We start from the raw sequence: 144,179 nt of genomic DNA, 5'->3' as shown, positions 1-144,179 counted from the left end.
CAGCCTCATTCTACACCCTTATTGTCACCATAAATACTAATATTGTTATTTTTAAAAATACCTTCAGTGGAACAAAAGAAATACTAACTTCACCCAAGGGATTTCCACATTATAGGTTGACAAAAACAGATTAGCAGAGTAATGAGATGAGGAATAACGAAATGATCAGGGAGGGGAAAAAATTAATTTGGAGTTGCAACTCTTAGGCTCTCAAATTCTTGGGGGCTCTGCTTCAGTAGGTAAAGTCGCACGGGATCAGAGGTCAGCTGGCAAGATGGATATAGAATTGGCTTGGTCATAGAAGACAGAGGGTAGCAGTGGAAGGGTGCTTTTCTGAATGGAGAGCTGAGACTAGTGGAGTTCCGCAGGGATCAGTGCTGGGACCTTTGCTGTTTGTAGTATACGTAAATGATTTGGAGGAAAATGTAACTGGGCTAATTAGTAAGTTTGCAGACAACATTAAGGTTGGAGGAGTTGCAGATAGTGAAGAGGATTATCAAAGGATACAACGGGATATAGATTGGTTGGAGACTTGGGCAGAGAAATAGTAGATGGAGTTTAATCCGGACAAATGTGAGGTAATGCATTTTGGAAGGTCTAATACAGGCAGGAATTATACAGTAAATGGCAGAACCCTTAAGTGCATTGATGGGCAGAGGGATCTTGGTGTACAGGTCCACAGGTCACTGAAAGTGGCAATGCAGGTGGATAAGGTAGTCAGGAAGGCATATGGCATGCTTGCCTTCATTGGCAGGGGTATTGAGTATAAAAGCTGGGAAGTCATGCTGCAGCCATATAGAACCTTGGTTAGGCCACACTTGGAATATTGCATGCAATTCTGGTCACCACATTACCAGAAGGATATGGAGGCGTTGGAGAGGGTGCAGAGGAGGTTTACCAGGATGCTGCCTGGCCTGGGGTTTATTAGCTATGAGGAGAGGTTGGAGAAACTCGGATTGTTCTGACTGGAGCGACAGAGATTGAGGGGCAACTTGATAGAAGTTTACAAAATTATGAGTGGCATGGACAGGGTGGAAGGGTCAATTACTAGGGGACACAGGTTTAAGGTGAGAGGAGAAAACTGTAGAGGAGATGTGCGGGGCAAATTTTTTACGCAGAGGGTAGTGAGCGTCTGGAATTTGCTGCCAGAGGAGGTGGTGGAAGCAGGTACGATAGTGGTGTTTAAGAGGCAGCTTGACAAATACATGAATAGGATGGGAATAAAGGGATACGGACCCCGGAAGTGCAAAATGTTTTAGCTGACGGGCAATATGATCGGCGCAGGCTTGGAGGGCCGAAGGGCCTGTTCCTGTGCTGTACTTTTCTTTGTTCTTTGTTCAGGTGTGACGGAGTGCAATCCTTGCCTGCACTAGTACAAGGCTGGAAACCTGGTGTAAATTCAGGAGCGGGATCATTTACAATGCCAGGGAAGGCTAATGGCATCTGCAAGGGCTCACCAGCAGCATTCACCTTGATCCACTTTGTAAGTGTTGTGGGTGACAGCCGAGCTACCCCAATGTCCAATGGAAATTTTGGAGTCCTTGGCTCCTAGTCATTTTGCCTATCAGTTAGGCTATTAATCCCCTCCTGATCCATTACCATAGTCCAGCAAAGATATGGAGCCTTTCAGTAGGCCTCAAAAGGACTCAAACCTGCTGGTATGAGTTTTACTGAGGTCTTGTATGGGTAGAAAGAGAGGAATTTCTGGGGTAGCCTGTTGACCCTCCCTTGACATAGGAGAATAGAAAGAAGATCCACTTAGTTTCCTGCCACAGCACCCAACGCACCACCGCCTCCCCTGCACCTCCCCAAACATTCACCCTTCACTGGAAAATGCTGCAACAAAATACAGAGTGGTGTTAACCTGGAATCCAAATACCTATCCCACCCACCATTATGCTTTTCTACCTCTGATCCATTTAAGAATTCTGGGGACCTTAGCTCTGTCCAGTGACTCCTGTTTTGCTAAATGCATCCATGTAGAACTTGGGCGATTCAGGCTGGCTTGACAGTGATGGTCAAATGGTAGGTTGACACCTTGTCCAAGACCAAAATACAAGCATAACTATAATTTTGATTGTCTAACTCAAAACAGAACAAATGAGGCCACTTTTCCTCATTGCTTCACCTAGGGATACTTGGCTCCCATGAACTGTGAAAAAAAAGACTAGCAATTAATGTGTAGACACTACTGTAATGTAGGAAACGTGACACCCAATTTGTACACAGCAAACTCCAACAAACATCAATGTGATAATGACAAGATAATCTGTTTCCGTTATGTTGATTGAGGGATAGATATTGACACTGGGGATAACTCTCCTGCTCCTTCTGCATTGGAAAGACCAAATGCAGACTGGGTGGCTACTTTGTGGAACATCCCTGTTCAGTCCGCAAGCGTGACCCTGAGCTTCCTGTCGCTTGTCATTTCAATTCTCCACCTTGCTCTCACTCTGAATTTGCTGTCCTTGGCCTGCTATACTGTTCCAATGAAGCTCAAGGAACAGCACCTGATCTTTCAACTCTGCACTCTACAGCCTTGGGGACTCAACATTGAGTCTCCATTTTGCCTCTTTTTTTTGGCTGGTTTGGTTTATCTCCTTTCTTTCTAGATTCCTTCACTTTGCTTTGGGGTGGCTGCTATCCAGCCATTCACATGTCATTTGGATGTATTTTTGTCAGGAAGCCTTTTGTCATTTAATTTCTCTTGCCCTCCACAGATCTTCCCTTTTGTTCTTCCCCCGCCCTCCTCTCTTTCACTTGCTCTAAACCTATTGCTGCACATTTCTATCCTTTTACTCAGTTCTGCTGAAGGTTCATCAGCAATCTGAAATGTTAACTCTGTTTTTCTCTCTACAGGTGTGGCCTTACCTGCTGAATATTTCACGCATTTTCTGATTGGCTGCATTTGCTGCCAATGCTGCGCATGCGGTCGCCATCTTTATAGGGAGCAGTGGGGCGTATGCGCAGTCATCACTGGCCTTGGAATTGCAAATATTACAGCGCCAGCAGCATCAGGTTAACACTTTTAACAATCCCCTCCATCCACAGCTCACCCCAAACCTCTCAGACAGGGCTGGAAAGAGCAGGTAGCAAATAGGACCTATTCCGTCTGCCCATCCTCACCCTCAACCCCCAATTAAAATCACATCACATTGGTGTCTTTTTAGAAATTTATTAAAGATGAAATATCGAAAGAAATGGCTGGGGGGAGAGAGCGAATGCAGGAAGGACAGAGGCAGGGAAATGGCTCCACTCCGCGTGCCCGCCTGCTGCTGGGCTGGGGAAGTGTGGAATTGCTTCAGACCAGCCACTTAATTGGTTCAGAGGGATGGTTCACCTGGTTGTGTTATGTTTTTTTGTAGCATAAATCATTTTGGGGATACATGGACAATGGCAGATGGAGTTTAATGTAGGAAAGTGTGAGGTCATGCACTTTGGTAGGAAAAATCAAAAGGTAGACTATTATTTAAATGGAGAGAGACTCCAAAAAGTGCAGCACAGAGGGATCTGGGTGTTCTTGTGCAGGAAACACAGAAGGTTAGCATGCAAGTGCAGCAGGTAATTAAGAAGGCAAATTGAATTTTGGCCTGTATTGCTAGGGGGTTGGAGTTTAAAAATAGGGAAGTCTTGTTACAACTGTACAGGGTGTTGGTGAGGCCGCACCTGGAGTACTGTGTACAGTTTTGGTCCCCGTATTCAAGAATGGATATACTGGCATTGGAGGCAGTTCAAAAGAGATTCACTCAGCTGATTCCTGGGATGAAGGGGTTGACTTATCAAGAATGGCTAAACAGGTTAGGCATTTATTCATTAGAGTTTAGAAGAATGAGGGGTGATCTTATTGAAACGTACAAGATTCTGAGGGGGCTTGAAAGGGTAGATGTTGAGAAGATGTTCCCACCAGTGGGGGAATCTCGAACTAGGGGAAATAGTTACAGAATAAGGGGACATGAGGGGAGATGTGAAGGAATCTCTTCTCTCAGAAGGTAGTGAATCTTTGGAATTCTCAATCCCAGAGAGTTGTGGAGGCTAGATCACTGAAAATATTTAAAGAGGAAGTAGATAGATTTTTGAAATATCAGGGAGTTGAAGACTATGAGGAGCTGGCACAAAAGAGGAGTTGAGGCCTGAGGCAGATCAGCCATGATCTTATTGAATGGTGGGGCAGGCTTGAGGGGCCGAATGGCCTACACCTGCTCCTATTTCTTATGTTCTTATGTTCATTATTAAAAGTTTGAAGACTGCCAAAAAGAAGCTGTCATCATTTATGAGGGTGGTTTTTTGTCTCCTGTAAATTATGTCATTGGATTCTGCCCATACGCTGACAAGTGCACAAGTGCTGATGGGTACCAGTGGCCATTTTGCATGGCCATCTTGTGTTGGCAGGAGATACACTATTTGTGTTTTTATTTTATTTCCAGCATCTGCAGTATTTTGCTTTTGTCTCAAGTTTCTGACTCAGAAGCTATCCACTGAGCCACAACAAATTGGCAAAATTCCTTGTTTTTGTTCTGCAACTGTGGTAACTGAAGGTATAGCCTCTCCTGCTGTCTATCAGGGGTCACATGATGTTCTTGGAGGCTCCGACAAATGACCCCTAAGTGCGGGCAATCCAAGGGGGTTGGGGGGGTGGTGGCGGTGTTGCCTGATGAGAGTTCTGATCTGGCATGTAGCATCTAAAAAAGCTCTCTGTAATAAAGTTTATCTGTTTCTTTTTGAAACCTGTCCGGTCCATCAAGTCATTACATTTGGCAATGAGGGTAATAGCTCCAACACTGCAGCTCGCCTTGTTAACATGAGTACATTGAAACTTTAGAAAAAAGAAAAGTCATGTCACCCTTCGGTAGAATCGACCCTTACGACGCGACTATGGAAGATTGGAGCCAGTATGTGGTGCGCCTTGGTTTTTATTTCGGAACAAACAAAATTACCGCAGAGGAAAAGCAGAAAGCCATCCTTTTGAGTGTATGTGGTAGCAAGACATACAATCTCACCCCCAGTCTGACAGCCCCGAATGCGCCCAATTCTAAGTCCTTTAATGAATTAGGGGACCTCGTGAAAATGCATTTCCAGCTGAAGCCGCCCATAATAATGTAGCGGTTTAAGTTTAATCCCAGAGTTAGGGCCTCGGGAGAGTCCATCGCAACCTATGTAGTGAAGCTGAAGCAGTTGACAGAACACTGCGACTTCGGAGACACGCTAAATGATATGCTGTGGGAGCAATTAGTTTGTGGAGTTCAGGACGATGCCATTCAGCACCATTTACTCTCAGAGGTCAACATCGATTTGAAGCGCACCCTGGAAATATCCCTCGCTATGGAAAGTGCTGCGAGAGACTCTTAGGCTTTGCAACACATACAACATGGCACTGTTCTTCATGTGGGGTGGGAACCTACCGCCGGGCATGGTGTGAAGACAAGAGACACAGCAGCGAAATGAGAGGCAATGTCCGCTGTTAGAAACATGAAAAGGCCTAGTAGAGACACTTCAGCAGTGACTCTAAGGTTAATTGTTATAGATTTGGGGGTGACCATGGACCGGACACCTGCAGATTCAAGGAGGCAGAATGCCATTACTGCCATAAGAAAAATCACATAGTAAGGCAATGCAGGGCAAAGGTGAAACAGCCCGTAAAGAAGCAAACCAACATGACTGAATTGAAAAATACAGCAGAACCTGAAGCTGCCAACACCGACATCTATTCTCTGTTCAATGTCAGCGCTGTAAAAACCGAACTTATCACTGTCACAATCCAAGTGAATGGGAAGCCACTAATAAAGGAGGTAGATACAGGAGCCTCAGCCACAGTAGTGGGAGAGCATACATTTAAATACCTAAATGAAGGTACCCCACCCACTAAATCTGGAGTGGACAACTGCTAAATTGAAGACATACACTGGAGAATCTATATGGGTAAAAGACATCACCACAGTATCTGTGTCTTATAGGCAACAGAGAGCCCGGCTTCCAGTGATAATAGTGACGGGTGAAGGACCTAGTCTTCTAGGCTGAGACTGGTTACAGAAAATCAGCATGACTGGTCTGAAATATTTCACCTGAAAACAGGAGGAGTTCCTGACCTGCTAAGGAAATACAACAGTGTATTTCGGGACGAATTAGGGAAGTTAAAAGGCTTGCAAGAAAAAATGTGGACCCTCAGGTGGCACCATGTTTCTTTAAGGCCAGACCTGTGCCTTATGTGTTGAAAGAGAAGGTGGATGCAGAACGGTGTCCATTGGAAAAGCTGGGCATCATCCAATCTGTCCAATTCTCAGAATGGGTAGCACCCATAGTTCCAGTGGTTAAGCCTGACCAAACCATGCGCATAACCATGCGCATTTGTGGGGACTATAAATTGACCATAAGCAAGGCAGCCAAACCAGGTAAGTACACCATTCCAAGAATAAACGACTTATATGCAAAACTAGCTGGAGGCAAATCCTATACAAGATTGGATATGAGCCACACCTACCAACAATTAGAGCTGGTTAGCATGTTTAGAGGATATGTGACTATTAACACACACAATATCAATATACTCACCTACCCTTTGGAGCATCGTCTGCATGTGCAATCTTCCAAAGGACAATGGCGAGTCTTTTGCAAGAACTTTCCGAGTGGTAGTATACCTAGATGCTGTTCTGATCACAGGGTCAAAAGAGACTGAAAACTTAGCCAAACTGAAGGAGGTGCTAAGAAAATTCATGGAAGCTTACGTATGTTTAAAGAAAGTTACTTACCTGGGTCACAGGATGGATGCCAGGAGTTTGCATCCGGTAGAAGAGAAAGTTCGGGCAATAAATGATGCACTCTCACCGTCCAATGTAACCAAACTTAAGTCTTTTCTGGGTATGATCAACTACTATAGCCGCTTCTTTCCAAATTTATCAACTGTGTTAGCAACTTTGCAATTGTTGTTAAAAAAGTATCACCATTGGTTGTGGAATTCACAACAGGAAGAAGCCTTTGTGAAAGTAAAGAAACTATTGCATTGTCGTGTTTATTGGTACACTACAACCCATTGAAAGAATTGGTATTAACACGTGATGCTTCTCCTTATAGTGTAGGAGCTGTGTTATCACATAGAATAGAAGATGGATCTGAAAGGCTCATTGGCTATGTCTCAAGAACCCTCTGCACAGCTGAAGGGTTATTCCCAGCTGGAAAAGAAAGGTTTATCGGTGGTATTCAGAGTGAAGAAATTTCACTAGTACCTACATGGACGACATTTCATCATTGTGTCGGACCATAAACCATTAGTGGGTTTATTCAGTGAGGATAAGGCCATTCCACCAATAGCATCAGCAAGAATACGTTGGGCTTTTATATTATCTGTGTATGAATATACCTTTTTGTACCATACTGGTTTACATATTGCAAATGCAGACCCACTCAGTTGTCTCCTGTTACCAGATAGCATTATACATGCACCAGTGCCACAAGAAGTTGTGCTAGTACTGAATTTCTTGGATTCTTTGCCTGTGTGTGTGAAGCAAATTAGAAATTGGATGAACAGAGATCCAATTTTGTCGAAAGTCAGAGACCTTGTTTTGCAAGGGTGGTCAAATTCACCTGTATCCGAAGAGATGAGACCATTCCATGCCCAAGAAACAGAGTTAAGTTGTCAAGATGGAATTTCGTTGTGGGGATCAAGAGTTGTTGTCCCTTCGCAAGGAAGAGAACCATTCTTGAGAGCTTCACAGTGCGCATCCAGGCATATCAAAGATGAAAATGCTTGCATGAAGCTATGTCTGGTGGCCAGTGACATTGAAAGCATGGTCAAGCACTGTCTCTGTTGTCAGCATCAACAGAAGTTGCCTGTTTCAGCTCCTCTGCATCCATGGTCCTGGTCGACCCTCAGTTAGACTACATATTGATTATGTAGGACCATGCTTAGGTACCATGTTTTTATTGATCGTAGATGCACATTCTAAATGGATGGATGTGTATGAAGTCAGATCACCAACATCCAGCGCAACTATCGAGAAGCTGTGTTTTAGCAAATATGGCCCACTGGAAATCATCATTTCTGATAACAGTACAGTCTTTATCAGTACAGAGTTTCAGAGATTCATGAATTTAAATGGAATCAGGTATATTAAAACAGCCCCATACCATCTTTCATCAAATGGTTTAGCTGAGAGAGCTGTGCAAACTTTCAAATCTGGAATGAAGAGGTTATCAGAAGGTTCTCTAGAAAGTCGACTTTCCCACTTTCTTCTCAGTTATTGTACAAGGCCACATTCAACTACGGGTTCAGCACCATCTGAATTATTGGTGAAACGCTACCTATGTACAAAGTTAAGTCTGATGTTTCCAAATTTAGAGGGGAAGGTAGAGAGGAATCAGAGTAATCAAAAAGTGAATCACGATATTTATAGCAGAACTCACACACTCACTGTAGGAGACACAGTATTCGTGTGGGATTTCGGAAGTGGACCTTGTTGGGTTCCTAGAGCCATTCTCTCAGAGGCTGGCCCCTTATCTTTCCAAGTGGAAGTGGAAGACTGAATCGTTCAAAAACACGTGGACCATGTTCTTGACAGAGAGACATTCCAACAACTAACTATTCCGCCTGAGACTAATGTCCAACCATCAATCCGAGGTGACAGACCGAACTAGAATAGTCATACCCGATGTCTCTGTAGAATTGCCTAACCCTGAATTGCCACTTTCTAATGATGTATCTCATGTTGCAGATCCTGATCATATCAATCCTGTGGATGAACCTCAAGTGGTAGAGCTATGTCACTCCAACCGAATAAGGAAAGCACCTCAGAGACTTAATCTTTAATCACCTGAAATTGTTTATAAGCATATGTTGTTTCATATTCAAATGTTCTCTGTAAATAGAAACTGTGAAAAACTAAAGGGGGGAAATGTAGTAACTGAAGACCCCTGTGTCTATCAGGGGTCACATGATGTACTTGGGGGCTCCGACTAATGAGCCCTAAGTGCAGACAATGGGGGGGGGAGGGGCTTCCTGATGAGAGTCCTGATTGTGCATGCAGCATCTAAAAAAGCTCTCTGTACTAAAGTTTATCCGTTTCTTGATGAAAACTGTTAAGTAACTACAGCAGCATTCTATGATTCTGGATTTACACAGATACACTTCGGGGAAGCACTACCAACGGACTGATGCTAACTTGGATATTAGTGGTCAGGGAAGCTGTCCAACATTGTTGGCTAAATTGTCTGCCTCGCAAATAAAAAAACACAGCTGTTCGGCTATCAGATTCTTTGGGCTCAGTGAAAGGATTCCTGTTCGTGCACGGTGCCTGGTCATTTCCAGGCATTAGGTTGGGCAAATCACCCCCCCCACCCCCCACCCCCACCCTTTGCTGCTGCTGGGCGTGCACACGACGTGATCGACCTCTGGATTCGCAATGAGCCTCAGCACAGTGTGCGCGACCGCGGACGTGCAGAACGTGGCGTGGCTGAGACTCCACATAAAAAGCCATGTCGGGGTTGCACAGTCTCCCACACCACACTGTGCGATAGTGCTGGGTGGAAGCAGATGAAAACCGAAGCAGTCCGTGAAACACTGTAACTCTCTATTGTAAAGAAAGTAACCGAGGTAAGGATTGCATTACTTCAAATAGGTTCAGATGGGCAGATACAGCTTACACATAAAAGTGTCGCTTTTAAGTATTTTGTTTTTAACTAGCTCATCCGATGCAGCAATGAGCTGTTTGTTCTGTTGGTAATGACAAGCACTCTTTAATATAATAGCACAATTAACTAACATGCTGCTGCTGCTGCAGTGATATTTAGTCAATTAGCATTAGGGAATACAGTAAATAAGGTGGGATTGTTTTTGCCGCTTGTTCAGCATTAATTTCAAAATTATCATTTTTGCATTTTAGAAAGGTACCGAGATGGAAACCATGAACGAGCTGATCCCTTTCGCCAAGGAAATGCTGAGCCAAAAGCCCAATAAGAAGATGGTGAAGATTTATGTGGTGGGCTCGGTGCTGGCTTTCTTTGGGGTGGTCATTGGATTGGTGGAGTCGGTTTGCTCCCCGTTCGCATCCGGTGGGGTCGAGGAGCAGCCGAAGCTGGAAGGCAAGCTTCCCAGAGAACCGAGCAAAGAGAAAAAAAAACTCCAGGAAGCGAAAAAGCAGATAGCGAGGAACGGATCGTACAGAAAACATGCTTCCTGAAGCGGGTGTGGGTGATGATGGGTGGGCGGTTGCTGGTGAATGGGGACTGGGCTGCGGTGCAGCCGTCTGTGACTGAGATTAATGATTTACTGGAAAATCAAAAAGGGGAATTTCAGTAATGAGCTCGTGGATTCAGCAATTTGCTGTTGTGCAGCAGTTTTATATGTTTATACTATTCTGGTATCCTGTGAATACTTTTTTTTTTACACTTGTATTTCATATATGCACTACTCCATTTAATAAATTTTATTTTCAATAAAATACCAACACGTTTGACCTGCCTGTCTAATTGTTTAAATTAGGGCTTTCTGGATAGTTGCAGAAAAGCTGTGCAACAAATACTGATAGTGATCAAAGTTCGGTCAGAATTATATAAATTATGGTGCAGAAAGAGAGCTTTCAATCCCTCGCCTGTTGCCAGGTCCTCGTTGCTACTTCAATTGTGTTTTTCTGCCCTTTCTCAGGACCCTCTAATAACAGTATTAAAGATTTTAAAATTATACGTGCTTAAGAGCTTTGAGTTACAGTGCCTGTATCCAAAGGAAAAACAGAAATGAATGTATAAAGGATTATTATTTCTCAGGAGTCAATGTTCCATGGCTATAACTTTTTCGCACTGTGCTGGATTTATCACAGTGGTTACAGTTTAAAACTTTTCCAGGCAGTTTTTAAACAATGTCAATTTCTAGCCATGATCCCCATATGCGATAATGCAGGAGTCTTTCAGAATCATGTTTATCATAATTTTAAAAATTCATTTATGGGATGTGGGCGTCACTGGCTAGGCCAGCATTTACTGTCCACCCCTAATTGCTCTTGTTCAGAGGGCATTTAAGAATCAATCACATTGCTGTGGGTCTGGAGTCACATGTAGGCCAGACCAGGTAAGGACTGCAGATTTCCTTCCAAAGGACATTAGTGAACCAGATGGGGTTTTATGACCATCGGCAATGGTTTCATGGTTATTAGACTTTTAATTCCATGTTTTTATTGAATTCAAATTTCATCATCTGCCATGGTGGGATTTGAACCTGGGTCCCTGGAGCTTTACCCTGGGTCAAAAACAAAAACAGAATTACCTGGAAAAACTCAGCAGGTCTGGCAGCATCGGCGGAGAAGAAATCAGTTAACGTTTCGAGCCTTCATGGCCCTTCGGCAGAACTGAAGCATAGTTAGAAGAAGGGAGAAATGGGTCACTGGATTACTAGTACAGTGACTGTGCCACTGCTTCCTCCATAGGAATAGTTAAAACTATGACAAGAAAGAAAGAAAACTATATAGGGCCTTTCACAACGTAAAATCTACTTTGCCAATGAAGCACATTTGAATCATTCTCACTGTTGGGAAACACAGTAACACAGCAAAGCCTCACAAACAAGCAATGTGATAATGACTTAGTCTGTTTTGGGTGTTGGTTGAGGGATTAATATTGGCCAGGACACTGGGAGAACGCTCCTCTTCCAAATAGTGCCATGGGATCTTTTACATCTCGCTGAGAGGCAGACGGACCTTGAGATTAACGTTTCATTTGGAAGGTGAATAACTCGCCTTTACAAAAGGCCTTTAGTGTAGGCAACTTGTCAAAACACCCTGCATGCAAAGAAGAAAAAAATAATAAATTGATGCCAAGCCATGGTGTGAGAGAAGAGATTACTGAAAACGCTATGGAAAAGATAGGTCTTGAGAAAATGTTAAAGGTTGAAGCGTGTCAAATCGGAGGGGGTTTATGACAGGAGTTTCTTGAAAGTGGGGCTGAAGCTGTACTGACAACATTGTTGTAAAGGGAGGGGCAGTGCATGAAAGGTCAGAGTTGCAGAACTGAATTTTTCAGGAGGGACAGGCAGAGATTAATCAGTAAAGTGGGGACCTGGAGTGGTTTGAAGGAGAAAGCAAGGATTTGAAATTGAATGTTGAAGGAGCGGGAGTCAGAGTAGTTCAGTATGAGAGTGCTGGATGAACAGGACTTAGTGCAGAACATGATACTGGTTGCTGAGTTTCAGAACTTTTATTGCCATTGTAAGGAGGCTTTTACAATGCAATATTTTAAACACTCTTGACAAATATTCTATCTAGGTGATCCAATTGTGAACAATGCGCACATTTGAGTGCATTAGTTCAGATATTTTTAAGCTAACATGAACATTTCTGCATTATTCTACAATAATTGTGGAAGTACAAACAAGGAACAGAACAGTTCACAGATGGCTTTGCATCTGCACAGGTAACCATGTCAAACCCTTAAGGAGAGTTGCCTTGTTTAGAATTGCAGCCACCCACAGAAGAAGAATTCAGGTAGCATACGGATGGGGTGGGGAACACGGTAAGTGTCAATGTGTCGTCAACAGTTTAGTGCATCTGGGATGAGGAAAAGCTTTAACAGCCTCAGAAAACCTGTCAAGGTACAGCTGTCGTGCATTTCCCTATATCAAGTATATACATCCTTTTGGCCTTGTCCCACCCATACCTTGCTCAAAACCTATTACATCTCTAACATTTCCCTGTTCTGATGAAGGGTCACAGACCTGAAACATTTATCTCTGTTTCTATCCACACATGCTGCCATAACCTGCCGAATATTTCCAGCATTTTCTGTTTATATTCCAGGTTTTCAGCATCCACAGTATTCTGCTTTTCAACATGGGCAGCGTATGCTTGCTACAGAGTGTTGCCTTTCAGCCTGTTACATGTTGACTGAGGCATAAAAACTAATTTGCATTTATATTGAGCATTTAAAGCAGTAAAACGTTTTACAGCAGCGTTATCAACCAAGATTTGACACCAAGCTACATAAGGAGATATTGGTTCGAAAAGGTAATTTTCAAGGAGCATCTTAAAGGAAGAAAGGTGGAGAGAGATGGAGACTTAGGGAGGGAACTTTAGAGCTTAGGGGTGAGGCTGCTCAAAGCACTGCTGCCAATAGTGGTGTGTTTAAAATAGGGGAGGGGATTCTCAAGAGGCTAGCTAGAATTGGAGGTGTACCGAGATCTAAAAGGGTTGTAGGGTTTGAAGAGGCTACAGAGGTAAGGAGGGGAGAGACTATGGAGGGATTTGAAAATAAGGATCAGAAGTTAAAACATGAGGCATTGCAGGACTGGGAACAACGTCGATCAGCAAGCACTGGGTGATGGGTAAATGGGAGTTGGTATAAATTAGGGTCCAGGCATCAAAGTTTTGGATGAGCTCAAATTTATGGAGGGTGGAGTATGAGAGGCCAGCCAGGAGAGCGTTGGAATAGTCAAGTCTAGAGGTAGGAAAGGCGCAATTTAGAGTTTCTGCAGCAGGTCAGTTCAGGCAGGGGTGGAGCCAGGTAACAGAAATCGGCTCTCCATCCACCAACTTAAACATTCACTCCCTCCAGCCACCAATGCACAGTGACCGCAGCGTGTGCGATATACAAGATGCATTGCAACAATGCACCAAGCCTCCTTCGACAGCACCTTCCAAATTCGTGACCTCCCACCTAAAAGGACAAGGGCAGCAGATGCATGGGGGCACCACTTGTGAGTTCTCCTCCAAACGACACAACATCCTGACTTGGAACTATATCGCCATTCCTTCACTGTTACTGGATCAAAATCCTGGAATTCCCTTGCTAACAGCACTGTGGGTGCACCAGGTGGACTGCAGCACTTCAAGTAGGCAGCTCACCACCACCTTCTCAACGTCAATTAGCAATGGGTAACAAATGCTGGCCTTGCCAGTGACCCCATGTCCCAATAAAAGAATAAAACAAAAGGCGGAAGTATACGGTATTGGTGATGTTGCAGTCATTTGGTCAGTAACTCATCTATGGGTCAAATAAGACATCAAGGTTGTGGACTGTCAGTTTCAGCCTCAGACAGTTGTCAGGGAGAGCGATGGTGTTGGAAAACCAGGTGGGGAACGGAGTTTATGGTGTGAACCAAAGACAATGACTTCTGTGTTCCCAATATTTAGTTGTAGGAACCTTTTGCATATCCTGTACTGGCTCTCAGGCATGCAGTGTACTAAATTAGAGACCGTGGAGGGGTCAAGAAAGGCGGTGCTGAGGTAGAACTGGGTGTCATCAGTGTAAATGTAGAACTTGGCGTATTTTCAGATGATGTTGCTGAGCAGCAGCATATGGATGAGAAATAGGAGAGGGAAAGCAATAACAAAAACTTGCACTTATTTAGCATCTTTAACATAGTGAAACGCCCCAAGACTCTTCACAGCAGCATTATCAAACAAAACTAGCAGAAAGAAATGGAACCTCTATCCCTTTGTCTTTAACGCAAATGTTCAGCATTTATAGGGATGCACTGAATATTTCCTACAACCTTGGTAAAGTGCTTTTGATGATACTTTCTAATTATGTGTAATATTAGTGGGATGAAATAGTTTTACGCAATGCAAGGCATGAGTGAAAACTGAGTTACTGTTAAAAAAATATATTATGTACGGTACATATTCACTGTAAATATCCAACCATCATATATCTTCACAGTTGTGCCTAAAAGAATTTTCAAGTATTTACATAAGGTCTATATGGCCAAAATGGGCAAGAACACAAAATAGGATTTAAAAAGATATATCATAATCATCTTCCAATGGAGGAATTAAAGGGACTATTTTAAAAAAGGATCAGAAGATGCTAGAAATAACTAGAGCAAGCAGACTAGTTAATAATGTATTGCACCACACCGTTGGCATGGAGATTATATTTGATTTTCTGTTCAATACCCTGTTCATAGGTCAGTTTTCAGACAGGAAACCTTGGCTTGTCTGTCTCAATCAGTGCTTATCACAAAAATGTCACACAAAAACCATGGAATTTGGTCTCTGAGCTGTTTAATTTCCCCTACAATTTTGCCATATTCTTGCATCAGTTTGAATGCTAGTGTGCTGTTAATTTCACAACCCTGCAGTCTGAATGCTGAAGGAGATGTACTGTTTGCCCTGTTCACTCAGGTTCCAGGTTGCCTTTGATGTGCTGTCATCAATCCGAAATTTCAAAAACTCATCATGCAAAAAAATTTAAAACCTAAATGTGCAAGGGAAAATCTAACCAATATCACATGTCATTAGGTGCCCCATCACAGCAAATTATGGTCAATTGAATTGTTTATGAATTGTAATGAGGTGACCTCTTCCCCGGCAAGTGGAGACTAGAATATAATCTCTAAGTTCCTGGTGACTTGAAATACTTACGTCTGAATGGGACTGACCACTAGTTCACTGCTAGCATTCCTACCTCAGAGTCAGAAAGGTTGGGTTCAAGCCCCATTCCAGGCAACCCTGGCTCTGACTACTGAGTTGATGTGCAGCGGGTGCCAGTTTAATGGGTGCCAGTGGCTCTCCCTGCCCCTTCATAAAGGGAAGGCTGGGCTCTTTAGTCTTGTTTGCAGCTCTCCAAATAAAAAGGTACTTCGATGACATAAACCATATGAAAAATAATAAGAAGACACATTAGCTCTTCTTCACTAGTAAGTAGCTCAAGAACTTCATGTGAAACCTGGGGGAGGAGTTTTAGCTCCAGTGAGATGTTCACAGAGGTGGCTGGGCACGAAAATTCATATCACTGGCCAGTGTGCCAGTTTTCTGGCACCATCTCGGTCCCAGACTATTTTCATGGAGGTGGGCTGGGGGAAAGCAGGGCAGCAGGACTACCTGCCCGCAAGTGGTAGCCAATTGCGCTTGTTAAAAGCCTTATTGTCAGAGGCAACTGGAATTTTCTAGTTGACCTCAGGTTCCCTGGAGGCATCAGGGAACAATGTAGCTCCCTGGACGTCGCCTCACGGCAAATGACTGGGAAGGGCCAGTGCTTCAGGCATGTTTTGCAGCCCTCCCTGCCTGTCAGCTGCAGCCACGGGCCGACTTGTGAAGGAGCCCCCCCTCAATTAAACGGCCCGCCGGCTAAGGACACTTTTTATTGTAAAGTTTAAAAAGTGGGAGGCCTCCATCTAGGATGCCCACTCTCGCTTACCTAAAAAAGGCATCCTGCTCTTTCTTCAATGCTGGAGGGCCTCCAATTGACCCTCCAGTTTCAAGAGCCAGTTATCCTTAGAAGCTTGCCCTTGGGCCAATTGGCCAATTGAGGGAAAATCACATCTATTGTTCCCCACGTAGTGAGTGTGAAATTCTGACCCTGACATTGGAATCCTGAGTCCTGTGGGAAAAATCCTACCCTTAGAGCCTAATGTAGAGCAGAATACACTCCATGGGTGTACAGAAGGGACTGCTTTGTATACTGCAGCCAATCTGTGAACTGTGTGGTTCTATAAAAAGCAATTACCCAATTTAATTGGTGCATCTGTGGTCTACACAATTATCCTATGTGCAAGTTCCAGGAAACTATGACATAAGGGACTTAAGGCACTCCACAATGTCCTGGGACTTCTGCACCATTCTGTTGTTCCCTTACTGAAACAATGGCTCCACTCTCTGAAGTCAATGCCAATCACAAATTTGCTGAATGAATGCTGCTTTGATCGCCACTTCCACATAGAATGTTACAAAGTGGCACTGGTGGACAGGCAGGCAAAGCAATAACGTTATTTGTTACTTTAAGCATATTCCAGTGCTCACACAAATGATTTATCTTCAGCTTCAGCAGCAGTAATCAAGCCTGAAATATCGCATCTGGAGTGAGAAAAACCGGCTCAGCATGCACGCAGAAGAATAGTATTTACTTTAGTGAATCCTAGTACCTGATCTTGCATGTTTCAGTGCAGAACCTGCTTCTTCTGTATCATCAAAAAGATATCTTTTGTTAACCCTTGATGTTTGAAAATCATTACCTCCCTTTTGTGAGGTGTAGCTTGTTCCCCTGTGGCTATGTATGTCCCTGGGACAATTTGCTTCTGTGGGGTTTCCATTAGGACCATTTTATAGAAGTATAGCCATGCTGAGAATCCTGCAATACTGCATCACATCAATTTCGACATACGGAAGCGAGTGTAGGATGATCAGTAAAGCAATGCAGAGAAGAATTGAGGCTGCAGATTTGAGGTTTTTGAGGTGAATAATGAAGATATCTTGGGCAGGTCACACTATAAATGAAGAGGTGCTGGTAAAATCTGAGACCTAAAGGACTCTGCTGACCAAGGTCGGGAAAAGACAGTAGAACTTTCTTGGGCACGTAATAAAAAATCGTGATTTAGAAAGTCTGAAGCTGATAGGAAAGATTGGTGGCAAAAGAGATAGGGGTATATAAAGAATATCTTTTAAGGCCTTGCAAACTGGATGAACATTCCACCAACAAAGATGATCCACGCCTGTAGAGCAAGATTAACATGGAAGTCCATGGCTGCCGATGCCCCCTTAGGGCATGGTACCTGAAGGGTGAGAGATCCAAGTGTAACTATCTCTCTTTCCTATTACAGATTGGTTAGTTTTTCATTTTGTTGGGAAGACATGTATTTTTAGTTTATATAAATGTCACTGACAGGGTAGCAAAATAAGTTAGAGATGTCTGCACTTCATATAAAAACAATAATAATTTCAACATTCTGCATTTGTAATTTTTAACAAGTTAATCTGGAAGTGTTCGGGGCAAATCTTGGTAACACGTTCACAGTGTTTTGTAAGTGGATGAATAATGCAATGTTTAAATGATCAGAAATCAGATTTGATTTCAAAGCTGCACTGCCTATAATTTGATGCTACACTCACTGTGGTGTATTCTAATTGGGAAACCAGCACATTTTAGTGTAAATTTGCCACTAGATTCAGGGTGCACAACCATCAAGTTTATGGCGTTCACTACAAATATCACCATTGCAGGAAACTCTGAATCAGGGTTCCTTTAGTAAGAGTTACAGTTAGCTCACTGTGTATCACAGTGGATGAAGATCGAGTTTCTCTATTGTGACAGAACTTAGTGATTACATTTCACTTCCTGAAGATACTGAGTCATTAAACATTGACAGCTTTTTATCATGTGACTATAATTTCTGGCCTCACATCTGGGTTTCTTGCCCCAGTGTGTGTTTAATTACCAGTCATCAGCATGTACGTGCCTGTGGACATAAGTTCACATTCTGTGTCTCAATCGTAATGCTGCTCTTGTATAAACTTCTGTTTTATAATGTTAAATACATGTTTCACCCAAATGGTTTTTTATTACTTGCCAGTTATGACTGGTTTTGATTAAAGAAAAAATCAGAATTGATTTTGTCTCAGCAACCTGGGACAGGCATTAGGTCCCTAATTGCTATCTTCCAGAGGTCCAACACTTGTCTTAGGTGAGCATTCTGGGCACTCAGAAGTCAGCCAGTTTGCGCACTTCCGTGGGGGATTCAGCATGAGAGATTGGGATTTGGTTCCTCCAACATGTGGTTCATGCCCAAGGTACAGGTGTGTTTCCCCCGACAATGGCAGACAGCATTTATTCATCTCAGCAACAGAAAAGGGAATCAGAATATCTGTCCATGAGACGTGGAACTAAAAGCCCGCACGGGAATGCAACAATACTTTTACATTGCATATTGCATTTTACTGCACCTGTCCTACTACTTACAAAACGTTTTTGAACAGGGTGTCTGAAAGTGTGCAAAGTGTAAACTGGACTATTTGGGGGTTTATTTTATACTGTTTGCTAGTTTCTGTGGAAAAATATTGACAGCAGTATAACATGTGGTTTCCTGCATGATAATTTTTTTTGACAAAATTAGTGAACAGCTGGAAAAACAGCTGACAAAAATTTCAGTTTTTAAAACTTTTTACTATGTGATGTGAAATATGGAGCCTTTCATCCCTAAGGTCTTTAACTAATTTCCTTTATCAGCAAAGAAAAGCCCTCAAAATCTGTTCCTCTACTACTCGATCATGATTTGCACTTTGTGCATTGGAATAGAATACACAAACTGCTGGCAAAAACAGACATGTGAGCCTGAATTTTTGCTCCTGGCTTGGGAGTTCAGGGTTGGGACATTGCCCAGCTCCGCAGGAGAAAGTGCCCCAGAAGTTGGGATTTTTGTTCTGGGTTGGTGGGGTTCTCTGGGACTCGGGCTGGATGACCTCGGAACAAGTGCAGAGGCTGCTGGGTAGGGAGCCAGGCTGGGTGAAGGCCCGTGCATGTGTACCAGCACTTTGTCAAAGATTTTAAAAACAGCATTAAAACAAAAACAGCCCTGCAGCCCTCACCCCTCACACCCCTCACCCCAGATATACTCCCCATACGCCATCCATGCCAACCCATGCCACCTCCATCCAGCCCCCATAACACCTCATACCCCCATACCAACCAATGCCTTTCCACCGAGTCCCATAACCCCTCATACCTTCCATGTCAACCTATTGCCCTCTACACACCCTCTTGGCCCTTTATAGCCCCAGTGCCAACTTAGTGCCAACTCACACCACCATTTGCCCTTACACCTACCATGCCAACTCACCCAGTATCCACCATGGGCAGATCTCAGGAGCCATGCTAAAGGTAAATAAAATAAAGGTTTAAGTGTCTATTGCAGACTTTACTTTTAAAAATGCACTTTCATTCATTAAAACCCATTCACTATATTTAAATTCCTTCAATTATATAATCCCTTGTAAGAACACAAATTTCTTTCAAGTGCTTAATCCCAACATATTCCCACTTTGAAAGTCTATAACCATTTGGAGCTGTCAATCAAACTGTGATAATGGAAGGTTGTAAAATCTGTCATGCAGCACAAACCCAGTAATGATAACCCTCAGGTTTATGTCATCAGACAGAATGAAATAGCAAACAATGATTTTTTAACACTCTACGCAGTTTTTCAAAGATTTAAAGGGAAGGAGTTTTAAATGTTTGATAGTTGCTTTTGATACTTTTGACAGTTTTGACTGTTCCGCTTGACAGTTGCTTTTGATACTCTTTATAGTTTTGACAGTTCCTCTTGACAGTTTCTCTTGACAGCTGTATTCACTGTTCCAATGAGCTTATGCATTTTGTACGCATGTTCATGTGCACTTTTAACAATCTGAAAGGGCATTTTACCTCTCAAAAAGGGCATCATACCTCTCCCAGAGTGAAGCTTATCTCTCCCAAAGGTATTCTGGCCCCATAACCAAAAGTGTACCCTGCCTGTCCAAAAGGATACCCCACTTCTCCAAAGGACTACGCAGAATTTAGACATGCTCCTACCAGGCCTAATCTGCATACATTGTGTTTCCCACTCCTGGCTAATGAAAATCAGACATGACTAGAGGCAGCTGCTGTTTTATATGGGCAGCTGCCTCTGTAAAAAACGCATGCGCTAATCCCAACCTGGGCTCATTCCCGCCCCCGCGAAAATGGTGGGTGCTGTGTTCCGAAGTGGGACTTTCATATTTCGGCCTCTTCCGCCATTTTCTCTGTCACTGCGAAAATTCAGGCCGCAGTCTCCAAACCCAGGTCATCTGGCCCACAAAGTTCTTCAATCCTATTGGCCCTTTTTTCCCATTTGCTAGTTTGTGCTATTTGAATTATATGGGCTTGGAGCTTTGGCAATGACACTAATGTTTCATGGGGAGTTAAATCTGAACATAGAGATGACACCGGAATAAATGATGTGCATAGTTTGAATGACTGTATAAGAATTTATGATCCTAACATGTTCAGATGGTAATGACACCAGAATCCAATACATACAGATATTTCCTCCCTAATTGCTTATTTTGACGCATCCTGAAGATTTAAAATCAAGATGTGATGGAAAATATTTATCTTTCTGAAGTGCCTTCCTTAATCAGGTCCCAGTTAAAATTCAGTCAGGGCCTGGCTTCTGGCAAGTGGGTAGGGTTAAAACTGACCCCAGAGTATTTGTCTCACAACATCTGCGTGCTGTTGGAACTCGGGAAGGTGCCTTCATTGTTCACCTTTTAAACTATAAGCAGCTTTCAGACTGCAATGGGAGCAGATGTGGACATCAGTCAGAAATCTATGAACTCAACTGTACATCTGTCAACAATATACACAGCAAAGTCTACCATTCTATTAATGTTTCAGTTGGAACGTTATGCATGGAATATCATCCCAGGTGTGAGTCCCAGTTTCACTGACTGATTTCTTTTTTTGCAAAGTTTTGCTTATGTTTTTGCAAGAGAGTTGATGTTTATAGATCAAGGTTCCCATTTATTCAGGCAAATGTGGTGCTGTTGGATATCCACAATCATCCCCTCTGCTCAGAAGGAGTGAATCACTGATTAAAAATAGGCAGCCTATCCAAACTAAAAGTACACGCTTAGCAAAATGTTTATATAAACATTTTGTACCATTCCTGTTTAATAAATTGTGTTGGCCCAGATATTCCTGTATGCAGCACGTGTTGAATGCTTAATTCCCAGGAGCTCCAGAGTAAGCACAGGGCAAAATCGACTAGGATGTGGTCTCCATTCCCTCTGCGCCAACCTGGGATTTCTGAGGCTTTCTTTCATGGGCAGCCTGAAACCTGGGCCTATGTCTGCAAGATACCACAACAGAAATGGGGCTCAGAGTGGGCCAGGGGTAAGGCAAAATGGAGGCTTTTGTGGGTCAGTCCTACCTTTCTTTGTGGCCTCCTGTGGATCCTTGAGCATGGAGGTCTTTGCCTGCTGTTCTCCAAAAGCAACCAAAAGGCCCTGAGGCCAGTTACCAGTCCTGACTCTGCAAGCCTCTCAGACTTGGAGCTGCACCTTGTCCATGTCCTGTTTTTCCCAGCACAAGGCCCTGCTATGAGGTGGGCCTGTCTTGGCATGAAAATGGCACGGCCCTGCGAATAAGGAAGCATTACACCTGTCCACGTTCTAGGTAAAAGGAACAGAATATATATCAGGATCATTGTTTCTTTCCAGGTAGCATATGCTAAGGAGGAAGAACTTCCTGTAATTGTGCATGTTGGACTACCTGTGTGCAGAAATATAAAGGAATGTTGGATCATACATCAGTAACAGAACCCATCCAAATCTCAGGGTGAAATTTGACGCTGATGAGATTTTACAGTACCGCCAAGTCAATGGGCTTTTGAACGGAAGGGGCTGTAAAATTCCACCCTCGGTCTATTTAACGTATGGAAAATAGGGCTGCCTCTTCATGGACAATCAATTCTCCTTTCCCTATTTTCCTCTCTATATTATGCCCAGGCTCCCAATATATTAGGCACAGTAACAGGAATATTTACCCCATGGTCTGGTCTGATGTTGTGGTTCATGATACTAGTCCCTAATCCAGAAGCATAACTACATTGAGATTGCAATGGGATACACATTGGTACATGGCCCATGAGAATTGGGGCTTTTGGCACTTAAAAATGAGAACTGATTCCTAGATTCGACCGTTTACAATAAAGCTGTCCCAAAGTCTTCTCACAATTTTTATTATTATTATCTATCCTAATCTTTGAAACCTTCATCCATACAATCTTCAGGAAAAAGCATAAGGGTAGAATTTTCCCCCCGTTGGGAAGGGGGGTTGTGTGGGGGCGGGTGCGGAACCGATTGGCGCCCCCAATCGGGTCCACGCCGCCATTTTATGTGGGCGGGCCAATTAAGGCCCACCCAGCGTGACGCGTGCTCGGAAGCGCTGAGCGCTTCCTGTGCGGATGGTGGGTGGGGGGTCCCTTGAGTCGGGGCCTGCACTCGTTCACGCATGCACATGAAAGAGCACAGAAACCTCCCTGAGGCACAGAGCTGGCTACTCAGGGAGATTAGTTTAAGTTCCAAAAATTTTAATAAAGAAAACAAAAATTTTAGGACATGTTCCCTCATGCGACAGTGTCACATGAGCTGGGACATGCCAATGAGCTTTAATGAAAAAATTTATTTAATTTATAAACCCTTCATGGACGGGCAGCTTTCTCAATAGGCTTAACTAGTTCAGTAATGGCCTTAACAGGCCTTTGACAGTTCGGCAGGCGTGCAACCGAGTTGGCTGTGTGCCCGCCGAACTGAAAATCTAAATGACGCGCGGTGACGTTGGGGCGCACACCCGACATCACCCCATGTCATTTAGCACCGCGATGAGCGGGCCCCGCCCCTGTTTGCCGAGCCGAAGATTCAGCCCATAAGAGATTTTGGTGTCCTAATGCATAGATCCCTAAAGGTTCATGTGTAGTACCATGAACTGATAGCCAGAATGAGTGTGGTGTCAGGGAGGACAATTGATTATAGGACAAAGCATAGCATTTTGTGTTTGCAGAAGACCTTGGTCAGGCCTCATTTGGAATACTGGGCAGAATCTTGTGAAGCTCCTGGGAGTGGAAAACGAGGTGGGCGGTGGCACTTAATTGTGCGGGAGGCGAAAAGTCAGCTTCCTGACACCGGGATGAAACTATAGTATTAAGTTGGCGGTGGATTGATTGCAGAGTGAGCTTACCAATGGCAAGCGTTGGGAACCTCTTTTTAATACATTTGCATGTCATGCATGCTCATTAAAAGGCAGCCTCACCAGAATTACTTTCCAATAAAGTAATCAGTGAACGAGAAACAGGTGCCTTCAGATTCACGACCGCTTAAACACTGCCTGCAGCAGGCGAGGTAGTCTTCCTGGTGAATTTGGAGTGAAGAGAGGCTGTTTTATCCTCTATGAAGAGAATTGTTCAACTACTAGAGAAGAGACATTGATTATTGCGATTGGGAGGCGGCAGTCAAAGGGGAAAAGGACATGGTTGACTGAGGGTGGCAGCTGGAGAGAGGGTGGCAGCATTTGTAACCCCCAAAACCTCCTCTCTGACAGTGAGAAGAATGCTCTTAGCTTGCAGGGTATGTATGTATGCCTGTCTGGGTGCCCTTTAAATATGACATCCAGACCTTCAACCCCATAAGGTAATGGCGGTGGCATCGAATTCCTGTCTGCCCCCACTGTATAATTTGCTGTGCTCCTCATGTATGAATACCTAATTGGCTGGCTGCCACATGATCACTCGTGGCCATGTGTCCTTCCTATGAGCAGAGGTGCCGCGCGCTTCCAGTCCCACCACCAGCAACATAGCTGCTACCAGAAGATTCTGGTCACTGTGCCCAGTTTTGGTTTCCTGACATGAAGGGTGATATTGAGGTTTTGGAATTGGTGTAGAGGAGAACCACTAGTCTATTTGCCAGTTTAAACATCATAAACTAAAACAGCCAGGACTCTATGCAATAATGACTAGTGCATTAGACATTAGGGGTAATCAGATACATACCAAATAGGAGCAGGAGTAAGCCATTCGGGCCCTCGAACCTGCGCCATTCAACAAGATCATGGCTGATCTGTTTGTGTTTCAAGTTCTACATTTCCATCTAACCCCAATAACCTTTGATTCCCTTTGCCTGACAAGAATCTATCTACCACTGTTTTAAAAATATTCAATGATCCCACTTCCACCCCCTTTTGATGCAGAGAGTTCCAAAGTCTCACAACCCTCTGCGTGAAAACATTTCTCCTCGTCTCTATCCTAAAAGGGCAATCCCTAATTTGAAAACAGTGCCCCTTAGTTCTGGACTCACCCACAAGAGGAAACATCCTTTCCGCATCCACCTTGTCAAGACCGTTCAGGATCTTATATACTTCAAACAACTCACCCCTCACTCTTCTAAACTCCAGTGGAAACAAGCCCAGTCTGTCTAACCTATCCTCATAAGATAACCCACTCATTCCAGGTATCAATCTAGTAAACCACCTATGAACCACCTCCAAAGCATTTACATCCTTCCTTAAATAAGGAGACCAAAGCTGCACACTGTATTCAAGATGCAGTCTCACCAACACCCTGTATAACTGAAGCATAACATCCTTACTTTTATGTTCAATTCCTTTCGTAATAAAGGATAGCATTGCATTATCCTTAGTAACCGTGTACTAACTTTTTGTGACTCATGCAGTCGAACACCTAGATCCATCCCTCTGCACCTCGGAATTCTGCAGTCGCTCTCCAATTAAGTAACATTCTGCTTTTTATTCTTCCTGCCAAAGCGGATGGTTTCACATTTTCTCACATTATACTCCATCTGCCAGATTTTTGCCCATTCACTCAGCTTATCTATATCCATCTGCAAACTCTTTATGTCTTCTTCACAATATACTTTCCTACTTTTCTTTGTGTCGTCTGCAAATTTAGCTGCCATGCCTTTGCTCCCCTCATCTAATTCATTGATATAAATTATAAAAAGTTGAGGCCCCAGCACAGACACCTGCGGGACTCCACTCATCACATCCTGCCGAACAGACAAAGACCCATTTATTACTACTCTCTGTTTTCTGCTAACCAGCCGATCCTCTATCCAGGCTAATATGTTAGCCCCTACACCATGTGATTTTATTTTCCGCAATATCTTATCAAATGCCTTCTGGAAATCCAAGCACAGCATGTCTACAGGCTCACCTTTATCCACCGCACATGTTACTCCTTCAAATAAATTGGCTAAACATGATTTCTCTTTCACAAAACCATGCTGACTCTTCTCGGTTACCTTGGGTTTTTCTAAGTGCCCAGCTGTAACCTCTTTAATGATCAACTCTAACACCTTCCCCACGACAGATGTCAAACTAACTGGCCTATAGTATGCTGTTTTCTGCCTCCCCCCTTCTTGAATAGAGGGGCTATATTTGTTACTTTCCAGTCCGATGGTACCATTCCAGAATCTAGGGAATTTTTGGAAAATTAACACCAACGTATCTACTACCTCACTAGCCACCTCTTTTAAGACTCTAGGATGAAGTTCATCTGGACACAGAGACTTGTCAGCCCGCAGCTCCATCAGTTTCCTCAGTGCTGCTTCCCCAGTGATTGTAATTTCACCAAGTTCCTCTCTCCCCTCCAGCTCCTGATTTACAGCTTTTACTGGAATGTTCTTCGTATCCTCTATAGGGAAGATGGAAGCATTATATTTGTTCATTTCATCCGCCATTTCCTTATAATCTACTATTAACTCCCCATTCTCACTCTCTAGAGGACCAACACTCACTTTACCGACTCTATTCCTGTTTAATACCTGTAGCAGCTCTTGCTATCCATTTTTACATTTCTAGCTAGCTTCCTCTCATGCTCTGGGCTGAATTTTCCCGTCTTCGGGCGGGCATGGCGGGCCCAGAAGCAGTTGCGAAACCGACTGACACCCGCGATCGGTGCCCGACTGCAATTTCACGCTGGGCTGGTCAATTAATGGCCAGCCAGCATGAATCGTGTGCCGCAATGCTGAGCGCTGCTGGGATAGGGGGCCGGAGGAGGGTGAGCGCAAAAGTTTGCGCATGCACGCGGGCGGGCACACTGAAAGCCCCTTGAAATCACAGAGCTGCCTCAGGGAGCTGAAGATTTAGAACAGTACAATTAAAGATTTAAAAAATAAGGTGAACATGTCCCCTCATGTGACTCTTTGTCACACGAGCAGGGGCATGTTATAAATGAGATTTAAACGTTTTTACTTTATTTTAAATTCCTGTTGGAAACCTCATCCCGTCCGTGGATGAAGTTTCACAAAAATTCCGAAGGCTGTTTGGCCTTTTCGCCCGCCTGCCAACCGAATGGTTGGACGGGCAGCGAAAAATCCAATTTAATTAATTGATTAAGGGCCTTAATAGGTCTCTTAATTGTCGGCGGGTGCACTGCCACCTCTTGTGCGTGCCTGCTGAGCAAAATATCGCGAGAGTGCGCGATGACGTCGGGACACTCACCTGATTTCATCGCGCACTATTTTACTTGCCCACCCCACTAGAGAAAAATTCTGCCCCTCTAATTTCTTTGTCCTGATTAACTTTTTACTCATTCTCTGCCATTCTTTATATTCTGAACAATCATCTGACCTGCCACTCACCTTTGCGCAGTTATATGCTTTTTCCTTAAGTCTGATGCTTTCCCTAACGTCTTCAGCTAACCACAGATGATGGTCCTCCCTTTAGAATTTTTCTTTATGGTAGGAATATTCTTATTGTGAGTATCCTGGAAAATCCCCTTAAACGTCTGCCACGGCTTCTCTATTGATCTATCCCCTAGCCTAGAATCCCAGTTAACTGCAGCTAGCTCTGCTTTCATGCCCACATAGTTGCCCTTATTTAAGTTTAAAATACTAGTCTTGGACCCACTCTTCTCCCTCTCATATTGGATGTAAAATTCAATCATATTGTGGTCACTGCTACCTAGGGGTGCCTTTACCCTCAGGTCATTAATTAATCCTGTCACATTACACAATACCAAGTCTAATATAACTTGCTGCTCTAACAAACTCTCTTGAAAACTATTCTATGACCTCCTCATCCAGGCTACTACTGCCAATCTGATTTTCTCAGTTTATATGTAGGTTAAAGTCACCCATGATTACTGCTGCCCCTTTATCATAGATTGATAAAGGCACTTTATCATAGGTTTATGATAGATTATCAATAAATCATAGATTTATTATAGATTGAGGTCTATAGATGATGAAGTGAATAGATTGTGTTCCAGTTGGCAGTTTATTCCAAATAACCAGTTCAAGGTGGACCAGTTTTAAGTTGCATAAGTCATATTTAGGAGTGATGATAGGAGGTTATTATTTTCAAAAAGAACAGTGAACCTCCAAACAAGTTGTTGACTTGTGCAGCCTGGCCTGCTCACCCGAATCCCTCCGCTGTGGCCTGGAACTGGTCATTGTGAGCAGCCTACAAAAGGCTGCCAGGCCTTCTTTTAAACAGGCTGCCGGGTCGCCATTGGACCCGGTGGCCTGTGCACGCCCGCCGCTGCCCATACACTCCCGTTATCCTCGAGAGTCGGGAAATATGCTGGGCGGGCCTTAATTGGCCTGCCAGTGTAAAATGGCGGCGCAGACCCGATCACAGGCGCCATCGGGTCCGCGTCTGCTCATGCCCGCGCCCGCTCCCCACCTCGCCAAATGGAAAATCCTGGCCATAGGGCAGAAATTTTTGCTCGGTAGGCGGGCGCGCGCCCGACCTGCTCACGCATGAAATGACACATGTTGACATCAGCCGAGCGTGCCAACGTCAATGCTCAGATGCGTGATAGTTCAGTCGGTGGGCATGTGCCGGAGTCGGCAGCATGCCCACTGACAATTAAACGTCCAGTTAAGGCCATTAAATATTCAATTAATCCAAGCTGCCTTTGCATTTTTTTGGAAACCTCATCCACGGGCGGGATGAGGTTTCCAAAAGCAAATAAAAATAAAACAAAAGTTTTACCATTGAATTAATAACATGTCCCTGCTCATGTGACAGAGTCACATGAGGGGACATGTTTTATTACATTTTTATTTTCTTTATTTAACAATGCTTCAGCTCCCTGAGGCAACTCTGTGCTTCAGGGAGATTATGAAGCTGGCCCACTCGCTGTCCTCCACCCCCCACCCCTGCTGCACAGGCAGCACTCAGCACTGCTGCTCACATTTCAATAGGTCCACCAGCGTGAAATCAGGGTCTGGTGCCGATCATGGGCAGCAGTCAACTTACTGCCCACCCCCGCTGAGCCTGCCCACCAAGGGCAAAATTCTGCCCATAGTTAGAAGCTTATTGGGCATGCTTGGAGCCTGCTTGTCAGCACTGCCAGTCTATTGTGTAGATCAAGTCTACAATGCAATATTTCTGCCTTTTACTTTAGGATTGGGCAGAAAGAATCCTGACTTTCAAAGCATCATGAATTTGTTCTTTTCTCACCATTCAACGAATGAAAAAATGCATTTGAACAGAAATTGGCCCGGGATTTTTCTCTCAGTGATCATGGAACAGAGCTCATTGTTCACCTCACTAACAGTTGTGGGCAAAGTTTTGACCAGCTTTAGAATGCAGACTGACTCGAATCTAGAGTCTGTTTTAACGCAGCCCACTCTGCAGGCAATCCGTGATATCTGTTGTAAAGGAAGTGACCCATTTAATGAAGAAATTAAGGTATTAATTAAATTAATGGAAGTTGAGAAAATAACATACATTATGCAGCATTTGAACTAGTGCCAAGAAGCTAGTGAAAAACACTACACAGAAGCACAGGAATAAAACCTTGAGTGCTTTACTGTTGGAAAACAGCCAAACGCCTGTGACAGAAATTAGATGGTAAAAACAAAATGGCCCTCAAAGATTCACATAAAGACAGCTAAAAAAAAAATGATTGATTGGACTTACTAAAAAAATTGTTTTTGTGGCATACGATAGGCAACGTCAGCCTGTTTCAATGAGCCACAGGAACAAAGCCAAAAGCCAACACACAGACACACAAAAACAGATATAGTTCAGCTATTTTTAGGATACAAAGGGTTGAGTTTACCATCAACACCCCTTAATGGTTGAGACAAGGACACCCTAAAGAAATTATACTGGATTGTGAGTATAATCTTCTTCAAATCAATATTTGTTTGAATATCTAATTATTAATTAAGGTGGATTTAGACCATGTATGTAAATTTAATGTATAATAATCATGTTATAATCATCTTTGATTGTCTATAGCTAACACAGTTTTAAGGGAATATAATATTGAATATTTACTTCTCTTAGAATAGTCACTATCTGTATAAATGAAGTGATTGTCTTTAGTGTCATATATTCTATGATATAGTATTAATTATTATAATGTAATCTATAATTAATTCTTATAATAAATATTCATAAGCAAGTATAAAAGAGTTGCAGTCTCATACTTATATCCACATGAACCCACATATAGATAACAAAATCCTAGGGGCTGAATTTCCCCCCCCGTCCGGAGGGTTGTGCGGGGGTGGGCAGGAGCGAGCGGGTGTGTGCCATTTTAGGTGGGCCGGCCAATTAAGGCCCACCCAGCGTGACACACACCTGGAAGCACTGAGCGCTCCCTGTGCGGGTGGGGGGATTCCCTGAGTCGGGGCCTGCGCTCTTTTGCGCATGCGCATGAAAGAGCACAGAAATCTCCCTGAGGCACGGAGGTACCTCAGGGAGATTAGTTTAAGTCCTGAAAAATGTAATAAAGGTCAAAAAAAATTTTAAGGACATGTCCCCTCATGTGAAACTGTCACATGAGCTGGGATATGTCCATTAATTTTTTCAAAAAATTTTATTTAATTAATAAACCCTTCATGAACCCTCATCCCGCCCGTGGATGAGGTTTCATGAAAAATGTGAAGGCCGCCTGGGCTCTTCGCCTGCCCGCCAACCTTAAAGTTGGACGGGCAGCATTCTTACCAGCTTTAATTATTTTGCTAATGGCCTTAATAGGCCTTTGACAGTTTGGTGGGCATGCAGCCGACACGGCTGCACGCCCGCCGAACTGACAATCTAAGTGATGCGCGGTGATGTTGGGACGCCCGCCCGATGTCACCGCGTGTTATTTTACGTGTTGGCGAGCAGGCCCCGCCCACTCGCCGACAGGAAAATTCTTCCCCTAGAATTATTAAATTAGGATTCTAAGTGCTGATATTGGTAAACTTAAAAAGAGTTGCTTCTGCTATAAAATACCTGTAGATACATTCTACCTTGATATAATTTTGCTAGTTTGAAAACTCCCAGGAGGGAGGACATTTCACTGCAGGGCCCAGTCTATAGCTGGTAAAGCTGACAAGGTTCCTTTCATGATCAGAAATTTCTCTAAGTTGAGGTTTTAAGCTAACAATGGTTTAACTGGGTAGGTTTACCTTGCTGGGGGGGTAAAGAAAGTAGAACTGTGAACACTCTCACACCTGTGACAAGAAACAAAAAGACTCTTCAATAATCAGATTAAAGAATCCTCACTAAGATATGCACCAAGAAGTATAAAACAGGAAGTATAAATTCGATTTAAATCATGTACAGAAAGTCCAATAAAGATTATGAAATACAAATAAGATTAAGGGACAGAGATAAAACAGGTACACCGAAAAGGCATTTTTAAAAAATCTCCAGTACTATCTTCTGAGACTCCACATTTATAAAATTAATTTTTCCTCATAACTCCTTGCAGTTCTCTGAAGTACCTACCTTTGTAACAGATGGCCTCCAGCTCAGCTAGAAACAGGGGCAGCTCTTACTTGAAGGAATTCTGCAAATCAGCAGTGCAGGCCAGGCTGCAGGGTAGGCCACTGGAGCAGGCCAGGCCGCAGGGGAGGCCAGCGGAGCAGGCCAGGGTGGAGGGGAGGCCAGCGGAGTAGGCCAGGCTGGAGGGTAGGCCAGCGGAGCAGGCCAGGCTGGAGGGTAGGCCAGCGGAGTAGGCCAGGCTGGAGGGTAGGTCAGCGGAGCAGGCAAGGCTGGAGGGTAGGCCACTGGAGTAGGCCAGGCTGGAGGGTAGGCAAGTGGGGGACCAGTGTGCCCCTCAATTTTTGGATGAATGCCTTGCTGCCCTCCTTGAGGAGATGACAGCACGGTGGGAGGTGTTGGTTCCCCAGGATGGGAGGAAGAGGCCACCCTACATGGCGAAACATGCCAGGGAGGAAGTGGTGGAGGTGGTGAGCTCCCGCGATGTGGTGCGGTGCACCTGGATCCAGTGTCGCAAGCGTTTCAACGATTTGTTTCACTCTGGCAGGGTGAGTACCATGTTGGCATTGGGCATTCAACCCAGCAGGTAGCCTTACCCTCTGAGGCCCCCCCACCCCCGCCACCAAGTCTTAGTGTCTTGACTGCATTGAATCATTGAGGTTTATCACTGGTGCTTTTGTGTTGGCCCGAGATTAGGTCCTTATGATTTATTTTTGATTGTTAACACTATTGTTTTCTATTTGTGATAACTTCTGCTTCACACATTAAATGCCAAATGCATGACCATGGCTGAGGGTGCCTCGTTTCTTCTCCATGTGTATGTTTAAGAAAAGTGTAATGAGTGATTTGTTGGACATTCAGCTTTATTTACAAGGCCCTTTGTTAGTGCTGCTGACCTGGCAGATTTTGCACTTAGTGTCGAGTATTGAGGCAGCAGCCCAGGCTTGTCCTGGTGGTCCATCTGTGTTGTGTTAGCTGGAGGTTCGTTGAATTAAAGCCTCCGGGTGTCCCTGCCTCCCTGCAGTGTGCCCGGGTCAGTGTCTAACCCCTCAGCATTTCCCTGTGCATGATCATCCTCGCACTCACTGCTGGACTCCTCGTGTGCAGCCACAGCCACTGCGTCCCCCCTTTCCAGCTCAAGATTGTGGAGAGCGCAGCATGCAACCATTATCACCGAGGCACAATCTGGGGGGTACTGGAGTGCGCCCCCTGAACGGTCCAGGCATCGGAAGCGCATTTTGAGAAGACCGATGGCTCTCTCCACCACAGCCCTTGTGGAGGCGTGGCTCCTATTGTACCGCTGCTCAGCTTCTGTTCTTGGATGGCCGAGAGGCATCATGAGCCACCTTCTGAGGGGATGGCCCTTGTCACCCAGCAGCCATCCATCAAGCTGGGCTGGAGCACTGAAGTGCCTCAGCACCTGGGAGTGTCTGAGGATGTAGGCATCATGGGAGCTGCCTGAATACCTTGCACAGACTTGTAGAATCTGCATCCTGTGATCACACACTATCTGCACGTTCATAGAGTGGAATCCCTTCCTGTTGACGAAGGCACCGGGCTCACCTGCTGGTGCCTTGATGGCCACATGTGTACAGTTTATTGCACCCTGGACATGGGGGAAGCCAGCAATGGCCACAAAGCCTCTGGCTCGCTGTGTCTGGCTTGCCTGGTCCCAACTGAGGTGGACGAAGGTCAATGCACGCCTGAACAGAGCGACTGTAACCTGCTTGACACAAGTGTGGACAGTTGATTGGGAGGCACCACAAAGATCACCCACTGACCCCTGCAAGGAGCCAGAAGCATAGAAGTTGAGGGCAGCTGTGACCTTCAGAGCCACTGGCATGGGGTGTCCACCCACACAGTTAGGGGAGATCTCAGGGCCAATCATCTGACAGATATAGTTGACTATCTCCCTTGAGAGACGGAGCCTCCTTCAGCTCTGCACCTCAGACATATTGAGGTAGCTGCTTCGCCGCCTGTATACCCTGGCAGCAGGATAGTGGCGTCTTCTGTGCCCCCTTCTGCCTTGGACTATCTCTAGGCCCTGCGCCCCTTGTGCCTGTGCCTATACTCCCAAAGGTGGCTCCCCTGGAGGCTGATTGTCCAGTCCTGGCCTCCTCCTTATTCTATACCTTCCTTCCTCCTCAGAGGAGCTGCCTCCAGTGGACAGATCAGATCCCATTCCCAGGCTAAGGGAAAGCTTCCTGAAACCTGCAGGCCTGGAAAAGATTCCTCACTGCAGGATGCTGACCTGAAGGTTAAGAGTCCAGAAAAAGTTGCTGGGATGCGTTCTGAAGTACTGCAGATCACACAGGCAAGTTTGAAAAACTTTCAACAATAAATACTTGACAGAGCAGATTCACGACCCCATTGAGCCCTCTTATCCCGCCCGTAGATGACGTTAATACAAATGGCTCCTACCCACCTGCCCATTGCACCCATGCGCTGACCCGAAGATTGCACGGGCGCCGAAAAATTGGCGTCAATTGAAGACTAAAGGGCCTGAAGTGGCCAGTTAATTAATGGCGGGCACGCGTCGGACTTCATTGCATGCCTGCCCGGCAAAATATCGCGATGGCGCGCAGTGACATCAGGATGCTCGCCTGACATCACCACGCGTCATTTTACGCATGGACGTGCGGGGCCTGCCCCCTGCATGTCAAACAGACCTATGTTCAGTTCCTGACTTTTTCTTTGCTTTTCTGAGTTCTTTTATCCAGGCCCTTTAAAGTGTCAAACTTTGTAGTTCATTTGTTGCCACATCAGTGTCCATCATTGAATTCAGTAATGAGCTAATTGTTAAATGCTTTACATGTCCAAACCAACATCGCGCAATTCTTTCAACTCATGCGCTTCCCTGATGTCTTGCTGTGTTAATCCTATTTTGACGTTGTTCCCTTTCGCTCAGACTTCATAAGAATTATGTCAGATATTAGTTTAGAAGTTTCGTCGGTACCTGGGACTGCCAGTTAAATATTCTACCACTTGTCTTTCAAAGTACGCTTGGTAAGGACGACCCCAGCTAGAGCTTAGGAACATAGGAACTAGGCCATTTGTCCCCTCAAGCCTGCTCCCACTATTCAACTAGATCTCCTGTCTTAATGCCAATTTTCCCATACTATTCACATATCCCTTGATGCCTTTAACATCTAGAAATCTAGGTCGGTGTTAAGGCTGTCAAAGTAGTTGTAATTAAGAACCTAAATATTCCTCCACTGCTCAATAGCAACACCACGCTTTTGTCAAGAGCTTAAATGGGACATGGCAATTTTGTGTGATGTTGTTGGGGCGGAGTGGCAGGTGAAGTGGAAACAGCAATGACTGACACAGCACTTAGATACAAGGTTTAAATGCATTTTGTGCTGCTGTAATGGGAAAGTGTAAGGTTTGAACAGAAGGTGACTTCTCTATCAGCACTGCTGGTCATGAACCCATTGCAGCAGAGCTTTACTGTTTATGCAGCACTGTGAACTTCAGCCAGGTTGCAATGATTTACATTGCCTTAGTCATAATTATCAAGGGCAGCTAGGATTGTTCAAGGACAATGAGCTAGGAGTAATAGAACCACATGCAGCTGCCATTGACATTCAGATATTAAAAAAAACATACCCTTCATTGCAATTGCTTTGCGTGCTAATCAAAACTGAGGTGGTGTACTATATTTAGCTAGCTGGTGCCTCATAGCATTACTTATGGACAAAAGTAAGGAAGAAAAAAAAGTGGACCTGTAAAACTGCAGGGCCAGGATTTTACAGCCCTGCCGCGGATGCGGAGAGCCATTTAAACCTCCATTCAGTTCGGTGAAACGGTAATATCCCACCAGGTAGGAAGGGCTGTAGAATCCTGGACCATATGTCAAATATTGTCTGAGAATGCTTCTGTGAATTGCCTTGGGATGTTTTATTACATCAAAGGCATTATACAAATTCGAGTTGCTGTTGTTTGATCCTGGCAAAATTGCCAGAATTCGTCCACCTTCAGAGCTGACCTCACCAAAGTTTGTGGGGCCAGGGGGAGACCACCGTATCTGAATATTAATAGGAACATAGGAACTGGAGCTGACAATGCAATTCTTCAAGTCTGTTCTGCCAGATCGCTTGTACCTCAGTTCCATTTGTCTCTCTCTGACCCATCTCTCTTTATATCCTTACCTCGTAAAAATCTATCAATTTCAAGCTTGAAAATTTGACTGACCCAGCATCCACATCCTTTCCAGGAGTGAGTCCCAGATTTCCACCAGCCTTTGTATGAGATTTCTGGCACTTGCAATGTTTTGTTTTAGTATTGTGTGAGAAAGTGCTTCCTGATTTTACTTCTGAATGGCTATTTCTCTAATATTTAAGATTGTAGCCCTTTGTTCTGGATTTCCCACCAGAAGAAATAGTTTCCTGGGATTGAATTGTTTTAGCGTTTTGAATATCTGAATTAGCTCAACCCTCAAACAACTAAACTCAAGTCAGTACAAGCTAAGTGTATGCAACCTGTCCTTATAATTTAACCTTTTTAAGCCCAAGCAACATTTAGGAGACTCTGTGCTGTACACTGCAAAGCCCAAAACATCCTTTCTGATGCACAGTTCCTAAAACTGAATGAATTGCTTTAGATGGGGTGTGACTAATCCTCTGTACAACTGAAGCATAACCTCACATTTGTACTCCAATCCTCTCGAGATAAAGGCCAACATTCCATTTGGCTTTTTGCTTTTGTGCCTATATATTAGCTATTATCCATTTGTGTACTTGGCCAATTCCTTTCCTTCTCTATAGTTCCACGTCTCTCACCGTGAAGAATATATTTCTGCCTTTCTTGGATTCAAAGTGGATGATCTCACTCTCCATCTGCCACAGTTTTCCCCATTCACTTTAATTCTCTATGGGGAGAATTCTCCCCCCTCTGTTGGGGGGGATGGTGGGCGGGGGGGGTGGGGGGGGGAGGTTGTGCAGGGGCGGGTGGGGGCAGGGGCGGACCTGATCGGCGACCCAATTGGGTCCGCGCTGCCATTTTACATGGGCGGGCCAATTAAGGTAGCCCGGAGCTGCCTCAGCGAGATTAGCTTAAGTTCCCAAAATTTTAATAAAGGCAAGGAAAAATTTTAAGGGGACTCATGTCACATGAGCCGGGACATGTCGATGAATTTTTATAAAATTTTTTATTCCATTTATAAACACTTCATGAAACTTCATTCCGCCTGTGGATGAGGTTCCATGAAAAACGTGAAGGCCACCTGGGCTCTTCGCCTGCCCGCCCGCCAACCTTAGGGTTGGACGGGCAGCTCAGTTTATTAGTTTAATTGATATTTAAACAGCCTTAATAGGCCTTCGACAGCTCGGCGGGTGCAGGCCTGCCGAACTGAAAATCGAAATGACGCGCGGTGACGTTGGGACATCCGCCCAACCTCACCACAGGTCATTTTACGCCTTGGCAAGTGGGCCTTCAATAACCTTCAAAAAGAAATTGATATAATATTTGAAAAGAAAATATTGCAGGGCTATGAGGCAAGTGCAGGGGTGTGGGACTAATTGGTTAGCTCTTTCAAAGATCAAGCACAGGCATGATGGGCTGAATGGCCTCCTTTCGTGCTGCCTCATTTACAGCTTGTATGATAGCTGAGGGCTGCTACACCTTACTAACAGGCACCTGTACATCAGGAAATGGCAGGTCTAAAGGGAGAATCTGCTTGAAAATATGACTTGTTTTGCCTTTGTGAGTGGGGTTGCATCAGAAAGAAATTAGCAGTCTATATCCAGGGCAGTCAGCAACTGTGTTTGGAATAGATTCTGTATCACTGGGTTCGCTACGGTTCCTAAAATATTCATTCCCTTAGGAAAATCTGTATTTGATTCAGAAAGAAACTGATAATTTGAAGCAGATTTTTATAAGTTCAGCTCTCTCATTTTTCTCACATCCCTGTACATGTGTTTCTCTAGAGAACATTGTACATTCTGATCCCCTTAATCACCCAAACAGCGGCTTACTATAGGTTGTAAGGTCTGCGTCACCCAGTACACGAAGGAATATTACTATCAGGCCCCTGACTGTACCAGAAGTAATTCTTTTCAGTGCCAGATAAGTATGGCTCTTCCAGTAAACAAGATCTTATGAATACACAGCTGCTTTTATAAGCAAAACGCCTGCAATTTAGAGAGTGGCTCAGAATTTTCTCCTTATCTTCAATGCTTATCCCACTGTTAAGACGCAGTCGGCCTAAAAAGGTGGAGGAAATTTTCACCTTGGCACATTTGAATAAATTTACTTTGTTAGAAATCTTTTTACCTTTTTTACCAGTGCAAATCTTAAGTTTGTTTAAGCCCCTCAGGGCTATTTTACACAACTGCACTATTCAAGTACGCTTTAAAGTTTCTGGATGTATGGCTCCTGCAATCAATGTAATCTCACGCTTCGATAAAATAGCCTAACAGCTCTCCTATCACTTCAGACAAGTGTACATGAGGAATTAATGAGTTTAAGGGGGAAACAACATTCATTTACTGGTTACAGGTTTCTAGGAACTTCTTTAACCCCTTCCTTCACATTTTATAATCACTGATACCTGCCTGGAGGACGTCATCAAGGCAGCTGATTGCTTTTCTTCTGCCTGCTGCTGGCATGGTGCCCTCTGGGCACAGCTTATAAGTCAGCATGATGGTGCCAATCTGGAATGACGCTGTGGGTGAGAGATGCCGTCAAGTAATTTGGTGGTGGGTGCCAGTTCAAATTTATATAAATGTTAACATTAACAACACTAATTAATTAGGCAATTCATAAAAGTAACCCTGAGACCTAGAAAGAAATGGCCACTGTCAGACCTCAATGACGTCATGTCGATCAGGCCAGTTGCAATGAATTCGAGGCTGCTAGGTTGTGAGATGCACCTGGCTAACATGCAAGATAGCTTACTCTTCCACCTCATCCCCCTGCTGAAGCAAAATGAGATATTATCCCATCAGTGCACACACAACAACTGAGACAAGTCCATTGACATGGCAGGAGACTCCATTGAATCTTAAGTATATTTTGTTTAACTACAAATTAATTTAGAGAAGAAACTTAAGCAATGGAAGGTTTTAAATGTACTCAGGTTTATAGAGGAACTCTCATTGTCGTAGCCCACTTAAAAATCAACCTTTTTAAAAGCAGTTGATGCAAACTCTTAAAAGACTTTTTCAAACATTCTTCAAAACAGTTACAGATTACACTGTAAAGAAATTACAAATTTCCCTTACTGTATTGCTCCCGGGTCAAATGTTGTCAACATCGACAGCCCCAGGTTGGATGCTGCCTTGCGGATGGTCACTCTGCTGCCTGAATCGCTTCTATGGCCTTCAACCCATCAAGGTAGGCCCGCAGAAGGAGCTTGTGGAGTCCACTGGTAAACTTGAGGCCCTCGGGCAACTGGTGGGCACCACAGGGGTTGCAGTGTGCCACAGACACAGGAAATGACATTCTAATTTAATTTGATAAGTTTTCTTTCGTTTTTCTTTATGATTTGGATTGTGTTCCCTTAAAAAGGGTCACTTTTGTTGGATCATGTGTTTGATGAGACTGGGGGAAGCCAGTGTCTTCTTTTCAATGTAAAGAGTCAGACCACCAGGGTGCTAGCTCGGTATGTTAGCTCCACCTTCTGGGCATATCGCTGCACTGTGTTACATTCTCAATTTCCTACACTGATTCTAAATGGTAAATTAGTCTTTTCTGTAGTAGAAGTGTTCTGTCTCTTCCACTCCTCCGTGCCCCTGACCCCACTCCATACCCACCCTCCACTCACCACTGACCCACCCTTGCCAGTAACAAATGTCCATTGTAAGCTGCTATTCTCCTGCTCCCCTCCTTTGTGTCGCAGAGTTCAACAAGGAAAGCTGCCGACCTCACACCGAACTGTACAAAGCTAACTGTTGCACACCATCTTTAAATGAACGAGATTCTTGTGCGCACTCACTTTATCATGAAGGTAGGATGTAATTACAAAATGTTTTCGTATAATGAGCATTTATTGCATGCAAATGCATTACAATTGGAGACTGCTAGGGGGCGACGCGAGCCCTGATCTGCTGCTGAGTTCATCTCGAAATTTGAACCCACCATTGGAAAAGTGAAATTTTAGCTCCTGCCTATTTAAGTTACACTGCTTGCTACATTTCCCATGTAATTCCATGTAGGTATTTGATGCACTAGGAAGGGTCAATTTTGATTACTTTCACCTCTTAGGAAATGCCTAGTTTCCCCAAAAGGCAGGGGAAAGGTGGAAACGGTCCAGAGAGCTTTTGTGTGTCCCAGAATTTCCACAGCTTTGGAATGGTGAGGATAACAGCGATCACTGTTATTATGGAGTCAATCGGACAAAAGCTTCCACACCTGCACAGATAAATGTAGAAATTCAGAAGCTGCAGTTTAGGTTGTGCTATAACAGAACCTCACCGGTAGACCTGGCATTGAAAGGCATGCAATATTGTGAAGTTGGGATACTTATTAATTAGTTAGCCATGAAACATTCCATCAAAAGTTAAGGCTGTTGCATCCAGGAGCAAGTCACCTTTTTAACGGTGTGATAAATGACAATTAGTACCAAACAACTTCTCTGGTCCTGAAGCTGTAATTTTACAAGTGTGGTGTCACATTCCTTCATAAGTAAATTAGTGTTGGATAGTTTAAAAAAATTCTCTCTTGCTGCTATCTGTATTTTCCAATCTTTATTTGGCTTGCTGTATATGATTTAAATTTAATCTTTCTGCTTCATACTTGCCAGTTTAGACACTGTGGGCGGAATTTTCCCATCCCGCCCATGACGGGTTTCGTGGCAGGCAGGAGCGGAGAACCCAGTGGCAGGCAAAAAGTTGGAAATCCGCTGATATAAAAACAGTTTGCAATTCACCAGATGGCAGATTAATGGTGGGCCGGTTATTCCACTAACTAGAGGCATGTATTCCATTTGCATTCATCAACGTCTCATGAGTGCTCATTCAAACAGCTGCTCACTGGAATCTTGTCATTCCTTCCAATCTTGCAGCGAGAAATGACGTCTGCCTCAAACCCATTTGAAAAGGAGTGGTCTGAATAAGTCGGACCTCAGTTTACTCGTAACTTCAAGGTGAGTACAATGTACATAGCCTACCCGCCATAGCGCTGCGCCAGTCTTGTTGTGATTAACGCCACACTGCTGGGCTGTAGGGTTGGTCTACTCCTGTTGCTTGCCTATGTTGTCCCAAAGGACACCACTGTGCTGTGGTACTCATGCAGGCCTCCACTTTCAGACAGTGACCTGTACTGCAGCCGGGTTTGGGGGGTGCAGGAGCCTTCTCTTCTCAGTGGCTGACCCCGTTGACCACAAGGACACCACTGTGCCATGGTAGTCAGGCAGAACTCCACTTTCAGCAACTAGCACTTCAACCGGGGGTGGGGTGTGAGGTGAGGGTGAGGATGACGAACACAAAGTGGGCAATAGGGAAGGAAGGCTATGGAAAGGCTGTGAAGGAGAAGGGCAAACATGACGGGACAAAGGGGAGGGAAGGCCATGTAATGGCAGTGAGGGAGAAGGGTGAACACAAGTGAGCCTTTCTGGGGTCACCCTTTAACTTGTTGTTGATGCAGGAGTGAACAAGAGTCTGCTTAGGGGAAAGAAGGAAGACCTCCTTGCAATGAAGGCCACTGAAAGCCAATGGCTTTATCAGCACTGTTAAAGGGCTCCTCAGAACTCAGTGGCTTCACGTCACAGTTGCTGCATCTCAAGAGTAACACATTGGAATGTAGAATTTGGGAACGCAGGCAATAGTGAGGGAGGCACAGCTGCATTATATATGGCATTCCATCAATGAAGGCCTGTTACATGTTCATCAGATTTGACACTCCTAACTGGCCAAAGGGCATCCACTCATTGACCATGAGCAACTGATTGGTCATTAATATTCCACATCAGAGATTGGAGCACAGAGCTAGGTTGGGTCATTCATCTCAATTAAATCTTAGCATCCCACACAGGGCTTAAGACGTTACATATCTGCATTGCCATCTTGGTCATCTCAATGTGTGTGCTAGCGTCTCAGGGAAAAGGTGGCATCAGCCACTGTTATGACACTGCAGATGATGTGTGCCAGGTGGATCAAATCCATGAGGGAAACTTGATCACACGGTCAGAACGGTTTTGCAATTTGTATTTTATTTTGAGGTGTGTGCCCTGAATTCAGAAGTAATAAGTCAACCAAGACTTTAGAGATTTTTAGAAAACTAAATTAAACATTTATTAACAAAATAAAAGATTTCAAGCACATACATAGGTCTACAAATTACTACCATAATAACTCTTATAACCCCTAATTAATCTGGCTTCCAGTTACACCCCCATTAAGGCAACAGTAAAGAAATAGGGTTTAAACAGACCAAGGCAAGTTAATACAATACCCCGGACAGTAGAATTCAAAGTGGCTTTTCTCAGCTTCAGTTTTTGTAGACGGCAGGCTTAATGCACAAATACTGGTAGATCACACTCCTGGTAGATGTTACAATGCTTTCTCTGACACATAGCTTCAATCTCCTTTATACATGTTTCTCCCTTTTAATGTAAATCCCATTGTTCTTTGGAACTTAATCTTTCTCATAATATAAATCTTTTCATGGTGCTAATATTATCAATAACCTTTGGGGAAAATAAATACACTGCTTGGCCTAGCTTCTCTGGCTAGGTGTAACCCTACCATCTCTTTGAAATTCAAACTGCCCTGATTTATCTAAAAATGCAAATTCTCCCCACCTCACATTCTAAAACTTCATCCACATTTACGCATTTAGCATTTCAAACCTAGTTTTTTTTAATGAGTCAAAGCCTCCGGACTAGCTGTCTCCAATTCAATTAAATCCTCCCCACATGCACAGAGAAACTATCCAAACCCCACTATTAACCTTCTTTTACAATTAATCACGCTAATATTATGAGAATTATTATACTTTTGTGACACCACCGTGCAAGTAGGGTAGGAAAAACTATGGACCCCTACAGTTTCCATATGTTTCATCTTCTGAGCTTCACTTTCTTGCCCCTTGAAACATTAATGTCTTCAATGTTTTCTTTCAGAGAGAAGGAAAAAACACATATGGATCCAGGGCCCAATGCTGCCTTTGTCAGGGTCCTAATGCAATGGAGGAGGTGAAGGAGGGAGAGGCGACATCGCGCACAGATCCAACAGGAGGCCGCGCCTGAGAGACTCTGGTCAAGCAGAGCCACAGCATGAACCGGAGTGTCAGGAGGAGAGACCCAGACAACTGGGGAGAATCGCCAGACCTAGGGTTTATTGTAGAAGAGTCTCCTATTTACATATGAGTGAGAGACAATGCCATGCACTTCCAGGCTGGTCCCAAACTCTGGTATATCACATATACCACATTCTTCATGAAGACCTGATGCCACATGGAGTTGGAGGGTAACGCCTGCCAGTGGCTTTGAAGGTGACCATAGTGCTCAATTTCATCGGCTCTGCATCTTTACAGGAACCAACAGGCGACTGTAGCATCTATCAGTCCACAACACATCAATGCACAAAGGCTGTCACACATGCCCTTTACAGGAAGGCCCATCATTATGTCAGGTTTGCTCTGGATGAAGATAGCCAGGCTGCGAGATTCACTGGCTTTGCCGCCATCTCAGGCTTCCCAAGAGTGCAGGGTGCAATAGACTGCACCCATGTGGCTACACAGGCTCCATGGCAGCAGCCCCTAATCTTTATAAACCGCAAGGGCTATCAGTCCATCAACGTTCAACTGATGCATGATCATCAGAAGCACATACTGCACGTTTGCACACAGTATCCTAGAAGTTGCCATGACTCCTACATCCGGAGTCATTCCCAGGCGCCTGAGATTTTCGAGGGGCCACTATGTCTGCGGGGATGGCTGCCTGGGGATAAGGGGTACCCACTGAAACGCTGCCTAATGACACCCATGCGTCGCCCTCAGAGTCATTCTGAGGAGAGGTACAATGCTGCTCACAGCTCCATACACTCCCTTATAGAGCAGACCGTAGGACTTCTGAAGATGCGCTCCAGATGCTTGGACCACTCAGGCAGCTCAGTACAACACACTCCTGACAGGGTTTCCCACATCATTGCAGTGTGTTGCGCCCTTCACAATCTGGCAATGCAAAGAGGTGAGACCCTGCCAGAGGGTGAACTGGAAGAGGATGAGAGCTCATTGGAGGATGATGATCCGGAGGCCAGGGAGCCTCAGGAGGTTGCTGAGGATCAGTATGAACGCATCATGCCAAGGAGGAAGGGAGACATGCCCCTGATACATTAATTGCTGACAGGTTTCAGGAAGAGTAAAGTTAATTGAGGGCATATGGCCACATCTCTCCTGGTCCTCAATGCTATTCCCTTCCATCTCAGGGGATGTCCAACCACTTGCAACAAGAATGAGTCTAGCATTCACACTTGTGCATTCTGGCCTAATGAACCGCCCGGCCACAATCTCTGTTTTGGTCCGTTGGGCCTGGTGAGTGAGCTCACTCTGGGAACTGAGAGTCCACTTAGAAACAAGAGTGGTGCGAGAGAAGACTTGGAGCTTTCACCACCATCTGATGCAAACGCTGCTGCGATTGAGATGTGGACATGCCTAGGGATCTCCTCCTCCTGTACATGTGTTGTCTTCCACCACAACCACTGACAGAAATGCTGATGAGCTGCCCTCGCTCAATGGTGTGCCTTGAGGAAGGAGGGTTATAAACACTTACATCACACACTTCAAATAAAGATTTAAACACATCTCCCTGACATCACACAAGGTTGGGGAGACTAGTTCAACTAAGGTTGACATCACATGAATGCCAATCTCACAGTGGGACACTATCACTGAGTGGGTAGATGGCTAAACCTTGACATAAGAGGATTTCAATGTACAAATTCACAACATCTTCAATTGACCAAAACATTCACATAACCATGAAATTTATTCACAAAAGCGCAATTTCTTTACAGTTGTAGCACACCCATGACCCAAAAATGACAACAATATTTCTTAACTTTCCTAACCCTACTGCTACACCTGGGTGCGGCCCTGACATCCACATTAGAGCCAGAGGCAGCCTGCTGACCGCTACGTCCTGGTGTCTTTGATGACCTTGGCATACATCCTCTTGTGGCTTGAGGCCTAGAGGGCCCCTGCCTGATAAGGGTCTCCTGCTCAGGGGCAAAAGCACTCTCGGCAGCCTGAGCAGCTGGAGTGGATGGGGTCACAGGAAGAGGGGGCTGTGAGAGGCTGCACACGCTTGGAGTGTCCTGAGAGGAGGCCCCTGGGGTGTCCGGCTGATGCTCATCCTCCCTGTGGGTGCCCGAGGGCCCTGCCCTGACTCCTGCAGGAGATGGTGCACCTGGAGGGTGGTCAAGGTGCCTCGTCCCTATGTCGCCTACATCTTGATGGTGCCCACCAGGGCGTGTGGCTATGGAGTGCAGGGCCAAGCGCAAATCTGACAAGAGCAGCTGGACCAAGGTCTCTATGATGGTTGCCAACCTCCCACGGTGACCACAAGGCGCTCGTATGTTGGAGCCACAACATCAGACAGAATGCGGATTGACTCCTCCATCGTTCGCTCTAGTCTGCTGAGTGACTATCGAATCTCTGCCTGATGTTCCGTCACCTGTTATTGCATCTCCAGCATAGAGTTTGCAGCCGCTTCCAGAGGCTCATCATCTGACCCGGACTGAACGGGTGGCTGGTCTCCGGCAGCCCTCCGAGTGCCAGAGACCTGGGCTGTCCCTGCCCTGACTGCTGCGGGGCTGTGTCAGTGAGGTGTTCCCCAGAAAGTGAGCCCGAGCCTAATCTACAGCTATGCCCCACCAACGTGTTTGTCTCTGAGCTAGTGGAGGGTGTGTGTAAGCATCGTGACAGCTCTTCCAGAGCTTCCTCTTTGGATGTGGTCTGGGGGCTCACACTGGTGCTTGACTGGCTTAGGGGCCTCAATCTGCTGGTGCCTAGAAAATAGAGTTTCAGTTGATGAGCATGAGCGATATAAGACTGCATGTGACTCACTGTGATTGTCAGGATTAGATGGGGTGATGGAGCTGTGATCCTTACTAGGTTGCTGGGAGAGGCCACTCTCCCCTTCCTCGCAGGAGTGATTCATGCCCTCCCCAGCCAGCTCGACTGCAACTCCTCAACTCACTGAGGGCAATGATGTTGGCCGTCCCTCCCCCAGTCTGCGATCTTTCAGGTGTGTTGTGTGCCAGCTTGGCCTGTATGAAGAAGAAAGAAAGAAAGGCATTTGATGAGAAGGGATGGAGCAGAAGTTGGGTAAGGTGCATGATAGAAGGGCTGGTGGTGATGTGAGAGTCTCCGTGTGAGAATGAGTGTTGATATGTGTCCCCCATTAATGGTTGTGTGAGATCCCTGAAGAGAGTAGCATGATGCCAAGGTGAGAATTTGATATTGGAGGGAGTTGATGGATGACTTACCCTGGCGGAGAAGTTGAGATCATACAACCTTTTCCTGCACTGGAGACGTGAAGCTGCTAAACTTCCTGCAGTCATCCCTGGGATACAGGACATGTCTGTGATCAAGATTTTGAGGGCCTGGTGGGTGAAATGGAGTTCTGCTTTGTTCTTGAGGCCTGGAAGACATCCCTATACGTGTCCTGAAGACGGGGTGGGCAGGAGCGATGAGATGTATGTATTGGACTGGCGTTTAAATGTGGCGCTCGGACCTTCGACCCCGCCAGCTGACAGTGGGCAGATGAATCAGCTCCCGGCCCGCCAGATGGTTTAGTCCGATACGCGTATGTGCATCATTAATGAGCTTCCAAGTGTGGAATCAGGCCTGGCTTCCCGCCATTTCAGCCAGCCGCTGAAACCACCCACCACCGCACTTAGCCTCATGAATGGAAAGTTCCGGCCTGTATGTCTCAGTGAGCAACCTTTAACAAAATTGGTTGGAAAGCCTTATTTCTCTTGCCCACATGCCACAGATGCTGTGTAGAGGGTGCTGCACTGGATCAGGACACCAGGTTAAAGGATGCCTCTGCTCACAGTATTGAGAACAGCTGTCAGTAGAATGCCTTCACTGCTAACTTCAGAATCCAAGCCAAAAGAATTTTAGGGCAGTTAAACCTATGATGACAGTCAGTCAGGTCCCCAGTTAAAATATATCTTTATTATGTATTTAGTTTAACTACTTATTTACAAACAGAAAATGCTGGAAATGTTTGAAAACCTCGTACTTGCAGCTTTTTCTGTTTCCCTTTCAGATTTTCAGCATCTGCATATTTTGCTTTTGTATTCATTGACCAGGTTGGTTCAAAGGGGCATTTAATGAGTTTTGAGGTGAAACTTTCCACCCAAACTATTAACATTATGGGATATCGGGTATTCCTCCACACACTTGCCTAATGTCAGACACAGGTACCTGATCCACATTTTATATTTGTGGGGTGTGTTGTGTTGAAGTACAAGCATGATTTGAGTCTTTTCAATGCCATGGGTGAATTGAGTCTGCAGATAATGGGCAGAATCTTCTGTCTGTCGGGCGAGCCGGTCGGGTGAGGGCGCAGAGCTGATCGCCGCCCGCGGTCGGCTGTGCGCGACCATTTTACGTGGGAGGGCCAATTAAGACCCGCCCAGCGTGACACGCAAAAGAGCGCAGAAATCTCCCTGGAGGCACAGAGCTGTCTTGGGGGGGATTAAGTTCAGTTTTAATGATTGAAGAAAGGAAAGATTAAAATTATTCAGACATGTCCCCTCATGTGACACGTGAGCTGGGACATGTTAATGAATTGTCAAAAATGTTTTTATTTATTAAAACTTTCATGAAACGTGGATGAGGTTTTCATGCAAAACACGATGGCCGCTTGGGCTCTTCGCCTGCCCACCAACCTTAAGGTTGGACGGACAGTCCTGTCAATTAGTTTAATTGGTGTATTAATGGCCTTAACAGGCCTTTGACAGTTCGGTGAGTGCACCCCCGCACGCCAAGGAGAAAATTCTGCCCAATGGTATGTTCCATAAAAGGTCGTTGACCTTTCTGACCCTGAAACGTTAACTCTGCTCTCCTCTCCTCTCCACAGTTGCTGCCTGATCTGTTGAGTATTTCCAGCAATTTCTGTTTTTATTTCAGATTCCCAATGTTTGCACCGTTTTGCTTCTGTAAAAGAGCTGAAGGTTTTTGGAGAGATGGTGAGGAGATGGAGTTGTCTTGGGACAGGGATAATACTTGTAGGGAAAGCTGATCCCCTCTTTGTTGTTTCCTTGACTGCTGCCAAACTTGCTCTTGATGGATTTTTCAGCTCAGTATGGCAAGAATAGATCCTGCTGGATCCTGGTTGGGGGTGGGGGGATGGTTTTTATGGAGGCGTTGGGGGACTCACCTGCCAACTGAAGACCAAGTGAGAGACCAGCGTTGCCTCCTCCAGGAAGGTCCACCGGTATAAGTGCTTCTCAGGCACTTAAGGGGCCTGATGGCAGGCCTTCCCTGGGATCAAGGACCCCTGAGAATTGCCAGCCAATCAGAGACCATTGACACCCACCGGAGGGAGAGATCCAGGCTACAGGTAAGTCATGGTGGAACGAGTTTTGCAGGATGGAGGTTGAAGGGGACGGGGGTGGTCAGCAGCAAGGGCAGGGGTGGCTCTCAGCGGTCTCCTCCCTGATGCCAGATCCACTGATCGAGCATTGAATGCCACCTTCCACTAAACCCTGCACACACAACCCCCACCCCCTGCTGCTGGAGCCCGGAAAATTACAAGCAACCTGCTTGACATGCTCCTTGCATGGCGACAGGTCTGCCCACCATTGGGTTAATACTAATGGCAGTGGGTTGAGGCCCTTAAGTGGTCATTAATTGGCCACTTAACGGTCTCAATTGGCAGCGATGTGGGAAATCAGACCATGGCCTTCCCACCCCAGACTTAATTTTAGTGGAGGCAGGAGGGCAGCGGGGTGCTCACATATCACCCTCCCACCTGTTTAAATGCCCCCGTCGCCTACAAACATACCACAAGAAAGGGCATAAAATTCCACCAGTGCTGATCATATTGTGTATCATTAGTTGTGTTGGCACAGGTAAATGCTCCCTTGGAGAGCAACCCTGGTTTTATTGTTCTTATTAATGAGCTACTTTCTATCTGGATGTAATGTAATGAGCTATGCCCGAACAAGCACTGAGCTATTTTGCTCAATAGAATGTTCATTATTGCTTTGAATATGACCATGGGCTGGATTTTTACAGAATGGGGAAAACTTTGTGGGCCTTTAAGATGGCGGGTGTGACCCGGATGCAGAGGTCCTGGCCCCATTTCTGACAGATCCAATTTTTGCCAATGGGGGAAAGGGTTGGGGTGTGATTCACACAGGAGGGAAACTTGAACTCATTAGGGCCATTTGAACTTAGTGCTGAACAGACCCTATTTTGGCTCGTCCAGGGGCCTTAACCAGTGAAGTGGGGATCACAAGTTGATGGAGTAGACTTGACACTCTTGTAGGGCAGATAAGGTCTGCTTAGGTGTCATGATCTGAAGTTTTTTAAATGTCCTGCTCTTTATACTTGAAAGAAAACAAGTTTAAATTGTCAGCAAGAATTAAAAAACAGCACCGTCTGCTGGACTACTTTGATTGACAGGCCATCTGGTGTAGGTTAGAACAATGTATGACCACCTGTTCCACAGTTTCAATGGAGATCTTTGTTGACATTTCACAAAGGCTGTTATTATGTCAGAATGCATGGCTGAGTTTCAAAAGCTATAATTATCTCAGCAGGGAGTTCTGAGCTCACAGTTTGATTGACAGTTTTTAAAAAGGCCATTAAAGGATTAGATGTCTTTGATGTGGCTACTGAATAGAAATGTGTTTGTTTTTATAACAGATTAACCACTTGAGGAGATTAAAAAGCTTTGAATGAATTTCATGAATAGGAGTTTTTTCACTATCACGTGTGTATGAATGAGAACTGTATTAGATTTTTAGAAGTTTATCTCCACATGGCTCCTGAGGTTCTCCTGTGATGGTGATTGGATATTGAGATAGCATGGGGAGTATGAGGGGAAATTGGAGTGGGTGGAGGGAATGAGTTGACATGGAGGTGGCATGGTGGGTATGAGGGACATGGGAAGTTGGTTGGGGGTATGGGCATGTGAGAGGTGAGACCTAGAGGGCCTAACAGCTTTTAAAGCAACTGGGACAAAGTCCCTGAAAATCTAGGCGGCCCTTCTAGCTAGCTCACCTCAGCACCCACTTGCCTCAGCAACCAACATTAACAAATGTTGTGCAAGAGCGAACGATGGGGTATGGATGATTGACACAATGTAAAAACATCATTGTAGCTGTCATGAAAGGAAGTGCAGACTTACATGATGTTCTGCTGGTATTCATATACCAGTTGCAAATGTATATTGGGTGGAAACACTTGGAATTTATGAAGGCAGTTGCACCGTATGAAATGATATGAGCACATAAATAAATGATAACCTGAACTTGGGAGAATCCCGTACTCTGTGTGAACCCCAGAGCCCTATCCTGTTTTTCCCAGATGTCCATGGTGAAACTGCTGAAGCAATGCTTTGGTCACATGTTTAGTACAAACAGGTAACTTGCGGCTGGCAACCTGAAAGGGGCCACCGGCAAATAAGTTCAGGTGTGAAGTGAGCTTGACTGCAACAAGATGTGCTGTGCTAAGTAACAACAGATGCTAGTCTTGCTGCAGTATAGGACACAATGAGATCATTCCATAGAGAATCAAAGCCTTCTTATGCATTGCACCGCATAGAACTGTCGGTATGTTGTCCTGTTCTCATAAACTGTGTTGGGAGGGTAAGGATTCCTCTGAGAGGACCTTGTTCTACTTGATGTCCCTTCGACCACAGCTTTGATTTTCCCTTCTTCCTACTGCTCTTTCTCAGTGGGATTCCCGGAAGAAATTGGAGAAGGAGCAGTCCATGTGACCCCCTCGAGCTTGCTCCAACATTGAATAAGATCATGGCTGATCTTCTGCCTCAACTCTACTTTCACTCGTGCTCCCCGTACCCCTTGATTTCCTGAGAGACAAAAGGATCTGTTTATTTCAGCATTACATATACGAAATGATGAAGCATCCACAACCATCCAGGGTAGAGAATTCCATAGATTCACAACCCTTTGAGTGAAGACATTTTTCCTCACCTCAGTCGTGAATATCAATGCCTTATCCTGAGACTGTGCCCCCACATTCTAGATTCCCCAGTCAGGGGAATGGCTCTCAGTGTGTACGCTCTCAAGTGCCCTCAGAATCTTGCATGTTGCACTGGGTTCAAGAGAATATAGACACACATTTAACTCTGTCTCTCCCATCAAGATACAACTGTGAAGCAAGAAGCCTCTTAATAGTTGAGAACCTACAGTAGCAACAATAAGTACTTTCAATACCTTTAAGGTCAAAAGGCTCACTGCAAGAAAAAACCAGGAGCTCCAGCTAGTTTAACCTGTGAGCAGCTAAGGATCCCTTTAAATACTGTGAGAAATGGCCACTTCGAGATTTGGTCTTGATGGAGGGAAGCAGGATGTGGGGAGATGGTAAGATCGGAAAATGCAGTCAGCATTGTCGTGACATCACTTGCAAAAACAGCAGTAAATGAGCATGCGGCAGGCTTTACTTTTTTTGCACATTTCTTAGCCCGAATGTGACAGAAAGAGCCAAGGACTCTTACCTGCCATGTCCTGACACTAATAAACAGCAATTCGAAGTTTTATGCCAGTAAATAAGCTTCTTTTATTTTTATTACTAAGTCTGCAGCACAGTACAATTTCCAGATTTAGGAAAACTGCTGCTCATTACTGTGTAAAATAAGATTATATTGTGGAGATAAAAACTGTAAATACAGGAAATTTGAAACAAAAAACTCAATACGTGCAGACAAGTCAGTATCTGAAAAGAGAAAAGCAAGTTATATCGAGAAACATGAACCTGAATGATCACAGTCAAACTGCTGCCCATACTTTCTCTCTTTCATCGCTTTTCTCCACTCTACTTTTTTCTTAGATTGTGGCCATTTTCTTTTATTGCCTATTTGTGAATTCTTGCACTGATGAAGAAAATAACTACATATCATTTATAAAGATTTGTCCATTTAAAAACAACCAACTTTGTAAAAATCGAAACACCAGTGCAAAAACCAAAACATCAGATAGTAAACTAGATGAGGTCTAACCAAGCTTCAAGGATAATTCAACGAGGGTGACTATGAGACAATATGTACCACATTGCATGAGGGTTGGGGTGAGTGACAATGGTGGATGGATTAATGGGGAAGTGATGAAATGTATAGAAACTGTTGACTGAGTGCTGCTGAAAATTAAGTAGGCATTAGGATTGAAGTGATGCTGTATACCTCCCAAATAGAGTGAAAAGGGTCGGGGACTTAAACCATAGGTTGAGGTTTACACTTTTCCTGACCTATAGACTGTTAGTCTACTTCTTATATTGCATCCTAAAACCTGAGCTCAATGTCCCAAACGCCTTTAATTTCCATTTGTGCATTTTGCCTTTAAATGCAACTGACTGTGGCAGTCTGGTGTGCATCAAGCCCATTACGCTATTTGGAGATGCAAAACCCAAAATTCAAAATTCTGTGGCACAACTGAGTTTGAGATTGCAGATCCTGACCCACTCAGTTGACTTCCAGTTTTCCCCAGTTAATTTAACCACCCTGCCCACACCCATATGGAAACCGATGTCACATTAATATCAAGGCCAATAAAAGTTTAAAAAATTAACCGGTGTGGGGTCATTTAAAATTTGAAGTAATTCTCAGAAAATGTTATTTCTAATTTAAAATTAGGGAAGTGTTGATAACTTAAGATGAAGTAGGAGAGACTCATGTAGAACATAAAGCAGCACAAAGGGCTGAATGACTTGTTTTTGTGCTCTAAATACCTGTAATACGTATAATGTAAAAAAAAACTTACTTAGGAGCAATTAAAAGTTTAAATTTAAAGAATCAGGCACATTCTTTTTTTGGGAGGTCCAGTAAAACAGGGCTGAAAGTGGAGCTAACCCACTTGGGCAGGAAGAGGTGTCAGTAAGCTCTGGAGTGAGGCTGTCACTGGGAAAAACTGGAGAAAGGCAGAGCTGCAGGGCCGAGCTGCACAAAATAAATCACTAAGAAATGCTGTAAAGCTCAAAGAAAGAAACATGCAAATCAGTGGGGAGCAATTAGGTCAAGGGTCTAAAGTAGGTGGGGCTTGAGGTCTGGTGTAAGAGTGGAAAGGGGCTGTAGTGAAGGGTTATGTGCTTATGAGAATGCAAGGAAGGCTGAGTAAGGGGTTTGGGGTCAATGTGATGGAAAAGTATTGAGATTACACAGTGTTAGACAATGTACAGTGCTAGCAATTCCCACGTGCTGATATTAGAGGTTGTAATGTACACTAATATAATCGCTCACTAGTTCCATAAATACATACAGAAGTTTGACAAACTTGTTAAACCAGAACATGCTCAATGCACCTTTGTTACCTTTAGTGAGACGAGCTCTGTTCTTTCCCTTTCATTTGCATACTACAAGGAGCTGCAGGCGAAATGTTTTTTCTGGTGCAGAACTTTGTAGGTGAGAGTGCATGTGAAGACTCTGGGTGTGCAACCCCATGATTTTTCTGTTCTGTCATTTTACAATCAAAGAATCGTAGAATATACTGCAAAGAAGGAAGCCATTTTGTCCTGGTTCTTTAGAGTTTTGTCATTAATCCCACTCCTCTTTTCCCATAGCCCTGTAAGTTTTCCCCCTTCGAGAATTTATCCAATTTTCTGTCGAAAGTTATTATTGAAACTGTTCCCACCAGCCTTTCAGGCAGTGAATTCCAGATAACAACAACTCATTGTGTAAAAAATGTTTCCTCATGTCGCCTCTGGTACTTTTTCCGATCGCCTTAAATCTGTTACACTCCTTTCTGCCAATGGAAACAGTCCCTCTTTATGCATAATTTTGAACATCTCTATCAAGTCACCTCTTTCAGCTTCTCTTCTCTGAGGGGAACAAACTCAGCCTCTCCAGTCTCTCCACATAACCGAAGTCCCTCATCCCCGGTATCATTCTGGTAAATCTCTTCTGCACCCTTTTAACACAATTTGTTTAGCATAATTTCCTTGTTTTCATACTCTATTCCTCTATTAGTAAAACCAAGGATTCCATTTTCTTCACCACCGATGCTGCCAGACCTGCTGAGTTTTTCCAGGTAATTCTGTTTTTGTCAAGGATTCCATTTGCTTTTTTAATGATCATCTCAACCTGTCCTGTCACTTTCAAAGGTACATACACATCCAGGTCGCTGCTTCTGCAACCTCTTTAAAATTGTATCATTTTGCCTCTCCTCATTTTTCCTACCAAAATGCATCCCTGCACACCTCTCTGCGTTAAATTTCATCTGCCATGTGTCTGCTCATTCCACCAGCTTGTCCAAATGCTCTCCTGGAAATCTGCTGCCATCCTCTTTGTTGTTTACTACACATTTCTGAGTTTTGTGTCAACTGCAAGCTTTGAAAATATGCCCTCCACGGCCAAGTCAAGGTCCTTATAATATATCCAAAAGAGCAATAGTCCTAATCCTAACGCTTGGGGAATTCCACTGTAGACTCCCCTCCAGCCTGAAAAACAATAGTTCACTGCTCCCTGCTTTCTGTCCTGTATCCAACTCTGTATCCTTGCTGCCACTGTTCCTTTAATCCCGTGGGCATTAATTTTGCTACCAAACATTTTAATGAATGAAAATGTATGGAGGGTCATATATGCAAATTCACAAAATACTCTGGTGCACTGAAGACAAACATTTACCCTTTTATAAAAACAAAAAACTGCGGATGCTGGAAATCCAAAACAAAAATTACCTGGAAAAACTCAGCTTCTCCGCCGATGCTGCCAGACCTGCTGAGATTTACCCTTTTATGTTCAACATAATTAGTAACTACACCAATGTCAATAAACAATTAAAATGGTCCCTGCAATCTGAGCCATGGCAACTAAACATCTTTTGATGTTGTAAGAATATATGTTCTATCATCTTAATCTGGAGTAATTCACACTCAATTTTACTCTACCTACTGAAATATTTTAGGTTTTGACCTATCCATTTATTGCTCATTATCTTTGCTTGCCTATGCATCATTCGATTGGCTGGGCCCTTTGGGTAAATATTTTAAGCAGTGCATCCCTGACAAGTATCTTTATTTTAGCTTCTTTAAAAAACAGAATTCGTGAATTTTATTTCTCTTCATTTTTTGAAGATAATGGTGGACTGAAACCTTTTAATATATTGATTCCTATCCTCTACTGGGATGGTGGCCTCCGCCACGATGTTATGAAGAGAATAACAGGCCTCAGCGTAAATAGAAATGACAATACAAAGATTGCCAGCATCAACCAAATTGAATTCTTTTGAGGAGGTAATGGAAAGAGCAGATAAGGGAAATGCAGTGTACACAATATACCTGGATTTCCAAAAGGCCTTTTAAAAGGTACCACATGGTTGGTCCACAACTAAGGTGGAATATGTGGAGTCAGGGGACAAGTAACAGAATGGATAGCAAGCTGGCTACAAAACAATATGGGAGTTAAAGGTAATTACTTGGATTGGCAAAAGGAGGGAAGTGGTGTTCGCCAAGGATTGGTGCTGGGACTGCTATTGTTCACAATTTATATAAACAATTTGGACTCAAAATTTGTGGATGACACCAAAATGGGGGATGTGGTTAATATAGAGGAGGACTGCGACAAAATATAGGAAGACTGTAATAAACTTGCAGAATGGACATGTAATTAGCAAATTAACTTCAGCATAGATAAGGGTGAGGTGGTAAGGAGAGTAAGGAGGCCAGCTGCTCTTTTGTGATCCTGCTTTAAATGTGTTGATCAGGCTCAGAAGATATCATTGCACACCAACTGCAATTTTAACCTTAGGCCAGAGAAATTGTCATGGCTTCTCCAGCAGGCCAACCTGGCAGGAATCTGGAGCTAGGAGAGGAAGTTATTTAAAAATAACATTTCCTTGTAAGCCAAGATGAGCACCTTTGGTTTCCCACAAGGCAGTATTAGGCTTGACTGCCCAGGATTCACTCCCCCACCCCTGAATGTGAGGCATATTCTGACCCCAGCTCCAAAGCATTTATCTGACTGCTGGGAACCCTTCCTGCGAGACCCCAGCAATACCCTAATCCTATCTGAAAACTTGCAGAAAATGAAAAGAGCTTAATTTGATTTTAATTCCTCTCAGATTATTAGCCTGGGTTGTTTGATCCAGGACAACCTTGAACCCTAGTTGGTAATTCCTTGAAAGCCGAGAGTATTATAGACAGAGACCTCAGAAAAAATTCTTTGCTTGCTTGCCCTCAGGGCCACTGGGGTTGCATGAGATAGTGACACCAAGACATGGAAGAATATCGAGGACTTAGATATTTTCAACTCACTCCCCACCCTCCCCACCACCACTTGAAACAAAATATTTACTTAAAAAACTTGGCAAGCCTAGTTTGGGGTCCACCATTTGTTTTAACCCATAAGTGTATCCACAAAAGAAAATGGGCTGAGCAAAGTTTTATTCCCTGAAGTGCTTCAGTATCAATTGAATAAATGGGCCTTCATTTGGAAAATCACAAGTACTACAATGCTCCATCCCCCTGAACAGTAAACTGGATCTGCCGACTAGTTTGCAGTAAGAGCATTCTATTTATTATTTGTGTTGACCATCTGATTTAAGATTTCACATCCATCTGATTTCACATTTAACTAACACCAGGGCAATATACCCACCGTGGGAGATTCAGCAGCCCAGCCAAAAGTTCATTGACTTTCGGCAGGACCGGACCATCCCAGCAGTGGGTGGAGCCTGAAAATCCCACCCATAGATTCCACATGAAGTTCCCACCCATCCTTGGTCCAAAATTGTATCCGACTTCTTTCATGCCAATGGCACTGACTTCATCATCATCATCAACTACTTCACTAAGCATCCCATTATTTGACAATTGCACAATACAAGTACACTCTAAGTGCTAATTTCAGTTTATTTGGTATCACAGGATTGTTATGGTGTAGAAGGAGGATTCGGCCCATTGTGTTTGCACTGGCTCTCTGAGCATTTTAACTTAGTGCCAATCTCCTGCTTTTGGTTTGCCTAGAGTATCTATCATTACTGATAACTTTCCACAATTTATTGGTAAGCCATTTCAAGATATGTATGAGAAGTAGAATATCAATCACACTACTTCTTCTCGGCATTAGTCTCAATCTAATGGTGAAATCCCTAATTCTCAAATGTAGACAGACCAAGCAAATACTACACATTGCGCAATGTTACAACTGAGAGTGACACCTTTAAGTGCAATTCCATCACTAGCAGGGCTCATGTTCAGCAGGCCGGTGTGCACCAATTTACCTATTCTTATCCATTCTATTCTCTCAGAAACTAGACAGCAACTTTAAAAATTGCAGGAGAAGATGGTCAATGTGCACAATAAAAATGCGAGTACAGAATTGCCAAGTTTACAATTGGGACAAGTTCACACCCAGGATCCCATAGAAGGCACATGGCAACCAGCCAAGATGATGAGGAGTTGTTCAGAACCAAGGCCCTATGAAACCATTACACACAAAGGTGGAATAGTGAGGTGTCACTGAGGACAAATCAGATTCATTCCAGCTCCTCAACCACCAAGATCCAAACAAGCACCAAAATCCAAAACTTTTGGACAAGATCCAAAATGCAACCAGGAACAACATCCAAGAATGACATTTCCCACAGATCACTGTGAGCAAATAAAAACACCTCCAGACAAGGTTACCATTACAAGATCTGGGCGTACCAGCAGATTACCTCAATACTTTAGAAACACTTTTATAGGCTGGGATTTCCTGTGACCAGTGGCATGAGAGGACAAAATAGCGAGAAGGCCAAAAATCGGTTTCACGATGTTGTGAAACCAGTTTTCAATCATCCGCTCTGCCCGCCATTAGTGGGTTACGGTCCCCACCATCAGACGTCGGGAACCTCATTGTAATACATCAGCATATCATTATAAAGGCAGTCCATCAGACTCATTCCAGCCCCCCCACGGCCCCCCATTGGATCGTCTGCCCACATTGGCAGGAAAACACGCTGATGTGTTTCACAACAACATATATAGGGCATGCACTTGGTGGGCTGCACTTTGTTTGGGACTTCAAGGTTTGTTTGTGTACCTTATTCGGTCAGCATTCGCAGTCATCAGCGCCAGGCTTCACAGACAGCACCACATCACTTTAAGCGGGGCTCATGAGTAGGTCTCTACCTACCAGGTTAGCCATATGTTGGTGGCTTTTCAATGGCTGCAGGGCAAGGTCTTGCTTGTGGAAGGGGGAGAAGTGGCCTCAGGGAAGGGAAGAGGCCGCAGGATGAGAGCTGTACTGGGGAAGGAGGGTAACCCAGGGTGTGTGTTGGGGCACATGTAGTCTGTGCAAGTGGCTGCAAGATGGTGAGGGCTGAGGAGGCCATCTCCAGAGGAGATGAGGCCAGATGGGCATGTGAGGGTGTGTGTGATGTCCCTTGAGCTGGCAGTGAGTGAGATGCCAGTGAATATGTGAGGGTCTTGAGTGTTTGAGTTTAGAGTGATGAGATAGTTGCCTTACTCTGGTGGCATGGATGAGATCATTCATCCTCTATCTGCATTGGATGGCCAACCTCTTCTGTGCAACATTGGCACTGATCATCATTGCCATTGTCTACCAAGTCGGAGTGGTAATGTTGTTGCCCCTCCTGTGGCCAGAGCAGGGGCATAGGACAACACAGTGGGCCTCCACGGCACCCAAAAGGTGCTTGAGGGCTGCAGTCTTCTTTGCTGCGGTCCTGGGCTGGGAGCACTGAGCGCGGCTGTACTTTAAATATGGTGCCTGGCGTGATGAAGCGGCGAGGTGACAGGCGAAAAGGAGCCCACCTGCCATCAAAACGGAGCGTATCCCAGGAATGCATAATTGATGCGGCAGGTTTGGGACAATATGGCATGAAAAGCTGCCATTGCGGCTGGCGGGTAAACCATACCCGCCCGCTACTGCACTTAGTGCAAACCTGGGATGATTTCACACACAGATTCACCAGTCCTATGCACTTATGTAATGGTAACTAAACATGAACATGTACTGTAAATAGTTATACTTCATTGGACGGGGCGAAAGTATCTGTAAAAGAAAAGGGGGATGTTGTAATATGCCTTTAGGGGATAGCAGCGTGCCATCTCTTTAAGGGAAGTGTGTCATGTGATCCAGCCTCAGTTTCATTTCGGCCTGGAGCAGGGCACAGTACACACAGTCCTGCAGCTCTGATGTCCTTAAGCTTTCTATCCATGTATGTTTGTTCCCATGTGTCTGCTGTTAATAAAGGAACCCAACAGTGTGTTCGCACAATCCCTTATGAGCGATTGGTGCCTTTATATCATTAAAACTCACACGATCGGCGGGATTTTCCACACTCGCTGTGATCTTCTGGTCCCGCCGCAAGTCAATGGATTTATGGCTGGGGCGCCGCCTCGCCCACGGCGGGTCCCACCCGCGATAGGGCCGCGAAATCCCGGCCGATAGAAGAAGCAATCCCATTTTCTTTGTGAAGACTGGAATGTATTCACGCTGGTGGTTTTATGCTATGGGATTCAATAGTCTAAACAAAGGTGCTCAAAAGTAGACCTAGGCATCCTCCTTGGAAATTAGAGAACAAAATATATGTGAAGCAGTGTTTTGTGAGCTATTTCAATCCTTTGATTAAAAAAAAAATGCAATCCTCTGTAGAATGTTGGGGGCGAGTGAGTATCGGATCCGTGTGAGTATTAAACAAATATAAGTGCTTTGATATTCTCACTCAAGTTAAGAGAACAGAAGGAAACATGCCTGACAGTTTATTTTCTATGTTATTGCATTTATAAATAATTGCATTTTTATGGAAAATCAGGATGATAGACAAACAATGAGCTGCAACACCCTACCAGAAAAGCTAACAGATCTTCTGGCTTGCAGTTATAATTCAGTTCCCTTTAATAGATGATGACATCACACATAATTGGCACCCTTTTTTAAATAGTTTTTTTTAAACTAATTTCACAAGAAGTCGTGCATTTTATGATGTGAAACCAGATCAGCCCCTTGAGGCTGCAAACAAAAATAAAATATATCAGTGTTTGGCAGGAACAATTTGCATTTTGATGTTGTATAATGCAACCTATAATCAGCAAACGTTTGGGGGTCTGGAAGGAAAAAGGACCACAGTGTTTTTTTTTATTTCTGGGTGTGTTTAAAATATTCTCTCTCACAAATTCTTTCCCCCCCTCCCAAAAACTGATAAACATCTGCCAGAGCTACGAGCCTAAAATGCACCATATCCTGTGTGATTGGGTTATCTTAGTCAATGTGCAGTTGAGATACAGCCTGTCAGCAAGCAGGCAGAGTTAAAGAGAGAACTAGAAAGAAGGAGCAGAACACATCACAGGAACAAAGTTGGACTTTACATAGTGTGCACAGGCAAACACAGGCTCTCACAATACAACAAATACTCGGCATGATGCAGAGGTGTTTGTCAGGTGTACCAGCAAACAAGACAACTGCTCGTTGAACAGTTAACAAAGCGACCTAACTGACATAATGGTAAAGAAACCACACGTCCTGAGTTGAGTGTGACGGACAGGGACAGGAAGAAGGTTAGAAGCGTGGTGGTTTATTCAAAAAAAAATTTATTTCCTGTTTTAAAATTACAAAGAAGCATGAGCACAGTGGAAGCAAAACGACCTGGCTTACAAGCACTGAACTTGATCCACGGCTCAAACTAGCCATAAGTGTCACTCTCAGAGTAACTTCGCTGTCTTTATGAAGAGAAGATTGATAATGCTGAAGAATTTTGCTGTAATTGGAGGTTATTGGGATCAAGATGAGAAGCTGAAACACCTGCAGACTTCTAGACAGTAAACAGGGCCCAAGGACTAACGTTTTCTCTGACTGTTCACGCTGCCTATGTGTCTCTCTCAGTCTCTGGCTTAGTAAGTTCAGATCTATTTTATATATAGATAATGAACAAATGTAGAATGTGCACAGTGAGGCCTGGTTAACCTTCTACTTGCTTACCTACATCTCCAAGAGAGCAACAATCTGTCAGTCTGACAAGAAAGACAAAGAAAGGCTAGCTTGGAATCATAAACAGTGGATAAATGAATCGTACTTTGCTCATCAAGATTGCAGTAAACTATGCAAGTGGAGAAAGAAAGTAACAATTCCAAAGTGATCACATAGTCCTGAATGCACTGTTATTTTTCATATATATTTGTCTGCTATAAAACAGTTCCTATACAGAATATTTATTACTCTTGGTCTTGGATATAGCCAGCCTCTGGAGCTAATTTTGGAGTCCAAGTAAACTGACATATTCTCGCTAGTTTTACAATCATTGTTGTACTTTGCAAACATCAGAACTAAATTAAACTGTAAGGACTTCAGAAGACTTTGTTAAAACTGTATTGTGTTTTTGGCACCACTGTCAATTACTGGGGTACAAGCAGGTTAAACTTTTTGGTCCTACACGTATCCTGCAAGTATCACAAGAAATGAGCATTGATATAATGTGCTTCAGAATGATGGGGAGCAGCCCAAAGCGAGGCCTGAGCCCAGGGGCACCTGACTTGACCAAGAAGAGAAGACTCTTTGTTGAAAGCTATGATGAGAAACTCGAGCGGAGACATGAAAACCATCTGAATCTCATTGGTCGAAATAACATCACAACCTGCCGCAGCTCGCCCAGGGAGCGGAACGTGGAGCAGAACTCAAGACAAGTGCAGTTTCTGAAGCGAAGGAATATAACAATAGACGAGGAAGAGATTAAACAAAAGCCTTCCAAAGTAACACGTCACAGAGTGGAAAGGACTGCAGCAACTGCCACTTCTGCTACACCCGCTGCTACAACCCCGGAAGTGGGTTTGAAGCCATCACAACAGAATTTAACTGCAGTCAGCCAGGTAAGACTATCTGCTTCAATAGTTATGGCAACAGAAAAAACAATTACTGTCATCTGCTGGAAGTTAAATTTGGACACTGTTATGCAAATTTAGTGCAATTGGTCAGTCAGAAATTAATTCTGAAAACAAAACCTACTTCTCTGCATTATTTTAAGACAGCACACTAGTAAATAATGACTAATTAGACCAAATCAGGTTAGATTATTTTCCTCGATATCCCTTTGCTTGTCCTCACCGACCAATGCTTTATCTGGTGCTAATCGTCCTCGCTGTTGGCCTTTTAAGTTCATGGTCTTGGCTGTGCTGCTGCTATCTAAATCTAATGACAAATATCTTCAACATTATGATCATTTTTGATACATAAAATGTTGAGCCCACAAAAGTTTTTTTTTAAAACATGACAGCATTTTGTTAGTCAATCAGGATCACAACAATAATTATTACTTTTTTAAAAATTACATTGATGCTCAGGTTGAGAAACACTCGTGCGGGGAATTAAACACTTTTGCACCCATTGCCACTATCCTAGTCAGATGCTGCAAGGATTGGACACCTTACACTATCAATTGGCAATGCAACGTGACCACAATCCCTCTACTCCAACATTGTGGCACTTCAGTTTGCCATGCCAGCTATCTTTCAGGGCTTTCAGTGCGAGACGGTCATTTTATTCCTAATGATTTTCAATTCTTTTTTGTTCTTGCAATTTAGAACTGAACTGTCAAAGTTCACCTCACTTGTCAAGGATAACAAACTAACATTCCTTCATTCAAACCCTTGACCCGGAGATGAAAGTCCAGTGTTCTAGGAACATAGGGCTTAGGAGCAGGAGTAGGTCACTCAGCCCTTCGAGCCTTCTCTGTCCTTAGATAAGATCATGGCTGAACTTGTTGTGGTCTCAACCCCACTTTGCTGCCTGCCCTTATAACCCTTGACTCCCTTGTCTATCAAAAATCTATCTAGCTCAGCCTTACATAAATTCAATAACCATGCTTTCTGGGGAACAGAATTTCACATACTAACAAACCTGAGAGAGAAAAAAAAAAATCTCCTTATCTCCTCTTTAAAGGGAGACCTCTTATTCTTAAATTGTGTCCCCTAGTTCTAGCCTCCCCCATGAGAGGAAACATCCTCCCAATATCCACCCTAACAAGCCCCTCATGATCTTATATGTTTCAATAAGGTCATCTCTCATTCTTCTAAACTCCAATGGGTATAGTCCTAGCCTGTTCAACCTTTCTTCATATGGTAAGTGTAATCATCCCAGGAATAAGCCGAATGAACCTTCTCTGAACTACTTCTAATGCAATTTTTTATGATCCCCAGCTGAGGTTACCCTTGGACAAGCCTGATCCCAGATTGGAACCCAGCTTGATGGATCCTAACTTTTAATTTGTTTGTTTAGTTACGTGGAGAGTAGCTACTGAACAGGATCACAAAAAAATAAAACATTTACTAAACAAGAAAAGATGAACTATATCACAATACTTCTTCATGTACAACTAACCTTTACAGCTATATACAGGTTTGTAAAGATAACACAAGTTACAAAAGCTATCTTATACCCTAACGTCAAAAGTAAGTACACAGTCCATGCACCAGTAGGCACCCTGTGGTCAGATACACCACAGTCTGGAACCAAGTGACAGATGCCACCTTAACCAGATGCTATGAATTTCTCCCCAACTTCCCCCAGATACTTGTCACACTGTGAGCCAACCAGTCTCACTGAACTCCATCTTTCACACGAGGGTTTCCAATCTCCATTCTCCAGGCCTTCACCTTGGAATCTTCTCCTATACCGATGCTTTCTTTCAGAGACCTTCTGCAAGGGTTCGCCTCCAGGGTTTTGAACTCTCCTTCCAATGTTCCTCTCCCCGGGTCACCACATGTATTCAAGCTGTCTTCCACGCACTCTGTCTCACTGACTCAGCCGTCAACAGTACACCACTGTTTCACATGCCTATGACAAAGAGGTACAGACCTTCAGCCGTCTCTTTGGACCTTATTGCCTCTTTCAAGTTGTTATCACTTTAAATCTGCTTTCTGCAGCTTTTGTCCCTTTAAATCTGTTGTACAGTTGTAAAAACCTCATTAGAAACACGGGTACCTTTTTAAAGTGAAACTAAAACTCAGCTTGACCTATTTTTAACACACAGATACAGAAATACAGATCAAACTTAAACATTAAAGCTAAAACTCTTTCCTAACACCCACAAATACAAAGATAACTTACTTAAACTACCTCTATTTCTGAACAAATTATATCACTTTTTCAAATAAGGAGACCAAAACTGTACAGAGTATTCCAGATGTGGTCTCACCAAGGCCCTGTACAGCTGCAGTAAAACATCTCTACTTTTATATTTCTTTCCTCTTTCCATTTGCCTTCCTAATCACTTGCTGTACCTGCATACTAACCTTTTGTGATTCGTGTACCAGGACACCCAGATCCCTCTTTACTGCTGAGTTCAGCAGTATTCTGCTTTTCTATTATTCCTGCCAAAGTGGACAAGTTCATATTTTCCCACATTATACCCACCTGCCATTTTTGCCCTCTCACTTAACCTATCTATATCCCTTTGCAGACTCTTTACCTCATATTAACCACTTACTTTCCTACCTACCTTTGTGTCATCGGCAAATTCGAGACTGTATCACACAATTCCCTTACCCAAACCACTTACCCTGACTAAAAACTCTGCTCTACCGTACTTGCAAGAGCTGTATGCAATATAGAGACAAATCTTGGAAGATGATAGCATGAATATTTATTCTGCTACCTTAGTTAAAGGTATTATAGCAGGCTAACTATCAGAGATAACCTTGGAATATTATATGCTAGGCCTCTGCCAATAGATGATGAGCAGGTTTATCTCAAGATTAAGCCCAATATACTGAATATGTCAAAAGATATTTGGAATTTTATAAGGTCATGGCTCCGATAGGGCCAGCTCAGCACAAAAGATGCTGAATTACTTGGGGAAATACTCCAATTTTCAAATGAAAAATAGGTTATAATTATTTGAGAACTTAAAAAGCTTTATCAAATGAGTTGAGAGAACTTTAATTGGTGTAATTATCCTGATTGAAGACCTCATTCAATATGTCTACTCAATAATATAGCTTTAAATATATAGCATGAAATATATGACCCATATAAGATCAACAGAGATGGCATAATATATAATTGCTTAACTGCCACACTCTGGGAATACTCACTGTGTGGATTACCATCAATCCATTAACCTTAACCTTTACTTAGGGTCAAATCAACAGTGGGCCTGTGATCTAAGGTCACCACATTACAGGGAGGACATAATTGCTCTGGAGAGAGCACAAAGAAGATTTACAAGAATGCTGCCAGGGCTTGAAAATTGTAGCTTTGAGAAAAGATTGGACAGGCCAGGGTTGTTTTCCTTAGAAAAATGGAGGCTGAGGGGTGACCTAATTGAGGTATACAAAATTATGAGAGGCCTAGATAGGGTAGACAATAAAGACATGTTTCCCTAGCTGAAGGGTCAATTACCAAGGGGCATAGATTTAAGGTGATTGGTAGAAGGATTAGAAGGGACATAATGAAAAACTTTTTAATGCAGGGTGTGGTGGACATCTGAAATACGCTGCCTAAATCAGTGGTTAAGGCTGAAACGCTCAACTCATTTAAAACATACCTGAAGTGCTGTAACCTGCAAGGCTATGGACCAGGTGCTGGAAAGTGGGATTAAAATGAGTGGCTAGTTTCTTTTTCATCTTTTTCAGGTTTGTCACAGACTTGTTGGGCTAAATGGCCTCTTTCTGTGCCACAAATTTCTGTGGATCTATGGTTCTATGGTTCCCATTGCAGTAATTGTTTGTGTTTATGGAGGGTATTTTTGCCAGTGGCGAACAGCAGGGCAGAAAGGGGGTTTAGTATAAATATTATAGAATATTTAATATTTTAAAAATTCTACATCTAGTCCCTGTCTATGAAACCTTAATTCCTGTAACCACATTTTTGTCACATTTAATGTCTATTTTTCTGTTACAAATTCCTAAGCGTATTTTAATATTAGAAATTGACACTGCAAGCATATCGTGTTGTAATTGCAACCTCCCACCAGTGGTGTCACAATAGCACAAAGACAAAAGCAAAATACTGCAGCTGCTGGAAATCTGATTTTTGTCAGAGTGGGAAAACTCCGTGGCCCTTTAAAAATAGTGAGAGCAACCAAGCTGCGGAAGTTCCCATCCCCATTTCTGACTGATTGAATTGTCAGTGGTGGGGAAGGTGCAGAGCATAAACCACACAGGAGGAAAACCTGAACTCAACTGGGCTATTTGAATTTGGTGCTGAGTTCAAACAGACCTCATTTTGACTGTTGCAAAGGCTTTAAACTGCAATGCAGGAGTCACAAATTGATGGAGCAGACATAATGCTCTTGAAGTGCGGATAAGGTCCGGTTAAGTGTCATGATCTGAAGATTTTAAAAAATGCTTTGCTCTTTAAACATCAAAACCAGACTGCAGCTGTCAGTGAGAGTTAATAAAATACCTTGGTTGGACTGCTTTGATTGACAGGCCATTTGGTGTAGATTAGAAAATAAAAACATTAGCATTGGTTCATCCAGTTTCAGAGGTGTTCTTTATTGACATTTCCTCACAAGGCTATTATTATCTCACAATGAATGCTTGGCTGAGTTTCAAAAGCTGTAATTATCTCAGCAGGGTGTTCTGAGTTCACAGTTTGATTGACGGTTTGAAAAAGATATTAAAGAATTAGCTGTCTTTGATGTGGGGCCTGAATAGAAGTCTGTTTGTTTTTATAGGTGGTTAACCACTTGAGGACATTTAAAAGCTTTGAATCGATTTCATGAATTGGAGTTTTTTCACTATCAAGTGTGTAAAAGCAAGAGCTGTATTAAATCTTTGGAAGTTTATTTTTCTTCCATCTCCCTGTAGCTCCTGAGTTCTTCCCATGGTGGATACCGGGTGTGTGGATGGGACTGCCTGGGACGCATGAATTGATATTGAGCTGTCATGGGGGGTATCAGGGGCATAGGGTTGGGGGGGGGGGTGCATGAGTTGAAATTGAGTTGGTATGGGGCCTATGAGGGGGCATGAAAGGTGGGGGCTGGGGTGTGAGGTGATGTGAGGGGTGAGAGCTAGATGGCCTAACAGTTTGTAAAACAACTGGGACAAAGTCCCAGAGAACCGAGGTGGGCTTTCTAACCTGGCCACCTATACTCTGCTTCCAGGGCCAGCAGACCCAACTTTATCCCACCTCAGCTCCCCACCGCTGGAATGAAAATTGTACATATTGGGACACTTTTACTGAGGCAGGTCCAGTGAGTCGGAAAATAACCCAACTATAGCTCCCCACCACAGTAGTGAAAATCCGGCCCAATGTTTCAGGTCTTTTGTCACAAATGCTGCCTGGCCTGCTGAGTATCTCCAGCATTTTCTGTTTTTATATCACAACTCACAACTTCTCAATTTGCTTTGTAAACTCTTCTACTTCAACAAACTCTACATTCCTGCTTCCCAATTGCAGCAATTTTTGCTAATAAAATTAGCAAAATTTTATTATAAAGTTTATTTATATATAAATGACTTAAAAGTATTATATAAAAGTAAAGAAAATGGGGACTGAACTATAACTGTGTGCCCTGGACCAATTACACCAGCACTCACATATCAATTGACCTGAAGGCTGCACTTTGTCTTGATGTCGCATGCTCAATATCATGGGAGATCAATTACTGTCTTAAATAATTTAAGGATCAGTATTGAAAAATATATAAAAGCAAAGTGAGATACATTAGTGATAATTGGGAGCAAAAATAAATAAAAAGGATATAACAAGCAAATATAATAAGAAATTAAAATAGATTTTAATGTATACTTATGATAAACAAAGTGCATAAAAATAAATGGTAGCTCTCAGGGAGAAACAAGGTAAGATATTTGTTAGCCTGAAAATATTGCTGAAAATGTCATTACATCTGAGTATTACATTTTGTCTTGTTGCCTCATATACAGTGTCATGAGATGAGGCTGGTATGGAGCAAAAACATCAGCAGAGACCTGTTGAACATATTTGGAATATATGTGTTTCTGTGCTGCAAAATCACTAGAAATACATTTTTGTGCTAACATTCTCTGCAGATGACTTCTATCACAATGGAGGCAACTTAATTTGTTGGGTTCCACCCATGCTTGTACATAAATGAATGGTGAACAATGGAATAATCATTAGAAGAATTGAGGAGCTGACCATTTATTCAGCATGATACACAGCTGTAATATAGCTTAAGTACTGAGGGAAACAAGACCAGCAATACAAATCGGAAGGCAACAATTCTGTGAATCTCATTGCACACCAATGTGGAATCAGCAGACTAAAAATTAATTTAACTCGAGTATTTAAAATAGATTAGTGATTTGAATGTAGATCCTTTATGAGAACAGCACTTCTGACAAAAGTCTACTTTTGAAATGATAACTACTCTTTACTTCTGTGCATAGGCTCTCTTCTTCCTGAACAATGTGCCATAATGTCAACCTCAGAAGAGCATTTCCATTGCACCACTGAGAAACCTTTCATTTTCTATATCTTACGACCCCTGCTAAGTTTGTGAATTTGTGTAGGGTTATGTTCTGTCAATTCACACCTAGTAAAACAAAAAGGTTAGATTGCCAACATGTATTTCATGTAGATGCCTAATTGCTGGCAAAGGAACCAAACAAGGTTTCATTTTACTAATGGTACTCCAATCTGAAGTAAAGCCCTGGAAATGCAAGGACCAGATTCTAAACTCCGTCCTCAGTCTCAAACCAGTTCTTAAACTACACAGCAAATCTGTAATGTGCAATATTTGTGGGTAGCTATCATGTCAAGAACCCTGCAGATGCTGTAGTATCCCGAATCTAGCCTGATAGCTGTCCACAGATGTTTGCTGTTGTTATATCACATGACTGGGTGTGGGGTTTAATGACTTATTTGTACCAAAAATATCATGTTGGATGTCAGGAAATGCTAGCAGTACAGAAAAATGTTTGTGATAAACTGAGATTGCGTTATATATCTTCCTGGAATTTCCTGGTATTCTCACCATAAAAATGGTGTATTTGCTGTGTACTACCATTTTTCGCATTTAACTGTTTTTTGCCAGTTCTCTGCTAAAACATTTATGGACAGGACGGGGGTGGCAGGGAGGGATGGGGGGTGTTAATTTAGACAGTCCTGATTTCTCCTCTCACCACTTGTCCATTAACAGGAAGGTGTTTTGATTTTGACACCGGTGGTGTATTTCCCAACCTCAGTTTTGGTGCGATCCAATTTTTATTAATGACTCCACAGCAAATTCATTATAGAATTAACTCAAAGAGTTAGTTTATTTACACACACTCAAAATGTGGGTGGGGTTGGGGGTGGGGGGGTGGAATCAGGGGCCACAATGTAGCCCCCCTGTGCACTCATACCACAGAGAAGAATTATTACTTCACATGAGTCCAGAATCAATGTCCAATGAGGTAGTCCTTTACAGTAGTTGGCAGGCTGTAAGCTGATGCTGTATAGTTCACTTTTCCAGTAGAGTTGACTTCCATGATGAGGTAGACACACAGAGATGGATCAGTCTTGTAGGCGATGGTACAAAGGTTCCAATAGAAACAGTGTAGATGGGGGCCAGGCATTCAAACCTGTGCTGCTGCTTGTAGATTGTAAAAATGGCAGACTGAGCTTTGCAGCTCCACAAGGCAATATTAGTGGTTCCACCAGCTAGAGGTTCATGTCACATGACTCCCATCTCTCTACACCACCTTTGGCAAAGGACATGTATGCCTCGTCTGGGTTCCTGAGATGGTTAAATGTCCCAGCTATTAAGAATTGAAAGGAAGGTTGCAGGACTCTTTGGCCTAGCAGACTAGTAGATTTTGGTTGGCCAGCTTGGGTTCTGCAATCCAAATGGCCTTTGTATAGTTCTCTTTGAATATGGTCTCTGCATCCCACAGGGGTCCATTAGGATCTCTTCTGAGATAACGAGGTGTAAGCTCCTTCAAAACTGCCAAATAGCTCCTTTTGTTCAGGGTCACAGATAAACACAGCTTCAGCTGTTTTAAAAGGGTTTTTGTTCAGTTTTAAATTTTTTTTTCGAAATTAGCCATGCATAAATCTATGTATATTTTATTAAAATATACAGTGTGAGGTCTTAGTCCCCTGATGCATTGGTTTTGACAAATTTCCTCAATTGTTTGTGTCACTTCTGTAATATGTCTGCAGAAACCCTCTGCTGCTCATTTATGTACCCCCTCCCCGCCCCAACCAATTGCAAAAGAGCAGCTGGCATGAGTTTTCTACATTTAAACCAGTGTTGCACTAGTGCAGATTAATGATCAAAAATGTTGGCATAGCAAATCTGACATCAGCATAACTGAAATTTCTGGAGTTTGTTAGAAATTTTCTTCACAAACAAGAATTAAATCTTATACTGAGATCTGCTCTGTAGTTAAGAAAAATTGCTGTCAGTCTCTGCACACATGAAATTTTCAGACTCTTAACCCAATACACACACACACAAGAAGCTATATTCAGAAGGACTAAGCAGTTGGAGAGGCCTTCTTAATGGCTATCCCTCTGTTCTGCATAATAATGGTAGAGGAAGAGGAATAAAGGCAAGGAGCTCTGAGAATGAGACACCATGGCAGAAGAAAGCAGCCCACTCACTATTGCACTTGGTGGTGCCCCAACCACACTTGTTTCATATTTTAAGTTCCAAAATAGGCAAATAAGCTAAGCAGGGCATAAGTTCCCATCAGCAAGATTGGCACAGGCATTGGTGTAAAATGCAGTGTGAACGGGGTCAAGGAAATTCCAGGTAATTGTCTCAAAAATATTGATGGCAAAGTTCAGACTATGGTTAATAAAATGGAAGTGGGTCTCAGACATCTTCAGTCTATGAATTAATGACTTCAGTACACTTTGAAACAATAATTTATTATAACAGCCTCTGCAGCCAGCATTAATAGATTGCTGTACTCACTCAGCTCTCAATGCTGCTGTAGTGGTAGGAACTGGGCTGTTAAACAGTCTGGAGGTCTCTCCATTAGAGTGAACAGGCTGTTTCAATTTGACTCACTTGAACTTTGATGTGGTGATTTGTATCTGCAAAGTTGGTTCTACAAAGCAAAAAATTGAGACATTTCACAAAAATTCCACTGCCCTGGGGGTTTTTGACATTTTTGCTTCTTAATCTGAAGGTGAATCATCTTTTTAGTAAAGACATATAACTCTACTGAAAATGACAGTGTAATAATATTTTTCTATAGGACTAGCTTCCAGATTTGCACATGGAGCATTTTTAAGGTTCTCAACTTGAAAATTTGAACATTATGTCCATCCATATAATGCAGGTGAAAATCGTTTACTCCATAAATAAAAGACTGAGTACCTCATAACTTTTGACATGGTGGCATTTACTATTTCTTACTATCTGGCAAAAACAAGTTGATCCAGAAATTTTTACCAATTGGAAGATTAATTAGATTGCCCATGGTTCAATTATTATCCGTATGCAGATTCTTATCAATAGAGATTAGAGCCAGAAAGTCACTTCCTCAAACAAAAAACAAGCCTAATTTTCTACTGAGCTGCATTTAAAAATCTTTTCAAACATCAGTATGTGTCCAGTAAAGCCTAGTCCTCCAGAGAAAGTGCCCTGCTAATATAAATATAGTGTAAATGCTCCCAGTTGCAGAGAAGAAAGATTTTTATTTTGATGTATGAGAAGGAATTGTCCCCATCGTATGTAGGTTGGGTCCTTAGAAGTTTTGTTGTTGACTGATATTTTTAAGTGAGCTCTCTTTTCCTGTTTACAGATGTCTCCACGGTTCATGTTGTGCGGCAATGGCACCCCATTAGCTAATGAGCATTCTCACTGGGGAGCAAAGGATTCAAATTTCAGTTTCCACATCGATGCGCCACTCCAATATGACACAGCCATCAAGAAGGTTTCTAAAAGGAATAAAGGTGAGATTTTATGCCTGAGCAGAATAATAAGTCTAAAGCTAAAGATAGTTTATTTACATTGTTAGGATGTATTTAGACCTTTATGTTGGATTTATTAAGGATAATTCAGGATCCCCTGGAGCTAAAGCTGGAATGCTTGAAATGCTTGTCTTAACTGATTGCCATATTCTGGAGGGTTGCATTATGCCACATGAAGTTTTGGAAGAGATTACAAACAAGACAGAGATTAAAGCTCTAGAATTAATTTGGCACCAAATGGCAATTTTTGATTATTATGAGTCCTCTGCTTCATTTTATTATGATTTTGAACAATTGGATTTTCTAAGTACCCGTATCTGTGTTTGATAGTTTTTGCTGACCTGCAACATATCACATGGCTCTGTTAATATAGAGGGATGCATTTGAATTAAATTATTTTTCCCCTGGATCTGGGAAAGTATATCATTTTTAAAGCTTATTGGCCCAGATTTTTCTGTAAAACCCTGTATTATAACAGGGTAACTCTAACAGTTACTTCTCGGGCTGGATTTAAAGTGGCGCCATAGTCCCTGTATTCCCTGACTAAAAGGTTGGGGAAGCCTGCCCATTCCCACGGCTGCCCCATATTTAAGCCATTTGAGGCTGGACTTCTGCCCCTCAGCAACTGGAAGTCCCGCCTCAGAGAGATGCCAGCCAATTAGAGTCAGGTAGTTCTCTAGCACTGACAGTGCCACTAGGAGAGGTGGCCACTGCTGGTACTACTGCAAGGCCGAGAGGAAGGAGTGTTGTGCTGGATTTGGGATTTGAGGTGAGTCTGTTGTCTCGCTGGGACTAAACTGCCAGGCCTGGTGAGGGATATATGACCATATGAACGTACGAACAAGGAGCAGGAATAGGCCATTCAGCACCTTAAGCCTGTTCCACCATTTAGTAAGATCATGGCTGATCTGATAGTAACCTGAAATCTGCATCCCACCTACCGCTGATAACCTATCACCCTCTTGCTTACCCAGAATCTATCCACCTCTGCCTTAAAAATATTCAAAGACTCTGCTTCCACCACCTTTTCAGGAAGAGAGTTCCAAAGACTAATGACCCTCTGAGTTAAAAAATTTCACTTCCGACCCCTTATTTTTAAACAGAGATCCCTAGTTCTAGATTCTTCCACAAGAGGAAACATCCTCTCCACATCCACACTGTCACGACCCCTCAGGATCTCATCTGGTTCAAGCAAGTCACCTCTTACTCTTCCAAACCCCAGCAGATATAAGCCTAGCCTGTCCAACCTTTCCTCATAAGACAACCCACCCGTTCCAGGTATTAGTCTGGGAAACCTTCTCTGAACTGCTTCCAATGCATTTACATCCTCCCTTAAATAAGGTGACCAATACTGTACACAGTACTCCAAATGTGGTCTCATTAGTGCCCTCAACAACTGAAGCATAACATCCCTACTTTTGTATTTAATTCCCCTCACAATAAACGATAACATTCTATTAGCTTTCCTAATTACTTGCTCTACTTGCATTCTAGCCTTTTGTGATTCATGCACCAGGACACCCAGATCCTTCTGCACCTCAGAGCTCAGCATTCTCTCACCATTTAGATAATATGCTTCTCTTTTATTCTTCCTTCCAAAATGGACAATTTCACATTTTCCCACATTATACTCCATCTGTGAGAACTTTGCCCACTCACTTAACCTATCTATATCTGTTTGTAGCCTCCTTATGTCCTCTTCACAACTTACTTTCCTACCTATTTTTGTGTCATTAACAAATTTGGCAACCATCCCTTCAATCCCTTCATCCAAGACATTTATATAAATTGTAAACAGTTGAGGTCCCAGCACGATCCCTGTGGCAAGCCACTCATTACATCTTACTAACCTGAAAAAGACCCATTTATGCCTACTTTCTGCTTCCTGTTGGCAGCCAATCTTCTATCCATGCGAATATGTTACCCTCTATACCATGAGCTATTATTTTCTGCAATAACCTTTGATGTGGCACTTATATCAAATTACAGTATATCCAAGGGTTCCCCTTTATCCACAGCACATTACTTCCTCAAAGAACTCCAATAAGTTGGTTAAACACGATTTCCCTTTCATAAAACCATGTTGACTCTGCATGATGACTTTGAACTTATCCAAGTGCCCTGCTATAACTTCTTTGACAATATCTTCTAACATTTTCCCTATGGCAGGTATTAAGCTAACTGGCCTGTAGTTTCCTGCTTTCTGTCTCCCTTTTTGAATAATGGGGTTACATTTGCTATCTTCTTGCAATTTAATGGGACCTTCCCCGAATCTAAGGAGTTTTGGATAATTAAAACCAATATATCAACTACCTCACAAGACAGTTCTTTTAAGACCCTAGGATGAAGTCCATCAGGACTTGGGCTCTTGTCAGCCCACAGCTCCAAAAGTTTACTCAGTACCACTTCTCTGGCGACTGTAATTTTCCTGACTTCCTTTCTTACTTCTATTTCCTGGTTTATAGTTGCTTCTGGGATGTTACTTGTATCCTCTATAGTTAAAACTGGTGCAAAATACCTGTTCAGTTCATGTGCCATCTCCTGGTTTTCCATTATCAATTCTGAAGACTAATTTTCTTTAAGACCAATGCTCACTTTGTTAACTCTTTTCTTTTTTTAAATAGTTATAGAGACTCTTACTATCTATTTTTATATTTCTGGCTAGCTTTCTCTCATACTCTATGGGCAGAATTAATCTGCCCCACCTTCAAACCCACTGACAGAGAGCATTAAATCCCCCCCGCTGGTCCTTGCATAAGTTGCTGTCAGAGGTAACTTGCTGCTCCACAGGGCACACTACTGCAGTACTTATCAATCAACCCTGTATTGAAACGTTTGCAAAGGTGTGCACTGGCAGTACTTGCCCACTCGTTCCACATGAGAAATGGCCGAAAATATTAGGACTGGTGCATTCAGGAGTGAATGAGTTTTAACAGTGTAGCAAGTAATAATTATTGCTGAACAACCCGAAAATTTTATTTTAAAAGTGTGGCGTCTCATTCCCTTAGAAGCAAATTAATAATGGAGATTTTTTTAAAAAGTAAAAGTGATTCTTCTTTCCAATTTCTTCTGTCACTCTCTTGTTCCGAGATGTCTTTTCCAATCTTTATTTGGCCTTCTGGACATGATTTAAATCTAATTTCTACTTCATGCTTTAAACTTTCTGGTTTGGACTTTGCGTAAATCTGAGAGGATTCTTCAGTCTGATTAGTGGAAAGTATTGCCGTTTCTTGCACTGCTCACAGATGCCACAGGTCCGCTGTAGAAGGGCTCCTCTTTGAAATGGATGCCAGATATGTGGAAATTAGGGTTTAGGCAAAACAAGCCCACAAAACTCTTGAGGTCAGCTGATAGTGAGGTGAATGATGAGTGCTGTTCTTTCACCACAGAGGAGAATGTGGGCCAATGTATAATTCTTACTTATTTATATATTATGTCTATCCATTAATGGACTAATGTAACAGAGGCAAATGTCACACATTGTTACAGAAACAAGTCGATTTTAACATGCCAGTTGCTTCTGAGCATTTTTGCGGAGAATTTTAACCGTCACTGTATTTGTACAACTGGAGTTTCTCTTTTTTTTTTGAACAGCCACACAGGTGCCTTCAGACACTCCTGGTGAAATCGGTGAACTCATGAGGAAGGAAGCAAGCCAACAAACAGAGTATGTATATGCCTACCATCACTTACACTGTTACTCTGAGACTTGATTCTTACCAGTACTCAATGATCTTATGCCTTGTTTAGTATCCGCCATTCTGCTAATTCTTTCTAAAATCTTTATCTCGTTTCTGCATTGTGAGCAAGGTAGGTGAAATCAAATTTCTGGACAGGAAGGGAAGAGCGATCTGAGCAAAGGTGTCCATTTTTGCTCCGGCTGCTGCCCCATGAAACTCTCCTAACCTAAAACACGAAGGGTGGGATTTTCTGCACCCGCCCGCCGCCAGGATCGCCCGGTCCTGCCGCAAGTCAATGGACTTCTGGCTGGGACACCGCCTCGCCCCGCGGTGAGTCCCGCCCGCGATGGGGCCAGAAAATCCCGGCCAATATGTAGCTCAGGCATCATGAAAATTACCATTGACATACAGAACACACATTTATCATATAAACACCCTGTAGGAGCAGTATAGCATTTACAGAGATAAATCACACCATTTTAGTTGTAATCCCTTACCCAGTGGATGTCCCTAATGTTTTATTTTCAATATTTTTCTTTACAGATGCGGTGTTGCTGTTCTGGATGAGGTAAAGAAAAAGTACACTGATGGTTCCGCTGGGGGGGCACTGTTTCAGTCGATCCTTTCACAAGCAGTACTTCTTACTTGGGGGGGTCATTGATGACAAGCAATTAGCAGCATTCTAGCAATAATGACAATTTGGCATTAAGAACGTCTCATAACTTGAATGATCGTTTTGTAACATGTAGTGCAATAAGCTCCTGACTGGAAACTTGACCTCATTTTTACACTGGGGGAGAAAATAGGAAGCGTACCTAGTGACTGCTGTAGAACTAGCTTAGGGAGAGGCTGTGAAAAGATCTGAAATGGCAGTAGACTATACATCGACTATGTTCAATCATGATAAGGTAACAGTATAACAAACTTGCCAGAAAATGGTGGCTACAGCAGTTCTGGAAACATGTGTGAACAATGAAACAGAGTTAATATTTCAGATTTGTTTTATTCATTCGCGGGATGTGGTCTTCGCTGGCTGGACCAGCATTTATTGCCCATCCCTAATTGTCCTCGAGAAGCTGGTGGTGAGCTGCCTCCTTGAACCACTGCAATCTATGTGATGTAGGTACACCCACAGTGCTGTTAGGAAGGGAGTTCCAGGATTTTGACCCAGCAACAGTGAAGGAACGGTGAAACATTTCCAAGTCAGGATGGTGAGTGTCATGGAGGGGAACCTCTAGGTGGTGGTGTTCCCATCTATCTGCTGCCCTTGTCCTTCTAGATGGTAGTGGTCATGGGTTTGGAAGGTGCTGTCTAAGGAGCTGTGGTGAATTCCTGCTGTGCATCTTGTAGATGGTACATACTGCTACTACTGTGTGTTGGTGGTGAAGGGAGTGAATGTTTGTGGATGACGTGCCAATCAAACGGGCTGCTTTGTCCTTGTCAGTGTCAAGCTTCTTGAGTGTTGTTGGAGCTGCACTCATCCAGGCAAATGGAGAGTATTCCATTGCACTCCTGACTTGTGCCTTGTAGATGGTGGACAGGCTTTGGGGAGTCAAGAGGTGAGTTACACATTGCAAGATTCCTAGTCTCTGGCCTGCTCTTGCAGCCACAGTATTTATATGGCTAGTCCAGTCCAGTTTCTGGTCAATGGTAATCCCCAAGACGTTGGTAGTGGGGGATTCAATAGTAATGCCATTGAATGTCAAGGGGCGATGGTTAGATTCTCTCTTGTTGGAGACGGTCATTGCTTGGCACTTGTGTGGTGCGGATGTTACTTGCCATTTGTCAGCCCAAACCTGGATATTGTCCAGGTCTTGCTGCATTTGGACATGGACTTCTTCAGTATCTGAGGAGCCGCAAATGGTGCTGAACATTGTGCAACCATCAGTGAACATCCCTATTTCTGACCTTATGATGGAAGGAAGGTCATTGATGAAGCAGCTGAAGATGGTTGGGCAGAGGGCACTACCCTGAGGAACTCCTGCAGTGATGTCATGGAGCTGAGATGACAGATCCCCAACAACCACAACCATCTTGCTTTGTGCCAGGTATGACTCCAACCAGCAGAGAGTTTTACCTCGGATTCCCATTGACTCCAGTTTTGCTAGGGCTCCTTGATGCCACACTCAGTCAAATGCTGCCTTGGTGTTGAGGGTGATCACTCTCACCTCACATTGGGAGTTCTGTTCTTTTGTCCATGTTTGAACCAAGGCTGTAATGAGGTCAGGAGCTCAGTGGCCCTAGTGGAACCCAAACTGGGCGTCAGTGAGCAGGTTATTGTTAAGCAAGTGACGCTTGATAGCACTGCTGATGACCCCTTCCATTACTTTACTGATGATCGAGAGTAGACAGATGGGGCGGTAATTGGCCGGGTTGGGTTTGTCCTGCTTTTTTGTGTACAGGACATACCTGGGCAATTTTCCACATTGCCAGCTAGATACCAGTGTTGTAGCTGTACTGGAACAGCTTGGCTAGGGGCACAGCAACTTCTGGAGCACAAGTCTTCAGTACTATTGCCGGAATATTGTCAGGGCTCATAGCCTTTGCACTATCCAGTGCCTTCAGCTGTTTCATGAAATCATGTGGAGTGAATTGAATTGGCTGAAGACTGGCATCTGTGATGCTGGGGACCTCCAGAGGAGGCCAAGATGGATTATCCACTGGGCACTTCTGGCTAAAGATTGTAGCAAATGCTTCAACCTTATCTTTTGCACTGATGTCCTGGGCTCCCTCATCATTGAGGATGGGGATATTTGTGGAGCCTCCTCCTCCAGCAGGTTGTTTAATCGTCCACCACCATTCACGAATGGCTGTGGCACAACTGCAGAGCTTAGATCTGATCCATTGGTTGTGGGATCGCTTAGCTTTGTCTATCACTTGCTGCTTATGCTGTTTGGCACGCAAGTAGTCCTGTGTTGTAGCTTCACCAGGCTGACACCTCATTATTAGGTATGCCTAGTGCTGCTCCTGGCATGCCCTCCTGTACTTTTCATTGAACCAGAATTGATCCCCTTGCTTGATGGTAATGGTAGAGTGGGGGATATGCCGGGTCATGAGGTTACAGATTGTGGTTTAGCACAATTCTGCTGCAGCTGATGGGCCACTGCACCTCATGGATGCCCAGTCTTGAGTTGCTAGATCTGTTCGAAATTTATCCTATTTATCATGGTGGTAGTGCCACACAACACAATGGAAGGTATCCTTAATGTGAAGGCGGGAATTCATCTCCACAAGGACTGTGTAGTTGTCACTTCTGCTGTTACTGTCATGGACAGATACATCTGTGGCAGGCAGGTTGGTGAGGATGAGGTCAAGCATGTTTTTTCCCTCTTGTTGGTTCCTTCACCACCTGCTGCTGACCTTGTCGAGCAACTACATCCTTTAGGCTGAGCGTCAACTCGCATACACTTACTCCTACCTCCCCCTGGACCATGACCCCACCACTGAACATCAAGCCATTGTTTCCAGGACTGTTACTGACCTCATCTCCTCTGGAGATCTTCCTTCCACAGCTTCCAACCTCATAGTCTCCCAACCTCGGACGGCCTGCTTCTACTTCCTACCCAAAATCCACAAACAGGACTGTCCCGGCAGACCGATCATGTCAGCCTGTTCCTGCCCCACGGAATTCATTTCTTGTTATCTTGACTCCATTCTCTCTCCCCTTGTCCAGTCCCTTCCCAACTACATCCGTGCTTCCTCTGACACCCTACATCATATCAACAATTTCCAGTTCCCTGGCCCCAACTGCCTCCTCTTCACCAAGGACGTCCAATCCCTCTACTCCTCCATCCCCCACTGGGATGGTCTGATGGCTCTCCGCTTCTTCCTTGAACAGAGGCCCGAACAATCCCCACCCACCACTAACTACTCTCCTCCATCTGGCTGAACTTGTTCTCACACTGAACAATTTCTCCTTAAACTCCTCTCACTTCCTCCAAATAAAAGGTGTGGCTATGAGTACCCGCATGGGCCCCAGTTATGCATGTCTCTTTATGGGGTATGTGGAACATTCCTTGTTCCAGTCCTACTCCGGCCCCCTCCCACAACTCTTTCTCCAGTACATCGATGATTGCTTTGGTGCTGCTTCATGCTCTCGTCTAGACCTGGAAAAATTTATTAATTTTGCTTCCAATTTCCACCCCTCCATCATTTTCACATGGTCCATCTCTGACACTTCCCTTCCCTTCCTTGACCTCTCTGTCTCAATTTCTGATGATAGACTGTCCACCAATATTCATTACAAGCCTAACAACTCCCACAGCTACCTCGACTACAGCTCCTCACATCCCGCTTCCTGTAAGGACTCCATCCCATTCTCTCAGTTCCTTCACCTCCGTCACATCTGTTCTGATGATGCCACTTTCAAAAACAGTTCCTCTGACATGTCCTCCTTCTTCCTTAACTGAGGTTTTCCACCCACGGTTGTTGACAGGGCCCACAACAGTGTCCGGCCCATCTCCCGCGCATCTGCCCTCACACCTTCCTCTCCCTCCCAGAAACATGATAGGGTCTCCCTTGTCCTCACTTATCACCCCACCAGCCTCCGCATTCAAATGATCATCCTCCACCATTTCCGCCAACTCCAGCATGATGCCACCACCAAACACATCTTCCCTTCACCCCCGCTGGCGGAATTCCGCAGGGATAGTTCCCTCCGGGACACCCTGGTCCACTCCTCCATCACCCCCTACACCTCAACCCCCTCCCACGGCACCTTCCCATGCAACCGCAGAAGGTGCAACACCTGCCCCTTCACTTCCCCTCTCCTCACCGTCCAAGGGCCCAAACACTCCTTTCAAGTGAAGCAGCATTTCACTTGCATTTCCCCCAACTTAGTCTTCTGCATTCGTTGCTCCCAATGCGGTTTCCACTACATTGGAAAGACCAAACGCAGACTGGGTGACCGCTTTGTAGAACACCTTCGGTCTGTCCGCAAGCATGACCCAGACCTCCCTGTCGCTTGCCATTTCAACACTCCACCCTGCTCTCATGCCCACATGTCCATCCTTGGCCTGCTGCATTGTTCCAGTGAAGCTGGAGGAACTGGAGGAACAGCACCTCATCTTCCGACTAGGCACTTTACAGCCTACCGGACTGAATATTGAGTTCAACAATTTTAGATCATGAACTCTCTCTTCCATCCCCACCCCCTTTCCGATCCTCCCTTTTTTTTCCAATAATTTATATAGATTTTTCTTCTCCCACCTATTTCCATTATTTCTAAATGTATTTCCATCCATTGTTTTACCTCTACTTTTTAGCCTATTTCGATCCTTTCCCTTCACCCCACCCCACCCCCACTAGGGATATCTGTATCTTGCTTGTCCTGCTTTCTACTCTTAATTAGCACATTCCTTAGATAATATCACCACCTCTTTGTCCTTTTCTCTCTGACATCTTTTGGTTATCTCCACCTACCACTGGCCCTCTATCCAGCTCTACCTGTCCCCCCCCCCCAACCAGCTTATATTTCACCTCTTTTCTATTTTTACTTAGTTCTTAGCTCTGTTGAAGAGCCATACTCGAAACGTTAACTGTGCTCCTCTCCGCAGATGCTGCCAGACCTGCTGAGTTTTTCCAGGTATTTTTATTTTGCAGTTTTTTGCTTTTATGTCCTTTAGGAGTTGGCCAGCTCATTCTGTGGTGGTGCTACCGAGCCATTCTTTGTGATGCACATTGAAGTCCCCCAGCCAGAATACATTCTGCATCCTTGCCACCCTCAGAGCTTTCTCTAAGTGATGTTCAACATGGAGGAGCACTGACTCATCAGCTGAGGGAGGGTGGTACGTGGTAATCAGAAGGAGGTTTCCTTGCCCATGTTTGACCTGATGTCATGAGACTTCATGGGGTCCGGAGTCGATGATGAGGGCTCCCAGGGCAACTCCCTCCCTCCCAACTGTATACCACTGTGCGTCAGCTCTGCTGGGCCAAGACATAGCCAGGGATGTGTATACATTATCTGTAATATGATTCCATGAGTTTGACTATGTCAGGCTGTTGCTTGACTAGTCTGTGAGACAGCTGTCCTAATTTTAGCACTAGCCCCCAAATGTTAAAGGGGGACTTTACAGGGTCGACAGGGCTGAGTTTGCCATTGTCATTTCCAGTGCATTTCCATGTCAGTCAATGCTGGTGCTCTGTCCGGTTTCATTCCTTTTTTGGAACTTTGTAGCAGTTTGATACAACTGGCGGCATTTAGGAGTCAACCACATTGCTGCTGGTCTGCAGTCACATGTAGGCCAGACCAGATGAGGACAGCAGATTTCCTTCCTGAAAGGGCATTAGTGAACCAGACGGTTCTTACAATCAATGATAGCTTCATGGTCACCATTAGGCTTTTAATTCCAGACTTTTATTGAATTCAAATTCTACCATCTGCCATGGTGGGATTCAAACCCTGGTCCCCAGAGCATTACCCTGGGTTTCTGAATTGCTCATCCAGTGAGGATACCATTATGCCATCGCCTCCCAGCTCTTGTCAAAGATCATCAATCTGTTTAACTCTCTATGGATGCTTTCCAATCTGCTGAGTGTTTTAGTCATTTTCAGTTTTTGTTTCGAATTTCCAGCAGTATTTTGCTTTTGTACACTGTTATCAGTAGTATTTAAGCCTGAAGGAATAATGCTGATGCTGTATGATTCCCTGGTTAAACTACGTTTTGAATGCTGCATTTCGTGTTTTTTTATTTGTCCTTGGGATGTGAATATCGCTGGCAAGGCCCATCCCTAATTGCACTTAAGAAGATGAGCCAACTTCTGGAACCGCTGCAGTTCATATGGTGTAAGACACCTACAGTGCTGTTTGGAGAGAGTTCCAGGATGTTGACCCTGGGAGTGATAGAACAGCGATATGCTTCCAAGTCAGGATGGTGTGTGCCATGGAGGGGAGCTTGCAGGCGGTGATGTTCTTCTAGGCGGTAGAAGTGGTGGAACTAGAAGGTGCTGTTGAAGGAGCCTTGGCGAGTTGCTGCAGTGCATCTTGTTACTGGTGCAAATTGCTGTAACTGTGAAATGTGCCTGGTGCTGGAAGGAGAGAGTGTTTAAGGTAGTGGCTGGATTGCTGATAAAGGGGGCTGCTTTGTCTTAGATAGTGTTGAGCTTCTTGAGTGTTGTTGGAGCTGCTGCACTCATCCAGGCAAGTGGAGAGTATTCCCTCACACTCCTGGCTTGTGCTTTGTGGATGGTGGACAGGTTTTGAAGAGTCAGGGGGTGAGTTAATTGCTGCAGAACTCCCAACCTATGACCAGCTCTTGTAACCACTGTATTTATATGGCTGATCCAGTTCAGTTTCTGGTCAATGGTAACTGTCAGGCTGCTGATATTGGTGGATTCAGCAATGGTAACAGTATTGAATGTCAAGGGAAATGGTTAGATTCTTTCTTGTTCAAGATGTTCATTGCCTGGAACTTGTGTGATGCGAATGTTACTTGCCACTTAATAGCCCTTGATGTTGTCCTTGCCTTGTTGTATGCAGCAATGGACTTTATTATCAAAGGAGTTGCAAATGGTGCTGAACCTTGTTTAATCATTAGCAAACATTCCCACGTTTGGCCTTACATTAGATGGAAGATCACTGATGAAGCAGCTGCAGATGATTGGACCTAGAACACCACTTTGAGGAACTCCTGCAGTGATGTCCTGGGGCTGAAAAGATTGGCCTCCGACAGCCATAATGTTTTCAGTGCTAGGTATGACTACAACCAGCAGAGAGTTTTCTCCTGATTCCCATTGACTTCAGTTTTGCTCAGGCTTCTTGATGCTATGTTCATCAAATGCCGCCTTGATATCAAGAGCAATCACTCTCACCTCAATTCTGGAATTCAGCTCTTTTGTCTACATTTGGACTAAGGCCATAATGAGGTCTGAAACCCAAACTGAGCATTAGGTTTTGGTCACCAATGTAAAATGGAACTAACCAAGCCCTAAAAGAAATACAAAGAAGAGAAATAAGGCTAATCCCTTCAATCCAAAGAATGAATTATGAGGAAAGACTACAAACACTTGAACTCTTCATCTTGAAAGGAGATGTATGAAAGAAAGAAATAAGATGCTCAGTGGAATAGAAAAGTTGAAAGCACTATTGAACATTATGCCATGTTTATAGGTCAATATGACATGTACAGCTAATAAAAAACAAGTTTTGAATTGATGTCAGGAACACCTCACAAATGATAATGTTTCAAGTTGAATATGATTATTCTTCAGGTCTGAAGAAGTAATTCCAGCACTTTCTATGTTTATTTTAGATTTCCAGCATCGACAGTATTTTGCTTTTACCTTTTACAAATGGTGATTAATATTTGCAACTATCTTCTGGGTAGTGGTGTAGAAGCCTGTGGTCATTCAAGAAGCATTTGGGTGGAGGGATTGAGGTTCCTATGAAAGGAGGAGGTTGATGTGCTGAATGGCCTTCATTAATAATTAATTTTGTTACTTTTTTTTTACCTGTAATTCATGTTTTGCAGGAGATCCAGCAGCTCTCAGAATATCTAAAGGTAATATCCCACACTTCCTTTTTTGAAGATAGCAATGACCATTTAATATCTCATTAAAACACACAGTCCAAACTCACCAGAGTAAATGGGTTCGGTCATTTTATACAAAAACAGAATTACCTGGAAAAACTCAGCAGGTCTGGCAGCATCGGCGGAGAAGAAATCAGTTAACGTTTCGAGCCTTCATGGCCCTTCGGCAGAACTGAAGCATAGTTAGAAGAAGGGAGAAATATAAATTGGTTTAAGGTGGGTGGGGGGGTGGGGGGGTGGTGGAGAGACACATTGAGGGTGTGGTGATTGTGGAGATGAGCAGATAATCAAAAGATGTCACAGACAAAAGGGTCAAAGAGGTGTCGAAGGTGGTGACATTTGTCTGAGAAAAGTGCTAATTAAGAATGGAAGACAGGATATTCAAAGTACAGCTCTAGTGGGGGTGGGGTGGAAAGACTAACAAGGTTTTAGTTTAGATTTAAAAATAATGGAAATAGGTGGGGAAAGAAGAATCTATATAAATTATTGAAAAAAAAGGGTGGGGGGGGGGGGTGAAGAAACGGGGTGGGGATGGGGGGAGGGGGAGTTTAAGATCTAAAGTTGTTGAATTCAATATTCAGCCCGGAAGGCTGTAAAGTGCCTAGTCGGAAGATGAGGTGCTATTCCTCCAGTTTGCGTTGGGCTTCACTGGAACAATGCAGCAAGCCAAGGACAGACATGTGGGCAAGAGAACAGGGTGGAGTGTTAAAATGGCAAGCGACAGGGAGGTTTGGGCCATCTCAATTTCTCTGCTCCTCTCACCCATTCTAATCTGTCTCTCTCTGAACTCACTGCACTCCGTTCTCTCAGGTCCAACCCCAACATTGTCATCAAACCCGCTGACAAGGGTGGTACTGTTGTTGTCTGGCGCATTGACCTCTACCTCGCGGAGGCTGAGCGTCAACTCGCAGACATTTCCTCCTACATCTCCCTGGACCATGACCCCACCACAGAACATCAAGCCATTGTTTCCAGGACTGTCACTGACCTCATCTCCTCTGGAGATCTTCCTCCCACAGCTTCCAACTTGATAGTCGCCCAACCTCGGACGGCCCGCTTCTACCTCCTACCCAAAATCCACAAACAGAACTGTCCTGGCAGACCGATCGTGTCAGCCTGTTCCTGCCCCACGGAACTCATTTCTCGTTATCTTGACTCCATTCTCTCTCCCCTTGTCCAGTCCCTTCCCACCTACATCCGTGATTCCTCTGACACCTTACGTCACATCAACAATTTCCAGTTCCCTGGCCCCAACCGCTTCCTCTTCACCATGGATGTCCAATCCCTCTACACCTCCATCCCCCACCAGGATGGTCTGAGGGCCCTTAGCTTCTTCCTTGAACAGAGGCCCCAACAATCCCCATCCACCACTACTCTCCTCCATCTGGCTGAACTTGTTCTCACACTGAACAATTTCTCCTTTAACTCCTCTCACTTCCTCCAAATAAAAGGTGTGGCTATGGGTACCCGCATGGGCCCCAGCTATGCATGTCTCTTTATGGGGTATGTGGAACCTTCCTTGTTCCAGTCCTACTCCGGCCCCCTCCCACAACTCTTTCTCCGGTACATCGATGATTACTTCGGTGCTGCTTCATGCTCTCATCGGGACCTGGAAAAATTTATTAATTTTGCTTCCAATCTCCACCCCTCCATCATCTTCACATGGTCCATCTCTGACACTTCTCTTCCCTTCCTTGACCTCTCTGTCTCAATTTCTGATGATAGACTGTCCACCAATATCCATTACAAGCCTACCGACTCCCACAGCTACCTCGACTACAGCTCCTCACACCCCGCTTCTTGTAAAGACTCCATCCCATTCTCTCAGTTCCTTCGCCTCCGTCGCATCTATTCTGATGACGCTACCTTCAAAAACAGCTCCTCTGACATGTCCTCCTTCTTCCTTAACCGAGGTTTTCCATCCACGGTCGTTGACAGGGCCCTCAACCGTGTCCGGCCCATATTCCGCACATCCTCCCTCACGCCTTCTCCTCCTTCCCAGAAACATGATAGGGTCCCCCTTGTCCTCACTTATCACCCCACCAGCCTCCGCATTCAAAGGATCATCCTCCGCCATTTCCGCCAACTCCAGCATGATGCCACCACCAAACACATCTTCCCTTCACCCCCCCTGACGGCATTCCGTAGGGATCGTTCCCTCCGGGACACCCTGGTCAACTCCTCCATCACCCCCTACTCCTCAACCCCCACTTATGGCACCTCCCCATGCCCACGCAGAAGATGCAACACCTGCCCCTTCACTTCCTCTCTCCTCACCGTCCAAGGGCCCAAACACTCCTTTCAAGTGAAGCAGCATTTCACTTGCATTTCCCCTAACTTAGTCTACTGCATTCGTTGCTCCCAATGCAGTCTCCTCTACATTGGAGAGACCAAACGCAAACTGGGCGACCGTTTTGCGGAACACCTGCGGTCTGTCCGCAAGAAAGACCCAAACCTCCATGTCGCTTGCCATTTTAACACTCCACCCTGTTCTCTTGCCCACATGTCTGTCCTTGGCCTGCTGCATTGTTCCAGTGAAGCCCAACGCAAACTGGAGGAACAGCACCTCATCTTCCGACTAGGCACTTTACAGCCTTCCGGGCTGAATATTGAATTCAACAACTTTAGATCTTAAACTCCCCCTCCCCCCATCCCCATCCTGTTTCTTCCCCCCCACCCCCCCACCCTTTTTTTTCAATAATTTATATAGATTCTTCTTTCCCCACCTATTTCCTATTATTTTTAAATCTAAACTAAAACCTTGTTAGTCTTTCCACCCCACCCCCACTAGAGCTGTACTTTGAATATCCTGTCTTCCATTCTTAATTAGCACTTTTCTCAGACAAATGTCACCACCTTCGACACCTCTTTGACCCTTTTGTCTGTGACATCTTTTGATTATTTGCTCATCTCCACAATCACCACACCCTCAATGTGTCTCTCCCCCCACCCCCACCCCCCCCCCCACCCACCTTAAACCAATTTATATTTCTCCCTTCTTCTAACTATGCTTCAGTTCTGCCGAAGGGTCATGTTGGACTCGAAACGTCAACTGTTTTCTTCTCCGCCGATGCTGCCAGACCTGCTGAGTTTTTCCAGGTAATTCTGTTTTTGTTTTGGATTTCCAGCATCCGCAGTAGCTTTTAGCTTTTTGTTTCGGTCATTTTATATATGTATAGCTCAAGATTTTCACCATCAAAATTCAATAACTGTAATTCAACATGTGTAGATTTGGTGATTTAATGTAGTTTCATTACTCAAGCAAAAATATGAGTTTATCAGGTTGTGTTTTGATTGTCACTAAATGCGTATTTCTCTTGTAGGAAGCTCTGCATCGTGAGCTGATGCTAAAAAAGAAGCTCACTCTTCTACAACAGCTACTTGCAACAGTCTTGCAGCTGACAGAGAAATCATGGAAGGTAGGAAGGGAGTGAGCAATCTACTGCCAATTCGTACTGGTTGTTGAATCCAAAATCTTTCATTTCATTGCACATTTACTCAAGAGATGTTGGAAGTGCTGACAAAGGTGGTACTTAGCTCCCATTCCTGGTTTCTCTGAGAAGTGATGGTGGGTCTTCTTGGACTGCAGTCCTTGTTGTATGGTGTTTCCAGATGGTAGAGAATTCCAGAATTTTGACCCAGTGGCAATGAAGGAACAGTGGTATATGTCCAAATCAGGATGGTGTGTACTTATATTCACTTGTTAATAAGCAGAATGTAGGCAGATTGTCAATGATCTGTTGTCTTGAAGAGACCGTGGTGTGTAAGTTATTCCATATGTGCATGTGAGTTTTTAGTTTGAAGGGGCTGTACTGTAAGGCCATATACTTCCAGCCAAGCAAATTTCCTGGAATGGAAGTGAAAAATAATCCAGCAGACATGAGGCAGGATTTAATGTGAATGTTGGCTTTAACCCAGGTCCTAGCACAAAGTAATATTTAATTACACATGTTCAAGAAAATTCAATATTTTCAGTTTGCATTGGTACTTATTTTAAGGTGTGATACATTCTATTTTTATTAGTAAGGCCAATGATATTTATACCAGCCACACTAAAAGAACAATTTGTTGTGCAGGTATGCCACAACACATACAAGCTTCGGTTGTGTTGCTTTTTTACAGTAAATAGTTAAATAGTTACTGATAACATTTTAAAATCAAGCTAGATGCAACAGGATCATGACTTTTGAACTAATAAGATCTAGAGGTCACCCCATGGGACATTTCACCCTGTGTTAAATAGAACATTTAAATTTAAATTCAATAGCCTCATAATAGTATTTCCAACAACAATGCTTGATGTTGTTGCAATAGCATTGAATACTCTTTCTGTGCTCCAATTCAGTCTCAGGGTAGCCTGTGCTGACATGGCACAGGGAGGTATAACATAACAGGCTAATCCTTTGCATTTTCTTATTTAGATTCCAGCCCCTGTCCTCCCATGTTTCTTTACATTCTCTCACACAACACAGTTCCGTAACCAGGAAGGCGGTCAGGTATATAGTAATTTGGAAAAACCAGCAAAAACTGATCAACAGCTTCAAGAACACAACTCCAAAAGGCTGAACATGGAAAATGGCCCAAGGTACCTTTGGGCCAGTGTTTTGATGTGGCAGATGATAAGTGCCAGGTGGACCAAATCCACAAGGGAAACTTGGTCACACTATCACAACGGTTTTGCGATTTGTATTTATTACGAGAAGCTGTGTACACTGAATTCTGAAGTAATAAGTCCACCAAGAACTTTAGAGAATTTAAAAATTAAATTAAAATATTTATTAACAAAATAAAAGATTTCAAGCATATATATAAGACTACAATTACTTGTTGTGATAATAACTCCTAAAATTTATAATTAACCTGGCTCCCACTTCCATCCCCTTTAAGGCAACAGCACAAAATAGATTTTAGATTTAAAACAGTACCTGCAAGTTAACACAATACCCACTTTACAGTGGAATCCCAACTTCAGTTTCGTTATAGAGCAGACTTATGCACACATGGCTGGCGGCTTCTAATACTGCTGTTAGATCTTACATGGCCTTCTCCCTACATGGACTTTCATTCTCCTTAATATGTGTTTCTCTATTTTTAATATGTAAATTCTATTGTTCCATATATCTTTGAAGCTGTATCTCCCTCATAATATAAAAACTTTCATGCTGCCAATATTGTCAGTAGCCTTCGGGGAAAATAAACACATGCCTTAGCCCAGCTTATCTGGCTAGTTGTAAACAGACTAAGATCCCCTGGAAATCCAAATCTCTTCAGTTATCTAAAAATGCAAATTCTCTTCAGAACTTACATGCTAAGGTAGTATCCATGTTTACTCATTAACATGTCAAGCAGCTGGCTTATTTTGATGATTTCAAGCTTGCACTCCAAATGTAATTAAACCACATAGATAGACCCAACTATACTTACCCCCATAAACCTACTTCACAATAAACCAGCCGAGGTAAAGGTGGGTTTGGTGGAGCAGTGAGCACAGGAGGGGCACAAGGATTCAAGCTAAAAGTTACTTATTCAAATTTACCTTGGCCTCTTGGGTACTCCATGGACTCTGCCATGTTTGAGGTGTCAGAGTTGGCTCCATGTCAGCCTCATGAGTTAAAATGCATTGCAATGCCAATGACATCATCAGACATGACTTTAAAATTTATATGAGACCCTCATCTGCCTAAAGATGGGATGAATTTTCTAAGGATGAACATATTTTAGCCCAGGATCATATGGGCTCTTCTTATCTGCTGTTGACTTTGAATTGAATCTTTATTTCTGCTTTCTTAGGTGCAATTGGATGATGACTCAATGCGTTGTAAACTGCAGTCACTTGAGAGTCAGTTACACATCTGGGCACAGGTAACAGAAAGAAAGACATATTTAAAGAAGTAAATTCTGAGCTGAGCTAATTTCTGCAAATCATTGAGTTAAAAATGTCTGCTAATGTAGGTCTAAAAGCAAAAGTATCATTCAGGTTAAAGCTTTGAAGTTGGACAGTGTGATGTTATTAACAAATGCAATTTAACAGGAAAAATATGAAGTATTACTTATTCAAAAAAATGAGCAGTGAAAGGGAATGTGTCCTGAACAGTCAAGATTCTTAACAAATTGGCGGATCTTGGGATGCAGATACATAAATGCTATAAATAAAGCAAATGGTAAATTGCTGGTTTTATACAGGGGGTAATAGATATAAAGGCAAAGAAGTAATGTACAAGACATTAATTAGATCAAAGTTGGAGTTGGTCATCCATTATAGGAAGGATATTAGAGTTACTAAAAGAGTACAGTGAGAATTCACTGCACTGACACAAAGAGCTACTAGAGGCTCAAAACAATTTTGCCCTTGGCATGCGGGTTCGGCGGGGGTGGTCGAGAAGCCGTCCGTGATCAGGCCCGGAAGGCAATTTCACGCTGGTGGGCCAATTAAGGCCCGCCCAGCGTCAAACGTGAGCGGCCGCGCTCAGCTCTGCCTGTGCCGGCAGGCGGAGGATTGCGAGTGGGGTGAGCGAGACCTTCACACATGCGCATGAGTGCACGCTACATGATCTTCTTGAGGCAGAGAGTTGCCTCAGGGAGATGAGGATATATGAAAAAATATAATTAAAAAAATAAAAATGTAATGAAACACATCCCCTCATGTAACTCTGCCACATAAGCAGGGGCATGTTATTAATGAAAAAATAAAGTTCTTATTTGCTTTTGGAAACCTATCCCGCTCGTGGATGAGGTTTCCAAAAAAGTGCAAAGGCCGCTTGGCATTTTTGCCTGCCCGCCAACTGTCTGGTTGGATGGGCAGTGAAAGTTTTCTTTTAATTAACTTTTTAATGGCCTTTGAATTGTTGGTGGGCACACTACCGACTCTGGCACGCGCCCGCTGACCGGAATATCACGCGCATGCCCGATGACGTCGGGGCGAATGCCCGACATCATAGTGCATCATTTTACGCTCAGTCGGGTCAGGTGCACGCCCACCCGCTGAGTGAAAAATTTTACGCAAGGCTATTTCTTCACTGAAACTGAAAAGGCTGGATAGATCTAATGAGGGTTTTCAAAATTATGAAACGTCTTGAGAGCGTAAATAGTTTGTTTCCACTGGTTGGTAAATTGGTAACAAGAGTATGAACTCAGTTTTATCTGAAGAATTAGAAGAATGAAGGGGGTAGTTGAATGAATTATTTTCACAAAGGATTGTTGGAAGATGGAATGCTTTACAAGGAGTGTGAGCAAAGGCCAGATGTCGGGAGGTACCATTTTTGTCTAAATAGGCCTATGTTTTTTTCACTTTTTGCCTTTTTGTGTGTCTGGTGGGTGGTGAGGGGGTGGTGGGGTGGTGTGGTGGATAGGAAATGCAGATATGGATCATGTTGTGCAGAAATGACCCCAAATGAATATGGAAGAGGCCGGATGGATCCGCTTCCACTTTCTTTCCTTTGATTTGGTTTGTTTGTATGTTCATTAGTTGAGCTCAGCAAAATGAAGATCAAAAGTTTTAGAACTGGGAAGTGATCAGAGATCCACTCAGATGGATTTGATACAATGACCGGAGCTTTATATACTCCCTGCTTGCTGGTAACAGAGTCAACAAGCAGTTAAAATTGAGCTCTATTTTCAACTCCATTCCCCCTTGGTTCTGACTTTAATGTTGCAGGTTTAATGGAGGATGAGGTGTCCACTGAACTCAGTCAGATCCTTGTGCATGAATGCCAGTCGGGGTTCTATGACGTCAATAGGATCTCAATGGCATTTTAACTGAGGCCTGAGCAGAGAAACCATTGATTTCTCCCAGCAACCCACTGGGCTGAAGCAAGACTTCATCAGGCAAGTAGATGAAGAGGCTCCAAATGAAAAGCAATGCCTTAAGAGGTCAGAAGGGGCAGGTGTGCTTCTCCAGGTCCCATAAAGGAAGTTGCAGCCCCTCCTGCCCTACGTTACCCTCACCCCCACTTGCCCTCCTTGTGAGACCCTCTTTAAACCCACTCTGTCACCTACTTGTAAACTGGCTGGTGGCCAACAGCCACCCAGTTTTTCCCAGCTCCTGTCACTTTGCACCCTCTTCACAAGTGGAAAATGGACCAGTTGCATTTAAATGCGGCCTGATGGTGAAATACCCCAGGCATGAAACTGAGGCCATTGAAACTCATTTTGTACTTGCCCAACCTGAAATTGTGATTGAAGGGAAATTAATACTCAGATCCAGAGAATGCCAAATAATTCATAGAGTTAAGTTTTTAATAGTAAGCTACTGAAATTACCAATAATTCTGTGCAGCGGTCTGATCATAGATACATATACCATCTCTGGCCGTTAACACTGACCTTCGAACTGTGTTGTGTGAACAGCTGGGAAATAGCATTCACTGTTTTTTTTTTCCATAGAATCACTCGCGAGACAGTATGAAGGAAAGCATGATTGAAATGCAGGAGCAAAAACTCAAGTATGAGCTTGTTGCTAAGGAGTCGCTCCAGAGGGCAATCAGGGAGAAAACAGCTGCTGAACAAACTTTGGCCAATGTACAGGTAAGAGACAGAAAGTTAAAGTCCAGAGTGACTGAGAGCTCAGTCCAGCTGCCAACACTGGGAAATGTCTGGAGTGAGAGTTATGATTAAATAGAGCAGGTCACAAGCTAATGCATCGAGTTGGATTGATTTTTAAGAGAAGCACCAAAATAGACCAGCCTCAAACAGGTCTGAGTGCAACATAAGATTGGATTTTTAACAATTGTAATCAAAATGGTTCACTTTTCAAAAGATACCCTATTACTGTATGTTAGGTCAGTTAATACATGTCTAGATCAATTATTCCCCTGCCCTTTAATTTTCAGATCATTTTAATTAAAGCAAAAGCTCCAATGAAACCTAAAGATTTGTATTGGTACAGGATGATATGTTTGATTGCTTCTTCCGCTTCTTCAAATCAGCAAAGCACCAGAGGAGAGAGTAACAAGGTTAACCTCTAGCCAAGACGGACTGAATTCATCAATACTCAGCAAATCATACCTTCCGATACCTCTTCGAGAGTTGATTTGTGAAGGTGCATAAATCCTGCATGTTTGTGTTTGCAGAGATCACTGAGTTTAGCAGAACAGGAGTCTGCTCACTGGAAAGAGAAAAGTGATAGAGTGCAGGCAGATTGTGCTGAGCTGACCATCAGACACTTGGAGACCACAGATCAATTACACATAACCCAGAGCAAACTGCAGGTAACTTTGTGTCATAACGCACATTGACTCATTGATTTTAAAAATATAAGTTTGAATAAAACATTAGCTTAAATTTTACAAAATATAGAAGTGATAAAATTGCATTGTTTGACAAAGCGGACATTTTCTATATGCTGTTGCTGCACATCTGTGGCTGCCCGACTGCTGAGTTTGCTGCCTCAGCTATGGCAGGTGGAGAGGTCCCGAGTGGAAGTGAAGGCCACAGGTATAGAAGAAAGTCAGAGGTTAAGTCACTCCAGTCGCTCCTATGCACCTCTTAACTGATGATTACCAATTAACCTAAGAGCCGGGTACCGAACAATATCTTACTTATTTCCCTTAAAAGTTGAACGGGAGAAAATTTGAAAATCATTTAAGAGCAATCTGTAAAAGTTCAAATAGGAGCAGCTTCAATATACTTTTTAAGCTACAATGTCCAAATCAGTGCGGTGGTAGCAGGGCTTCTGGAGTTGTTACAATTTCCAAACCTTATCTGAATGCTTCCGTTTGGGATCTTAGCCACGTGGGACACGAGGGACTTTGCCACACCATCTCCTACGATATTGGCAAAAAAAGACAGGTCCATTTCCCTGCTTCCTTAGCTAAGACCAGAAGAGGCCAGCAGGTAGGTCATTGATAAAGGAGAAAGGAGAGGACCTATTATTGACCAACTGTCCCTTTTATTTGGGACAGAGCCTGGCTGGCTCTGCTATTTTGGCTCTTCCAAACTATTCGAGATAAATTAAAGTATAATCTCCCAGTGTTGCCTTCTCCCTTTAATTCTGGATCCTCTCTCTCCTAGTGAAATTCTAGCTGCAGCACTGCTTTTTTTCTCTTAATAGCAATGAGTTCCCTCCTTTTAGCAGGTTTGTCTCCCAGGAGTCCAACCTGCATTGGTAATAACTTCCAGCACAGGTTGGAGTCAGGTTGGAGCCAGCACATTAGGGGGACTATCACTTCAGTCCCACTTTGCTGGTGAAACTGCTCCAGAGAAAAACCAGGGCAGGTCTCAATCTTCTAACTGGACTGATCCAATAATGAGTTTATGTAAAAAAAACTCAGATTGCAGTGTAATTCTCCTTGGGTCTCTGTAGGGTGCTGAGGGTTCTCTGACTAGGGTGATTAGATAGACATCCTGTCCTGGTTGTTTGCTAATACCCCTCAGAGCCAAACCACCAGGATGTGCATGAAGTCCCTCCTTTCACAGACTGACTAATGATGTTTGGGAACTCATTAAATAAGAGAAAATAGATTCATAATCATGATGCTTCAGGTTTGAATGGAACGCATGTTCCCCCATCAGGGAATACATCCACTGCTTTTGTCCATGAATGTACAACAATTTGACTTGTCTTTCTCCTTTTAAAATAATTTAGTATTATGCAATTCACCACACTAGGATGGTGCATTAACAGTGGAGTTGGAGAGTCACATTGATTTTTTTTTTGTAAAAATATACTTTATTCATAAAATATCTTCAATCACATTCCAAACCATTTCAAAAACAACATTACAAGGGTACAATCCAGGTTAAACTTTTACAAAATGTATCACCAGGTGCATCAGTACAAACAATATTACAATCATTTACAGCTTTTCATTTTGATCTTAAACTGATAAGAACAGATTTTTTTTTTTTTTTCATTGATGCTTAAGTGTCTCTTCATTGTCAGTTCTCATTCTCAACTGTATAGGACAAGCAAAGTCAACCTTGTTCCCTAAGGAACTCTTTACAGAGGGAGTAACTCACACATTGACAGGCTACAGAGTGAGCATTTCCATATATTGATTGGTTACAGAGGGAGTAACCCAAACATTGACTGATTATAAAGAGAGTAATTGATACATTGGTTGGTTACAGAGAGTAATCTATATAATTGGTTAATTACAGAGGGTTCTCCATACATTGGTTAGCTATGGAGGAGGTACCCTACAAACTGTCAAGGTACAGAGAGAGCATTTCATACATGAGTTGGCTTCAGAGGGGGCATTCCATAGAATGGCTGATTAAGGGGGAGCATCCAGGACACTGGCTGAACACAGATGATAAATCCCACACTGTTACTTGTAGACAGTGTAATATTCACAATGGATTACTTTAATGAGGGTTTCATTGGACTTTGGAACAGATTGGTTCCCATTCTGTTTTGTGAAAATGCAAAGCAGCTGCCATATTGAAAAGAGAAGTAAATGGAAGCTGAAATCTCTAAAGGAGCTGCTCTCAATACTTTAACTTAATGAGATACTTCATTTCAAGAAAAATGTTGGCCCAACTTATTTCATAGTTTGGCTTATTAGTTTGCTCGCTCTCTGCTTCACTTGTTCTTTTTGTCTCCACCTCTTCATCCTCCATTTTTTCAGAGAGCAGAAAAAGACAACATGTTGCTCAGAAATTTACAGACAAAATTGGAAGTTGTAGAAAGTGAGACACAGAAACTCTTGGATCAAATTGATGTATTAAGAGAAGAAAATGAACTCCATCAAGAGCAGCTTCTAACAAGCAAAGGTATTGCTTCCACATGGGCAAGGACCTGGGGGGAGGGAGGGAATTGGTATTTGTTTAGCAGTTAATAATTTTATGTGATTTACAATTAAGTATGTATATTTAAATAGTGAGCATTAACGCAACAAGGTGCTTTAACCTGATAATTTGGTCCGTAAACAAATTGAAATTGCCAACATTTGAGTGGCACAATTGTTAAATGCCGTTGAAAATACTTATGGAATAGCAATTATAATCTAGTCAGTCTGATGTACCATGATATATCTATTTTTTTAGATTTAATTTAGGTTGCTAAATTTAAAGTCATTCAATAATCCAATTTCTGGATGCTTGAACATCTTGTCTTAAAGTTGTCTCAAAGTCCATCCTATTTAGAAAGAAAGAGCTTGAATTTTGGTGGCCCCATTTTGCATCACTTAACAAGAATAATAACAACTCACATTTATGTAACTCCTTTAACGTACTAAAATGTCCCAATGTGCTTCACAGGAATGTCTTTCTAACTATGTTAGCCCAGACTTTCTGTTTGGAGCACATTCCGGTCTTCAGCCCATTACAAAGATACCAAACGATCCCTGGGACCATTTGTAAGCCAGAGGCAGTCTTTGTCAAGCTGCACTGGGGAAGCCAACCAGAACTGAGACAAGAATCACAGAGGGGCATGCTGCACTCTGAGACTGTCATTAAAAATTGTCATCAACACAATAAAATTCGTAAATTTCTTCAGCGCTCACTGATGCTATCATCTTTTATGGTCTCGAAATGTTAATTCCTGAGGTTAGCTTAGCTAGTGGCCCTTGCAGTTGGTGATCAATCAGGGAAAGTGATAGGAAGCATGGCTAGGATGGTGTTCCCTATAAGTTGGATGTTACTTATATGTTTCTGTCCACACATGGCTGGGACCATATTATGCTGTGGGCTGCCTTTGAGAAAGTGGTAGCAAGTGGGGGGACACAGAGCATTCTAGAACGATGTTCTGACTCCGTGCACCACAGATTTGTCAAAACCATGGGGGAGGTTTGGGGTAGATTGCAGAAAATCCAGATTCTTATGTTGAACCTGTATGATGCTTTAATACTGCATTCTATGATTCTATGAATATCCAGTTGAAACTATTTCTGATGGTGTTGGTTGAGGGAATAATGATGATATGCACCTCAAGTGCCATAACCTGCAGGGCTACGGACCAAATGCTGGAAGGTGGGATTAGGCCGGGTGGCTTGTTTTTTAGCCAGCACAGACATGATGGGCCAATCGACCTCCTTCTGAGCTGTAAACCTCCTATGATTCTATTCAATGATGCCAGGACAACAGCTTGAATTTATAGCACCTTTAACATAGGTAAACATCCCAAGGCCACAAGAAGAACTCCCTGTGCTTCTTCAGATAGATCTTTAGCATCCAGCTGAATAGAGGGGCGACTTGGTTTGGTGTGTTAACTGAAAGACAGCATCTCCAACAGTACAGCACTCCCTCTGTATTGTACTGGATGACCTCAAGACCTGGCATTTGGCTTTAAAGGCAAAAGTCCTAGAAGCTAAGACAAATTAACACTCAATTTGAAAAGGCAAAGTCACAAAATATCACCCAAAAAGTTCTACCTTGCAAGCCAACAGATTCTAAATATTAAAATAGGTGTTACTGATTGAATAGAACAGAGTCAAGAGAAACTTTCAAACCTCATACTAGAGGCCGCTGCAGATCAGGCCTGTGGTGTTCAAAAAAACTTAAAAAGAAATATAGAAAATGCAATCATTAAAAATAAATCTGCAGAATGAACTTCCTAAATTTGATGCATTTTAAAAATATTCATTGTTATTTTTAGTTTCATTGTGGTTCTGCTGGGAGAAGCAAATAGCTGGCTGAGGGCTGATACCACAGCGAAATCTATCAGTTCCTGTTGGTGTGTGTATTTTTGAATGTGCTTTTTTTTAATGTGAAGGGTTGGTAGCTGTGACAAATGCATCATGTAAGTTATATTTGAAAGTGATTTTTCTAAACCGCTCCCTTATTGATCTGACTTAACAATGGATGCACTGATGATAGTTGTACCTTGCAGTGTAAAAGCATTCTGAAGTAATTTCATAATGTCATAGAATTACTTAAATAACATCCTTGTTAAGCTTGTGAGCATTTTTTAAAAGTTCTCGTGCACAACTGAAAATATGCTAGTAAAATGTCACCTTTTAAAATTAAGTGTGAAATATCTTTGGACCTTAAAATTATTGCATACAGTGGCATGAATACTTACATGAAAATCCACCTTCTGCTCTTTATAATAAAATGAGTTGACACCACAACTAAAATAGTAAACAACCTTTAAGATGAAGCCTTAAGCTTTGGGAAGGACTCCAATCATTTTCAGGCAAACAATTGCTCTTGGTGTTGTACCATTGTTTCTTCAGTAGTGTCAGGTAGGTTCTTTGGTTAAACTTATCTCTAAGTTTCAAATGATGCAATAAGAGCCTAGAATTTATTTTTGTTAGTCATGAGTTACTGTCAGAATAAAGAGCAAACTTTAAGTTGTACATAAATAGTGCATCAGTAGCAGTGAGAATGGGAACAGCATCAGTTGAACTAATGAGCCTGCTGGTGGTCCAGTTGTGAACCAGATATTTAATTCATTCCTGGCATGTAAAGCATTAAAAGACCAAGATCAAGATAAACAGTGAATCAAAAAGACAGACGCAAACTGCAGCAGGGATTCAAAGAGCAGCAAAAGCAAAGAGCGTGGATATGGAATAGCTGCAGATTGGTAACTCTATTCGCCAGCTACTTAAATTTTAATTATTATAGGGCTGGGAACAGTGTGTTCTTGGACAACACTATTAATATTAAAACTACCACTACAAAGTGACATAGGTTAAGTGAGTGAGCAAAGATCTGGCAAATGGGGTATCATGTGGGCAAATGTGAAATCGTTCATTTTGGCAGGAAGAAGCTTATTATCTATATGGTGAGAGATTGCAGAGCTCTGAGATTCAGAGGGATCTGGTGTCCTTCTACATAAATCACAAAATGTTAGTACGCAGTTATAGTAGGTAGTTAGGAAAGCTAATTGAATGTTATCATTTATTGTGAGGGGAATTGATTACAGAAGTAGGGAGGTTATGCTTCAGTTGTACAGGGCATTGGTGAGGCCACATCTGGAATATTGTGTATTGTACTGGTCTCCTTATTTAAAGAAAGAATGTAAATGCATTAGGAGCATTTCAGAGAAGGTTTACTAGGCTAATACCAGGAATGGGTGGGTTGTCTTATGAGGAAAGGCTGGACAGGTTAGGCTTGTATCTGCTGGAATTTAGAAGAGTAAGGGGCAACTTAATTGAAACCTTTAAGATCCTGAGGGGTCTTGACAGGGCAGATGTGGAGAGGATGTTTCCTCATGTGGGAGAATCTAGAACTAGGGGTCACTGTTTAAAAATAAGGTGTTGCTCATCTAAGATAGAAATGAGGAGAATCTTTTTCTCTCAGGGGGTTGTGAGTCTTTGGAACTCTCTTCCTCAAAAGGCGGTGGAAGCAGAGTCTTTGAATATTTTTAAGGCAGAGCTAGATAGATTCTTGATTAACAAGAGGGTGAAAGGTTATGGGGGTAGGCAGGAATGTGGGGTTGAGGTTACATTCAGATCAACCATGATCTTATTGAACAGCAGAGCAGGCTCAAGGGGCCAAGTGGCCTACTCCTGCTCCAAATTCGTATGTTTGTATGTACCACCTGTCTGAGCACCCCTTGGGAACTCTTTTAGACTAGGTTTTACAACAGTCTGACATTATACAACAAAAACAAAAATTGCTGGAAAAACTCAGCTGGTCTGACAGCATCTGTGGAAAGGAAGACAGAGTTAACGTTTCAAGTCCGTATGACTCTTCATCAGAACTGTTCTGATGAAGAGTCATACGGACTCGAAACATTAATTCTGTCTTCTTTTCCACAAATGCTGTCAGACCTGCTGAGTTTTTCCAGCAATTTTTGTTTTTGTTTCAGATTTCCAGCATCTGCAGTATTTTGCTTTTATCTTAGTCTGACATTATACATCATTCAGTAGGAAGAACAGTGGTGTGAGACTAAAGCCTGGATCTGGATCTCGTACTTTTTAACTTAAATGCATTCAGGATCCAGGTCATTGACCTGACTCTGTTGTTGCATTGATTTGCATCCAGTGTGATGATGCAATGATGCAGTATAAAATGTGGGGGACAGAAAGCGGTAGTGACAAAGTTATCACTTTGTGGCTTGGTGACAGTCCAATTTGTCTCTAGTTTAATTATGTAACCACTGAAACATGACATTACTATTTAGTACAGTGAAAGTTAATTTCAGACAATGTTTGCTCCTCCACTCTTTTCCAAAGACACTGGGGATGAAAGCCTGCAGCCCTTTTTGTGTACCCCTCCTGTGAGAGTGGCAGAAGAATGAAGAATTTGGCCTTAAATCTGATGTATTGACACCAGTTTTTATGAAGACTCTTCCCATCTCAAACAAGGTGACACTTGGCAGATGGGGTGTAGTGGGAGGTGGGAGTTCTTCGCTCCTGCCCAGTGAAGCAGCAGTGGAAGGCATGCCCAGTGAATGCAGGCGTGCAAGTCTGCTGGTCAGTGTATGTGAAGCTGACCCGGGCATCCAGGCCCTTGACCTTGACACCAGACCCTCTGAGAGCAGCAACCCAAGATGCAGCCTTAGTGGTGTAGATGTCCATTGCTAAGGTGGAAATCAGGGAATCTTACTCCTAGCCAGAAGCTCCCGGTGAACACATCCTGGCATTTAAAAAAAAATTCATTCTTGGGATCTGGGCGTCACTGGCTAGGCCAGCATTTATTTGCCCATCCCGAATTACCCTTGTTCAGAGGGCATTTAAGAGTCAACCACATTGCTGTGGGTCTGGAGTCACATGTAGGCCTGACCAGGTAAGGACAACAGATTTCCTTCCCTAAAGGACGTTAGTGAACCAGATGGGTTTTTACAACAATCGACAATGGTTCCATGGTCATCATTAGACTTCTAATTCCCGATTTTTATTGAACTCAAATTCCACCATCTGCCATGGTGGGATTCGAACACTGGTCCCCAGAGCATTACCCTGGACTACTAAAACAAAAATAGAAAATGCTGGAAAAACTCAGTAGGTCTAGCAACATCTGCGGAGAGAGAAACAGGGTTAACGTTTCAAGTCTGTATGATCTTTCTTCAGGCCTTGCTAGACCTGGTGAGATTTTGCAGCATTTTCTGTTTTTGTTTCAGCTGTCCAGCATGCGCAGTATTTTGCTTTTATCCTGGATTACTAGTCCAGCGACAATACCACTACACCATTGCCTCCCCCATTATGCTGCAATGTCACCCCTGTGGATTTGCAGGGCTGCTGATTTGTGTAGCAGTAGAATTTTTAGACACTGATCTCTCGCCAGTACTTTGCCTTTCTCACCTGTGAACCTACACAGGGAAATTGGGTCTGTGCTGCCTCATGGTCCAGAGTTTTCTCTGGCAGTAGCTCAGCAAGCGAGCCGCAATGAATTCTGTGATCCATGCCCTGCTTCCTAATTTGAATAGGCAACAGGCACAGGAAAAGCTGAGAGTTGGTCTGTGCCAAACCTAGCTGAGAGTCAGTGGCTCCAAAAACCTACAGCACAGCGAGGAAGTAGCTCTTAATTGGATGCAGCTCTCCTAAAAGGAGAGGCTATGGCTGTGCCAGAAAAATTGTCTAATTGTGCAAAGTGGCACAGCTCAGGTTTGGGGGCAACATTGATGTCAAAGAGTTGAAGCTTCCGCTGCAGCAGGTGTGACAAAGGAAGGTAGTCATTTTTGGGGCTGCAAGTCCGTCAGTCTCCAGTAAAAGCACAGATACCAGCTTCACATTGAGTGGACATCAACCGAGTCAATAGTCAACCAGCTGCAAACAAAGAAGAAGCTTTGGTATCCAGAAGAAAGCAAAGGTAAGCATTTGCGAGAGACGTGTACCGATGAATATTTGCTGCCACAGCACTATTCAAGCTCCTGAAAGTGAAGGTTAAATCATAGTCAGATAGTACAGGGACATGTGTTTCAGCTTGGGTTATGTGCAACCTGATCTTGGAAAGGGTTGAATCTTTCATCACATAGCTATATTGTGAGCTGCAGAATAATTATGGATTCATTTTTTCTCAGAAAAACTACAAAAAATGGAAGAGCAGAAACAGAAAATGGCATCTACAATCAGTAGCCTACAGGGTAAGTGTATGACTTTTTTCATTATTCCCTCATGGGATCTGAGCATTGCTGGCAAGGCCTGCATTTACTACACATTCCTAATTGCCATTGAGAAGGTGGTGGTGAGCTGCCCTCTTCAACCACTGCAGTCCATCTGGTGTAGGTACAGTGCTGTTAGGATTGGAGTTCCAGGTTTATGACTCAGCCACAGTGAAGGAACGGTAGTTCTAAGTCAGGATGGTGTGTGGCTTGGAGGGGAACTTGTAGGTGGTGGTTTTCCTATGTGTTTGCTGCCCTCATCCTTCTAGTTGGTAGAGGTTCCAGGTTTGGAAGATGCTGTCAAAGGAGGCTTGGAAAGTTTTTGCAGTGCACCTTGTATATGTACACACTGCTGCCACTGTATGTCAGTGGTGGAGGGAATGAATGCTAAAGGTGGTGGATGGGGGACAACCAAGTGAGCTGTTTTGTCCTGAATGGTATTGAGCTAATTGAGTGTTGTTGGATCTGCACTCATCCAGACATGGTGATCACATTCCTGATACTTGCCACAGAATTTCCAGTAAGCAACTGTAGTGTTGATGTCACTGTAGATTTGCATTACAATGAAATAGTGCCTATGTGACCTGAATTGGAAACATAGTGCAGTGTGTACACCTACTATAAACAATATAGTTTCCTCTTATTTAAATTAAATTGTATGACCTGGTTGACCTGATGAACTAGTTTGGATGTAAATGAAAATGTTGCCTGTTTTATTGTGTTGTGCACAAAATTTGGATCCCAGCTAAATTATTTCATTATATCACTGATCCATTACCTGAATGGCCAGGACAGTTCAACTTAGTTTGAGGACAATTCAGTTTAGGAATACATCAAACGCTGGGATGTTAGTCCATGATAAATGATGGTTATCACTCCAAAGGGGAACTTTTCCTCTGTGTGTAAATTTATAGAGAATTTCCTTTTATTAAATTATCACTATAAACCAAAGGAGAATTTTTTTCAATATCATGCTGAAATTAAAACACACTCCATAAAGTTTGAACTAACGAAGAGTGTCTCATGTTTAAATTAAGGCAAATCCATTAGAATACTACCAAAACTCAGAAGGCATAAGTCCTGTTTTAATTCCTAGCATGAATTATCCAGATGGGGACCGAGGTACAAGGATCTCTCTGGCCACCTACAGCATATGGCTCAGAAGTCTTAAACTCTCAGGCCTAAACTTCATGGTCTCGTCAAACTTCTACTCTAACCCAGCAGGAAGTGGTAGCTATCCTAAAGGCGGAGGTGTGATTTTGGGCAATAGGAGGATGTCATCATGGGGTCGAAAGAATGATCCATACTATCACAAAACTGCTTAAGGGGAGAGTAGCTGTGTTGGGTTCCTAAGGTCCTGGAATGACAAGGAGTTTCCTGGAATTGGATTTTCCTCTACCAAATAATGCCTCCAGCAGCCTGGGAGAGCAACAATCTAAACTCCTTGCTGCTGTATGCACCTTCCAACTCTATAATGTCAGCAGCTGTTGGACAAACATCTGGCTCAGTGGCATCACTTGACCACCTTTGCAGAGTGGCAGAAGTAATGGAACAAATTAATAATAGTTCCTCGTTTGACGTCACTGTGGATTTGTATTACAATGAAAAGATATGCCTACTTGACTTTGAAGTAGACTTGGTTTGAGTAGATATGAAATTCAGCTGAGATGAGGCATTAACTATATACCCGACAGTAATTCTATTCAATCTTTGCCAATTATCCTTCAATTTGCAGACATGGTACAGAAGAAAACCATCCAGACAACAACACAAGAAAAAGCAATGCAACAGAATGGTAAGTAAAAAGATCACAGTAACTCCAGATTAATTCAACATTTGATTATCAATGTCAAGCTTGGGTTTGATCCATTTTAGACTTGTTCAGTGCCAGGAGGGAGCACCATCATCAGGCACTTCAGCTGAAGGTCACCGAGCTGAGCGACCAAATGGAAAGGCAGTCGGCCCTGCTTCACGCCAAAGAGCAGGAGGTGAGAAAACTATCATTGGCTCAAGTGATGAACATTCAATATAAATATTATGTGCACAGCTTCAAATGTGCAAAAAATAGAAACCAAAACCTAGGGAGAGCATAGGGCGGGATTTTCCGGCCCTGCCCGACCCCGGGATCATCCAGTCCTGCCGAAAGTCAATGATCTATTGGCTGGCCCGCCGCATCTCCCGCGGCTGGTCCTGCCACAACGGGGAAGGGAAAATCTCAACCATAGTGTTGGTTTATAATAATTCTTTGTATGAGTTTGCTTTTAAAATGCATCAACATTGAGGCTCTCTTTTAGAATCTAAGGTAATGCCTGGATTGGAAATATTTGGCTCAAGCGTTTTTATTTATTTATACTTACAGCTAGGAATGAGTTGCTTTTTCTGTAATACTAATAACACGGAAGGATTGTACTGGGCATTATGATTTTAGATTAATACTCATACAATGCCTATCCAATACTGAAATAAAGTGAAGTACATTTCACTCCTTGCAGTGCTTAGTCCCTAGAAGTTATAGGCTGACCGATTTTGTAGCAGCCGGACTAAACTTTCCTGGCCCTTTGGGGTCAGGCCGGGAGGTGGGAGGGTTGGCAATGTGACAGGGGAGGCGTCGGGAGAGGAACCTGATGTCTTCCCGTCACTATGGCATATTGCCAGTGGCAGGACCCTTAATGGCATCCAGATGGCCAATTGAGTCACTTAATGGTCCAACTACGGGCCACTTACCGCTCCCGCAGATATCTTGCCACCATTGGAAGCTGCTGGAGAAACCCTGGCCATCGCCCAGTGTGTTCCCAGGAATGGCCTCCTTAATGGGTACTCCATGGCCCATGGGTGGGCCCATGGTGCCAATGATTTCCCCTGCAACAACATTGCCACCTGTGCACCATGACCACCACACCCTCCCACCACCCTGTCGATCACCCAGGTATTCCTGCTCGACCCTAGCTTCGTCCCCAAAACCTACCTGCCTTCAAGGTTACCCTCATCGTGGAGCTACAGTCTCAGCACTAGTCACTGATAGCAGTGGCACTGATGAGGTTGCTGAGCTGACAGCTTTCTGATTGGGCCTGGAGGGTAGGCCGCCATCCTCGATGGACAGCAGCCCGTTAATTGGCTGTTACCAGCAATATGCTGTCCCAGGTTCCTGCCACCCACCAAAGTAGGGCCTCCTCCCACTTTAGTTACCAGCAGTGGGACTTTCAGGTAAGTTGAACAGCAAGAGTTTTAAATTAAGTTAGATTAAAAATGAAGCTATGGTTGAGAAGTTTCACATCAAATATCAGTGTCACCTTCCTCCCAGAAACCGAGCTGCACATTCTGTGATTATAGGTTTAATGTTCCTCTATAATGGCACGAAATGACATGTTCAGTCAGGTACAAAGATTTCAATAACGACTCATTATTGCAACAGAGCTGAAAGTGGAGAAACCATGGGGAATTCCAGAATAAATAAAGAGTTCATATTTTATGCACATCAGCATGGTTTTGCTCATTCCAGGTATGTAGTCTGCTGAAAGATAACTGAGCAAAAAGGCAGTTTTAGTTTTCAGCTGGAGATCCCATCCTGGCTGGTGATGCTCCAGTGATTCCATATTTATTCTGGGACACATCACTGGACAAAGTACAATGCATGAACAGCACAGTACTTGGGCCATTCAATCTCTGTACGTAGTCAAAATGGCACACAATCTTAACCATGCTCATTATATGAGCTGGAACTCCCCATTAACTTCTGGGGATTTTGTTTGTGTCAGGGACCATTGGTAAGAATTGTTGCCTCTTGATTCTGTTTAAGAGCCATTTTATTTTCCTCACTTGTGTAATCTGTTCTTTCCCATCAACCGTGTAGTGCATTGAACTTCACTCAAAGCTCACACTTGTGCAAAATGAGCATCGTGCCTGTTTGAAAGAACTGCAGAATCAACAGGATAAGTTAAAGAGGTTTCAGAAGAAACCTGCCCAGGTGAGATTCTGAAATCATCTCATCTGCAGTCACAAGGCAAGGTGAGACATGGCCACAAATACCAGAGTTTAACAGTTAGCAGGCAATAAATTACTAGCTTTTATTTTAAGGCCTGAGGTCAAACACAAGAGCTCCCTTTCCATGAATTCCACAAATTCACCTTTTGGACTAGTTTGATGATTTGTTTTGTAATTGTCATCAATAACCATTTTATTCACATGTTAACCCATCAAAATTGGTTCATTATGTGACAACGTTTGGTGATACGCTTTTGAATTAATTTGACATTATTAACTTAAAAAGACAAAGAACCCAAAGATACGACATTGAATATACAGCATAGAAACAGGCCATTCAGCCCAACTAGTCTGTTCTGGTGTCTATTGTTTTGATCCTAGACCAGCCACCCAAGTTTTGGTAAGACCTGGTTAGGGACTAATAATGTTTTGTTTAAAGTAGACAAAGTTTGAGATTCAAGACACTTGTCAAGGGAAGAAAGCCAGAAGATTCCACTAGTTTTGAACAAACAAAAATATACTTTACTATACAAGGTTAAAAAGATAAAACAATGTACACTATCTATCTTATACTCTAACATCATCACATTGTACAATACATAGCAAATGTGATCAAAACAGATTCCTTGGATTTCTCCACAACCCATCCAGATGTCAGTAAACACAGAGTCAACCAATCCCGTTGAAACTCTGTCTCCCTCATGAGGGACTCCAAACTTTTCATTTTCAAAGATCAAGACTTTGAATTCTCTCAAAGCCGCTCCAACTCGGACTGCCTCCATGACTGCACACCTCCCAGGATTTCAATCTTGTCTCCCAAGGCTCCATTCCCTTGGACTTCCAAGTCTGCACTCTAGCCTCTACTTACTGGTGCAATTTCAGCTGTTTAATAGCTGGCTAGCTTCACTAGGCTGGCGCTCCTCCTGGATTTCACAAAGCTCCAATCTCCCCAACTACATCAATCTATAAAGAACTTCCAGGCCTTCTTTCCAGCATGGAACCAGTGACCTTCTGCCACCTTCTCAGTTCACCAGGACTTCTGCCTGGATCCTGCTAAAAGCAGCACCTTTTCGGTATGGCCTTTTCCCCTGCTGCAGAACATTCCCTCCCCCAGCAAACACATAGATAAATTGAAACCCTAGAACTTTATAAAGCTTCACCTATCATCATGGCTATGTAGCCTTCCAGGGCTCACCGAATACTTTTAAATTAATTGTAGCTTTAACACCCAAAACAAATCAACTCTTGGGCTGCATTTCTTTGCAAGCAGTGTAGACACCTTTTCTCCAATTCTCCAGTTAAGTAAGCCCACCTGCTGCTTTACGATCTTACCCTTCTAGCTGTTAACATATTAAGTCAACATGGCCCCAACGTTTTAAGTGTAATAGAATTCAAGCTGCTTTAGTTGCATTTATCCCATCTTCTACAGTTAAACATTAATCTTTTCAGACCTGAAAATGACCTCTAAAATATTACTATGAGCCGTGTACCAGGAATTTATAACAATACAATTATTTGCAATTCTCTTCCCATTCCATCTAACAGATCTCAGTTATTTCAACAAACCTTTCTATTACCTTTTGTCTCATGTACACATCTAGCTTACAGTACAAAAGAAGCTCTTTAGATCACCATATAAAGCATTGTTGTTAGATATCTGGACAGAAAATTGGTAAGGACAAAAAAAAGTGGCAAGCAAGCTAATTTATGTAAACTGAACATTTTCCAGTCCCTGTAGACATATTTTGGGACATAGTGTGAAGAAACAAGCTGGTGACAGTAATGTTTTTGTACGTAGAGCCAGTTACTAGTATCAGTGTGAGAGTGTGTTTTTATTCATGGCCTATTTAATCAATCTGCATCAACAAGCTGTGAATGAACCTAAACACTAACCTTTTAATTCGGATTGCAGGATCCTGGTTTCTTTGAGCTGGCTATGATATTTATGTTGTTAAATCCATTTTGTGTCACCCAGCAGCAGACTGTAGACTCAGGTAAAACAGATGCCAGGATCTGAACTAAAAGGACAACATAAAAGCAGGTGCACTTGCAGTGACTGACAGAATAGAGTTCTGAGAATTTTGGGTACTTTTCGTGGTATTTGAGAAATAAATTCCACAATTCTGCCATTTCATAATTAGTCCCATTGCTATATGGCCAAAATAAATCAGATCGATTTTATTACATGGGAATCTGGAATTTTTATCAATATTTTGGGGATATTATTCCATGAGTTTATCCATTTTCCATAAAAACCAGCTTCCAGCACTTTTACTAATTGTAGAATAAGGCTGGATATTTGGGTGTACTAATCTATTTATTGGCAGAAAAGACAAGAGCATTGAAAGTGCCTTTCTCTACTTTTTAGCAAAGGTTACAAATAAATGTATAAATGGTTCAGCTAAAGTGTGAGAGGGGTTTTGTGCATCATTATACCACAGCATAATTTCAAGCTAAAGGGGTGTGTGGAAGGTTAATGTTATAGCACAGCTTTGAAAGTCAACACCGTCAAACAGGTTCCATTTCCATTCTAGGCATCCTAAACACAGCCATTACCTTTAGCAATGCCAAAACACTTTGTCGGCAAAGTTGCAGGCCTACATTAACACCTTTCATACATTTTTATGTGATTGGATAGATATATTTTATACTAAATGATATAACAGTGATTTTGACAATTTCATAAGTCTACAAAATCAATCTTTTTTGGGTCTCCAAAACAAGTGAAAATTCATTCACCCGAGTGAAAATTGATGGCTTTTCATCATTGGAATAAATCCTACGTGGTCAGACTAAACGATTTTTTGTTATTTTCGGAGCTTATTTGAATGCTTATTGAAGTAAACAATAAAATAAGGCATTATTACAGATAGGATCATTGTCATCTCTGGTATTTAGGGTCCCATACTTGCTCATATATTTTTGCATAGAATACACAATATGGAAGCATATAGTAATTTAGCAAGCAGTGCTGGGCTGAATAGCTCTGATACTCCAAAAGTGAATGGATTATTGGGCCAATTCACAAGGTGGGGTAGATGTTGTGCGACGGAACAAAATGGATGATAGCAAGTCGGCAGCCCATTTTACATCTCTTCCGATCATCCCTGGTATTTTTAGTTTTTTGGTAAACCATTGGTTGCTATCAGGCATCTTTAATAGTGTAAATAAATTTTTTAAATCATTAATATTTGTAATTTAATAGCAAAATATTTATTTATAGTAGACTTGATTTAGTGAAAGTGAGATGGATTGCAATTGGCGGACTTGTAAAATGATTCACTGCAACAACAACAAAAACAAGTTGCATTTATCTAGCACCATTTAACTTGGAAAAACTTCCTATGTGCTTCACAGTGGAGTAATCAGTTAGTGTCTTTACGGTTCAGAAATGACATGAGACAAAGCTGACACAGATTCAATATGTTAAGTAAAAACTTTTCAGTAGTTTGTTAACAGGGAGATAATGGTAATGAATTTAGAAGAATGAGAAGGGGAGACGTTGTTAACTGGCTCATGTTCAGCTCACCAAGAAGGAAAACACAGCTCATTATCATAAGGTAAAGAAAGATAGAGAGTGTGACCAATATTTATGAACACAGGATATCGTAATGCTGCTAAGAAAGAACGAGAAAAATGAGGAACAGAATTAACAACCCACAACTCAAGGTGGAGAAAAATCCAAGATTATATGCTGTGCGGCAGGCCGGTGAGGGAGAGAAGCTAGGAAAGTGCAGTGAGTAAGGAAGACTGGAAAGCTAGGGAAATACGCTGAAGAAAAGGAATGTTAGGAAAGCACTAGCAAGAAGATGCTGTGCTAAACATTTTAAATACATATACTATTAACTCACATCAGAACATGACCGTATGAATTTACAGGAGCCAGCCGCGCTCTTGTAGGAAGCTGTAGATTTGAGAGAAATTATAGGCCCAATTTTAATTCTGTATAGGTAAATGGGTTTTGAGTGAGTTAAAATTGAGTTTCAACAGGGGCAGATCAATTCCAACATAGAACATTTTGAGAATTCTTTCTTTATTATCAAAGTTAATACATAGATAGGGCAGTATAATGTGCTGCATGATCTCATCTTGATTTGACTATGTCATGCTGCCTTGTATTTGATTGATCCAGATTAATTCAAACATAATGGAACACTGCACAGTATCACATTAAAGCTGCCAATATGTTATGTTGCAGAATTTAACTCTCATGTTTAAATGCTTAAGGTGCAAACAAAATAAAGAATATCCAGAATTTTTCTAAGCACATGAAGAATATTTGAGAATGTATATGAATTATCAATTTATTATATTTACTGATTTAGGGAATAGCAAACAAAAGCCAGCTCATTGTATTCATGAAATTAATGAATAGTTGCTTATAAATGATGAAATCTGAAGTTGCCACATGGTTAAGAGAAGCAGAGTTAGCACATGTACAGGTATCCTGGTATATATTTTTTGGGTGATTTTATCCCGTAATTTATTGTCTGAATGTTTTTGTCTCTTCTAGAGGCGATGCTGTCGATGTTTGGCCTTCCTCTTTCTGGCTGCAGCAGTAGCAGGGTTTGCTGTGCTTTGGGCAAATATATACAATATCCCTTTCTAAGAAGTTGGAGTAAAGCACATTTTGTTACCAGCATAAACTTGCTTTAGCCTTTGAACACCAGATGTCCTTTAAAATAAAACATTTATCTTTCAAGATTTTCAAAACTAATTTACAGGACATGATGAATGTTATCAAATATAATTGGATAGATGCTTAAGCTCACAGAACACAGGCTTGCTGCTTGTCCTTGCCAAGCTGACTGAGATCAGTAACTTATCGTGTGTGGAATTCTGACTGCTTACCAATGTGACATATCTCAGTTGTCAAATGGTAGCCCATAGGGTCACCACTTTTTCAGTTAGAGAAGGCAAAATCAATAAGAGATATTTTATCTCAGATTTGCGTTCATGCATCTCCCACTGGCTGATTACAAAGCAGTATCAGCACAGGTTATGCAGTGGTTTTCCTAACTGGCCTTTAAACTCCCCCATCCACCCTCCATTTACCTCATCACATTTTATTGTATGTGGAGAGAATTGGCCATCCATGGTCAATGCCTACCTCAATGAGAAATTCTAACCCTTGAAAATTTTAACCTCCTGCTTAAACTAGAGTTTCAAAATGAAAATTTGATAAAGGTGTTGGGAACAGCAGGGGAAAGCTGTTTAAATACAGGAGCCCCCATTAGTGAAAGGTCAGGGATTTTGCAGTGAATTGGGGCTGCCCAAATTTCTCAAGTGTAATCAATCAAACTCAGGACAGTGAAACTATTTACTGCTGAACAGTTAAGAATCAACAAAAACAGTGTCACTGTTTTGGGAGAGAATTGTGGGCCTAACTGAGGAAAATACAGCATAATTATGTGTTGTGGAAAAATCTGTGAATCACTATTTTGAATGCAAAACTCAGTTACACTGGAGTATCAAGTAACAAAGGTTAGATGTGTTATTACTGTTTGCAAAAAGATTTTATTCTTTACAAAATAATTATGGTGATTAATGGAAGTAATGTAATGATTAACTGAACCAATCCCTGTACAGGTCCACCGTTCATGAACTGCATTTTTCCCTCCAGTGTGAGCAAATGTTTACATTTAAAATAACAACTCAAAGTGTTTAGTCAAGCTATGACACACCTTTTTTAATGCAGGTACAGCACAAAACTTAAGTGTTTTAGCACTTTACATTGATTATCACGTGAGACTTGCCAAAAGGTAATCATAAAATAAATATCACCATAGTCAAGTAATAATTCACAGCCACAGCTCTTATTTGTTTTATCACAGTTTTTGAAGTCCACACAATGAATTAGCCCACTTCACAGCAGTAGAGTGAAATGGCTTTGGTGTCTTTTGCTTTTATTTAGTATGTAGAGTTCCAATACATCTTATGTCACTTCAGAAGACAGAAAATACTAGCCACGGCAAACATTTTTCATAAAAAGGTAATTTATTAAATAGGTTTATTCTGAGGAGTTATTTAAAGATGCTAGCATCTTTAGAACTCCAACAGTTCACAAGGAGTTCATCAAAAATATGATGCAGGCAAGTCCCTGTTCATCCTACTAACAGAAATCTGAGATGATGTATTTCACAGAAGGAAACAAGCAGCTTTACCCCTCAATGAAAACAGAATATTATGTTCATTAGAACTACCCCCCATCCTCTGCACCCCATGTGACATGGCAAGTTGAACTAAAGTTTACAGTTCTGTAATATTTAAACTCAGAACTCCACTTTAGTCTAAATGCAACTTTCTTTTAGGTAATTTTCTGCAGCTCACTCTGAGGAGATTACAGGACAAATGCTTTATTTACAAAACGCAATGGTCCAACGACTGATGAGCAATTCTTGCAGACTATCAACCTGAAGTGCTCTGGTGCCACACAAACTTCACAATCTGCACGTTTGTTCCTTTCAAAGGCAGTGAACCAGATTTCTTGTCTATCAGTTGTTCTTGTTTCTGAGTAAATATACAAACATAAGAACGGTGCCATTTTTAAACTACTATTTAGGCCAAGGGAAGATGAGAGAAACCATGGACAACAGATTCCATTTCGACAATCCACTTGACAATGTATGTGCTTAAAAACTCTTGTTAATTCATTGTTAAGATTTATAGGGGCGTGAAAAATGTATTCACATGGAGTATTATTTACTGGCATCAAAAATGGCAGCTGAAAATGCAGTATTTTTCTTTGTATATTGTCAATAAAATTAATATTTCAAGATGACACTGAGCTCAAGGTATGTTTACTTCATAAACATTTCAAATCGTATGCAACCCTGCTGGTGTAGGGGTGCAGAATGGTACAGCATCTTTGAACACCTTGTGATGATAAAATCCATGCTCATTTCCCCCACTCTGTTGGGTATCCAATCTTGACCATGCTGTTGCAGGAATAGGAGTGGGGAGAAATCAGATGGAACCTTCATTGGACCTTTATCATGCACACCCTAGCAGCTGGCCAACAATGGCACTGAGAAATGGCCCTGAAGAAGGTTACCTGTATCACTCTTTCAGCTATAGGTGAATGACCCAGGAGGGAAAGGAATTGAAAGAAAACTCAGGGCGGGTGGGGACATGATTATGTACTTTCAAAAGAATGAGCCAGTGAGCAACACAATTTACGTGGAAATGGCACATCCCTTCCTAGTGAGGTTTGTTTACACTCGTGATGGCAATGGTCCTGTATTGGTGCATACATGACAGCTGGAACTGCTAACCCACACAAATGTAGTATCATAAAGTAATCCAAGAATAAGGACATTGCAAGTTAGGATTTCAAAGACTTGCTCACGTGATGAAATTAAACCCATAAATATCTGTACACCAAAAAGGATAATATTCACTCTGCTGTGAATTACTCATAATCCCAGGAACAGACTGTGCTCATTATTTAATGCATAGAACTATTGCGCTATACTGAGCTCATTGTGTGAAAACAAGAAGCTCAAAATAAATGATTGAGTTATCTTGATTTTCATTTACAGTTTAACTATTCCTCTTGAAAATACTTGTATTTTTAAGTGAAGGTATATAGATGCACACAATGTGTAAAATATTAGCGCCATTGCTGTTGTAGGACATTGCACAGCTGTTTAAAATAAATTCTCTGGAGCAGGATACACTAGTATCATTTTTGTGGATTTTTCCAAAGGGAAAAGTAGGGATCCCAGTGTGGAGTCTCACTACTGGTGAGATGGGCAAAAGTCACAGAATTGTTACTGTTCAGGAGGCTATTTGGCCCATCGTGTCTGCACTGGATCTCTGAATGACACATTCACCTAGTGCCATTCCCACAACTTCTCCCCGTAACCCCGCACATTCTTACTTTTCAGATAACAGTCTAATTCTCTTTAGAATGCCCCAATTGAACATGCCTCCACCACATTCTCAGGCAGTGCATTCCAGACCCCAACCACTCTCTGCATGAAAAAGATTTTCCTCGTGTTGCTTTTCCTCCTTTTGGCCAATTACTTTAAATCTGTGCCCTCTCGTTCTCAATCCTTTCACGAGTGGGAAGTTTGTCCCTACCTACTCTGTCTGGATCCCTCATGATTTTAAATACCTCTATCAAATTTCCTTTCACTCTTCTCTTCTCCAAGGAAAACAGTCCCAACTTCTCCAATCTATCTTCATAACTGAAGTTCCTCAACCCTGGAACCATTCTCGTGAATCTTTTCTGCTCGCTCTCCAATGCCTTCACATCTTTCCTAAAGTGCCCAGAACTGGACATAATACTCCAGCTGAGGCCAAACTAGGTCTTATACAAATTCAACATAGCCCCCTTGGTCTTGCACTTTATGCCCCTATTAAAAGCCTAGGATACTGTATGCTTTATTAACTGCTCTCTCAACCTGTCCTGCCACCTTCAATAACTTATGCAAACGTACACCCAGATCCCTCAGCTCCTGCACGTCCTTCAGAGTTATATCCTTTACTTTATATTGTCTATATTCTTCCTACCAAAATTAATCACTTCGTATTTCTCTGCATTGAAATTCATCTGCCATTGTCCATCCATTCCACCAACTTGTCTATGTCCTTTTGAAGCTCTATACTATCATCCTCAGTTCACAATGCTTCCAAGTTTTGTATCATCCTCAGATTTTGTGATTGTGCCCTGTGCACCAAGGTCTAAATCATTAATATATATCAGGAAGGGCAAGAGTCCCAATATCGACTCATGAGAAACTCCACTACAAACCTTCCCCCAGCCTGAAAAACATCCATGAACCACTACTCTGTTTCCTGTCACTCAGCCAATTTTGTATCCATGTTGTCACTGTCCCTTTTATTCTATGAGCTATAACTTTGCTTGCAAGTCTGTTGTGCAACACTGTATTCAACCCCAATATTCTGGTACAACTTTTGATTCACACTCCAATCTATCAAAATCTGATCCAATCTATTGAAATTACTTGTGGACACCAATGAAGTGTTAACACTTGCACCCTTAAAAAAAGATTACGGGTCACAAATAGGCAGTCATCTGCAGTTTCACTTGGGTTGTCTATCAATGGACACATGGGGAATGTTACCCTTCCTGGTTCAAAAGTAGATCAGAAAAGCCTCATGTGAATACATTTGCCCTCCCTTTCACATATCTCTTACTAGCTCTTATTTACAAACATATGACTGGAGTGAGTTGCTAAGCTTTTATAGCCCATTCAAAGCTAACTATGTTCCATAATACTTCCATTGCCATTTTAACAAGAATTAGGTAAAGCTCTGCTGACCTCTACGGGAGTGGGTTGTGAAATCCCAACCCTGCTTCACAGGCTAGAAACAGAAAAACAGCAAAACAAATACAAACCAGTAAAACGTTTTATTGTACGTACATTTTAACTTCTGTAATGCATTTATCTAAAAATATTTTTACACATATACATATTTTGCTATAGATGTCAAAAATACCAGACAGAAATTGCTAAAGATAACCAGACACATGCAAATTTTACAACTGTTTATATTTTTGATTTGTCTGTCCACTGCTCTATAAAGCCCAGTACAATATACAGCCATTGGGAGCTGTACTAAGAGACCAAGGTTGACTCTGGAGATTTTTTTAAATTATTCGTTCATGGGTTGTGGGCATCGCTGGCTAGGCCAGCATTTATTGTCCATCCCTAATTGCCCTCATTCAGAGGGCATTTAAGAGTCAACCACATTGCTGTGGGTCTGGAGTCACATGTAGGCCAGACCAGTTAAGGATGGCAGATTTCCTTCCCTAAGGACATCAGTGAACTAGATGGGTTTTTATGACAATTGGCAATGGCTTTGTGGTCATCATCAGACTTTTAATTGCAGATTTTTATTGAATTGAAATACTTTGTTCTGTTGAAGGGTCATTCGGACTCGAAACGTTAACTGTGCTCCTCTCTGCAGATGCTGCCAGACCTGCTGAGTTTTTCTAGGTATTTTTGTTCTTGTTTTGGATTTCCAGCATCCGCAGTTTTTTGCTTTTATCGTTAGCCAAGTAGCCTGTCAATCGGGATGGTCAACATACCTGATTGGTCCCTTTGAACAATGACTATCCTGAATGGCAGGCTACTCAGCCAATGAGTGCAAGGCCCCACCCCCCCCCCCACCGAGAGCTTGGGCCCCAGTCATTTGGTGAGCACCAAACTGACACCTATCATTTCTCCGTATTTTTGGCACGCAAACACTTCTGCTTCCACCACTACGGGATTTTTCCCTGCAAACCTCCTGAAATATTAGGGGTTCGCGAACCACAGATTGGGAACCACTGATCTGAAGAAATTAATACTAGATAACCTATTTTATCTGTATTTTATTTTACAAAAATGTATATCAAAATTTAATTAGAACAATATTAGTTCATGCAATATCAATGCAAGTGCACTGATACAGTAGTGACCTATAAGCTACAGCTTTATTGCATTTACTAGTTATCAGTCAGATTGTATCCTTTGTGCTCATTCCACAGGTTGAGCAGAACTCAAAGTCCAGGGACCCTTGTGAAATTTATTGATGAATTTTATAATTGCGTTTTCAATTGATTTTAGTGGCTGGCACAAAGCAGTTCTGCACTTCCAAGCTAATGAAGTGCTGTTAAATAGAGATAGATACTGCCTGACCTGCCCAGTTTTTGAGGAGAGGAAAGCATGGTCAACGTTTCGGGTCTTATGATGCTTTGTCAGAATTTCACAGATGCTGCCTAACCTGCTGAGTGTTTCCAGCATTTCCTGTTCTTATTTCAAATTTCCAACACCTGCAGTATTTTGCTTCTCGAGAGTTAAACAGACGCTTCCCGAATGACACAATATTCGCTGTTCACACACTGTTTAAAGTGTAATTGCAGGCTGACAGACGATCTCTGTGGAAATGCTGAGTTTGGAAAAATTGGACTGCTTGTCAAAGTCTGACTGCAGATCCCTGTTCCAACTCTCTATGGTGCTCTGCAAATCCACGTAGAGGGTTTCTGGGACACTGAACGAGTACATTCGATGTTTGAGATTTGAAGTGATTCTGGGACAAGTCGCAGAGGCAGAGAACACCCGAAGCTCAGTCATGCTCAGACAATTCTCAAAACTTTTATTAAAATCAAACCAGTATGAAACTGGGAACCCAAGGAGAAATCCAAACAACGTGCATAAGTTCCACTCTGAAGAGAAAATTGCACTTGCACTAACAAAACCCGATTCACTCTTTCTCCGTTCAACTACCTGGGATTTCAAGTGCTTCAAAATAAGACCCAACTGGGCCTTCACTTGTTTAGTAACACATGCCTCAGCTAGTCTTGGGCTGGCCCTATGTGCAGAAACATCAATGACTGGAAGCCCCTTTTCTTGCAGCGTTCTTTCCAAGTGTTTGATAGTTTTGTTTAGGTTCACTATCAGTGTGTTGTCCTCAATGCTGAGAATGTGGAAATCTTGAGAAAGAAGCCCTGTTTTCTGTAACTCCTGGACATATTTCTGGATCTGTTCTGCTTTGGCGAGACTGTAATCAAACAGGAAAGCGGGCTTTATTTCTGAATCTACAGCTAGGATCTCAGCAGAAAGATTCAAACAACGTAATTCAGAGAAATTTTTCCTTTGTTTTATCCTTAGGGTTTTCTGGACAGCAGAGATCAGTTGTTCCTTCGGTATAGTCTCCATTATGGTAACAATCACACTGAAACACAAAACAGATCTGCAGATAAGTAGGCTTTGAAAAATAATTCTAGCAACTGCTGAAATTTAATACTTCTGCAGAAAAAATCTCATGCATATACTGAATGACACAATGAGTAATCTCAATACTGATACCAGCAACTGTCAATTGTCTACCTTCCTTCATAACCATTTAGTGCTGGTGAAGGGACATGGTGAGATATTGGAAAATGCTGAAAATTTGGACAGACAAGCCTGAGGGCCAATTAAGTATGCGCTTGATGTCCCAGGCTGGCTTTCCTTCCTGCATTTCAATATTCAAAAGCCTCTAGCTCTTCTCCCTCACTCCTCCTATCTGAAGGCAATGATTTGTACCAGGACACAATGCCACAGGCACTGGCAGCTCTAAAGATGGACCATCAGCAGGAAACATGGCGGTGGGACATCAATGTTGGGCCAATGCAATCCTTCCCGACTCCCACACAATGATTTTACAGCAGCCAATGTTTCCCTCCTGTAGGGATTGCAGCATGCCCATCAACTCAGAAGTCTGTCCCCTCCCACCATCGACCCCTCCCCCGACCTCCCCCCCTCCTCCATCAACCCCACCCCCCCTCCATCCTCACCCCTCTATCGGCCCCCGCACCCCATCAACACCCCCTCCCCCTTCATCTATCGCCCCTCCCCCCTCCATCCACCTCCCCCTCCCCTCCATCTAACTCCCTTCATCTACCCCACCTCTCCCCTCCATCTACCCACACCTGCCCCTCCCCCCTCCATCTACCTCCCCCTCCCCTCCATCTAAAGCCCTCTCCCCTCCATCTAACTCCCCCCATCTAGCCCACCTCTCCCCTCCATCTACCCACACCTTCCCCACCCCCCTCCATCTAACACCCTCTCCCCACTCCATCTACACCCACCTCCCCACTCCATCTACACCCACCTCCCCACTCCATCTACACCCACCTCCCCACTCCATCTACACCCACCTCCCCACTCCATCTACACCCACCTCCCCACTCCATCTACACCCACCTCCCCACTCCATCTACACCCACCTCCCCACTCCATCTACACCCACCTCCCCACTCCATCTACACCCACCTCCCCACTCCATCTACACCCACCTCCCCACTCCATCTACACCCACCTCCCCACCATCTACACCCACCTCCCACTACCCCCCTCCATCTACCCCCACCTCACCCCTCCATCTAACGCCCTCTCCCCTCCATCTAACGCCCTCCATCTACCCCACCTCCCCCCTCCATCTTCCCACACCTCCCCCCTCCATCTTCCCACACCTCCCCCCTCCATCTACCCACACCTCCCCCCTCCATCTACCCACACCTCCCCCCTCCATCTACCCACACCTCCCCCCTCCATCTACCCACCCCTCCCCCCTCCATCCACCCACACCTCCCCCCTCCATCTACCCACACCTCCCCCCTCCATCTACCCACACCTCCCCCCTCCATCTACCCACACCTCCCCCCTGCATCTACCCACACCTCCCCCCTCCATCTACCCACACCTCCCCCCTCCATCTACCCACACCTCCCCCCTCCATCTACCCACACCTCCCCCCTCCATCTACCCCCACCTCCCCCCTCCATCTACCCCCACCTCCCCCCCACCTCCACCTCCCCCCCACCTCCACCTTCCCCCACCTCCACCTTCCCCCACCTCCACCTTCCCCCACCTCCATCTACACCCCACCTCCATCTACACCCCACCTCCATCTACACCCCACCTCCATCTACACCCCACCTCCATCTACACCCCACCTCCCCCCCTCCAACTACACCCCACCTCCCCCCTCCACCTACACCCCCCCATCTTCCCCCACCTACCCCCTCCATCTACACCCCACCTACCCCCTCCATCTACACCCCACCTACCCCCTCCATCTACACCCCACCTCCCCCCTCCATCTTCACCCCACCCCCCCTTCCATCTACACCCCACCCCCCCTCCATCTACACCCCCCCCATCCATCTACACCCCCCCCACCATCTACACCCACCCCCATCTACACACCCCCCATCCCCATCTACACACCCCCATCCCCATCTACAACCCCCCCATCTACACCCCACCCCCCCCATCTACACCCCACCCGCCCCATCTACACCCCACCCGCCCCATCTACACCCCACCCTCCCATCTACACCCCACCCTCCCATCTACACCCCACCCCCCCATCCCCATCTACACCCCCCCATCCCCATCTACACCCCCCCATCCCCATCTACACCCCCCCATCCCAATCTACACCCCCCATCCCCATCTACACCCCCCCCATCCCCATCTACAACCCCCCATCCCCATTTACACCCCCCCATCCCCATTTACACCCCCCCAACCCCATCTACACCCAACCCCCCCCCACCCCCATCTACACCCCCCCCACCCCCATCTACACCCCCCCACCCCCATCTACACCCCCACCCCCACCATCTACACCCACCCCCATCTACACCGCCCCCCACCATCTACACCCACCCCCACCCCCATCTACACCCCACCCCCCCATCTACACCCCACACCCCCCCATCTGCACCCCACACCCCACCCCATCTACACCCCACCCCCTCCCATCTACACCCCACCCCCCCCCTCCCATCCCCATCTACACCCCCCCTCCCATCCCCATCTACACCCCCCCCCATCTACACCCCACCCCCTCCTCCCATCTACACCCCCCCTCCATCTACACCCCCCCCTCCATCTACACCCCCCCCATCCATCTACACCCCCCCCATCCATCTACACCGCCCCCCCATCCATCTACACCCCCCCCCATCCATCTACACCCCCCCCATCCATCTACACCCCCCCCCCATCCATCTACACCCCCCCCATCCATCTACACCCCCCCCATCCATCTACACCCCACCCCCTCCCATCTACACCCCACACCCCCCCCATCTACACCCCACCCCCTCCCATCTACACCCCACCCCCCCTCCCATCCCCATCTACACCCCCCCCATCTACACCCCACCCCCTCCCATCTACACCCCACCCCCTCCTCCCATCTACACCCCCCCCATCCCCATCTACACGCCCCCCATCCCCATCTACACCCCCCCCTCCCTCCATCTACACCACCCCCCCCCCTCCCTCCATCTACACCACCCCCCCCCCCCCCCCCCACCCGTGCCTCCAGCGCTATCTATTAATAATTAAAAGCGGGATATTTCGGAAACAAATAGTCGACCATTTTTAATTGAGCCCGAATTTACCGGGTACCTACCACTATCTCGTACTGCCCAACTCTCCCAGAATTCACAACTGGTGCGTCTCATTGCGACAACGCGGTTTTCCGACCAGTCGCAGCCGAATCGCCCAAAGAAGTTTCCAGACTCAGGGCCGCTTCCCTCCGACAGATGGGGCACTTTCACATCCGCCATCTTGGAAACCCCGCCCCGAGGCATTGTGGGAAGACAGCCCCACCCCATTGGAGGACAGGCGAACACCCAGCAGAACAGAGACTTCAGCAAGGCAATGACAAAATACTGCCCACACTGGAAATACCCTCAACAGGTCCAGCAGCGCGTGTGCAGACAGAAACCCGAGTTCATGTTTAAGGTCAATGAGGTTTCATGGAAACCAGGAAATATTAAGAGATATGACAGCGTTTATGGCGTGGAAAGGTGAGGGTGAACAAAATGTAAGGTCTGCCATGGGGTGAAAGGCAGGAGAGGTTAAATAACAAAAAGGATGATGTTTTAAAGGCAAATGAAGATGTTAAAAATAAAGATATACAACTGATCTTGTTGCCTGCCTAATGTTACTTAGAACAGCACATAACAAGAGTCAATGAAACGTAATTATCTCAAACCATGTATTCAATATGTTACATGGATTGTACAGTTCAGAAACAAGCCATTTGACAAATGTCAGTGTTTATACTCCACATGATCCTCCTCCACCTCCTCTTCATCTCACTCTATCCACATAACATTCTCTTCCATTCTCCTTCGTGAACTTTCACTAGCATCCCCTTAAATGCATTCTTTTATCCAAATTAATCCATTTTGACTTGCTAGAAATCTTGTACAGATATATTATTGCTACATTTTTAAAAAACTTCTAATGCATATTGAATATGCCAATCCTTCTGCTTTATTTTTTCATTAATTTGATAAATTAGTCCATCCAGTATAATTAATTTATGAAGATACTGTGCTTGTCTATCTTTGCAGAATTAGGTTTAGATGTATATTTCTGCCATAATTTTTAAAGGTTTCATGCACCATAATTCAAATTATGATATCATTCTAAGTAGTTGCAGTTAACAATGGTAAGAGATGTTGCTTAGGGTTGATTTCAATGATATGTTACCTAATATGTAATTTAAAACATCTATATCATTTTAAGAATTAGAATTATCCACTCTCACAGGATGAACGGTATGTGTAAAGTTTAAACATTTGTGCGATGAGAGTAATATGTAAATTCATAACCAGGAGTTTTTGTTAAAGAATTAAATAACTTGCATTTAAAAAAGCTCCAGATGTCAGGATGTCTCAAAATGCTTTACAGGTAATGACATTTTTTTTTCAAGTATAGCCACTGTTATAAATGTAGAGAAATATGGAAGCCAATGTGCAGAGCAAGGCCCCACAAACAACACTGATATATTTTAGTGATGTTGACTGATTAATAAACAGTGTCCAGGACATAGGGATATTTAATAACCTTTGGAATCCAGATGATGGAAATACATCCTTTGTCAAAAACCTGGTGGTGAGGTGGGAGTCATATAACATGGGCCTCTGGCTTGTTGAACAAGTAATATTACCTTACTGAACTGTATAGCTCAGCCTGCTGCTTACCATATGACTAGCAGCCTCATTTGACATTGATTCTGGGCTTTGGAACCCGCAGGAAACTTCAGTTTCTGGGAAATGAGGCTGTGACCTCAGGTTTCTGGGGATACAGAAACTAGTTATAACCAGACACAGAAACAGAGCCATAAAAAGCTCAGATTACCCAGTAGTTCAGTGCAGGTAACTTCTGGAGAGTTGTGTATGGGGCAGTTTAAAGAAAGAAACCCAATGTCTGTATTCAGGAGTAAGGATAAGAAAAGTTAAGTTACTGCCACTGCTTCAGTTAGTTTAAAGGGACTGATTAACCAGAGCCAGCCATATGGTGCACAGGGGTGTTACTGAGTGTTCAGATGAAAGTAACTCTGGAAGATCTATCATGACCGTCGTGAACAGAGTTGGTAGGGAGTAGCTGCTGGAGGAGAGTGAGTAGCTAAATCCTGCATGAGGAGAGGAACTGGAACTCTACCTCAGGAAAACAGAGTTTTGAAGGACTTTGTGGCTCAAAAAGGTGCCATATATGCTGAGAGTGGACTGCCTGATAGATCTGTAAGAACTATCTTTGTTCTAACTGCTAGTCAATGTGTAATTTGTAATAATATGCATATTTATGCAAATATAAATAAATAAGTACGATCTGATAGCCATTACAGAGACATGGCTGCAGGATGACATTGATTGGCACCTGAATAATGAGGGGTATGTGACATTTAGAAAGGACAGGAAGTTAGGAAAAGGTGGAGGGGTGGAGCCGGGTTGCTGCACATCCTTTAAAAAGTATCTGGATGTGCACTTGGCATGTCATAACATTCAAGGCTATTGGCCAAGTGCTGGTGAATGGCATTAGGTAGGTAGGTAGGTCAGGTGTTTCTCACGTGTCGGTGCAGACTCGATGGGCTGAAGGGCCTCTTCTGCACTGTGTACTTCTGAGATTCTGGGTGGCTCTGTTAATTAATGATGGTATTAGCACATTAGAGAGGGATGACTTAAGCTCAGGAAGCCAGAATGTAGAAGAGTTTTGGGTTGAGTTGAGGAATGATAAAGGCAAGAAGTCACTTGTGGGAGTGGTGTATAGGCCTCCTAATTGTAACTACATGGTAGGACAGAGTATAAAAGAAGGGAAGATGGGAGCATTCCAGAAAGGTGCAGCAATAATCATGGGGGTATTTAATGTACATATAGAATGGAAAAATCAGATGGGCAAAGGTGGTGTAGATAAGGAGTGCATAGAATGGTTTCATGATAGTTTCTTAGAACAGCACGTTCTGGAGCCAACCAGAGAGCAGGTTATACTAGACCTGAGATTCAGAGGGATATGGGTGCCTTTGTGCATGAATCATGAAAAGTTAGTATTCAGTTGTACAGGGCATTGGCGAGGCCACATCTGGAGTATTGTGTACATTACTTGTCTCCTTATTTAAAGAAAGATGTAAATGCATTAAAAAAAAGTTCAGAGAAGGTTTACTAGACTAATACCAGGAATGGGTGGGTTGTCTTATGAGGAAAGGCTGGACAGGTTAGGCTTTTATCCACTGGAATTTAGAAGAGTAAGAGGCGTCTTAATTGCAACCTTTAGGATCCTGAGGGGTTTTATCAGGGTGGATGTGGAGAGGATGTTTCCTCTTGTGGGAGAATCTAGAGCTAGGGGTCACTGCTTAAAAATGAGGGGTCACTCATTTAAGGCCGAGAGAAGGAGAAATTTTTTTAGAGGGTTGTGAGTCTTTGGAACTCTTTTCCTCAAAAGGCTGCGGAAGTAGAGTTTTTGAACATTTTTAAGGCAGAGCTAGATAGATCCTTGATTAACACGAAGGTGACAGGTTATCAGGGGTAGGCAGGAATGTGGGGTTGAGGTTACATTCTGACCAGCCACGATCTTATTGAGTGGTGGAGCAGGCTCAAGGGGCCGAGTGGCCCACGGCTGCTCCTAATTCGTATGTTCGTATGACCATGATTTGCCTGTTAACTTATGTTTAATTTATGCTGATATTTGATTTGATTGTTAAATAATTTTATCGTTGGGTCGTTCAGTTAATTTAGTTCTTTTGGCTTGTTGGTCTCTACAGGGATTATAACAAATTAGAAATAGATATATGAAAGAAGTAAAAGCAAGATTTTTCTAATAGAACAAATACAATTTGCATTATTGGGTACCCTTTTCAATTTAGAAATAGATATATGAAAGAAGTAAAAGCAGGATTTTACTAATAGAACAAATACAATTTGCATTATTGGGCACCCTTTTCAATTTATTCAATCATATGAGGTAGATGAAATTATACTGTAATAAGTTTCAGTGTATAATGGACAATATTTTTTCTAAAATATGATAGAATAACAATCGCCACAGTTTAAAATAAAGTTGTTACTTAAATCAATAACATGGAAGGTATGAAGTGTTGGTACTGATTATTAATATGTAACATGTTGCTTTATTAAGAATATTAAAAATTACTGCACTGACAACTGATTTAAGTATCATCCAACTGTACAGACATTATATAAATCACTTGTGATTATCAGAATCAGAAGAGATCAGTAACCACAGGCTATGATTGATTTTACCAATTAGGAAACACATGTCTAATCTTCACTGAGTCCAAGTAAATCTAGAAGAAATCCTCAGCCGTTTATCCGTGTTCCACTACACCCATCAACTGGACAATTGCAGGTGAACTTATTGATTCCATCTACACACGTGGTTCCCAGTGGGCAAGGTTGCATGAGCTCACACTCATTGATTTCTGAAATAATATGAATATGTTTTAATTATCAACCACATTATGTACTGTTTCTAAAATAACATTTCACCCTTTTGAGCAGAAGAGCAATGTATAGAAGTGTAGACAATAGCCTTTTACTGCTGAGACTTGGATTCAAATCCAGAATGATCAGAATTAAGTCTCTGCTCGCTGTCAGTACCCTTGGTGTAGGTTTCATAAAAGCATACAGCTCAGAAGGTGGCCATTTGCCCAATATGTCTACATCAGCTCTTTGAAAGAGCTTACTCCAATTCTTAATGGAACCAAGCCAATAGCACAAAATCTGTCTCCCTCAGGAAGACTACAGGATGATGTATGTGAGAAATGGGCAAAATGGCAGTACAGTACGAGGTGCTCCCCTTATGTTGCGCCTGTGGCATGGAGTGTGACAGAGGAAATTTCACTCTGCATCTGGCTATGTTATGCCTAACCCAAGTTCTTAAAAATAGAAAATGTTCCATTGACCAGCACTAATTTAATTAACGCTAATTCTGTTAATTTTAATGAACAGAAAAACATTTCCTAAAAATACTATCATATTAGTACCCAACTATAACATTTTCTGGCAATTGTTATTTTTATTGTGTATTTGTATGAGCTACCACTTTCAGTTACTGTAGACATCAGGTTTATATGACTGGGCCAGTATTTATTTCCCATGAAGACAGAAGCGTTGGACGCCTCTGTCCTGTGATATTAGCAAGCTAAATATAAGGACAGATGATCAAAAGGCTGGCGGCTGATGTGCTTCAGCACATTGGGGACCCATTTCTTATTTTGTTGGAAGCAGAGGCATTCAATGTGCAAAGTGCTGAACATTACCCAGTGCAAGTGTCAAACATAAAGTGGGCTGGTAACCTGCATTTAATGCAGGTACTAGGCTCATTACTGCTGGAGCAGCCCATAAATGAATGAATGCTTAAGGTGAGGCAGGAATACGTTATAATACCAAACCCTGGGACCCTTGCCTGATGCCCTCAGCATCTCTGCTCCATATCTGGTTCCCCCTGTCTCCTCAGTCCAACACTCCATCTGGCTCCTTACCTTGTGCCCAGTGCCACTACCCCCACATTGACAAGCTGCCTGTTTCAAAGGAAGCAGCCAGAAGCTCTCGCTTAGCTCCTAGATCCTGGTATTCTGCCTATAACTATCCCATACATCATGATTGATATGGCAGCTTGACAATTCAAGAGCCAAGTTCAATCAGTTATTTTACCAATCTGCTGTCCTTTTCCCCTGAGGTCATCTTATATCCTCAACCCTGTTTGGTTGCTGCTCTCCAACAGCAGCCAGAGAGCCGAGTGCCAATGACCACATGCTGCACAACTACCCTCCTGTTGTTACTTCCACTTCCTCACCCCCGCTGCTGCCCCAATCCCAGTGCAAGACCCTATTAGAGGCAGGCCTACACTTGGAGCGCGCGCAAGCTATGCAAATAGCTCAGGACAGGAAATTGAGGGCACCTTCTCCTCACAGGTGCAGTAAACCACTGGTGATGCTGTGTCTGATGGGAGTGGGGAAAGGGGTGGCAGGCATGGGAATTCTGAAACAAAATATGTCCCATTGAATATGACTGCATAGTAGACTTTTCTCTCAATAAAATAAATTTTGCAATAAAAATTCTCTGACCTAATTCACAGGATGTCCCATTAAATCCTCCAGGACATCTGCAGAAAAGTTCACCATCCATATCCACACAAGTGCCATTATTTTTGCAGGGAGATGATTCACACTCAGCCCTTCCTGAGAAAGAAAAAATAAATTGGAGTTTTTATGTCAATCTGACATCAAGTGTAGTATAATGATTTCTAGATTTAGTACACATTATCCTGACAGTTTATTTTGGATAGATTTCCCTGCACATAGCCATCTCAAAATCTAGAAAGTACTGCTGTCAATCCCAGCAATACCTCCTCCACTCAAAGTGTTAGACCGGGGAACTGATTTGAATGGGTTGTGCATTGGACCATTGATCTTGCAACTGTAATTGAACATCCAATATTTCTTAACACTTGTCTACCTGTTTTCTGATGCATTCTGCCACTACATTTTACAATTAAGAGGACTACAAGTTATAATTGCATTTAAACTCATTAACTAAACCAATTTTCGCACGCACTAATGGATTGGTCTATAGGTCTGTAGTGTATTAGTGTTTTGAAAAGTGCAATATATATGTTTTGTTCACTTAAAGATACCAAACAGAATGATATCAGCACAGGGAGTTGGCAAGCAAAAGCAGGAAGTATGAAGAAACTGTTTAAATAAAAAGAGCCACATTGCTCGTGCAGTTTTAATTCTGGTCTGTCTCTGATTGTTTCCAGTCCCAAGAACCTAGCGCTGACGATGGGGATAATGCAAAATAAGAAGGTATGAATCTTTTTGGAGGGTTTTGTCAACAATCTGCAAAGAAAACAGCACTTTAGGTTGCAGGCAGCATTTTAAGCTCCAGACTTCAAGAAACACTCAGGATGTTCAAAGGCACAAAAGCTCTGATCGAACAAGCAGGCAAGCTTTACGGACAAGTTTCATCACTATTGCTGATGAAGATGGCATTGCCTATGCCGAATCTACACCCTTTTGTGTTACATTTAGAGCCATCCTCTATATTCCCGTGTTGACATAAGTGGCTGTGATGCTTTGAAGGGGCGATGATAGGTTTTCCCTTCACAGAGGAAAAAAGGCCTTACTTTTTCACTATACAGGTGAAGAATTAGAGCAAAATGACTATGTGACACTAATGTCCTATTTCATGCCAAAGAAAATACAATACATGAGACAATCGTCTTCAGATGTATGAGGCAAGAAGACAATAAGACAATTGATCAGCATTGCATGTGCTTGAGGCAACTAGAAGCCAAATACGACTTTGGTGAAGTTTAATAGATCAAAAGGGAAATAAGAACACAAACCATCAAAGCCAGAAAGTGCCTGAGAAAGACAGAAAGTTGTCAGACGTGCTGCAGTTTAGTGAGATCCCTAACGGTTCTGAGTCCAGAGCTATTGAAGTTGGGACTGCCAAAAACCACACTCCCAGTTCAACTCCCATGAACACTGATCATCATTGACATGCCAGCAAACCATCTGCAAAGCAACAATAGCAGTCTCACAAACAGAGTTGTGATGTGGCCAAGCAATGTTTCCTCTCTGATGATGCTTACCCACACTAGACAGAGTGTCCTGTTACTGGTAAACAGTACAAAGCTTGTGGAAAACACAACTATTTTGCTTGTGTTTGTCGCTAATCGGCAAAATCAACAACTAAGACCAATACCAACAGAAGGGTGCCACGTATGTGTACCACAGCAAAAGGGTGAGAGAATGTAGCCAAGGTAGAGGCAGATGACCTTACTGTTGTCACTGACAACTACAGCAGATACCCAGTCATGCAAATAATTACATCAACTTCAATGAAAGCAGTCATCTAAAAGTTTGACCAGATTTTCGTTTGTTTGGAATCCCTCAAGCAATGAGAAATGGCATTGGACCCCCATTCAACAGCAATGAGTTCAGTAAATTTGCCAACTATCTACATTTCACCCATTGAAAAATCACACCCTGTTGGCCAAGAGCTAAAGGCAAAGTTGAGAGATTTATGTGTACCTTGGGGAAAAAAAGTGATATGTACAGGTGAATGAAAGTCATGGAATCAAGAGCGACATCTCTTTTTTCACAGTTACAGAGCGGCTCCTCACTTGACTACTAGAAAGCCTCCAGCTACACTCAGCTGTGTACATCCTATGCACGCATATCTTCCTGAGCTACCCCCGCAGAGCTAATGATCAACATGTATGCGAACTCAATCAAGAACAGAAGAATTGAGTAAGAAAATACAGAGCAAAACATGAAATGTAGAGCTATACCACTAAAGCCAGGATATGAACTGCTTGTGAAACATGATGGTCACGTTGGAAAGCAAGCAATCTCTTATGACATACGACCATTTGTTGTAACCAACACAAAAGGAGCAATGATCACTGTTAAGTGCATTTCACAAATCATCACATGAAATGCATCATTCTTCAAAGTGCTGAAAACACCATTTGTAAGCATTGAATCTGTTTCTGACGTCGACTTCGCAGATGACGAACATGAGTTAAATGAGACCACGCCTGAGGTGAAAGAAGATGTTCACCCTACTTAAGTGACTATGGGCAGGATTTTACAGACCCGACACCAGCGGGCATCGCCACGGGAGGGATGAGAAAAAGTCTGTTAAAAGTCAACGGCTCTCCACATTTTCCAATCGTGTCTGCGATGATGTCCGTCGGTGTCAGGACTGGAAAATCCCACCCTATGTTACAAAGTGGACTATTTTCAGCTGGTGAACAAATCTTTCATCCTATTGTATATGACTAAGTGCATTACTCAATTAATACAAAGGTGTAATAAGTAAAATATGTAATTAGTTAAATGTTCAATTTATATTGAAGTTTATTGTTTACACTTTGGAGATGAATTATTGAAACATACTATGTCTCTCATTTACTATGAAGGAGAGGGATGTAGTGTATTAATGTTTGAAAAGTACAGTATGTATATGTTTTGTTCACTCTCAGACCATACAGAATTGTACCAGCAGAGGGAGTCTGCAAACAGAAGCTGGGAGTGTGAAGAAGCCATTTTACTAAAAGGAGCCAATATGATGCTCATGCACTTTTAATTCTGGTCCGTCTCTGGCTGTTTCTAGTCCCAAGAGGACTAAAAATTATTATTTTGTCAAGTAGGAAGTTAAACACATCAATTAAATCAATTCTTTCCAAAAACTAATGGAGTGGTCTATAGGTCAGCTGGAAAATGTCAAATACCAAGTTGTTGCCTGTTTTAGGTAGCTTTGCTATTCAGGGATTGACAAACATTTAGCTGAAGTGTTTAGTTAGTTCTGAGTATTGCCAGGATGGGACCTGACTCCTTCTCAGAAGTATTGTCTTGATTTGGAGTGCATATCCACAGAGTCCTTGAAGGTGGCAGGACAGGTGGACAAGGTGGTCAAGAAAGCATAGGGAATGCTTTCCTTTATTGGGTGAGGTGTTAAATACAAAAGCAGGGATGTAATGATGGAACTGTATAAAATGCTGGTTAGGCCACAGCTGGAATTTTGTGTACAGTTCTGTTCACCACATTACAGGAAGGACATAATTGCTCTGGAGAGAGTACAGAGCAGATTTACAAGAATGTTTCCAGGGCTTGAAAATTACAGCTACAAGGAGAGTTTGGATAGGCTTGGGTTATTTTCCTTGGAATAGAGGAGGCTAAGGGGTGACCTAATTGAGGTGTACAACATTATGAGGGGCCTAGATAGGGTAGACAGGAAAGACTTGTTTACCCTAGCTGAGGGGTCAGTTAGCAGGGGGCATAGGTTTAAAGTGATTGGTGGAGGGATTAGAGGGGGCTTGAGGGTGGTGGGCATCTAGAATTCACTACCTAAATTGGTGGTTGAGGCTGAAATGCTCAACTTATTTAAAAGGTACCTGGATTTGCATCTGAAGTGCTGTAACCTGCAGGGCTATGGACCAGGTGCTGGAAAGTGGGATTAAAATGAGTGGCTAGTTTCTTTTTTTCTCCTTTTTTGGCTGGCGGAGACACGATGGGCTGAATGGCCTCTTTTCGCACAGTAACTTTTCTGTGGTTCTATTTGATAGGCCACATAATGCCAAGTAGACCGTTAGACTACAGAACATAAATTTCTCTGTGTCATTCGCTCTGGAGACCTGAGCACACAAATCTAGGCTGACCCCCCGGTGCAGTACTGGAGTGCTGCACTGTCAGAGGTGCTGACACTTGGCTGCAACATTAAACTGAGGCTCAGTTACTCTCTAAGCCAAATGCAAAAGATCCCATGGCACTATTTCAAAGGGCCACGTGGTGTTATCCCGATGTCCTGGCCAATTTTTGTCCCTCAGTTGAAATCACTACAATAGATTGTCTGATCATTATCACGTTGGTGTTTATGGGAGCTTGCTGTGAGCAAACTACATCCCAAAAGTACTTCACTGGCTGTAAACTGCTTTGGAAAATCCTGAGGTTAAGATAGGTGCTATGTAAATGTAAGTCTTTCTTTCTTTCTTTCTGGAATGATGCAATCTTTAAACTATTTTTAATTTTAAATCAATTATTTATTTTGAAATAATTGCCTAGTGAGGAAAATAACCCTTTTAATGCCAGAACCTACTTTCATTCTTTAAAACAAAGGCTCTAGCTACTTTGGTACCTGAGTATTGATGAAAAAAAACACGTTGTCGAAGTTTTTTGGTCTACCACTCATCAGGACAATTGCACAATCGCTACCAACAGGATGCTGCTGTCAAGCCTAAAAGACATTCTGCCTATCACATAAATGAATAATGTATATGAATTTCAATGCCGGTGTGATGCTAGATACGTAGGCCATATGTTCCAAAGACTGGCGGATCGTATTAAACAGCATGTCCCTCCAGATGTTCATAAAAGCAAGGTGCTAACTGTACCCAACAAGTCTGTGCTTGCAAAACTCAAAACAGTGTTCCACATTAGATGTGATTCCACAATTGGACAACATTTGCTAAACAATTCTGAGTGTGCTGAGAATTACACTGACAACCAATTTTCTATTATCAGTTGGGTTTGCAGTGTGGCTCACTTACACGTGCTAGAAGCTACATATATTAATACATGGCCCTATCCTTTGCAGACAGAAAGAAAACGTACACACATTGTGCCTTTTTCAACTAAACAAGATAGGTGACAGCCATTCTCTGCTTCATTCTCCAGGGCAATGACTTGACCAATCACAATCAACCTGCCTGGTTTGAATTTAAACAAAGCTTGACAGTTAATTGTCAGTCATCAGTTAACCGGCACATTCTCCATTACAAGTATCTACCAATCAGTGTCTATTTGCCAACCAATCGGGACTCTTCTTATGCAGCATAAATTGTTGTTCTCTTTACATTTGGTATTCTAGCAAATTGATCTGATGAACGCAAGACAAAAAGCTTCAACAACAAGTGTCTTTTTTCAGCAATACTCAAGTTCTGCACTATCAAATGACTACTTTGGTATTGTGGTAAATTAGAAAAGACATACCTGTGTAGAAATCCCAGAACATTTCCTTGAAGAGAATAAGAAAAAAAATTACATGTTAAAAACCATGTACTTTTAAGGCCACAAATCAATTGATCCTAGTTAAACCCAGGCTCAGGCTAACCACAGTTTATTTGTTGCATACAGGGCTCAGAGTTACCCAGCATTTTTAAGATTGTTTTGCATCTGTGGCAAAGTGCAATGTCTGTGCATGCTAAAACTACTGTTTAAACACTAAGTACCCTTTAGTACGTTGTTCAAGTAGTCATTAATCAGACTAGAGTCTGGTCTGCACACTCCAATTAACAATTAGTCAAACAATTACATTCACTTTCCATACCTTAGTACAGTTGACGTATTTAAATTTAACTCTTTGTCTGAAAATGATTGTGTTCCTTGTATAAAGTTTCAGTTCACTCCCATACCAGTTATTTCTTTGGTCAGAAGGTAACCACACGTAGGTCTGCGTTTTTCAATCAAAAGCACATAAAGTCAGCACTTCAGGCCTGGTTTGTGGCTCTGAAATGACCCCACCAAATTTACATAAATTATTGTAGTGGTGCACAGATTCCCAACACTATTAGTGGGAGCTTTCCTCAAAGAACTGGCTTCAGCAGATTAAAGGTGCATGCAAATTTCAAAAAATGTGAGCAACAACATAATTAACTGTGATCCAAAGAAGTTCTGATGAAGAGTCATACGGACTAGAAAGGTTAACTCTGTATGCCTCTCCACAGATGCTGTCAGACCTCCTGAGTTTTTCCAGCAATTTTTGTTTTTGATCCAAAAAAAGTGGATCTGAGAGAAAAACAAAACGCTGGAAAAACTCAGCAGGTCTGACAGCATCTGTGGAGAGGCATACAGAGTTAACCTTTCTAGTCCGTATGACTCTTCTTAAGAGCTAAAGAGAAGTAGAAATGTGGTGAAATATATACTGTTTAACGTGGGCGGAACAGGTGAAGCTGGGTAGAAGGCCAGCGATAGGTGGAGGCAAAGGAGAGATTGCGAAAGATGTCATAAACAAAAGGTCAAAGGGTTGTTAATAGTGGTGGTACTGGCTAAAGGAGGTGCTAATGGTGACATTAAGAGTGGAAAGCAGAATGTGATAAAGGCAGCTTCCCGCTCTTAACGTCACTATTAGCACCTCCTTTAGCCAATACCACCACTATTAACAACCCTTTGACCTTTTGTTTATGACATCTTTCGCAATCTCTCCTTTGCCTCCACCTTTCGCTGGCCTTCTACCCAGCTTTACCTGTTCCATGCCCCTTAAACAGTATATATTTCACCACATTTCTACTTCCTTTTAGCTCTGAAGAAGAGTCATACGGACTCGAAACGTTAACTCTGTCTTTCTCTCCACAGATGCTGTCAGACCTGCTGCGTTTTTCCAGCATTTTTTGTTTTTGTTTCAGATTTCCAGCATCCGCAGTATTTTACCTTTATATAAGCGGATCTGAGAGTGCTGCGATAGAGCACACAACTACCAAGGCTTCATACTTCAATGTAGAGGTTTTCTTGGTCCACATAAGTAAAGGGTTGGGGGGAGTTGCTACCTGGCACCGAGGGGAGGAAGCCAACCCAAAGCAATGGTCCAAGCACAGCAAAATGAGGTTGCCTTGTCAGTCAATGCCGCTTCTACCAATTCCCCTATAGCAGCTCATAAGTAGTTCAGTGATCTTACCAACCTAGCCAAGGTAAGAGGAGACAGCCACGCCTTGTAACGGGCAATGTAAACAGCAAGTTTCATATTGCAAACATCTCCTTATTCTGAGCAGCTGAAATCCTCCAGTTATGTGATCAGAGAAAGAATGAATATGGGATAACAACAGTGAGAATGGGACAAAGAGGCTAAATTGAGCCTCAAAACCTAGTCCTTACTGTTTTCAAGTCATTTTCAAAAACCTCTCGGACCTCTTCTTTGGAACAAGTTTCTTCCAAACACTCTCTTTCCAGCTTCCCTTGTTTTAGCTCCTCTGCAAAAGAGTTAGCTCTGCGAAATCGAGACAGGAACCGCGCAGCAGCTGGCTTCTGTAAAAATACTCAAAAATGCATCCAAATTAGTAGAATTAATGTGGCTGTATGAATATATTGTAACACAGTAATACTGTTGGCTGTCAAGTGTTTTGTGATGTCCTGAAGTTGTGAAAGGCGCTATATCAATGAAACTTCTTTCTTTGCTTTAAAGTACGTCAAAAGTCAGGGTTCCAGGCTGCAATTTCACTAGATTTGTTAGCGCGCTGGTTTAAAATTTCACAGGATATAGGAAATCTCTTAAAATATTGAGGGAAGAATTTTTTTTTATTCATTCACGGGATGTGGGCTTCGCTGGCTAGGCCAGCATTTTTTGCCCATTCTTAAGGGCCCTTAAGAAGGTGGTGGTGAGCTGCCCTCTTGAACCACTGCAGTCCATGTGGTGTAGGTAAACCCACAGTGCTGTTAGGGAGGGAGTTCCAGGATTTTGACCCAGCGACAGTGAAGGAATGGTGATATATTTCCAAGTCAGGATGGTGAGTGACTTGGAGGGAAACTTCCAGGTGGTGGCGTTCCCATCTATCTGCTGCCCTTGTCTTCCTAGATGGTAGTGGTTGTGGGTTTGGAAGGTGCTGTCTGAGGAGTCTTGGTGAGTTCCTGCAGTGCATCTTGTAGATGGTACACACTGCTGCTACTGTGCGCTGGTGCTGGACGGAGTGAATGTTTGTGGATGTGGTGCCAATCAAGTGGGCTGCATTTTCCTGGATGGTGTCAAGCTTCTTGAATGTTGTTGGAGCTGCACTCATTCAGGCAAGTGGAGACCACTTCTCGTGCCTTGTAGATGGTGGACAAGTTTTGGGGAGTCAGGAGGTGAGTTACTCGCTACAGGATTCCTAGGGTAGAATGTTCCCCCCGTTTGGGGGTGGGAGGGGGTTGTGCGGGGGCGAGTGGGCGCAGACCCGATCGGCACCCCCAATCAGGTCCGCGCCGCCATTTTACGTGGGCAGGCCATTTAAGGCCCGCCCAGCTTGACACGTACCCAGAAGCGCTGTGCACTCCCTGTGTGGGCAGGGGGGGAGGGTACCCTGAGTCGAGAGTGTGCTGTTTCGCGCATGCATGCGAAAGAGTGCAAGAATCCCCCTGAGGCACCTCTGTGATAAGTTTTAAAAGGTTAATAAAGTGGAGAAATAATTTTTATGACATGTCCCCTCATGTGAAACTGCCACAAGTTGGGACATGTGCATTAATTTTAATAAAACTTTGTGTGAAAATTTAAAATCATTCATGAAACCTCATCCCATCTGTGGATGAGGCTCCATGAAAAATGCAAAGGCCGCCTGGGCTCTTCGCCTGCCCGCCAACCTTAAGGTTGGATGGGCAGCTCAGGTAATTGTTTAATTGTTTTTTTAAATGGCCTTAATAGGCCTTTGACAGTTCCACCGAACTGAAAATCTAAATGACGCACGGTGATGCCGGGAAACACGCCCAACATCACTCTGCATCATTTTACACCTCAGCGAGTGGGGTGGGCCCTAAGATTCAGGCCCTGGTCTCTGACCTGCTCTAATGGCGAATCCAGTTCATTCTCTGATCAATGATGTTGACAATGGGGGATTCAGCAATGGTAATGCCGTTGAATGTCAAGGGTGATGGTAAGATTCTCTCTTGTTGGAGATGATCAATGTCTGGCACTTGTGTGATGCAAATGTTCCTTGTCACTTGTCAGCCCAAGCCTGGATACTGTCCAAGTCTTGCTGCTTTTGGACATGGACTGCTTCAGTATCTGAGGAATGGTGAATGTTGCTGAACATTGTGCAATCATCAGTGAACATCCCCACTTCTGACCTTATGATGTAAGGAAGGTCATACATGAAGCAGTTGAAGATGGTTGGGCTGAGAACACTATCCTGAGGAACTCCTGCAGTGATGCCCTGGAACTGAGATGATTGACCTACAACAACCACAACCATCTTCCTTTGTGCTAGGTATGACTCCAACCAGCAGAGAGCTTTCCCCCTGATTCCCATTGACTCTTGTTTCGCTAAGGCACTTGATGCCACACTCGGTCAAATGTTGCCTTGATGTCAAGGGCAACCTCACTCACCTCTGCAGTTCAGCTCTTTTGTCCATGTTTGAACCAAGGCTGTAATGAGGTCAGGAGCTGAGTGGCCCTGGCGGAACCCAAACTGAGCATCAGTGAGCAGGTTATTACTGAGCAAGTGCCACTTGAGAGCACTTTACTGATGATGGAGAGTAGACTCATCAGGCAGTAATTGGCTGGATTGAATTTGTCCTGCTTTTTTGTGTACAGGACATACCTGGGCAATTTTCCACTTGGCCGGGCAGATGCCAGTGTTGTAGCTGTACTGGAACAGCTTGGCTAGGGGTGCAGCAAGTTCTGGAGCACAAGTCTTCAGTACTATTGTCGGAATGTTGTCAGGGCCCATAGATTTGCAATATCTAGTGCCTTCAGCCATTTTTTGATATCACATGGAGTAAATCCATTTGGCTGAAGACTGGCATCTGTGATGCTGGGGGCTTCTGGAGAAGGCCGAACTGGATCATCCACTCGGCACTTCTGGCTGAAGATTGTTGCGAATGTTTTAACCTTGTCCTTTGAACTGAATTGTACAAAGTTCCTTTCAAAATGATTTTGGTGCTAGAGTACTTTGGCCTCATATGGTTAAGTCAATAAAATGACTGAACCAGTTGTTATTCATTTATTTTCTGTTGGTTAACTGCAGAGACAATTTCAGATGACAAAAAGACACAAATAACCATCTTCCTCACAATCCTGTTCATTATACCACATTCACTTTAATCTTTTCAGTTATAACACAAGCTTTGTTACAAAGCTCCAGAAACTTGGTCCACGACCTTTTATTTCATTTTATGCTGTCCATTAATTTTTGCTGTGATATAGAATGTTAATTTGAATGCATTACTCTTTTTAACACAATAAAAACTTGGTTGCTACAGATGTGGTGTAATCAGGTTGTTGTTAGCCTGATACCCAGAATCTGTGTATTCAGGCCATGATTTTAACGCCAGGTGGGTTTCTAGTGAGTGGGCGGCTGAACATGTTAGAAACGCACTGCAGCAGAAAACAGGCCTAAGCAACTTTAACTTATTAACATGCTGCCAAGTCCACTTCACACCCTTTTCTGCAGAGAAACAAGTGGCCCATGATTGCCTGTTGACATTCATGTAGGTGTAGAAAGGGGGATTCTGAGATGATCTCACAGGCAGGAAGGAGGAGGGGGGAGCCTGGGGCAGGAGAGGCCTCAATGTTCCTTGAGCTCATAGGAACACTCATTCTCCTTCCAGCATCATAAGGAAAATAAAAGAACTTATCTTAAATTGTCTCACCTGGTCCAGGATCCCCTGCCTTGACTTCACCTGGCAGAAAAGCCACACTCAGGCCTGTGGTAAATTAACAGTTGGAAATGGATGACATCGTTGGTCTCTAATCTCCAGATGCCAATGAGGACCCTGACTACATTGCATGGGCTGCTCAGCTGCCCTTCCGGAGTCAAACTCATAGGAGGCTGTAGGATGGGTAAGTAATCAGGGGCATTTTAGCTACATGTCCACCTAGTTTCCACTGGACAGGTAGTGTTGAAATTGTCATTCTTCCAACTAAAATGCTTTTTTCTAATTGCTTAATTACGCTAATGGAAACCATTCCAAATACCATTACTCTGGTATCACCCAAAGCCAACAAAAGTTAGACACAAAATTTGGAATCATTCATGTATTTACACAAAAAATTAACTTTAAGAAACAAAATTGTTAACCCAATCCTCAATCTCAACTATGCCTCCGGGGATGGTGCAAAACAGAGGCACAGGCAGTTCATGGGAGAGATTGAAGACCTGAGAGTTGCTAACTGCCAGTGGTTAATGGGCAGTGAGCACAAGAGTCAAAGTGCCAGAGAATGAATCAGATCACCAATCTATTCTCAGCCAGGGACTGACTCAACACCACATGCGGGAGCAACAGAGGGAACCATAAAGAGGGAAATACATCAAAAAACATGGGAAACCGATTGTTTGAAGAATTATTATGAAAAGTGTTGATACTTACAGTCATTTGCCCAACAGCCAATGAAAAGCAATGATATTATCCCATAGCTCAAAATGATTCTCATGTTACTTCCAAAATACCTACTCAAATTAATTGTCTCGGGAGAAACAAGGAATATTGCACAAGATAATTCTACCTCACTCAAACTGATGTTCCACTGTTTATATAGTCAAGGTTTTTTTTCCTGTTGTTGAAATGCTTTGGTTAATAAATAACCCAACTATTTTGAAAGGCTTTCACAAAGATTCACAGAACACTTAGTCCAGTATTGTTGATATAAGCAAAGAATATAATTTTGTGTAATTGTGCATTGTAACTGCACCTCACAGGGTGGAATTTTACTTGCCCCTGGGGTGGCAAACTAGGAGCATTGTGGGGTGGGGCCACATTGGGGTGTCTCTTCCATGCAGTGCCATCCCCGGGCCACTTTACCAGCAGCAGGACTGGAAGCATAGCAGCTGCCCGCCGAGCGGAGATGGGCAGCTAATTTAAATAATTAAAGGCCCCTTGAAGGGGACATTTTGAGGGGCTGCTGGCATTTTGCTGGCGGCAGAGGTTGCAGCCAAGGTTGTCCCCCCACAGCCCCAACGTCGCCAATGCAGGGGTTTCGATCACTGGGGCTGCCTGCCTGGCCCTGGCAGAGAAAAGAAATTTCTGTCTCCCCTGCGAGGGTGACTCAAAATGGAGGTGCCCCCTTGTTCTCTTTGCAGCCTCAGCGACAGCCGTCTCTAACGGTGACCCTGCCAAAGCTGCAGGGCTGCTGGCCCTCTGGCTGAACTGGGAGCGTGGAAAGCCAGCTCACCATTCTTAACTGGCCAGGCTCAGTCGTGACCAGCTAAGAGGCCGCCTCCAGGAAAACTGGTCCTGCAGACCCACTGCCCATCCCCGTGGACTCACACTCACAGCCACCAGCTCAGATACGTGGACTGCTCGCATCTTAGAGGACCGCGTGGAAGTGGGATAGCTACATGGCGAGACGCCGAGCATGGTGAGGAGGGAGGGGGGGGTGCTGTAACCAGAGGAAATGATAGCACGGGTGCCAGCTCACCAGAGGGCAAGCTGGCACACAAGGTCTGCTGCAAAAGACTCAGGTGAGGACTTGGAATGGGCCTGGCTACAGAAAAAGGCTGAAGGGCGCTCACACTGAAATGCTTGGTGACCTGGGACGCCTGCAGTCAGGTAGAAAGGGAGAAGCTGGCACCAACTTGAAACAGGTCTTTGCTGAGAACTTGGAACCCATCCTTTCCAACATGGAGCAGATGATGAACTCCATCAACACACTTCTGAATGCAATCATGGGGCAGCTTCTGATGGGCAATGTCTCAGGTTCCACACAAGCAGCTTCCAGCAAAAGACTGAGTGCTATCATGCAAGTTCAGACTGCTGTCACCATGGCTGTGGACCAGCCATCTGCCCAGAAAGAGATGAGTGTATTGCTGAGGCTCTGCCCTGCAGTGGCTCCTTGGAGCGCAAACATGCTGTCCTCTCTCAGGATGTCAACTTTCATGATCCCACTCCTGTCCTTGCTGTTGTCTGTTAGCCAGCCATCCCAGATTGCTGCCTCCCATGCTGAGATGGCACAGTCTGAAGCCAGGCCCCTAGGCATAGGACATAGGACTCAGGAGCAGGAGTAGGCCATTCAGCCCTTCGAGACTGTTGTGCCATCCAATTAGAGCATGGCTGAACTGATTGTGGTCTCCTCTCCACTTTGCCGTCTGCCCCACCATAACCCTTGACCCCCTTGTCTATCAATAATTTGTCTAACTTTGCCTTGAATAAATTTAATGGCCCAGCCCCCACAGCTTTCTGGGAAAGAAAATTCCACATACGAACGACCCTTTGAGGGAAAAAATTTCTCCTTGTCTCCGTCTTAAATGGTAAACCCCTTACTCTTAAACAGTGTCTCCTGGTTCTATCCTCTCCAATAAGGGGAAACATCCTCACAGTATCTACCCTATCAAATCCCCTCAGGATCTTATCTGCTTCAATAAGATCAACCTTCATCCTTCTAAACTCTCATGGGTAAAGGCCCAACTTGTTCAACTTTTCTTCATAAGATAAGCCTCTCATCCCAGGAATGAGTCAGGTGAACCTTCTCTGTACTGCTTCTAGGCCCAGAGCTACAGGGCCCAGGAGAGAATTCACGGGCCCTGGTGCTTCTCCTCTTCCCGGGCCCCTTTAGATCCCTTTAGTTTACAAAAAATGTTTGCATGTCGCTTTTTCAGGAGGACCATTCCTTTAAATGCCACAATATCATTTTTAATGAGACTCCCCTCCCCAACCAAAATATAGCAATGATGTCCTGATGCCTCATGCTGATGGGCAATGAGCAAGATGAAGGGCTCCACAGGCACTTGCTGCTACACATTTACATTTGAAAATAAAACCATGACACTGGGTCCAAACTCAACCTGATGTCTAATGGGTTGCTGCAGGTGTTCAGTGCGATCAGGAGACAGATCAAGACTTCACCTTTGAATATTTCTGCCACTGTCACATTGATAAAAGTCCCAAATCCCTCATAACTTCAATGCAAAAAGGGGCAAGACAATTGCAAGTTTGCATCCTAAGAAACCAGTGCCCATAGATCCCAGCAGTGCAACACTGATGGGCTACTGTTGGTCAGATCACTACGAGCCAAGTATTAAGATCTTCTCACTCTCCCTTACTGATCCAGCTTCCTCCCAGCTCCCTCCCCAGATGTGCCGGATCTTTGCAGACAAGTTACCTGTCAGCCAGGGTGGGGAGTTCTTCTGAGTTGAAGTGTTATGGCACAGGGGTGGTATAACACTGCTTTAATCTACCTACAAATTCTTGATCCACACTAGTTGGGCAAGCAGCTACACCAAGAGCTGTCTTTTTCCTCTGACTTATTTGAATGGGCGCGATAGAGTCTCTCCTAGAGACCAGTTTAACCCATGCAGGAGAGAGGGAAAGGGAGAAATACCCCGCGGAATAGCTTTGTTTTGGCAAACTAAATACATCATTCCTATGCTTACAGTGACTTAAGTGTAATTTAATGTAATACAAAGGGTGGAATCGTCCGTTTCCGTTTGCAGCAGACATCATAGCGAGTGGGAGCAGAAAATATCAGGAGATCGCAAACATCGTCTTCACATCGTTGTAAAAACAGTTTGCGATCATCCACTCCACCCATCAATGGCGGGCCGCATTTCTCACCGCCACACATCAGGAACCTAATTTCAATACTTCAGCATCTCATTATAAGCCACGCCGACGTGTTTCAGAACTGTACATAAGCGACATGCACCTGGTGAGCTGCACTTCGCTTGAGACTTCGAGGTTTGTTTGCCTACCTTGCTTCAGGCAGCACTCATAGTTATCAGTGCCAGGCTTCACAGGCAGCACCACATCCCTTTTAGGGGGACTCATGGACCGGTCTCTACCTACTAGACCAGCCGTAAGGCGGGGGTGGCTTTTCAACAGCTGAAGGGCTAGGGCTTGCTTGGGAAAGGGGAGAAGAGGCCTCAGGCAGGAGAAGAGGATGCAGGGTGAGGGCTGTACTGGGGAAGGGGGGGTATCCCAGAGTTTGTGTAGGGGCACATGTTGATCTGTGCAAGTGGCTTCAAGATGGTGAGGGCTGAGGAGGCAGTCTCCAGAGGAGATGAGGCCAGACGGAGATGTGAGGGTGTGTGTGAGAGAGTGAGTGGTGATGTCCCTTGAGCTGGCAGTGAGTGAGATGCCAGTGATTGTGCGATGGCCTTGTGAGTGTATGAGTTTAGAGTGATGAGATGGCTGCCGTACCCTGGTGACACAGTTGAGATCATTCATCCTCTTTCTGCACTGGATGGCCAACCTCTTCTGTGCAGTTTGACACTGACCACCACTGCCACTGCCTCCCAAGCCGGAGTGGTGAGATTTCTGGACCTCCTGTGGCCAGAGGTGGGTGGAGGACATCTTGGAGGGCCCCCAAAAGGCATTCCAGAGACGGGTCACAGAACTCTTCTTGACTTTCAGGGTCATGACTGCACTGGAGTAGCCCTGGGCTGCAAACATTGAGAAGTGTTTGAGTGACTGCAGTTTAGATATGGCACCCGAAGTGAAGAAACGGTGAGGTAAAGACGTGGAGGGCAATTCAGAGGCCGCCCGCCAGCGAGACGGCGCATTTCCTGTGGCTGCATAATTAATGAGGCATAAAGCAATCAATACGGCGCAAAAAACCCGTCATTGTGGGTAAAACACAGTTTTTCACAAATCCCTTCTGAAAGCATGATGGGGAGAGAGAGGCCAAGTGACTGAAGTAGCCATTTTGAAATTTCCTTTATACAAGCTGTTAAAGGCAGAAGTTGAGTAGTCTGGAAAAAGCTGCAATTGGAGCAATAGGAGCTCCTTTCTCTCCTCTCCCAAGTTAAGATCCTATCTCTTACAGTTTAAAAAATTCAGACAGACATAGTGAACTTTCCATCAAAAGGAACCTCAGATATAAAACTTATTGACTTCTGGAAGAGATGAATAATGAATTAAAAATAAATTGTGTTTGGCAATTGCAATTACAGAAACTTCAACTCAACTCCTGGAATCTAAAGAAACTTGGAAAAAATCTCTACCGCAGACACAGTGACGCAGCCATGGACTCAAAAAGAGTGAACTCTCTATTTCCTTACTTTCAGTATTGAACTTGAATTTGGTCAAGGATGTGACTACCTACAGTATAACGTGTAAATTTGCATGCTTGTTTGTGTGTGAATGCGGGTTGTAAAAGTTTGAGAAGTGCTGGTTACTTTTTAAAATATTTTGCTGTCTTTACCTGGGCGGGTTTTTAACTCAATAAAAACTAACCCCTTTTTGTTTTAAACCCCAAGAAAGGCTGTCAGACTAATTTCTTTGCAATCAGTATGTAAATGATTAAACACATCCAGAAGGACAAGGACAGCAGACAGATGGGAACGCCACTACCTAAAAGTTCCCCTCCAAGCTACTGACCACCCTAACTTGTAAATATATCGCTGTTCCTTCACTGTCATTGGGTCAAATTCCTGTTACTCCCTCCTCAAAAGCTTGTAGGGAAATTGATGTTTAATGATTAGCATTAGTTTAAAACACACAATCGAAATATATTGATCAATTAACCTTATGGTATATTACCATTTTAAACTGTAACTAATAGAGGACGTCAGCATTTTATATCATGTGACTCTGCTTAGCTTCATTTGATGGAGAAAGGCACCATGGGATTCAGACACAATAGAGGTAACACAGAGTTAATCACAGAACAAATGCTGAAGAGGCTCCTGTTATACTTATCTCCACATCACAGAGCCACATTGACTTGCCACCTTCAAGGTTGAACTGAATTTACATCCCCACACATCGTAAAACCTTATTGAAGCCTGATGTTATCAGCGAGGTTAGGAAGGATTTATTGTATAGAGAGAAGGGAAAGAATAACAACAGCTATGTTCTACAATAAGTTAATTTTAATTCGCAGTGTTTTAGATGAAAGCAATTACACTTGGCTCAATGTATTCTTTGCATTAGAATTAACATATGCAACAGTGTGTGATTAGTTTTGTAACTATAATCCTTTTAGACATTTATCAGTCAAGACCATGTATTAACAATGTATAAGGACACTTGGCTACCTTACATTTTAAACACTGATTATTGCTATGCACTTATATTTTGTACACACTCTGTATAACTTTTGAGTATTGCCAGTTTTGTGATATTTTGTATTAGTACTTTGTATTCTTCTATATTAAGCCTACATAGTTTTAAGGTTATAAACAACATTTCCATCCTATCCTTTGTTTTAGAAGTAAAGTACCTCATTCAAATTACCAACAACCACAAAGAGAAATATATCACCTAGCCAATGGCCTCTGAAACAAACAGTCACTGATAAAGATTCTGATTTAATGAGGAATCTTGACCAACTAAGCAAAGTCTGAGACGATGAGCTCAAGGTATCGTTCATGAGAACATGACAGCATACTTTCCCTATCCTGAACAAATGGGCAAGGAATTTATCATAAAACATCCTTTTATCTTAGCAAAATATTATTACAATAACAGAAACAAATTTTAATGAGGTGAATGGCCCTTTAAGTAATTGGCATTTTAAGAACCAGTCAGGGGATACTGGGAGATGACATCAGTCGATGACCATCACCCCTGGGGGTCAATCACAGATCGATCACGCACTCCTTAAGACAATGAGGAAATAGCCTCAACAAAAATAAAAATACCTGGAAAAACTCAGCAGGTCTGGCAGCATCTGCAGAGAGGAACACAGTTAACGTTTCGAGTCCGTATGACTCTTCAACAGAACTAAGGAAAAATAGAAAAGAGGTGAAATATAAGCTGGTTTGAGGGGGGGTGGTGGAATAGAGCTGGATAGAGGGCCAGTGATAGGTGGAGTTTGACAAAAGATGTCACAGACAAAAGGACAAAGAGGTGTTGAAGGTAGTGATATTATCTACTGAATGTGCTAATTAAGGGTAGAAAGCAGGACAAGCAAGGTACAGATAGCCCTAGTGGGGGTGAAGGGAAGGGATCGAAATAGGCTAAAAGGTAGAGATAAAACAATGGATGGAAATACATTTAAAAATAATGGAAATAGGTGGGAAAAGAAAAATCTATATAAATTATTGGGGAAAAAAAGAGGGGATCGGAAAGGGGATGGGGATGGAGGAGAGAGCTCATGACCTAAAATTGTTGAACTCGATATTCAGTCCAGAAGGCTGTAAAGTGCCTAGTCGGAAGATGAGGTGCTGTTCCTCCAGTTTGCGTTGAGCTTCACTGGAA

The 144,179-nt window shown here is 43.3% G+C and overlaps 3 protein-coding genes and 1 long non-coding RNA gene across 7 annotated transcripts; 2 read left to right on the top strand and 2 right to left on the bottom strand.

The window, feature by feature from the left end:
• The first annotated feature begins 9,344 nt into the window (after window positions 1–9,344).
• On the top strand, window positions 9,345–10,427 carry LOC144683496 (uncharacterized). Its single transcript, XR_013577271.1, has 2 exons — window positions 9,345–9,580; window positions 9,870–10,427. It is a non-coding gene; the product is annotated as an uncharacterized LOC144683496 (long non-coding RNA).
• A 47,875-nt stretch (window positions 10,428–58,302) lies between these two features.
• Window positions 58,303–111,810, top strand: traf3ip3 (TRAF3 interacting protein 3). 4 transcript variants are annotated; one of them, XM_078546550.1, is made up of 15 exons: window positions 58,303–60,885; window positions 70,744–70,894; window positions 74,507–74,579; window positions 75,136–75,160; window positions 83,061–83,090; window positions 86,444–86,539; window positions 88,911–88,982; window positions 91,502–91,642; window positions 92,188–92,325; window positions 94,687–94,831; window positions 100,968–101,030; window positions 102,784–102,843; window positions 102,924–103,036; window positions 104,899–105,012; window positions 109,543–111,810. In XM_078546550.1, exons 1-15 carry the CDS (start codon window positions 60,478–60,480, stop codon window positions 109,636–109,638), a joined length of 1,725 nt encoding a protein of 574 aa, XP_078402676.1. In that variant the 5' UTR covers window positions 58,303–60,477; the 3' UTR covers window positions 109,639–111,810. The 4 variants fall into 4 exon arrangements, 3 of the variants coding, with proteins under 3 accessions (XP_078402676.1, XP_078402677.1, XP_078402679.1); XM_078546551.1 differs by having other exon boundaries at window positions 58,312–60,885; window positions 104,899–105,053; XR_013577270.1 differs by lacking the exon at window positions 109,543–111,810 and having other exon boundaries at window positions 58,313–60,885; window positions 102,934–103,036.
• A 2,583-nt stretch (window positions 111,811–114,393) lies between these two features.
• On the bottom strand, window positions 114,394–120,423 carry c8h1orf74 (chromosome 8 C1orf74 homolog). The gene is made up of 2 exons (XM_078546554.1): window positions 119,955–120,423; window positions 114,394–116,717 (listed from the first exon to the last, which is right to left on the bottom strand). Exon 2 carries the CDS (start codon window positions 116,699–116,701, stop codon window positions 115,889–115,891), a length of 813 nt encoding a protein of 270 aa, XP_078402680.1. The 5' UTR covers window positions 116,702–116,717; window positions 119,955–120,423; the 3' UTR covers window positions 114,394–115,888.
• A 3,332-nt stretch (window positions 120,424–123,755) lies between these two features.
• Window positions 123,756–137,569, bottom strand: LOC144683494 (coagulation factor X-like). The gene is made up of 5 exons (XM_078546555.1): window positions 137,412–137,569; window positions 133,233–133,393; window positions 131,355–131,379; window positions 125,919–126,032; window positions 123,756–124,271 (listed from the first exon to the last, which is right to left on the bottom strand). The coding sequence occupies exons 1-5, from the start codon at window positions 137,473–137,475 to the stop codon at window positions 124,150–124,152; spliced, it is 486 nt and encodes a 161-aa protein (XP_078402681.1). The 5' UTR covers window positions 137,476–137,569; the 3' UTR covers window positions 123,756–124,149.
• Window positions 137,570–144,179: the final 6,610 nt, after the last annotated feature.

This window comes from Cetorhinus maximus, chromosome 8 (assembly GCF_964194155.1).
Source record: "Cetorhinus maximus chromosome 8, sCetMax3.hap1.1, whole genome shotgun sequence".
NCBI classification, from domain to species: Eukaryota; Metazoa; Chordata; class Chondrichthyes; order Lamniformes; family Cetorhinidae; genus Cetorhinus; species Cetorhinus maximus.
Note: the sequence above shows the minus strand (reverse complement) of the source record. Positions and strands in the feature narration are given on the sequence as shown.

Coding starts and splice junctions, on each gene's coding strand:
- c8h1orf74 (XM_078546554.1), bottom strand. CDS start 116,701: ATGGAGACTATACCGAAGGAACAACTGATCTCTGCTGTCCAGAAAACC.
- LOC144683494 (XM_078546555.1), bottom strand. CDS start 137,475: ATGAGAATCATTTTGAGCTATGGGATAATATCATTGCTTTTCATTGGC. Junction 131,380..133,232: donor TTGAAAATGACTTGAAAACA/GTAAGGACTAGG, acceptor ATTCTCTTCAAG/GAAATGTTCTGGGATTTCTA. Junction 126,033..131,354: donor GTTCTGGGATTTCTACACAG/GTATGTCTTTTC, acceptor TTTCTTTCTCAG/GAAGGGCTGAGTGTGAATCA.
- traf3ip3 (XM_078546550.1), top strand. CDS start 60,478: ATGAGCATTGATATAATGTGCTTCAGAATGATGGGGAGCAGCCCAAAG. Junction 88,983..91,501: donor AGTTACACATCTGGGCACAG/GTAACAGAAAGA, acceptor TTTTTTCCATAG/AATCACTCGCGAGACAGTAT. Junction 91,643..92,187: donor AAACTTTGGCCAATGTACAG/GTAAGAGACAGA, acceptor TTGTGTTTGCAG/AGATCACTGAGTTTAGCAGA.